The 117569-nt window shown below is 39.3% G+C and overlaps 5 protein-coding genes across 9 annotated transcripts; 3 read left to right on the top strand and 2 right to left on the bottom strand.

Annotated features, from left to right (window-relative positions):
• Positions 1 to 4035: 4035 nt before the first annotated feature.
• Positions 4036 to 19142, bottom strand: LOC137290358 (2-iminobutanoate/2-iminopropanoate deaminase-like). Its single transcript, XM_067821231.1, has 6 exons — positions 18957 to 19142; positions 11357 to 11462; positions 10150 to 10204; positions 8780 to 8848; positions 6913 to 6968; positions 4036 to 5652 (listed from the first exon to the last, which is right to left on the bottom strand). Exons 1-6 carry the CDS (start codon positions 19097 to 19099, stop codon positions 5593 to 5595), a joined length of 489 nt encoding a protein of 162 aa, XP_067677332.1. The 5' UTR covers positions 19100 to 19142; the 3' UTR covers positions 4036 to 5592.
• Positions 19131 to 30040, top strand: LOC137290356 (ribonucleases P/MRP protein subunit POP1-like). Of its 2 annotated transcripts, none has more exons than XM_067821229.1 (8): positions 19131 to 19409; positions 20010 to 20181; positions 22317 to 22501; positions 23406 to 23639; positions 25594 to 25681; positions 26787 to 27455; positions 28058 to 28201; positions 28458 to 30040. In XM_067821229.1, exons 2-8 carry the CDS (start codon positions 20049 to 20051, stop codon positions 29618 to 29620), a joined length of 2616 nt encoding a protein of 871 aa, XP_067677330.1. In that variant the 5' UTR covers positions 19131 to 19409; positions 20010 to 20048; the 3' UTR covers positions 29621 to 30040. The 2 variants fall into 2 exon arrangements, with proteins under 2 accessions (XP_067677330.1, XP_067677331.1); XM_067821230.1 differs by having other exon boundaries at positions 19218 to 19433.
• A 12558-nt stretch (positions 30041 to 42598) lies between these two features.
• LOC137291732 (AP-3 complex subunit delta-1-like) lies at positions 42599 to 78146 on the top strand. 4 transcript variants are annotated; one of them, XM_067823228.1, is made up of 34 exons: positions 42599 to 42892; positions 46902 to 46997; positions 47644 to 47724; positions 47929 to 48009; positions 48459 to 48566; positions 48974 to 49103; positions 49774 to 49913; positions 50175 to 50248; positions 50711 to 50760; positions 55170 to 55198; positions 56366 to 56414; positions 56850 to 56995; positions 57394 to 57542; positions 58314 to 58440; positions 59274 to 59377; positions 59580 to 59811; positions 59942 to 60087; positions 60443 to 60538; positions 60648 to 60711; positions 65229 to 65297; positions 65903 to 65981; positions 66542 to 66669; positions 66806 to 66885; positions 67318 to 67465; positions 68134 to 68310; positions 68807 to 68977; positions 69683 to 69862; positions 70047 to 70094; positions 70445 to 70582; positions 71073 to 71213; positions 71565 to 71650; positions 73431 to 73555; positions 73773 to 73852; positions 74436 to 78146. In XM_067823228.1, the coding sequence occupies exons 1-34, from the start codon at positions 42797 to 42799 to the stop codon at positions 74532 to 74534; spliced, it is 3747 nt and encodes a 1248-aa protein (XP_067679329.1). In that variant the 5' UTR covers positions 42599 to 42796; the 3' UTR covers positions 74535 to 78146. The 4 variants fall into 4 exon arrangements, with proteins under 4 accessions (XP_067679329.1, XP_067679328.1, XP_067679327.1 ...); XM_067823227.1 differs by having other exon boundaries at positions 42625 to 42892; positions 55149 to 55198; XM_067823226.1 differs by having other exon boundaries at positions 42648 to 42892; positions 66497 to 66669.
• A 641-nt stretch (positions 78147 to 78787) lies between these two features.
• Positions 78788 to 85880, bottom strand: LOC137290813 (telomerase RNA component interacting RNase-like). The gene is made up of 3 exons (XM_067821949.1): positions 85626 to 85880; positions 81800 to 81874; positions 78788 to 81481 (listed from the first exon to the last, which is right to left on the bottom strand). Exons 1-3 carry the CDS (start codon positions 85878 to 85880, stop codon positions 81371 to 81373), a joined length of 441 nt encoding a protein of 146 aa, XP_067678050.1. The 3' UTR covers positions 78788 to 81370.
• A 63-nt stretch (positions 85881 to 85943) lies between these two features.
• On the top strand, positions 85944 to 95513 carry LOC137290812 (NADH dehydrogenase [ubiquinone] 1 alpha subcomplex assembly factor 2-like). Its single transcript, XM_067821948.1, has 6 exons — positions 85944 to 86134; positions 91302 to 91391; positions 93364 to 93404; positions 94291 to 94359; positions 94585 to 94666; positions 95297 to 95513. The coding sequence occupies exons 1-6, from the start codon at positions 86005 to 86007 to the stop codon at positions 95365 to 95367; spliced, it is 483 nt and encodes a 160-aa protein (XP_067678049.1). The 5' UTR covers positions 85944 to 86004; the 3' UTR covers positions 95368 to 95513.
• The last annotated feature ends 22056 nt before the right edge of the window (positions 95514 to 117569 follow it).

Here is a 117569-nt window from a genome sequence, read left to right as displayed (position 1 = left end):
GCAGCTGGGATACAATGACCAAGTCAGCAAAGCGTGACTACCCGATCACGTTAGTGGCCTCTCACGAGAACAATTCTACCCCGGTGGGTGGGGATAGGGGTAGGGATTAGTCGATGTTTGAGTGCGCAGCGCTTGAGTTTTACGTCGGTTACGTCACATGGCGACGGCGTATTTTGGTCAGATATGCAGATCAATATGACTTTATGAAAACCACGACAAAGGGCATACTGTTGCAAACTCAAGGATAGGGTAAACCTAGAATGCGAACTCATGGTTAGGATTCGGGCTTAAATTCGGGATGCAGCCCTACTCGACTAATTCTTGAAACACAAAACGTGCATTTGATGTCAGAGACACACCATTACAGCGACCAGACTAGTATACTGAGATGGGTGTGTGTATTGTGTCTGGAACTTCAAATGTAATCTGACTTCTAGTATTATCAGTGTCTACAACAATAGATAACATCACCAGGCAGAAGACTCCACGCGATCTTCCTCCAAAAAACAGTGTCCAACTTCCGCCACCTGTCATGAATATAGTGTGTTAGTGTGTGTGTGTTTGTGTGTTTATCTGTGTGTGTGTGTGCGTGCGAGGGAGAGAGAGAGAGAGAGAGAGAGAGAGAGAGAGAGAGAGAGAGAGAGAGAGAGAGAGAGAGAGAAGAGAGAGGGAAGATTCTTTCTTTCACCGCACTTAGCAATATTTCAGTTATGTGGTGGGGGTCTGTAAATAATCAAGTCTGGACCAGAAAATCCAGTGACCAACATCATGAACATCGGTCTGCGCTATTGGGAACCGATGACATGTGTCAACCTAGTCAGCGAGCCTGATCACCCGATCCCTTTAGTCGCCTCTTACGACAAGTACAGTCGCCTTTTATGGCAATCGTGGGTTGCTGAAGAACTATTTTACACCGGATCCGTTTCTTCAGTAATAATAGTGTGTGTCTCTCGGGATATTGAGGTTCACGCTCAAGAACCTTTAAAGTACAATCATAAAATGTATTGTTATTACAAAAGAACCTCTGCCCATTTCTTTGGAAAGTATATTTTCTTTCAAACAATAACACCATCAATTCGTTCAAAAATTGTACATTTTGATAATTATACATTTTGGTTCAATCACGACCCAATATTTCCACGCTTGTTCTGACACTGAGTTTCCATTACACACTAAACAAAACTAAATCTCGTAACAGCAGTCCTTCCGAGGCGGGCAGAAGAATGTCGTTACATTCCATTCCTGCTGGTTTGTCTGGTGACAGGACCAAACCATGACGTGTTCCAGGTCCACACTACTCACTGACGAAAGGATGTATGTGAGTTAGAGAATTTTGCTTTAAACAAAAAAAAAAAAAAAATAATAATAATAAATCAAATACAGTGAAATTACGAACCCTCGTGATTTTACCTTATCAACTGAACATTAAAGTCTCAGAATTGTATTCAACGTAGCATGAAAAAGTGTTTAACAAACGGTCATAGATTCAAATCGCTCTTTGGTTTGTACTACAAGCGTGTATTCGCAGCAGTTGTAACAGTGAAACAAAGGGACGTGCGGTACGTGATGAGCGTTAACTTAGACCAAGCCTACTTGTTCTTGGCGTTTCATTTAATGTCCATACCCCCTTGTAATAAAACCCAATAAAAGGGATTAGAAACTATGATCATTTGAAAACATTTTTTATCCTAAGTTGAACAAAATGTTAATATTTAAATGTTCAGTTGGAAAGGTAAAATTATGAGGATTCGCAATCATTTCACGTTAATCGATGTACGTTTTACTTTTGTACGGATTACTTTTAGGTCTACGTAGCGGGTTCAGTTTCTTATTGCAGTTGCACAAATGTAGGATATATTCCGGCCGCTTCATTCAGTTCGAACACGAAGTATTCAGCCGCTCGTTATCTTCTAAAAATCAATAATAGTAGGAGGTATTTTTTGACGATAAGGTGCATGGTGAGGAAACGAATTTTCACTTCTCCAGACAGCAATCTAGTCAAGGAGCGGAGGGTCGCATAACCTTAACCAGGGAGACTATATACAGATTAGATGGTAGATTATCCTTGCCTATACTCATAATCAAGTTTCTCAACCAAGCATATCAATCGGGTTGGAATTGGTGGTAATAGGCGACTAACGGGACCAGGTGGTCAGGCACGCGGACTTTGGTGACACGTCATCGTATCCCATTTACGTAGATCGACGTTCATTCTGTTATCACTGGATTGTCTGACTCGATCATTTGCAGACAGCCGCAATTTTGCTAGAATATTGTCGAGAAAGTATTTCAGTAACATACCAACGGACCATACGTATGCCCTGACGACAGATCATTACTGGATATCTTACTCTAATCAACACGTATATGTAAGTTTGCACAAAATTGTTGCTTCTCGAGCTATATTTCATTGTTAAAATTCAGGTACTGGTCTCTTACCCTTAATTGGTAATTTGCATTCATTCAGCTTATAACGTTTCAAAACAGGCACGACTGTACCATGTGAATACAAGTTCAAACATCAAGGTGTTAAACGCTCAAACTGAAATAATGTACCAATATCTAGCTGTCCAACCACGCCACCAAAATGTACCAATAAAGGTAGAAGTTTTGATACCGTACTTCATCAAGGTAAGTCAGTACCACACTGCTGTACTATGGCATCAAGCTAAGTCAGTACCACACTGCTGTACTTCAGCATCAAGGTAAGTCAGTACAACACTGCTGTACTTCAGCATTAAGGTAAGTCAGTACCACACTGCTGTACTTCAGCATCAAGGTAAGTCAGTACCACACTGCTGTACTTCAGCATCAAGGTAAGTCAGTGCCACACAGCTGTCCTTTAGCATCAAGGTAAGTCAGTACAACACTGCTGTACTTCAGCATCAAGGTAAGTCAGTGCCACACTGCTGTACTTCAGCATCAAGGTAAGTCAGTGCCACACAGCTGTCCTTTAGCATCAAGGTAAGTCAGTACAACACTGCTGTACTTCAGCATCAAGGTAAGTCAGTGCCACACTGCTGTACTTCAGCATCAAGGTAAGTCAGTACAACATTGCTGTACTTCAGCATCAAGGTAAGTCAGTGCCACACAGCTTTACTTCAGCATCAAGGTAAATCAGTACCACACTGCTGTACTTCAGCATCAATGTAAGTCAGTGCCACACTGCTGTACTTCAGCATCAAGATAAGTCAGTACAACACTGCTGTACTTCAGCATCAAGGTAAGTCAGTACCACACTGCTGTACTTCAGCATCAAGGTAAGTCAGTACAACACTGCTGTACTTCAGCATCAAGGTAAGTCAGTGCCACACAGCTTTACTTCAGCATCAAGGTAAATCAGTACCACACTGCTGTACTTCAGCATCAATGTAAGTCAGTGCCACACTGCTGTACTTCAGCATCAAGATAAGTCAGTACAACACTGCTGTACTTCAGCATCAAGGTAAGTCAGTACCACACTGCTGTACTTCAGCATCAAGGTAAGTCAGTACAACACTGCTGTACTTCAGCATCAAGGTAAGTCAGTACAACACTGCTGTACTTCAGCATCAAGGTAAGTCAGTACAACACTGCTGTACTTCAGCATCAAGGTAAGTCAGTGCCACACAGCTGTCCTTTAGCATCAAGGTAAGTCAGTACAACACTGCTGTACTTCAGCATCAAGGTAAGTCAGTACAACACTGCTGTACTTCAGCATCAAGGTAAGTCAGTACAACACTGCTGTACTTCAGCATCAAGGTAAGTCAGTACAACACTGCTGTACTTCAGCATCAAGAGAAGTCAGTACCACACTGCTGTACTTCAACATCAAGGTAAGTCAGTACAACACTGCTGTACTTCAGCATCAAGGTAAGTCAGTACAACACTGCTGTACTGCGACATCATGATGAGTATCACACTACTGTACCTTAGTATCAAGCTAAGTCAGTACCACAGTGCTGGACTTCAGCATCAAGGTAAGTCAGTATCCCTTCTAAATGTCAAATGTGAACATATACAGCTTATCCCTACACCATGTACAACAAACACTGCTTTTTGTATAGTTCTTTATTGTTCACCCACCACCGGGTAAACACAAGCTGCTAACAGTGAGTACTGAGATAAACTCTCCAACATAACATCATTAAAAACTGCTTCCAATCTTGCACCGAATACTGATTCCATCTGATAATTCCATTATCACAACAAACCACAACAAAAAATCATACTGATAGTGCTTCCTCTAAAACAACACAAATAGGCTAACAAGTGTTATGTGTCTTATTTGTGTTTGAAAGATTCCTCTGTGGTATTCAACCATGCATGTTGAGATATATTTCTGCTTATTCCATTGTTCAACAGACTGCCATAATATACTTGCATTTAGGAAATTTGTCCTTCAGACAGAGAAACAAACTTTCCTTCCACAAATAGTATTTTCGATGAGATGAAGAGTGATGGAGACGTGCTTTTTTGGAAGACTATTGTGTATATGACACATAACACACTTGCCACACTTACAGAAAACATGCTAATACAAGCTAAATAATAAACATACACCTTGGCATACACTTTGAATAAAGCCTTGGATATAGAAATAAAACATTGGCAGAGTGAAACTGATTTGTCATTACTTTCTGTTCCAGAATAAACAATCATTTCAGTACCATTAGATGACAAATATACTGGAGTATTTGACAAAGTGTTTTTTGACATTGTGTTATGTTTAACCATGTTTTGTACTATACTTTTGCTGTGTCACAGAGAAGTTGGATAAAAGTTATCAGAACCACCAAGGTGGCACAGATCAGAATCACTTCTGGACACTCATAAGCACTGGAAGGATACTCACAATAATTTGCTCATTGTTTCCCTAAAGCTCAAACATGCAAAGCAAATCTCTTCAGGATTATCACACATTGGCTGGGTAACATACTGTATCTATTCATACATTACTTTGTGTTGTGAATTTTGTTATAATCAAGTAATCAAACAGCTGCCTTTAAATATTCCAGTGGGTATCATATATAATACCCAACAAATGTTTAGACTTACATCAACTAATGTATTGTAAAACAAATTTGAAACATTGAAAAGATTATTGTCACGGGTTCAGTTACGAATAGATTATGAAAGTCAGTGAATTCTTAACGAAACATTACACCAAAAAACAGTTGTTCACATGCAACATATTTGCACATGGAATTCATCAATTTGATATAGGATCCTCGTGCAATTCATCTGCATAATTTGGTTTGACCATGTGAGTGGAGAAATTCATCTTCGACATAACCATTTATATCCACATAACATGTAGTGAGTGCTTTAAGTGAGTCTAAACTATTGATGAACATGATAAATGTACATGATAACAAATCTTCTCCAGGATTCTCAGGTATTTATGAGTTACATTTTCATTCAAGATCATGAAAAAATTACTTGGACTAACAAATGCAGGATCCTAAAGCTACATCATAATGCTATCATACAAAAATTCATATTCATTGCTTCACTCTTGTGCAAGCAGATGGAAGGTGACCCGTCGTGTGTCTAGACTAGTGGAAGAGAGGTAGATCTTCATGGCACTCATAGTCTGGCACTGGCATCTAGTCACTGGGAATCCACGACGCTGCCCACAACGGCGATGGCCTCGATCTCAACCAACGCTCCCTACAACAATAGACAGAATATGAGACATTACAATACAATGTCGGTAAAAGATTTCCTACTGCTCACTTTTCATAGAGGATATGAACCTGAACAGCTAAACATTTGGATCAGTTTTCTGAAATAATGCTGATTGGCAAAATGAGTTCCATGCATTCCTATCAATACAAGAAATGAACCCTAGTCTCTGTACACCACACCAACTTTTATGTGTTAACCTACTTGTCTACCAGCTCCTACACCATGTACAAATATTCTGACAAATGTCAGATTTATCTCTGACATGCAAGCAGATGTTCCAATCAAACTTTGTAACAGATCTTGTGTAAAAACAAAAAATCCATATATTTTCCCAACCCTTAAAATGAAAGGAATATGTTTAAATCTACAAGCATCTTAACTCTTTTTTGCTAGTTACTAATATTTATCAGAAACCTACAAAGACCAGTTTAATCTGTAAGACATGGGTTATGATTTTTTGGTTGTTCTATAAGTCAAGCTTCAGTACCACTGCCTGCAAAACATTTAACACACATTCTGAAGAAAGTGACAGCCTATGGAAACGTTTTGGGGTATAATGACTCACTATCATACAGGCTGTACTCTGTGATCACCCCATGCTCAACTCTCTGTACACTTGATAAAATGACCTAGATATGTCATACATGTGGCTAATTATAAAAATATCAATTCATCCTGTTTAAGTGTCTGCATCTGGTCTGTTTGTGTATCGTACAGGACAGACTATCCACATTTGTAGGCAACTGCAATATGCCAAGAGGCTTGGGACCTTGTCCCAATATTTATGAAATGTCATTCTTTTGCAAACTCTATTTTTAAACAATGTAGCACATGGTATATAGTACTCTGTCTCAAAGTCCCTGAACCACATTATTTTCCCTCCACATTGGTATATTGTGTAAAGCCCATTCCTGGTGTCCTCTGCCATGATGCTGGAATACGGGCTTAAGTAGTGTAGAATGTAACTCACTTATTATTTTCCCTTTTGCCTAGCCCTTCCTGCAAAGCTAAAACTTTAAATGAAACAAGTCTAGATTTCCTCAGGATCTGAACCTGTGGTCTCTTGGGTGCTCCTTTTCGTCTTAAAAAGGGTTGTTTGTTACTTTCAAAATTATGTGTATTCAAAGTGCTAGTCTAGGAATATAGATTTGATATCGTTTGGAAAGCCATACGTTATCTATGTGAGAAAAAGCCCTCACAGATGAGAAGGAAAGACAAGTAAGAAGAAAGTGTAGAATGTACCCGAGGCAAAGCGGCTACTTGGAAGGCAGCTCTTGCTGGCTTGTTGTTGGAAAAGTCTGCAAAATAAATAATATATCTGAATTACACAAAACCAAAACAAATTGCTAAATAGAAATAAAATATTAATCTTTATTAAATAAAATCTGAAAAGAGCTAAGTAGGGATTTTACATTTATGTTTTGTTTGTTTGTCATTTGAGGTCACACTCAACAATACTCCAGGCAGTCACTACAGGTTATAAAATATACTGATTCATACAGGATGGATCTGCATTTTGCAGTTACATGTGGTGGGCAAGCTGTCTAAGGTGCAAGGCTAGTCGTCCAGTGAGGTTGAGGTGCCAGGATCAAGCCCACCTGTGACCAGGTGTAAGAACCATACAGTAAGTTTGTGTGCAGATGTTGTCAATGTTGTGACAACCCAGTACACTAAACAACCAACAAATAGTGGTCACATGAATATGTGCAAACATGTGTACCTAGTTGTGGGTACAGCAACGTGCAATAAACTTGTACAAAGTACTGTGGCTATCTGTACCAGTCCATCCAGCTGTGAATGGGTACCTAATAAGGGTGGGAAAGCCATATTAACATGTGTGTGTGCCTAGTGGCTGCAAGTTTTGTATAATCCCTAGTGAGTTGAGATTGATAACACAATGTGCTGTCATGTTTGTTGCCGCACTCAGCAATATCCCAGGTATGTGGTGAGGGGTTAGTCACCTCTTACAACAAACATGGGTTACTAAACCCGGACCATCACAGGTCCATTATGCAATTAAGGATGAATATGGCAGAGAATAACTTAACCTGAGACTTTTAATGTCTATTGCAATGGTCATCACAGATGTCTGTTTAATGGATTCTGACAATGTATTGTGACTTTAATGCAGATGACACATATTAAATACACAACAAAGATTTTGTGACCTGAGCCTCATACTGTGTTGTGTCCCTGGGCAAGGTGATTTGTCCACATTGCACTCAGTCCATCCAGCTGTTTAGAATGGGTACCTGAGATGTGGTTTATGGACCTATACAGTCATGGTCAGCGCTGAGGAGCAGCTTTGAAAGTACAATTTAATAATGTAAATGCCAGGGAGCAGCATCGCGTTGGATTCTAGGCATAAAAATTAGCTGCATTATTATTGTCAAAACCTTAGAAGCGCATGCACGCACGCACGCATGCACACACACACACAGCGACACGCCCCACATATCTTTCACTTATTTTCATAATTGTCACAAAACATCAAGAATGGGAACTGTCATTCTCTTCCACAGAGGTTACTCAAGTCACATCTTCCCTAGTAACGTCTATTCTAATACTGTCTTACTTCCTTGTTCTCTTAAACTTCCCTAGCAGCAATTAATCAAAACATGATTTATCTCCCTTCTTTCTGTCCAATCAGAACACATCACATAGACTTAGGTCCAATATGGCGGTCACCATTGAGTTGGTTGACTTATAGAAGCTTATGTGAGGTCACAAATATCCCTAATCTGTCATGGGCCTGTGTTAATGTGACACTCAAGAGCTAGCTGGTCTGTTGTCAACAAGGGCAATGGAGATGCCATTGATCCACCATGACATGACTGAGTTCTGTTTAGCAGAAACGTTTGAGCATCGCTCAGGTGAAGAGATTGTAGTTTTGCCAGAGCATATGGAAATTACTGATGCTTTGTAAATGTTCACTTTTGAAACAACATCACTGACTGTGCAACGAAATCTGATGGCAACCAAGCACAAATCCTGGACACTTGCACCATGAAAGGGCCATATTAGAACAGAGGTTACGTGGGAAGATATGACTTGAGTAACCTCGGTGGGATAAGAATGGGGAATCGATGAAATGTTTCATTTGACTCACATTTAGCATAGACTTCATTGACAGCAGCATAGTCGTTGATATCTTTCAGGAGCACTGTTGTCTTCACCACTGTAATAGTAACAATCTGATTTAATCCTTCCTTCCTTGTTGCAGCAAGTCTCATTTATCCCTTCTGTCTCGGTATCAGTCTGAATTAACCCTCCAGTCTTAGCATCAATATTAATTAATCTTTCTGTCTCAGCATCAATATAAATTTACCCTCTTGTCTCAGCATCAATATATACTAACCCTTCTGTCTCAGCATCAATATGAATTTTAACCCTTCTGTCTCAGCATCAATATATACTCACCCTTCTGTCTTAGCATCAATATAACTTAACCCTTCTGCCTCAGCATGAATATATATGAAGCCTTCTGTCTCTGCTTTAATAGGAATTAACCGTCCAGTCTCAGCATCGGTATAAATTAACCCTTCTGTACCAACATCAATATGAATTAACTTTATGGTAACAGTAGCAATCGAAAAAAAACATCTCACTTACAACCTCAGTAAACTTGTCAGTTGACTTTGACAATTATTAATGTCCTAAAAACACAAATCTGACTTTGTATGACATATTGCATCACATTCATGCACTAACATGTCAATTCATGTTTCTGCTGTCAATATCAGCTAACGATTGATGTATATATATATCCTACCATTGGGATGACTTAGATTCATTACATAACACTGCCAGTCAAATCTTTCTCACTTGAAACTCAGTCCAAACTAACCTATTCACACACACAAAATATGATTTGGATTAAAATAATGAAGCTATGTGGACATAACTGAGGACTAGACATAAATGTCATTGGAACATGAGTACATTGGCAGACATATTGAATATCAGATTTGAGTGAGTGAGTGAGTGCCGCTTTTAGCAATATTCCATCAATCTTACAGCCGGGGACACAAGAAAAGGTACCCATGGTACCCATGTGGGGAATCAAATTCGGGTCTTCCACATGACGAGCATATGCTTTAACCACTGGGCCACCCCCACCACCCCCATATATCATATTTGAACCACAAGAGCAATTTCAAGTGGCATCATTGTTGGGAACAGGAATGCAAGGCTAAGGCTTTCTTGTTTGGTGGTTTTGACAATGACCATGGCATTAAGTTTTCCAACATTCGGTGAGCTAAATACATTTAGTGTTCTGTGTGTCCACAGGGCCCAACTCTGCACTGTGAATTCTGGCACAAAGGATTTAAGCAACAGTCAAATCTCATGAAAAGATAATTGTAAGCTGCAAGAACTAAAAAAGGGAGGAATGGATTGAGAAAGACTATAAATTTAATATACGATCCAGGTTCTTTAAGAAATTAACCTATACAGAAACAATAAAATAGTTGGACTCACCATTATTGTAGCTTGCACCACCTTCCTCTAATATGGCACCCATGTTCTTAAGGGCCTTCATAACAAATTGAAAAAGTACACTTATTATTGTCATTTACCTGTTTCACATACAATCCTGAGGATAACTTTCTTTTGACTTCACTGGTTCACATCACTTGAGAAAACAATGAATTTTAACGATGACTTAACATTAGAAAACTGACCTGAAAAGGTCTGGTCAGATCACATGACCAACACTGACATCAAATATTCACTCGTCATATCATCTCTGTTGGTGTGACGTAGTCTGATACAAAACAACATAGAACCTACAACTGTGGTCTGTTAAACTGACTTGAGAAGAATTCACTCAAACACTGGTTAAGAGGGACAATATAGTGAAATAAATAATCTATATTTCAGGGCAAGAAAATATTTGTTTACTTTTATGCAAAAACAAGAAATACTCAACCAAACCCTTGAGTGATATTACTGAACATTAGACTGCAGACCGCATTATATAACAGATACATACAGCTCTCATAATATCAAAGATTAATGTTTCTCATCAGTGATTAAGTAGGGGGAATCGGGTGAAATTAACAGTTGCAGTCAAATACCATCAGTGCTATATCAAGCATGCTACTGGAGTCATGGCTAGTACATGCTTCTGAAGTCATGTAAATTATCTAGTGTATATTACACTGGCTAGTATACAGGATACTGACATCACATAAATCATCCAGAGTATACTACACTAGCTAGTAGAGGCTAATGAAGTCATATAAATTATCTAGCGTACACTACACCAGCTACTACACAGGCTACTGAAGTCAAATATATTGTCTAGTGTATACTACACTGGCTAGTATACTGGCTACTGAAGTCATGTAAAATATCTAGCGTATACTACACTAGCTACTACACAGGCTACTGAAGTCAAATATATTGTCTAGTGTATACTACACTGGCTAGTATACTGGTTACTGAAGTCATGTAAAATATCTAGCGTATACTACCCTAGCTACTACACAGGCTACTGAAGTCAAATATATTGTCTAGTGTATACTACACTGGCTAGTATACTGGCTACTGAAGTCATGTAAATTATCTAGTGCATGGTACACTGGCTGGTATACAGGCATATATATGTGTACTGGCTATAACATCCAACTAGTGTCCAGCAACACCAACTGGTGCAGGTAACAAGAGGCAGGTGCCAACTAACCTGGTCAGTCTCTGCTGCTACCCCACCAGTCACTATCTCCATCGTTGATGGCACAAACCCAATTTGACCAGAGATGTACATGGTTTTGTCTGCTATCACAGCTTGACTGGAATCATTTTTCAAAAATAAATATACATAGAAGGCAAAACATTCATCTGTGATTGTGTCAAATGTCTCCATGCAACCCAAGAATTTCAACTTTCATATCCAGGTTGAAACTTTGCATTTGTTTAATACACAACGTTATAATACACAATGCAAATACACTAATCTAATTTGTTAGCCTATTGTAACTAAGTTTGCAGAGAAGCAATAACTTTGAAATATAATTACTGATACACAGAGATTGTGAGAAAGTTCACATAGAAATATTACAACCCATATGACATATGCATACACATGAAAATGTATGTATGTGTTTTGTTTTTTTCATTTTTTGTGTGTGTGTGTGCATACATGTGTGCGTGCATAGTGTTACAGATATCTACACATATCAAAACATGTATAACACTTTATCTTAATTCCAACTCTGATCAGGCAGGGATGTCAAGTTGAATTGTAAACATACCTGTAGTCTTGCTATTACAACTGATGGACATGATCGTCCTACCATTGACTGACTGTTGAACCGTCATGAATGACCCACTAGTAATGTAATATTGTTGAAATGCATATTTCTATGTCTCATTACTTCTTTGTGACATAATGGATCCAAAACACTTTGTTACGTGCTTAGTGTTAGTTTCAGTTGATGGTTTCCCCGAACCTTTAAAGCTGAAAATGTCTGCAAAATAATACATAGACATAGACATAGACATAGACATATTTTATTCTGTATAAAGGCCACAGGCCCAAAATACAAACATAATTCAATTACAGTCGCTGAGCATGTTTTAAATGGATCCTCTTTTCAGCATGAAAGAGGAAATGTCCAACATTATGGAGAGTATTTGTGTTGGGATCTTTAAAAATGTTAACAACAGACATGAGGTTGTGTGGTTTCTTTAGCGTATTACTAAGGTATTTCGTTCTAATATCTGCATATAGTGGGCATTCCAATAAAATATGGAATTCATCCTCAATGACATTTACATTATTATTTTTGCAGTGGCTACACAGTCTTAGATGTCTATCAGTATTAGTGTATCTTCCAGTTTCTATGGCAATTTTGAAGTTTGAACATCTAAATCTAGAAATAGCAGTTCTTACATAAAGAGGTAAATCACATCGTAGGTACTTTTCAACATCCAACAAAGATTTGAACGATTTGTAGAGGTAACATTTGGGTGAAGACTCTAGAGAGGAGTACCATGTCTGCTGTAAATTATCACATAACCGCTGTTTGAACATAGATATGAAAACCTTTGAATCTCCAACATTGTGACTTAACCAGGCATAACCAAAACCAAACTGGAATAGTAAATGTTTAACCTTACTAGCCCATGTAATTCTCCCACACTCATCAAGTGCCTTAAGCATCATGTAGGACTGGTATGGTAATCTATCTTTGGGTAGCTGCAATAAGTGACACCAATACTTAATAACCTTTGTTGTGTACACACGCTGTAGTGGATACCTACCACATTCTCCTAAAACCATATTTGATGAAGTGGATTTGTTGACTTTAAGAAAATATTTGCAGAAAGCAAGATGAACAAATTCGACAGTTTTACAATAAGATAATCCCCAGACTTCTGAACCATAACATAAAATAGGGGTAATCATTGAATCGAATATCTTAAAGAGGTCTGGACAGGAAATATTACCAACTTTCCTCTGGAAACCATTAATTGCTAATATTGCCTTGTTTGCCTGGGATGCTAGTATTGTTTGCGCCTTACTCCATACAAGTTTCGGAGTAAATGTTAAACCTAAGTAACGGTAGGATGAAACTACTTCAATAGGATCTCCCTTGTAGTACCATTTCTCATAAGACCTAAGTGGACCCCCCTGTCTAAACACAACTACCTTAGTTTTCTTCAAATTTACACACATACCTGTATTATTACAAAATAGTTCTAGTGCATTTATCTTTAACAGCAACTGGTTACAACTATCTGCCAGAGCAGAAACATCATCTGCAAAGATTAGGGCATACAAGTCATCTACATTGTGTGAAATAAACACCCCTCTGCCACCTACATCCTCCAATAATGTATACAAATGGTTAATGAATATGATAAATATCTGAGGACTTAAGATACAACCCTGTCGAGTACCGATATTACATGCAAATGATTGAGACAAACCAGTGCTTGTTCTCACACAGGCAGACAGACTGTTGTACATGGATGATACAATGTTGAAAAATTTGCCTGACACACCAACATCTTTCAATGCATTTAAGAGAATATTGTGGTTTAAAGTGTCAAATGCTTTACTAAAGTCAATATACAAACAGTAAAATCTTCCATTTCTTTTGCATGAATATTTTGTTGCAATAGCATTAAGGGTAAATATATGGTCTACTGTAGAATAGCCAGGTCTAAAACCTGCTTGAAAGTCACCTAACACATTATTTTCATCACACCATGTCTGCAGCCTACTGTTCAGTAATGAAGTAAATACTTTACACAGTGAGTCAATGAGGGAAATGCCCCTGTAGTTGTTGGTATCTGATTTGTTACCTGACTTAAATAATGGACATATGATGCTGTGTCCCCATGCACTTGGAAAGTGACCGGTATTGAGTATGCGATTATATAATCTTGTAAGAATAGGTGTAATATAGTCTTTAGAGACTTTAAGAAATTCATTTCCAATACCGTCTGGTCCGGGTGTCTATGTCTCATTACTTCTTTGTGACATAATGGATCCAAAACACTTTGTTACGTGCTTAGTGTTAGTTTCAGTTGATGGTTTCCCCGAACCTTTAAAGCTGAAAATGTCTGCAAAATAATACATGCTTAATTAACAAGAAATATACCATTAATCACTGTTAAACATAATATATGTTGTTGAAGTTTTCATTATTCACATATATCTATTAGTATATACGTCATGTTGCCATAAAATTGTATTTAATGTACTATTTATGGAAAATGTTTTCCCGACATCACTCTAAGTTGTAATGATATAATTGCATCTTTGTGGAACACATGACTTTGTTTTCATAGCTCTTTTTAATATGTGTAAAGTAACCCAACAAGGGCATGTCTACCTACAATATTATTACTTTCACTGTGAGAGCACATACACTCGTGCCATATTAAAGTTCACAAAATGGCTGCCATGTAATTTTAACCTTCTGTGATAGGATGTAGAGTTTGATTTCAAAATAATGCCTGAAGTCACTTACCTGATATTTTCAGTGTTTAGTAAGACAGCCATTTACTGCAAGTACAGCCTTTATTCCTTTAGGTAGAGTAGTGATTTCATGCACTCTGGAGTAAGTGATGTCCAGATGCTTAGAATGTGATCTGTCAGATCCTGCTTGGTTCTTATTTCATGTAACTGTCTTTGTAGCGTGATTTTCAAAAGTTCTCCATACATTTTCAATGATATTACACTCTGGGGACTGAGGAGGCCAATTCATTATCTGAATGTCATTCTCATGTTTCCACTGAATTGTCTGTCTAGAAACATGGACAGGACAGTTGTCCTCTTGCAATATATAGCCCTGACATGGTGGAACTTTTGGCTATCAAGGGTGCTGTCCTGTATATCTATACACTTTGTTGAGCTGATGTGACCATCTACGATGACATGGGTTCCAACACCTTCAAAACAAATACACCCCCAAGGCATCACACTGAGATTGTGGAGCACTGTTATCCCTATGCACACCAAGGCACCCGGGTTTCAACATTTCATCATTGGTGTTCCAAACATACATTTTCTGATCTTTTCCTACAACTTGAGTCTCATCTGAAACTATTACCCTGAACCAATCTCTATTTACACGCCATTTCAAATGTGTTCTGGCAAAGGCTCTTCTCTTGAACCTGGTTTGAGAGTATATGGTGGTTTTCTTCTTCATAACTCTTCCATGAAAAACATTTTCAAGAAGACGCCTTTGTATCATCCTCTTGGATTGTCTTCCTTCAGGTATCTGGTTCCAAAGTGAAGATGCATCCTGAAGAGACCTGCTTCTGTTACATCTAACAATGTTCAATAAAGCCCTTGTATCAATCTCTCTTAATTTTCTCCTTCTGCCACTTCTCTGATGATTTTTTGCATTGCCTCCTTGAGAATACCTCTTCAGGAATTTAGAGGAAGCAAACCTATTGATTCCTGTTATTTTACCTATTTCACTTCCACTCTTGCCTTCTGAATTCAAACTTAAAATAACCTTTTCTGATCCCTCTAGGTGCTATGACACTTTGAGCAGACGTCACACTAAGTACTTGAGAGTTATTCCCCTTATGTTTACAAAACGTAACAGGTGTTAAGTTAAATTTGTACCCCTAAAACTTGATACCCTATAACTACTGCTAAGATGAAATAACTTCATTTAAAAGAACCAAGACTCACAGCAGCTATTTTACGAACTTAAATAGTTACAACACTTTAATTGGCTCTATGTGTTGGCAAGAATTCCTTCCATTTGCCCTATTTTCTTTGTAAGTTTACCATTTTGGGGACCTATATATTTTAATTTGCAGCCCTTAAGTAATGTTTTGTCAGTTCTCTAGTAATTGTTGTGTAGGTTTTGCTAATAATTTTAATATATGTTACTTTATACAGGGAGACAATATAGAGTGGGAGAGGAAACTCCTCGAAAAGCCCCTAAACATATGCCATGGCTTGTTACATAACCAGTGCAGTCAATATGGTGGCAGCTTAGTATTTAAGACTGAGCCCCGTTCATTTTCAACAGATGATTAAATTCACAGAGTGTTGTGACAACTGAAATCCTACATGTAGCAGATAAGTTAACTATTCTGTCACTTCACTTTAAGTCAAATAATTGGTATTATTATTAGTGTCAGTATTAGGAGAGTAGATTTGTAGTAATACTTCAAGTCGGTATATTATAGGTCACTGACTTCCATTCTAGATTCACCACGAAGATAGACTAAACTGTGCTGATAAAAACTTCTTTCAAACATTGGCTTAATTTTTAGAAGTGAAACATGCCTTCAGTTGAAAGGTATTTGCAAGTGATAGTGATAGTTTCATGACTTTAAAAAATTGTTAGGATGTATTTGAGGTGTGTGAAAAATATGATATATCGCCGCTCTGTTCTGGTTCGCTATTTAAATGATACATGGTGTTGTTTGAGTGTTTCTAGTTATTACTTCAAATGCATGTTTCACATACACCTTTAATTCTTATGAGGGGAATACACTATCAGGTGAAATGTGTTTGCAAGTAATAGTGATAGTTTCATAATCTAAAAAAGAATGTTAGGGTGTATTTGAGGTGTGTGAAAAATGTTGTGACATATCGCCAATCTGATCTGATCTGCCATTGAAATACAACACGCCGTTGTTTGAGTGTTTCTAGTTATTAATTCAAAAACATCTTTCACATACACTTTTAATTCTTATGAGGGGAATACACTATCAGGTGAAATGTGTTTGCAAGTAACAGTGATAGTTTCATAATCTAAAACAAAATGTTAGGGTGTATGTGATGTGTGTGAAAAATATGACATATCACCAATCTGACCTGATCTGCCATTGATGCTGTGATGCTTGAGGGCTATAGTTCCATAATTTCTTTCTTTCTTGTTGATCTTAATATTTTTTGTTGATCTTATTATTTGACAAAACTAGATAGGTGTTAACAATGCTTCGCAACAGTTTTACACTTTTTGTTTTTGAGGGGTGTGTGACAGTGTTGGTTAACATTTTGTTAATGTCCATTCCATTCCCCACAAGCAATAAGATATCTGAATTAATTATTAATGTAAACAAAAATGTCTCAAGAGTAGATTTTTTTAAAAAGGACAGCTGATGTTAACACATGTGTTTCATTGCGTTCTTTAACATGTTTTGGGAGGGAAGGCCGCAGTGTATCATTTCTTTCATTCATTCACAGATGTACTCCTTTCTTTTATTCATTTTCTTCATTCCTTACATTCATTCACATATAATTCTTGTTCTTAATTCTTACAATAATCCATTCATTCATTGTAAAATTCCGACTGACGCAAGAAACTGGCTGAAGTTCTCTTAAACACAGCTGAAGTTACGCTGGGAAAGAGATGAGGCACACGTTAATTTGTACAAATGGTAAAGAAAGCAAGCGAGTGACCTATCCCTGTTGTAGATTATCCCCGCTTTGGTGTCGGCTCACGAAGTCGACCTTTGGATTATTTATTAGGCTCAGGATGTTGACCTGTGGTCCGCTTTGAAGTTTGGGTGTTATTTTAGCACATGACTAATTTCCTGTTATGTGTTTTTACAAGGCTGGTGGTTGATGGAAGTGAACATATAGCACATGGAAGCCGACCGTGTCTAAACATGATCAAAACAATCAAAATGATGAAAACACTTAATGACATGGGAATATATAACAAGAAGAAACATGATAGTGAACATTCGATTTCTAAATGGCTAATGCTCAGCTTGAACACATCTCGTGGTGACCGTTATTTAGGTGTCACTGGATTCAAATATAGAATCAACAGAAGGTAACGAGACTGGATTTCCTGGAAATGCACAGAGAGGGAAGAAGATCAACGCTGCCAAGACTACATCACCAACTTCAGTGGAACCACCGTGAAAATCGGGGTCCACGAACAAATAACCTTGAAGGCTGGCATTCTAGCCTTAACTGCACCATCGGCAAGGCTCACCAAAACGTATTTGAAATCATCACGTTCCTCTAAAGGGAGCAAGCCAACACGGGACACAAGTTAACACAATATGCCGGACAGCAAAGGCAACACGGAACACAAGTTAACACAATATGCCGGAGAGCAAAGGCAGTACGGAACTCAAGTTAACACAATATGCCAGAGAGCAAAGGCAACCAATGAAAGAGAAGAAATACAGACTGGAAGAACGTCGACTTCAATATCATCAAAATCGACATTGAGTGTTAGGCAATTTGCTGATTCAGCGTACATCTTTCATAAACATTAATAATATGTATTTTGTATTTTGCAAATGCATTTTGTACAGATATGTATTTTATGTTATGTTTTATATGTTAATATACATATATATTCTGTGAAATGAGATTGAAATACAACACAGTCTTTCATACATAATTTTGGCTTGTTTTCTAATTAGGTACGCTCTCATTTGCATAATCCGGATTATACTCTTCGAACAACACGTAGACCTGTCATCGTCTCTACAATCCTGTGTTAATTGCTAGAATGTCGAAACGCCCAGGACGTAGACCTTTTCTCTTCACTCACCCATGATGATTTGGGTAAAGGTCGACGTCCTGAGCCCTAACCCCCTGCTTTATACATATTACTTGTCATGGTGGAAAGTATAACATACTTTGTGATTCAGACACAGTGTGTTATTTTATTTATGTAAGGTAAAATGTGTGTTGTAAACGTAGCCACTTCTGGTGTCCCAGATATCCCAATGTGTATGCATTAGAGTTACTGGCCCTTGCAAGAGATTTTGCAAAAATATCTGAAATATTTCGCTTATAGTATGTTGACATTACATATAATTGCGTCATGATTTACCTGTAAGGTCCAATTGCTTTAGGTGCAGCTGTCGCCTGGACCAGTTTCCTCACAATTCCTGCCATTTTAAAAAAAATATTGGTACGCAAGGTGCTCGTCCCTTCCTGGCCCTGTAGATGGCAGTGAAAATAAACGTACTCCATACAACGACGCTGTGAAACTAGTTTCACGATCAATCTGCGCAACGCCAACACACTATGTTTAGAGATAGAACCCGTTCAATGGGCGTCGCGTAGATGCCACGTGCTGCACTGGAGCTGAAGTAAAGCCATGCTTTTGGGGAAGAGGGATATTCTATGATTCAGTCAACATGCGACAAAGTTATGAGATGCAGTCGTCAACCAAGCGCAGTTTACAACACTATGCTGCTGTGATAAACTCATAAGACTCATGTTTTGAGTCGACGACTACACACGAAGTGCTTGAGATGAAAGTATTTTGACTTGAAAACGCGTACGCATCTTCAGTTATCTGAGAGTTAGTTGAGAATGTCTCATCTTGAAGTTAGACGTCACATTCTTGAAATACACAAGTACTTTTTAGGTCTGAATTGGTACACTTATTTGTCATTCGTTGAAGTCGATACTACATATACTGCTTTAAGCGGCTGTAAAATATCTTTTTAAAAAAACAAACAAAAACATGCGTGTATCAGTACTGTTGATACATTGAATCGATATTCGTGTGGTTCATTGGATGGTAATGTTGCGTGTGTTTATATGTTTTGCTCAGTATATTCTGTTAAGAGATAGCTACGTTTCAAGTAATCAGATTGTGTACATATTAATAGAATGTGTAATCCATGTTTTAATATCAGGCCAGAAGGTAAGTAGATGTAATAATCAGGCAAAGACAGTAACAGAAATTGGACCACAGTCAGGTTCAGTTATGTTTGTGGTTTCACTTTCAGGATTGTCTATGTTAAACTACTGACATCAGGGAATCCGATTATATGTGTGACCAATTGAATACGTTAAGTTTGGCAAACTGTACATCTATGTTTCCATGAATTGGTTATAATTTATTCCTTGCTTTCATTGAAAAACATTTCAGTTTGCTCATCTAGCTGGAATTAGACTTGTATCAACCAACATGTCTCAGACTGAAATGACTACCAGTGGGGCTCGCAAGAGGAAACGTACAGGCTCAATTGATCTGAATGGAAGAGTGAAAAAAGAATGTGGAGATAAGAGCAGTGACGACGTTCTTTGTCATGCTCCTGAGAGTAAGTTTGGTTCGTAGGACTGGTCAACATGTATAAACAGAATTGTAGCAGTGGGTACTTATTTTGATGGACCTGTAAACATCAGGGCTAGAACTGGTCTTCAGCAGCCTATGCTTGTCATAAGAGGCAAGTAACGTGATCATGTGGTGAAGCTTGCTGACATTAAGCGATGAGACTGGCACATGCTATCATATCCCAGTTGCACAGATCAATGCTCATGCTGATGATCACTGGATTGTCTGGACTTATTTACAGTCTGCCATCATATTGCTTGGATGTTGCTGAGTACATTTTTCAGCATTGAGCAAAGGATTTAGTTCACCATGACAAAGAATGATGATGATTGCTTCATAGAATGTGTTAGTACTTGACTTATCATGTCATTTTGAGAAGCAATGTAAACTCCCATGTTTTAAGATGGCAAGAAATGGTAAATTATATTAAGACCACATGTAACAAAGTGTTTCTTAGATCGTGCCCTCTTGTATAGTTTAGTCCAAATATCTAAATGAACTGTGGTAGTATAACAAACTACAGTTAGTTCCTTTCTTCCGTTGAAGCTGTTGTTAGTGACATATACTGAACGCCAAAGGAAACATTGGACATAGTGCATGGAAACTGATTTATGTACAGATAGCTGTGGTATGTATTTAAGAGTGTCAATCATGGAACAGTTTTCTATGATGATAAAGAGTCATTCCAAGGCCAAGTTGGGTTAGTAATGGGCTTCATTTTATGATGGCATGTCCTTGATCTAGAGAGTGGAACTCTGTACCTGATCATGCTGATATGACCTCCATTTGCTTTAATAACTGACATGCGTCTCCTGCACATGGAATGCACCAAACGGTTGATGAATGCTATGGGGTTGTCATTCCACACTGTGAAAATTTGCTTCGAGTTGTGTAGCAATTGTCAGCCTTGGTCGAATGTCATTAGGCCTTCTCTGGATTTCGTCCCACAAGTGCTCTATAGGGTTTAAGTCTAGACTGAGGACTGACCTTGGCAGTGCACAGGAGTTGTGCTGTTGAAGAAAGTTTGCTGTTAATCTGGCAGTGTGAGCACGGGCGTTGTCTTGGAATGTGATTGGAACATGTTGTTTTCCCACATGTGATTCTGGGGACGGGCAAATGTGGCACTATGTGGGGTCTCAACACTTGGTCAATGTATCGAGCAGCGTTTTTCCATGGCCTCCGCCTGGGCCAATGTTCTGAAAGACATGGGGTCCCTGTTTCCAGTTGAGTGCATTACCACCTCATACCATGATGCTTTGCCCTCCCCATGTGTGTACCATCAGTTCCACCAGTGTAGCATTCACCCCTCTTTCTCCAGACTCTAGCTTCCATCCGAAAAGACTATAGTCCTACACTGCTGCTGACGCCAGTTTTGACATTATTGAGCGCACTGGAGACGTTGACGTCAATGTCGCGAGCTGTTCGAATGGGGCCTGTAGCTGGACATCGGCAAGACAAATTGAAACTTCTCAGACGGCGGTGAACAGACACTGCACAGATGGGTCTGTAGTTAGTGCCAGTGGTCTGCCAAGCTGATTTGATTGCCCTGCGGAACCGGTCCTGCAAGTGCTGTTGGTGGAGGTTGCAATCTTGACGTGCTGTTCTTAACTCTCGTTCTGCTGCTCAGTGGACGCTCGTTGGTGCTGTTTGTGACATTGTATCGCTCCCTTAACTGTTCATTGGTGTAAGTGCTGCAGTTCAGGTCCTTGGGCGTTGACCAGCATGGAGATGTTCTCTGAATTTGTGTCAGCCATGGCATACTCGCTGCGTTCAGGAAACGAATGACAGGCTGGTAAATCTGGATGCATTTTATACCCTGTGAATCAGCGTTTAGCATGGCATCATGATTTTCATAACAGTTTGAGGGCATGACCATCGTTCAAGGATAGTGAGAACGTTTGAACCCTTTAAAGAATCCTTGTGTGATCAAATTTTTGGGTTTATGTCATCTTCCTAGTGCCACATTATCATGTCACCAGTAGAAATCCACATAATTTTAATGTCGTGTGTGAAATGTACAGTATTTTCATGAGCGATGTTTCATTTGTGGTTCAGTATATATGATTTGTTTCACAGAAGCTCTGATTTACTAACTTCTTTCTTTTCATGTTGTGTTGATAGGTGTGAAGATAGTAGACCTGGTAGAAAATAGAGCAACAGAAATCATTGCATTGACAAATCATGTTGAAAAGATTGGAGGGACCAAGCTTGTGTCACAGCGTCTCCCTCGTCACATGCGACGACGTGCCCTCAGTCACAATATACAGAGGCTACCCAGAAGACTGCGGGAGGTGGCCGCTAAAGAGGTCTTTACTTAATTTACTCCCTTTGGTGCACTAGTGTAGTTACAGTATAGCACAATAAATTCTCCTTATGAAGATAAGAAGAATTTGAGTACTTTTCCATCCAAAATCATTTTGTTTTTGGACCGCAACTAAAAAACTATTCAATACTGTTGCTTTACAGCAGGATTTTTCTTGCTTTTAATGGAATTAAGAAATTTGTTTAATATCAGTACCAACAGTACACGTCAAATGCATGGAAGAGACACTGAAGTGTTGTCTTTCTTATTTGCATTTTGTTTTTTGTGTTTCCATGGAAGCATGACTTTGGCTTTGGCTATGACAAATGATGAGGAGGATGTCATCTTGTCCAGAGCAGATCATCCACACTCTACATGCCAGCTTCATCACAATTTGTACACACACCCTTCATGATCCTTAAATATGCTGTTTACCCGTAAAGGTCCCAGGGTAGAATTGGCCTTCAGCAACCCATGCTTGCCATAAAAGGCGACTATGCTTGTCGTAGGAGGTGACTAACTGGATCGGGTGGTCAGACTCATTGACTTGGTTGGCGTATGTCATCGGTTCCCAGTTGCGCAGATTGATGCTCATGTTGTTGATCAATGGATTGTCAGGCATGCATGCTTGTGTCGATCAAGTCAGCAAGCCTTAACTCTTTGAGTGGGTGTGTGTGTGAGCAAGTGATTTCTGCAGGTGTACAAACAATAGATATGTAAAATATGAGTCAAGATATTTTATTGTGTGCTCATGCTGTTGATCACTGGGTTGCCTGGTCCAGACTCACTTAATTACAGACTGCTGTCATGTAGCTGGAATACTGCTGAGTGTGTCTTTAAACAACAATCAGTCAGTCTTTCTAAATCCAGGACGAAAGTTAATACTGTCTTTCTAATTCAACTGTCAGATTGAGCGTACTAGTTCCACAAAGAGACCGAGCAGGAAGCACAGACGACGACCCAAGAACTTGATGTCTGATTACCAGCGTCGTCAGCGGAGGGTTTCTTGGCTGGAGACTCACATTTGGCATGCCAAGAGGTTTCACATGGTAGAGAAATGGGGCTATCGGCTCCCCAGTCATCCTACTGACAAGAGTATGAGAGCCTGTCACAGGGCAGCAGATAAATACTGCATGCTGCAGGTGTGTGGCAGCAATGTAGCAGTGTAACAGTTACTTTATGGTCAGTCCTTAATTGCACAAAATATGAATGGGAATGTAGAAACAGTTTGTCCTTTCTGTCCATTTACTTCTCAATGGGGACTATTTCTGTCAAATCTTTTGCAAATAGTTAATGGTCGCAAACTCAGATTTTGACTTGATTTTGAAAATTCTCCCTTGATTTCATGTTTACAGAGTTATTGCCCTTGTCCTGCAAATTTAAACTGGAGGTGCATACTTTGTGGAGTGGGAACATTATTTTTCTTCGGTGTAAGGCTGTAGCTGTGGTTGTCCTTGTGTTGTAGGATGGCTGTAGCGCCAGGCTGTAGCTGTGGTTGTCCATGTGTTGTAGGATGGCTGTAGCGCCAGGCTGTAGCTGTGGTTGTCCTTGTGTTGTAGGATGGCTGTAGCGCCAGGCTGTAGCTGTGGTTGTCCATGTGTTGTAGGATGGCTGTAGCGCCAGGCTGTAGCTGTGGTTGTCCATGTGTTGTAGGATGTCTCTAGCACCAGGCTGTAGCTGTGGTTGTCCTTGTGTTGTAGGATGGCTGTAGCGCCAGGCTGTAGCTATGGTTGTCCTTGTGTTGTAGGATGTCTCTAGCACCAGGCTGTAGCTGTCTGCCTTGTGTTGTAGGATGTCTCTAGCACCAGACTGTAGCTGTTGTTGTCCTTGTGTTGTAGGATGTCTCCAGCACCAGCTGTGGCTGTAGGCCTTGTGTTGTAGGATGTCTCCAGCACCAGGCTGCAGCTGTGGTTGTCCTTGTTTTGCAGGATGTCTCCAGCACCAGGCTGTAGTTGTGGTTGTCCTTGTTTTGTAGGATGTCTCCAGCACTGATGTAGCTGTTGTTGTAGTTGTTTTGTAGGATGTCTCCAGCACTGATGTAGCTGTTGTTGTAGTTGTTTTGTAGGATGTCTCCAGCACTGATGTAGCTGTTGTTGTAGTTGTTTTGTAGGATGTCTCCAGCACTGATGTAGCTGTTGTTGTAGTTGTTTTGTAGGATGTCTCCAGCACTGATGTAGCTGTTGTTGTAGTTGTTTTGTAGGATGTCTCCAGCACAGGCTGTAGCTGTCTGCCTTGTGTTGTAGGATGTCTCCAGCACAGGCTGTAGCTGTTGGCCTTGTGTTGTAGAATGTCTCCAGCACAGGCTGTAGCTGTTGTTGTAGTTGTTTTGTAGGATGTCTTCAGCACCAGGCTGTAGCTGTCTGCCTTGTGTTGTAGGATGTCTCTAGCACCAGACTGTAGCTGTTGTAGGCCTTGTGTTGTAGGATGTCTCCAGCACCAGGCTGCAGCTGTGGTTGTCCTTGTTTTGCAGGATGTCTCCAGCACCAGGCTGTAGTTGTGGTTGTCCTTGTTTTGTAGGATGTCTCCAGCACTGATGTAGCTGTTGTTGTAGTTGTTTTGTAGGATGTCTCCAGCACTGATGTAGCTGTTGTTGTAGTTGTTTTGTAGGATGTCTCCAGCACTGATGTAGCTGTTGTTGTAGTTGTTTTGTAGGATGTCTCCAGCACAGGCTGTAGCTGTCTGCCTTGTGTTGTAGGATGTCTCCAGCACAGGCTGTAGCTGTTGGCCTTGTGTTGTAGAATGTCTCCAGCACAGGCTGTAGCTGTTGTTGTAGTTGTTTTGTAGGATGTCTTCAGCACCAGGCTGTAGCTGTCTGCCTTGTGTTGTAGGATGTCACCAGCACCAGGCTGTAGCTGTCTGCCTTGTGTTGTAGGATGTCTCCAGCACCAGGCTGTAGGTGTTGTCCTTGTTTTGTAGAATGTCTCCAGCACCGACTGTAGCTGTTGGGCTTGCGTTGTAGGATGTCTCTGGTGTTAGGCTGTAGCTGGGATTGTCTTTTTGTTGTAGCATGTCTCCAGCACCAGACTGTAGCTGACAGCCTTGTGTTGAAGGATGTTGGTAGTGTATGATGAAAGCTGTGATGTCCTTGTGTTGTAGGATGTCTCATATGAAGGCTGTATAGAGGTAACAGGCCAGGAAGACAAGATCAGACTCTGTCTGTCACACATGGTGTCTGACCAAACAGGTAAGAAAGTCAGAAGCATTTATTAATGAAAGACGCAACATTGACATGTAATGTCTAGTGTCCATCCCAAATTTAGTCATAAACTATTACCTCTATTATCAAAATGTCTGCCATGTAAAAATTACTTGACTTTTCAGTATACTGTAAAATCATTTATTTTCGCATGGCTTAATTTTCGTGGAAACAGAAAAATTTACTAATTCGCGCGGTTTAATTTTAGCGCATCATCAAAGTACAGAAATCACGAGAGTATAACACAGGAAACTGTAAACTGTAAAGAAAACACTGACCCTGGCTGTCATCCTGTCACCTGCCTAATTAGTTGGGGAAACATGGGCCCTCCGTTACATTGAGACACGCAATGGAGCACTGAAGAATCCATGTTGACATTTGGGACAATCATTGACCCATATGTGACCTCGACCCGTGACACGCTCGGCCAATCAGCTACTCAGAAAGCTCTGTGCATGTGTACCAATTATCATAATTATTCGCGGAGTTTATATTTTCGCGGATAATTTTTTTGCGCGAAAAGCACGAAAATTAAACCCCCACAAATAATAATGATTTTACAGTATGCAGGAAAATTTAACTTAACCTTCACTGCTTATTAAACCTGCAAGGTGTAAACATGTGAATGAAACAATATTCAGTCAGTTCTACTTTATAGTTAGGTAGTGTGCTGCTTATGCAGGATTCCCAGCTCCCATTCTGATAATGAACAGAAGAAGGGCTGTTCAAAAGTGAAAAGGTTATTCCAGTGGCTATACAAATTCAAGTGTTATACTCTGTCAACCTCAGTGGCCTAGTTGGTTGTGTGTATGTGCAGGTCTGGTTCCACTCCCAACTGTGTCATACCATGAGATGACACTTATTGTTACCCTGCCTGCTACAGACGAGATAAGGACTTTTCGGATTATGTCAGAAGGAGTTATGTATATGTGTAACTGTGCCATGTGACAAGTACTTTGTGGACAAGCACCATAAACTGACATGCGTCACAACTACTACAAGCAAAAATGTCCATGAATGCTGTCAGCCCCATTTTACATGTCTGTTCTTATATTGTCACCTTCCCTGACATTTTTTAGGATGATTGTTTCAGGACCAACACTTCTCGGCAAGCAGTATGTAAAGGGAAGCAAGTGGGGTGAGACTGTTATGTTTAGTCGTGACCAGTATCCACACCAGGCAATTGGCCATGTGTCCTTCTTGTGGAAACCTGCACAGTCAGCAGACAGCACAGCCAGACAGCTCTGGCTGTGGAGTCATCCAGCCAGTTTTGAAAGCATTTGGCAGGAACTAGTTCAGTGTGTGGCTCTGGAATTTGATGTAAGTTTGAAACATGAAAACACATCCTTGCAGAAAGACAAAGAGGAAACAGATGGAAAAAATGAAAATACTGCCCTGAGTTGTGAAAAACCTGACTGGAGGGATCTTCATTTTGAAGCAGGTGGTATCAGACTCAAGTCTTTGAAAGATGGCTTGTGTAAGTTCCGTCTTACTGGTCAGACATCACATGCGATAGTAACTGAAGTGTTGCAGGCCAGTGATGTCAGTGTAACACATGGCACAAGCTCCCTCTGGTGGCAGAAGTTTTATACAGGGGAAGACAACCAAAAGAACTGTGCAGAACAGAAGCAGGTTTCTGACAGGTTGAAGAGATATCAGTCAGCAACAGAAGTGCCTCCTTCACAGGTGGTTGCACTGACAGTCCGGGATCCCAGACTGTTGCTGCCACCTAAGAAGATTAAAGTAATGCCCACAATGGAAGGTAACTGTTCAGGTGTATTGGTCTAACAGTATACTGTATGTGCAGGTTACTGCAGGGCTGGAGGTGTTTGCTATTTTCCACTTATTGTTATAATTATGTATGACTGATCCTTGTATAAATGGTTAGTGAGAGCTAACATGGCAGGAAAGCTACCCTTCATAATACATGTTTTATTAGTGTGAAGGTTTTTGCTAACCTTTGATTGTTTTTACTTTTCATGCGTCTTATGAAGTGTGTGAAATTGAGCATAATGTTGTCCATCCATTGCCCTGATATTCATGTTGGAAACCTGCATTAATTTCCGACTTATGGCTGTGATTGTCATGTTCTTGATAACATATTGATGTTGAATTTACATTGAGTGTGAAATGTGAAGGCTGCCTGTATTGTGATGTCTTTCAGTGTCAGTTCAGATGTTGTGTATTACAAAACGTCAGCATTTCACAGGACCAGGTAGCTCAGAGGTAGAGCGCTAACTTATTGTTGGAGGTCGTGGGTTCAAGTCCTGCCCTGGTCTGGTCTGAGATTCACAACATTTTCTTGTTAACATCATTTGACAATAGTTCATAGTTTAGAGAAGTGATTGTCCAGTTCTGTTCAAGATGGACAGGCACAGTCCACCCTTACTGATGCTGGCCTGGTCTGGACCTCTCCTCTGTGGGATGAAGCTGTACGACTGGAAGTGAAGTCATCCAAGATGGCCAACCATGAGCTGAACAAAAGACGTGGTGAAAATCTTGTGCCAGGTGAAAGTGTGAAGCTATCATGGCAACAGCCCCATTGAAGCCCTTAAGATGCCAAGACATTATAGCTATTGCTATCAGGCATTGATATTTTGGTGTTTTCTGTGGACAGGAATTTATGTGATAATAATAATAATCTGACTTGGAATTCATTCCATTTTCTTTTGTCATATAAAGGAACGATAAAACTCACCACCAATTAAAGATAACTGTTTACTATTTTTAAAGTGATTCTGTAATATTGGTTTATATGCTTCAGGAATGCCTGTTGATCTGGGATTAGATGAGTCCCGAATACCAGTTCTGTTGCTTCAAAGGCCTGGCTACAGGGCTTCCATCACAGCTAGCAGACAGCAGCAGCCCAAGTCAGTCCATCAGGGATTTGGGTGTGGCTGGGATGTGATTGTTCCACAAGGATGGGGCACAGCCTTCCATATTGCTTTTGTATTCCGCGGAGCCAGAGTTGGAGGACTGAGAGAAGCCACAGCTGTGTCTCGGGAAGCAGGAACTCTGCAATTCCCGGACGACTTTCCGGACACTCAGGCTGGAAGAGTGTATGCAGCTGAGCAGCAGGACCAGCTGAAGAAGAAATATGACCGCAACCCTCCAGCCAAGCGACCCAACTTTGTGAAGATGGGTGTCCAAAATCCATTCCAATGTCGCTGGTTTCAGTTGGTGAATGAGTGGCAGTCTGCAGATGCTTCACAGTCTCCATCTGGTCAGGTCTTTGTGTTGAGGAATTTAAGAATGTTGAAGATGTTGAATGAAGTCATGAGGATGCAACAAAAGGATGATGGGTCAAACTTGAGCAAATTTGATACCTTTTCCAAAAAGACTGAACTTGAGCAGTTAGTACTTTCTAATTCTCAATGTCTAATTCCCCTCCGGATTACAATGCATGGGAAAGGTGTCCCACTGAAGTTTGCTCACATTTGTATCCCCAAGGTGGAAGATTTTGAGTATCTGAAGAAGGACTCTGATTGTGGAGGTCCCTGTGAACCAAAGCATCCTGACCCTGAAGGGTTAAGAAGAAGAAAGGCGAGAAAGCAAAGAAAAAAGTCCATGAAAACAACAGCAATTGATCTAAAGTTGGCCCTGGCAAAACCATCTAACCCCATGGAGGCAGCTTTAGCTGAGGTGCTTGCAAATGGGGATGTTTCAAAGTCAAACAAGGGAAATAAGGAAAACAAGGATTCATCAGGTGAGAAAATGATCAATTTTACAAAACGTCAGATAATTGGCTTTGTGAATGATGGTGACTTTTCTCTGGGACAAGGTCAAGGTCATGGGAAGGCTTTCTGCTCCCTACTTGGTCTTGTGAAGCTGCTATCTGATATACCAGCCAGTGCCCCATGTCTTGCATTAGTGAGGAACACTACATCTCTGCAGTACCGCTTTGTCTGGCTGTCAGTCATCATGTGATCAGTGCCGATGTTATCTGAGATCCAGGTCTCCTCTTGGCACTGGTCTGAAGGTTTACAAGTCTACGTGCCATTTCTGTGCCCAAAAGTTTCTTTTTCCAAAAGTTCCAGTATGTACTAGTGTCATGCTCAGGTAAGGAAGCTCAACAAATTGAGACAGTTGTTGCTATTGCATATTGTATGTGCCACATGTAAGAGCCAGCCCTGCCCTTAGAAACAAAACAAAACTGGAAGAATCAACAAACACATGTCTAAATATTTTACAGAATTATAGTTGCGTTCTTGTTAAGGATATCTCTATATGTTATGTCATTGTTAGGAGTTGTTATTTTATTTTTCTCCTGTTATAACACTTATTCAAACAACTTAATGCTTTCATAAGCCAAATGACAATTAAAAAGAATAAATTCGTCTGTGACTACATGGTGTGCATTCTTTATCAGTTCAATTTCACATCTGTTGTTTGTCAATCTCTCACTGCAGGTGTACAGTTGCCTCTGAACTCTAGTCCTGAAAGTAATACATGTATGTGTAATGATAACATGTTTCCGCAAGCGTCCCAGGCATCAGCACCATTGTCTGAAAGTTTAACTTTACTAATGCTCCAGTTGTATTTTAGTTGATAACCACTTGTGTTTCACATGATATTTTTAGATTGGGAGTGTAGGAAGCTATCAAAAAGGCTTTGCTCCTGTGGGTCTTGCCTTAGCAAATAATTTATTATCTGTCATGACAGTACACATGCATTCAACTGGTACGACCGTCACAGTCTATGTGTGATTGAAAAAAACTTCTAGAAATCCTGATGAAGAGTGATATCTCACTATCGCACATGGCACTTGTATATATCATTCTGTCGGGACCAAGACGCTGTGTAAGACATGTGTAAGACATTTGAAGTGTTTTACATCTACTACTAACTAAACCAGAAATAACTTAAGATTTAACCAACTTCAGAGTGAGTGGGTGAGTTTAGTTTTATGCAGCACTCAGCAATATTCCATCTATATGGCAGCAGTCACTAACGTCAGAGAAGACTTAAGGGCATGGATGTCCCATGATGTAAGGTGTGTTTATTCAAAAGTGATGATTGTCAGTGTAACCATCGCTGATGTGTTGACAGTCTCAAACTATAGCTGTGAAAATTCACTGTTAAACCAAACTAACTGCAAGATGTGTGACTGTATTATTAGCCAGTGAACAAACATATATACACCTGGAAATTAATCAAGCAACACCCCAATTTTTTCTATTGGAGCAACTTTGAAGTGTTCTGACAATCAAAATATGCCGGGTTGATATAGTTTGACACTTTTTTATTCAACAGACGATCTCTGACAAACAACTTAAAGGGAAAAAGTATCAAGACTTTGCTTTATTGCAACGAAATCCAAATTCTTAAAACTGTCTTAAATTCATGAAAAAATGGACACAATTTACTATTCATCCACAGACGTTGTTGTCAGGTGTATTAACACAAATGTCACATGGAAAGAAAGAACAGTCATCTGAGAGTCTGCACACCGACTTTCATCAATATCTAGTGTGTCCTCCCTGCGCACGCACCACCGATTCCAGACGCCTCCTCATTCCTTGGATGAGTCTCCGGATCTGATTCTGGGGGATCCTGTTCCACTCCTCATGCAGGGCAGCCGTCAATTCGTTGAGATTATGGACTGGTGGGTCTCTCTGCCTCACACGACGGCCAATAAAGTCCCACAAATGTTCAATGGGGTTGAGGTCAGGGCTCATGGCAGGCCATGGAATTCTGTCAATTGCATTTTGCCGCAAAAAATCATTTACAGCATGCGCCCTGTGAGGTCTAGCATTGTCGTCCATAAATATGGGTCTCGTTGCCAGAGGATGGTTCTCAAAATGAGGTACCACAGCCCTGTCAAGAACCTCCTGTTGGTAACGAACACCGTTAAGGTTGCCACGGATGGTAATGATATCCAACTTGCAGTTCGTGGAAATGCACCCCCATACCATAACGGAACCTCCCCCAAAGGCCACAGTCTCCTGGATGTTCCGTGGAGCCATTGCTGTGTTCCTCTGCCTCCAGACCCGACTACGACCGTCCACCATGTGCAGCAAGAACCGGCTCTCATCTGAGAAATGGACCTTCCTCCAAGAGGCAATGTTCCAGTGCAAACGGTCATTACACCAGGCCAGTCGGGCTGCCTTATGGGCTGGAGACAGTCTGGGTCGCTTGATTGGCCTCCTTGCCCGGTATCCTGCAGCTTTCAGACGATTCCGAACAGTCCTGTTCGAGATGGGTCTCCCTGGAAGCCACTCCTGTCTCAACCGAGAGCTCGAGTCGAAGGACCTGCGCCGTACAAGTCTCAGTAAAGCTCTGTCCTCCCGGACTGTGGTCTTCCTGGGTCTTCCTGGTCTAGGCAGGTCTTTAACTTCATTAGTGGCCCGGTATTTTTTCAAAAGTTTTGAAATTATGGAATGATGTCGTCCGATTTGAGTCCCGATTTGTCTTAGAGACATACCAGCATTCCTCATGCCGATTATTTGCCAACGAGTGGCCTCTGATAATTTCCTACGTGCCATGACATTGAAATGAATGAAAAACCGAATGCAATCGACAACCTGCGCTTGTAAACACCCCAGGGAAAAAGTGCATTTTTCGAAAGTTGAGGTTAAAGCAATGCACGTGCGCTGTGCAAGCTTCACGCGCGTCATATCAACCCATGAAAAGCTCATGCTGTATGTCAATACATCAAAATTGAATAATCAATCATCAAAATTACTTCGTTAAACTTTGTTAAGTTTTTATGTGTCTTTGAATTTGGTGTTGCTTAATTAATTTCCATATGTATATTTTTGTCTGGTTTCAAATTGACTGTTAAACACAGGCACATCAGATTACAGGGAGGGGCCAGTTTCTGTTTAATCACTTAGTGTGATACATGACCCAAACATAATCCTGTCCTGATCAATAAGGTCACTTCCATGAACATGTGCTTTGAGGAAGTATCAGGTCTGCTTACAGGTGATAAGAGCTAGTCCACATGGGAGTCGTACTTCATATTCAGTAGGATCATTTCACAGATACCTGACTCCAACTTTTGTGACACCAGACGACTTTAGTCTGTTTCTTTTACATGGCACTCACCAATATTCCAGCTCTATGGCGGTGATCTGCAAATATTGTCTTGAACAGATGATTCAGTGATCAACAGCATGAGCATAGGCAATAAGGGTTCAAGATACTTTTTTCATGATATAATTATGAAAGAATAAGTGAACATGGTACATGTATTTGAAATTTAATAGCTACATTTTGAGCAGATACGAAATGAAGTCCAAGTTTCTTTGGATACTATCTAGTAGCTCACGGATAGGTAAGATCTTATTATTTGACTACCGTAACTGACTGGTCCAGGGCGTCGGGCGATGGAAACCCTGCTCAAATGGCATACATTAATTATATTAATCCATGCGTGTTTGTTTACATGTCTCTTGAATTTCGCTCAACATTACGGTTAACAACAACCCTGTTTATTGATGTCAAGTGTAGAAACGCCCAAGAGCCTCTGATGGAAAGAGACTATACTCTGTTTTAACCGAGGATGATCGATGATTTTGTGGCGCCAACGCTTCCACGTGAAACATACACCGTAGATTAAGGTTGTTTCCAGATAGCATCCCACACAGTTTCACGGTACCTTATAGTGAGAGAGAAGTAAGGTCGGTCTACAGCAAACCAAATTTGTCGATTGAGGCGACTATCGAGATCCGAGTGTACATGCTCCCTAGACTGGTCAAGCATCCATGTTGTGCAGACCGACGTCATGAAGCTGGGATATGAGTGCAGCGTTACAAGACAATTATAACGTCATTGTGCTTGGGGGCCAATCCACAAGACGTTCGTAACGTTTACGACAAGTAACTATTGTATATATCATAGACTTGCGAATGTCGTAGCGCTACGAACATGGGGGTCTGGTCCCAGCGTGATAAACTTTGCGCAAGGCAAACCATCACAGCCCCGTTCATCTGGACCCAGAGTGAAAACACAGGTACAAGGCAACTCACTGAATCGGGTGATGGGCATCGGTGACATTGTTCAGCGATTGGTGGTCATCATGCCCATCGTAATCCAGATGCATTGTTAGTAACTTATGCCATGAAGTTCACCAGGTTCCTTGGCTGGTCGTTGAGTGCTATGTTAGACAACAACCAGGTCATAAGGCAGCCACCACCTCTGGGCCACACGTAACGTTAATAGTTAACTGAAGAAATGCCAAATTATTGGAACAGTGATCTCTCCATAAACAAAAGACCTCTACATTGACGGTGAAATGTGTGACGTGGAAAGTTGAGGGTGACTGTTTCACAGGTCTTCCGAAGTTAGATTGTTGCGGAAGACAAAGCCACGAAACTTCACAGCAAATCTAAAGCCTCAAGAACAATTCAAACGATGTATTCTCGAAAGCCTGCCATTACAATTTGACGTTTTGTTTTTCGAATATGTTGTTCGTCAGAATTGAGACGAGTCGGATCAAAGACGGGCGTTATTTAAATATTCACACCTTTTTGTTTCCTTTAGGGGTAAAACTAATCTTCACCTGCGTCAGTTTCATGACGGCGTGTCAGCTGTGTTAGAAGAAAGACCAACTTAACGGGGTCTGGGAATATATTTTAGTTTTAGTCATTGCTGCAGACATGATCTTAGACACACACTGAGCTACCTCCAACATACTTGACGCTCTCGGATTTGTTATTGGCCACAGGTGGTTATGATTTGAGTATACCTTTGGCTGTATGTTGTTTACGCCGGTATTGATTTACCTAAAATCCATCATAAAACATCCTGAAATGGGTTAATAAGGTTCAGGTTAACCTCCCATATTTTGTCAAAAGAGGTACCACGCTAGTGACAACACTCAGGCTCCTAACCTGAGATCTTGTTTCGTCATCTCTGTGTTCCACAAATGAACACTGTCAGACATAGCCAAGTTGCTGAAAGTGTTCGTCCGTCACGCCGAGGATCAGAGTGCATGTGTGCAATGTGTGAACCCATTTCTGGTGTCCTTCGACGTGATGTTGCGGGAATCCTGCTAAAAGCGGCGTAAAACTAAACTCACACATTGCTCTTTAGCTTCTGCATCAGTACTTAAGCGGTTCTGTTCCCTGACATTATGTATCATCAAGAACGTCTATATTATCTATGCCTGTGACCTCCCTCGCTGAACTGATAGTACGAGTATGCATTGTGCATGGAGATTTGTTCTGCAGAAATGTGTTGTGATTGTGACTTCATACTAATAACCATTTATGCATTTGAAAATGTATATTATGACGATTAGTGTTGGGAAAGATATAACGCCAATGCAGTTAAATACATGTACATATCTACAAAACAAATACCACAAATTCCATGTTTCGGGTATTACATAAGGGGGTAATTGGGCGTTAACACTACGGCGTTCAACGCTCCGGGCATTAAGGAAAACAAATTACGTTACGGAGTACATTCTTATTGTGCACGCGTTGTATTGTGGACACATCACAGTCATAGCCATACCAAGTGAGAAAGGTAGCCAGTCTGATCAGCATAGTTCATGATTTTTTTAATCTCTCGTCTATGAAGCTGGTTCTTGAGACGCTGCAGCCCTGTGTCTAGATCGCAGTAGCAGCGCTTCCTTGCTGATGCACGTCTGTGACCATACACTGGAGCAAGACTGGCCTCCACAAAGGACTGCTCTGTCTTCAACTCACAAACATGCTCATAAATGTCGGGATGACATTTCCCTCTTCCCACCCTCGTTTCTGTGATGTAGTCCATGCATCTGGTGATAGCAGCACCCTGAAACAGACGGGACAGAGCAGAGAGTTCCACCAGCATTGATAACATCTGAGTCAAGATTGGTAGCAGTGGCGAAGACAAGGATGCGAAGACATCAGCGATGAGGAACTCATCTCCGACATCAGTCGTCCTCAAGTTGGACGGTGACTATTCTTGGGTACCTTGGGGATGGTCTTGTGCCCCTCTCGTTACATGGATGTTCTAACACTGTCAAACATAGGAATGTGATGGATCATTTGGCAGGGACTCTGCATTTCTTCGGATGTTGATCAGTTCTTCATCGAACATCGCGTTGATGGTTGTTTCTGTTTTGGACCAATGACTGAGCGTGGACTTGAAGTGGTAGAGGAAGCGGGAAGACGTGTGAGGCATGGTTGTGAAGATGGTTTCCGAAACTGGGTATGACGTCAGCTCTAGTCTGAAGGGTAGCCTTCCACGTTTTCTCCACACAGTGTCAGTATGTGACGCCATTCTTTTCTTTGTTCCTCTTGTTCTTGTAACCCCCAAGATGTAAATATCTGCGACCGTAGATGTTCTCTGTGAAGGCAACACGAACCAGCGCATTTGCCACATTGATATCGTTTGTTGCTTACCTAGCTTATATAGTTACATACGTATCCATGAATAGGGAATGTGACAATTCTGATACAAATCTGTTTAACTTTCTCATTTCAACGGTACGGTGGGGTAGCCTAATGGTTAAAGCGTTCGCTCGTCACGTCGAAGACCCGGGTTCGATTCCCTACATGGGTACAATGTGTGAAGCCCATTTCCTGGTGTCCCCTGCAGTTGCTGGAATATTGCTAAAAGGCGGCGTAAAACTAAACTCACTCATTTCAACAACAGTTGTGTACTTCCGTCTGTATCGGTATCATTGAGAAGGAAATGTAACAAATCTAGTTAACTTACAATCAAACTCTTTTCACCAACAATAGTACTCATGTCTTCTCACTTGTTGATTAGAGTAGATTAGAGCAGTGTTGAGCATTGCAACCCTCCACTGCTTTTCGACAGTCCGGTTGTCGAATAGGTTAATGAAGGTTTTTAATATAACTGCATGTGTCCAGGACGGCTGCTTTGCTGCAATTAAAACGTCGATATGGCGAGATAAACCAGGCTGGGCGTGACATCCAATCAATGACTTACTGGTATAAAGTGTATTGGAAAACTTGGTAGTGAAACGTTGTTGCCAATAATCATGTGCAGGATGCCTTAAAGAAAATCTGTATTGTCGTAAAGCAAGTTATGTTCAGACTAGTGTAGAGATGTGTATACATAAATGGAATGGTGTTTTACAACAGGGCAGATGAGCCTGGGGGTATACGCTGCTGAAGTTCAGTGATAAACGACGAATGAAGTCAGTACTGCCAACACCATTAAGCACAGAAGGATAATATCTGACTTGAGTCATCATGAAGATGGTGAGCTAACGGGAAGCCTTGGACACGGTTGATGGACTTTTTCTTTCAGTGGGTGGCTTTTTTGAGTTTTCTGATTTTGAAATACTTGTTGTTAGTGAGGGTATTGATTTGGTTCCACTGAACAATAAAGACGTGGTTCATCCATACATCATATCCCAGGGATTGTGATAGAGAACTTTGACAATTTTCCATTTTAAGGATTATTAGCCATGGTCTGTATTTAAAATGGGCCAATGTCTTTGTGTCAATAGTAAACTTCCAAATTTTAATGGGCCATTTTTATTGTGATGTGCAAAGTGACCCATGACCACTGTCTTTTCCAATCTTTGCTGTCTTTACTTTGTAAATACCACTACAACAGGTTATGTGATTTGAGTTGACTTCATACAGGTTGAACATCTTACCTGTCGCAACAGTTTAGCGATTGCCACTGAAGTCAATATGACTGGGCAGTCAGTATCTTGAACAAGAACCCTAATTTGCAGCTGGGATCTGTCATGTTTGAACATTGCTTTGCAGCTGGGATCTGTCATGATTGAAGACTTACATTGCTTAGCAGCTGCAATATTTCATATTTTAGCAGGTACGTTGCTTTACAGCGACGATACGCCATGTTTGAACACGCTGAACAGATTTATGATTATGTACTTCAATCACGGGTGATAAAGTGCAGAAGCACTAATGGAGCAAGCAGAGGGCTCACGTAACGAGCCCCAGAAAACCATTCATGCCATAACGTCAGCGCTATCGATCTCTGCACGGGGGTTCTATCATGGTTACATTGTCTGGTCCAAGCCACTCTACACGTTAGCCAGACACGACCCGCCCGTGACGCACAGTGCGGTTTTCCTCCACTTTCACTGTTGCTGGAGCAGACAATGCCTGACTGAGGTGAACTAGGACAGTGCAGTGTTGGAAGGCGTCTGTGGTTCCTATAGATCCTTGATGACAATGGTTCTGGAATCTCCCCAGGGCGGTCTGTTAGCGAGATGGAAATAAATGCCAGTTTCATCTGGTTAAGTGCCGTCAATAAATTCGACTATCTCTCCTGTATTCATGTCACATTTCGTGTCAATTAAATTTCCATTTCCACTGTCTGTGATCACTAAGTCTGGAATAAGCTTAGAGAACATGCTGTTGTTGATATTTAGAGCAGCTATCTGGTTTTCCGATTCACTGGTTGCGTCATACCAAAATACGCTACAGGTACGCCGTCTGGGATCCAAAAATGACTGTTCAAATATCTCGTTGGATTTGCACGGTCTCGTTGGATTTACACCTTTGAACATCTTGCCTGTCCATTGAAGCGAACCCAACCGCCCCGACAATATGATGTAGCAATATGACGGTCACACACACACACACACACACACACGCGCGCGCGCGCAAAAAAAAAAAAACAAACAAAAACAAAACAAAACAAACAAACAAAACAAAACAAAACCATGTATCAATATGAAACTGCTACACAAAGAATCTCCCGCATTTAACAATATGACGCTGTCACACAGAGAATCCTCTGCATGTAGCGATGTGACGCTGCCACACAAGGAATCCTCTGCATACATCAATATGACGCTGTCACACAGAGAATCCTCTGCATGTAGCGATGTGACGCTGCCACACATGGAATCCTCTGCATACAGCAATATGACGCTGCCACACAGAGAATCCCCTGCATGTAGCAATATATGACACTGCCGCACAAAGAATCCCCTGCATGTAACAAAATATGGCGCTGCCACATAAAGAATCCCTGCACGTAGCAAGATATGACGTTGTCGCACAAAGAATCCTCTACATGTAGCAATGTGACGCTGTCAAAGAAAGAATCCCCTGCATGTAGCAAAATATGACACTGCCGCGCAAAGAATCCCCTGCATGTAGCAAAATATGACACTGCCGCGCAAAGAATCCGCTGCCTGTAGCACTGTGACGCTGACAAAGAATCATGAAGCAATATTTCATTGGGATAAACAAACGACCCAACTCCCGCGAATACAACACTCGACACACTATAAATATGGGCTTGGGGTATTTCCCCCGGGGAGAGGCGCCATCCTGGTTTCAAGGGTCCGACCCTGCTGACATATCGAGAATGCCACTTTCGATGCTGCCGATATTGATGCATTACTTCTACTTTATAACGGCTGGGCCCAGGCCCACTTACTCAGTGGAATGCAGCGAGAGTAACCTACCATTTATGGTCAACAGAACACGTGACCAATTTATACGAAATCTCCTATTTGGGCCAACACTGGAATAATGGGCAATGTGCCCAATATGAATGAGAAAATACGTATGGCAGTGCTGAAAATAACTTATCACCATTTCCAATAGGAAATATTACTTTATTCATTTAAATCAGTAGATACAAATACACAAAATGCATAATGCAACAGTATAAGTACACGAAGCATTTTATGTCGTGCGTCCAGATGTCGCCATTTTAACATACAGCAATGCGTGAACAGTTTTCTGAAAATGGGAGAGGTCGCTTCACGACAAATACATCACCTACCTCTGATACAGAGATGCTGGATGGTTATGAATATGTTAATTGCTGACGTTCGTTGGCGGCATCTGGCCATGTTCACCCAGTAGAACCGTCATCTTCATGTGTCGGATTCTGCTGTGCGGTTTAAACGTCATTAAAACGATTCTTCAAAACTGCATGGGCAGAGGTATTTTCTCATTTTGCAAATATATTTCTGTTTGGACGTAGGGTGAGTGCCAGAAATCTGATTTTATAATCTATCAATGCTGTTCTTGCTTTGCGACCGTCGGATCAATGCTAGTAATGGCTGTGTAAGATGTCGACTAGCATCGGTATTCGTGACAAGGGTTTCCCACGTAGAATGACAGGCTATTTATCCAAATTTACTTCCACCCCTACCCCCGCCCCCTCCGTCTCACAATTATTATGAACTTACCACTACACAGCAGTGTGTATTCTGATGCATCCACAAATAGTCATGACAATGTCAAATTCGTAAAATAATAATGACAGAACAACCGCAGTATTGCTTTTTCGACATCCCTAAAAAAGAATTAATTAATGTGAAAAGGTTTGTATGTGTGACAGATGTGCCAAGTTCGATTGGTGCTTGCATATGCACATTTAATTACTCACTCATTGCAACACCGAGGAAGAAACTGTGTGAGTGAGTGATTGAGTGTCATGGTAGACTGTAAAGAATCGAACCGATCCTCAGGTTCCCCGCTACATATGTAAATGCTCAGGGCTCAGCCCATTAACAAAATATAAACGCACACATTATTCATGACCCATGAAGATCCAGGTTAGAATAGGTCTTCCTCAACCCATGATGGTCGTACGAGATCTGCCGGCCGGGTTTGCTTATATCTTTGACACTTCTCTTCGTATCGTAACTGCCATTGCGTATGGCCATGCTCTTGATCAGTGGATTGTCTGACCTATACACGATTACTTAGAGACTGTCGTTATATAGAATACTAGCATTGCTAGGCAACAAACTCATCAGACACTGGAACGCAGTGAATCTCGTTCCTTGCTGCCTGCTACGGACTTCCATTTGATTCATTCACGCAGCTCGAGTTTCAAATGTCCAAACGCTAGAAAGCATCGATGTAATTGTTTCACATGCTGGTTTGGGTAATACCTGGTAAGATAAACAAACCCGGTGTTAACCGAAAGTTATTAATTAAACTCATCTTCTCCGTCAGCACGATCAAGAATACAACTAAGATCTATATCCGTACTTAAAGGTCACATGCAACGTAAAACACGACTTTGCAGATTCTGATGTCTTTCGGTGTGCACTTACCGAAACAAATCATCAGAAATGCCAATTCAACCTATAAAGTTGAAAAAACGCGATGCTCAATGTCTGGTTTATTAACACCTATGTGTCTGTCTGCCTGTCTGCTAAAGACAATATGCAATACATAGCTTTAATCATTGATAAGTGCAATTTGCACCTAACACCTATCAGGTTATATGCCATAAACAAAATAAAATGATTTATGACTAGTGCACCCGAGTCCTGTCTGTGACACATTATGTAATAAGGCAAACATACATACACATGTACACATGACACGTTTTATGTCTGTGGGTTGCACACAAACTACATCCAATTTTCTCGGATGACTGGATCTGACGGAAACTGGTGCAAACTCAAGTCCTGCTTTGTACTTGGACGAGTGACAGTTTCCAGCCACGCAGTAGTTCACCATCTCTACCGAGATGATTTTTATTTGATCGAATGCAAATTCAGAGAACATGTATTTACAAAACACAAGATCTCTATATACATTCTTTATGGATAACAACTTCTTCTATTGTATATGATTTTGCTTGACGGCGATATCTGAATCCATACTGAAACGACGCATTAAGTACAATAAATGAAGTTGTTATCCATAAAGAATCTTTCTTTCTTGTGAATCGCCATACTCCTAAAATGCCCATCAAACATATCTTTCTGTACACACAATGAGCCCTCAACGTAACAGCAAATGAACCAGCCAGTCGGAAGCCGTCGTTACACTTGAGTGCACCCCTACCCGCTATGACTGGGTTCGGTCTCCCGACCGCTTCGTTTCGAGGGAAGTAACTCCAAGTATAAAATACTAGTATTGAACTTTTGAATCGCGATAGTACGCTTATTATTTATTTGGGTTTTTTTACAATCGGCAATGTATATTATATGTCATGAACAAGTGATAATTGTGTTTTAATTATGTTTGATTTTTTGGTTGCATGTGACCTTCAAAATCAAATTCGTAACATTAGCAGCTATATCAGGGCTACAGTCTTATTAACGGCATTGTGGTTGTATAGAGGGGAAGTGAATTTACAACTGATCATCAACGTGGACTTAACTGCGTGGTCTACACCCTTTCGTGAAAACTCCCAGTTGTTAGACTCCCATTTGTGAGACAGCAGAGAAGGTAATTAGCAAAGAAAACACACCTTACTGCCTTGTCTGATGGAATGGATTAATCGTAGCAAATTAGGATTTAGCCATGTAACAAATCCTTGTATACAACAGACATTTTGTTTAAACAAATCAAACACAGTGTCTCAGAGAATTAACATACAACATATTGATACATATTAAAGCACTGAACAAGGTCCAGTTCTTATATATTTTGCAACTTTAAAGTTATATAATATGTTGTGTAGTTCATCGCACACAGATGATGTCTATCTGTTACATGTTTCAATTCCGTAACAAGGTCCCGTTTCCATAGGAAATCTGCGTTTTGAAGTTCTAAAATTTATTGAACCAGTCTATGGTAATAAGGTAATTGTAACATTTAATATTCTAAATGAGCGAATTATTATGTTATAGAGTAATAACCTTTAATTGCTTTAACTGATCAGTGAGATAGAATTGTACATTATGTTTAAGATAACATTGATAGGTACAGATTGGGTGATCGAAATGAAATGCAGTGCAGCATCCTGTAGAATACGATGCGCTTGACACTTGATAACAATAGGAAACTATCATCAACATTTGAAGAATACAAATTGTACATTATATAAAATGGTATTTAATTTTATTTTAACATATAACTCTTCAGCAACAGGGCTGTTCCCACTTTCTTTGTTGGAATGTGGAAGCACCGTATATGTAAACTGAACCGTTAATCAATGTGTCTCACAACTGGGAGTTCTCACAAATGGGAGGGCACTACTTACGTCATTGGTCCAGTTTCAGAATTGCTGGTTCTCTTGGAGTTGTCCTCCCTGTAATCACCGTAGATGGCACTATCTACTTTGTGTACGCGTCACGGGGTCATGTGATCTGTGAAAGCGGAAGCCATGTTGGATGAGACTGTCGACTTTATCGCCGATGCATCCTAATCAGGGATGGATACTTTTAAATCAGTGACATTCTTGAGCAAAATGAGGATTTGGTCACATCGAATCTAATTTAAGATGGCGCTCAAAAAAGTAAAAGGGACCCTAGAACGGGTCCTGGACAAGAATTTGCAAGATCTTGTACGAGGCATAAGAAATCACAAGGAAAATGAGGTGGGCAGGTTTCGCTTGCCACAATATGTCATGTCACCTGATGTGTCCTGTGTCATTGCTACTTATTGCCTATTACATCTAAATCAGGATAGATGTATCGATAATTTTTGTTAGTTATCTGAGTGGCATTGGTTCTGTCTTCCCTTGATCTGCGCAAAAGCCGGTAGCCGGTAAACTGCCGATGTGGAACCCTTCATAATCAGTGTAATTTAGATAAGTGGGAGGGACAAACGATACACCGTGTACCAAAAACACTGTAACTGTGTATTTTCAGATCTCAAGGTTTATTTGATTTGGAAACTTATTGTATTATGGTTATCATAAATTATTTGTTGCATGATGTCATATATGAATTATACATCAATTTTGAAATTATCATCCTAGTAAACAGGTACTAAGGTAGAGAGGGCTATCACATGAAGGGTGTTGCAATAACATGGTTGATCACATGCCTTTCCACAGCGATTGTAGTATTTCTGCGTTTACATTTATGTTTGCAGGACAGGTCATATAATTCCCCATGTCACATAACAATATAATAACTTGAATGAAATAATAGTTTGGATGCAAGATATTTACATTTGTCGTGAAGTGTTATCTTGAGTGTCAGATAAAGAGTCGAAGGGTCTCTTTGACTTAGTCTGATTAAGTATTATCTCCTTGATAATTGTTTCCTTCAGTTGTATTTGTTTACAATAAAGCAGGATCATATTGTTTGGTTGGAAATAAATCTTAATATTTTTTACATCATCTTCGGAATGATAATTTGTTTTACAAATGCCACATTAGTCTCATGTCTTCATGTTGTCATGTGTCTATTGGCACGTGCTGCTTATGGCTTAGGTGCATGTTATTATGAAAAATTATAAGTATGGCCTCTATGAAGTACTATTGTCTAAACAAAAATATAGGTCAACATTGATAGCATCAAAAATGAAATAATACCACATGAATGAAATAATACCACAAAAGAGACACATGAGAGAAAATGTGTGCAGATAAAATGCACATCTTCAGATACAGCATCAGAGGAAAAGACTTAATTTTAATTGGATTGCATAATTCACCCATTCTATAATTTATGATCATCAAAAGTATCATAAGCCTTTGAAAAACATTTGTTTCTTTCATCTTTTAGTATGTGCCCTGTCAGTAGTCAGTGATATGTTTTATTGACAACATGTCATTATTAAGACCACTGTTACCTTTTCATCTTGTACAAGTTATCCCTTGTGTTCATTCTTGCGTTACACTATACCTAGGCTTGTCTTAACAGGCGACAATTGTGGACATTTGTCAGGCTTGCTGATCTGGTAGAGTTTTGTTGTTATCCCATCTTTGTGTATCAATGATCAATGTATAAATCTCTGGATCACTGTGCATAGACAAATGACATACAGCAGGATTATTTAATGTCAGTGTGCATAACAAACCTCCAGCTATCCTGGTTGTTACTGGGGTCCAAGTCAAAATGGCCACAAAAAGGTCAAAATGGCCATATGTTATTATTATTATGTTTAAAAACTTATAACATTTTCTCGTGTTGTATTACGTGATATCAAGGTGTAAAAGTGACTAAAGACAAAACGTGATGTTAAATACACATCAACAAATCCTATTTTCAACAAATAGCAAGACATATCTTCACCTAAAATACAGTGAAAACCAGAGTATTCTGTGACCCTTAAATCTAACTTTGAGCTAATGGAACACTGAAATCCGATTTTCTTGTCACCCACAACCTTGTTTGTCAACTTTTGAGCAGTAGAGTGGACAGACCCCAGTAGATTTGCCATGGCTGTTTCCTTCACCTGAAAAGTATAAGAACAATTACAATAAACACAGAAATTAACAAGTAATTGATCAATTACAGCTCAGTTAACAAGGCACTTCTGTATTCACATCTTATGTAAGGTTACATGATGTATGTAATCACATGTTGATTAGTTATTGATGAGCCAATTAAAGGATAAGTGGTAATTTTGTAAAATACCTATGGATCTTACCTTCATCTTCAGTTGTTCCCCCTGAAGTATGGTTAAGAGCCTTTGGTATTAAAGGTGTCCTGGGTTACAGTTCTATGAAAATATCATATATATACTTGGTGTAGATTGCTTTGTCCACTTGTAGGCAAACGATGATGATATTATTAATACCTTTCTACTTGGTGGTTTTCCAGAATGTACTGCTGACATTGATTTTGATATCTGGTGCAAAATAATGTTCCAGGCTGCTCAGTCTATTTATAAATGCAAACATCTGATTGTATTGATCAAGGAAACATCTCAAGAGAAATTGAACTGCTCAAAGTATTATATAAGAAAACATTTCAATGTACAGGATTTTAAAACAAAAACAAAAAACCATGGCAAAATATTATATTAGTAACAACCTCAAAGTATCAGTGGAGAAAGCATTGCAAGAACTATGCCCATTAAGGTGAAAAGAATAATGCATGGCCATTTTGACTATTTTTTATGGCCATTTTGACTTGGGGTTGTGGCCATTTTGACTTTTATTTGTGTGACCATTTTGCCTAGACTCAGTATGGCCATTTAGACCTGTTCGCTATTATTGGTAGCTATACCCTCTAACATTTAGATTGATGTTACGTAAAGCAACTTTTGTAAGAATTTTGTGATCATACGCATGCTACACTTAAGATTAGAATGTACCCATACAATCAAGCATAGGTTCTATGCTGAAAGTTTCTATCAGATAGGATATGTAGAAAAAAAACCTTCCTCAAGAGAGTCAGATATTGGTTTGAGATTTTTTTGATACCACTTCAGCAAGGTCAAGATGACCTGAAATCTATTCATGATGCATGTAATAATGTAGATGCTATGTTGATTTTATGATGAGAGTAAAATGTGTGTAGGTGTGTTTGTGCATGTTTTTCCATGCTGCATAACACATCATGAATGTTAATGACTGTGTGTTTAAAGTATTGATGGAATGACATGACTTATGTAGTTTTGTTGTAGTAGTCATTTCAGTTTGTATGGTCACCCCAGCATCATAGAGTTATAATAGAGATAGGGACCATTGGGAGCAATTTTAATTTGTTTGATGACCAGAGAATGAAGCAGTCTGACATGTAATAACATGATGAATGAAACTGCCTTTTGATAAATTGTGTAGACATATGTCTAGGTGACATACATTCTGATTTGTGCCTGAGTCTGCTGATCATGGTATCAGAATTGCTTTATTGTGATATTAGCATGGGGGTGGTAAACCATGTCCCTGACACCATGGTGAAGTTAGTAAATAGTAACTGGCTTTGACAAGAAGGAAATCCATGCTGTCTTTCATGTTGTCAGTGCCTTTTCTTTGTGAAGAATTCGTTGCAGTCAGTGGCTTTGTGAGTCAGTTTAATTTTTGTTATCAACTGAAAGTGCAGTCAATTTTCAGAATGCTTATGTCACTTCGTCAGATTCTTTTGACTGGTTGACAGATTCTTCTGCCAAGTACTTCATCACAAACTTTCTCTGATGTCATTAGTTCATTTTACCAAAATATGATCCAAAGTATAATCAAGTAAAAAAATTTAACCAGAGTAATAACCCCTAGTCTGCTTAGGAAATCAATGAAATTCTCAAAGCGTATTGTGACAGTTTGAAGCTTCAGTGAATGTATAATCATATCTGATATGAAATTTGATACTGACAAACATATTCAGGTGATGACAGTATAAAACCATGCAGTAGGGAATGTGTTATTATATCCAATAAATTTTCTCCTTTTATAAGCATTTTAAACTGATATTGTACAGTTTTGAATGGTTTCAAATTGTCACTGATATCAGAAACCTCAGCATGGCCTAAAAACAAATGTTTGAATGTTTTGTTAACTGCAGCTACAGTGATCAATTGCGTATGATAACATCTGAGTGCTTCATAAAACTATGAATTCATGTTTGATTACATTTTTTAGAATTATTATCAGTTAATCATGAATGACTTTATCTACTGATGACATATTTGATTTTTCTTTTATGCTGCAGGCCAAGTACATAGCAGAATGCATCGACGAGATCAAACAGGAATTAAAGCAGGAAAATCTGGCCATCAAGTCCAATGCTGTCAACAAACTCACCTATGTAAGTCATCAGCTATCATTACTATCACCAGATGTGTCTCCCTCTTAGCAAACCCCAGCTGTAGTAGAAAGTAAGAGTAGCATATGTCCATGATGTAACAATACTAACATGGTTGATGGCCAGTGTTTGTCTGTTGGTTATATATGTGACTATTGTTCACAAATATTCTTGACATGGTATAGGTTAGGTATTTTATACACATGATTAAAGTGACCAAACTTTTCAACAAAATTATTTTGGACTGTGTGAACTAAGCAGGCATTTGGCTCTAAGATGTTTTCACGGAAATGGGTTTTGTCTTGTTAATCTGACTTATTTACTTTCATATATTAAATAAACTTCTTTGTTTCATACTTTCTAGTGATGTTGCTAGACTGTTTCCCTCCATTGCTATTAGGAGGTTGAAGTATGTTTCATCATGTTGTTTATAGATAGTTCTATCGATAGAGGTAAGAAGTCCCACTCTTCTTATTGTATCAATTATTATTGTATGGAACAGTTATTACACAATGGCACAGTTGCCGCTTTCAACATCGTTGTTTTGCTGATGAACATGCTTAGATGAATTTGGCACATGTAGTACCATTTGGATTTAGTGTCTGTTATTGACGATATAATCTGGTAATGTGTTGCAATATTTTTTCAGCTCCAGATGTTGGGCTACGACATCAGTTGGGCTGCTTTCAACATCATCGAGGTCATGAGCTCAACCAAGTTCACTATAAAAGTCAGTGTGACTTGCTTCTATGGTCAAGACAATGCTAACATTGTTACCTGAGATGTCGTACTCTTTACAATTATCTTTTCTAAGTTTGAGAGTGAAACTGACAGGATCTTGTCAAACCTAATAAATGACATATTTTTGTGGACTTTCAATCTGTTGATTTCGTATGTTGAATTTGAATTTAACATGTTTGTCTTCTTTTATCAGCGGATTGGATATTTGTCGGCTTCACAGTGTTTTCATGACGAGACAGATGTCCTCATGTTGACAACGAACATGATCAGAAAGGTAAGTTTAATTTCTATACAGCTAAATGCTCATGGTATTTATTATTCCTTTATCTGTTTGGTCCTATTTCATTTTCTTTGGCTTTTCATCATTATGTCACCCGTGAAGGTCCCGGGATAGAATAGGCCTTCAGCAACTCATGCTTCCCATAAAAGGTGACTATGCTTGTCGTTAGAGGGGACTAACGGGATCGGGTGGTCAGGCTCGCTGACTTGGTTGATACATGTCATCGATTCACAATTGCGCAGACCGATGCTGATGTTGTTGATCACTGGATTGTCTGGTCCAGACTAGATTATTTACAGACATCGCTGGAATATTGCGAAGTGTGGTGTAAAACTAAACTCACTCACTCACTTCATCAGTATGTATTTGAAAAGTATATACTCCATGTTCCTTTTTATCATCCCAAATTGATGCTGACATGCAGTGTTGACTTGTTTATACAGGATCTCAGCAGTCAGAACATTTACGATGCTGGTGTGGCTCTTAGCGGGCTGTCATGCTTCATCACGGCAGATTTGGCCAGGGATCTTGCTAATGACATCATGACACTGGTGGGTTATTGTTGTTGCCACTGTGGTCTTGTGTCCTATCAGATAGTTCATAGTTAATCTGTATATGTGTTAGCAGTGGCAAGGGTTGAGTCACGGGACTGGTTCACTTTTAATTCAATTTACCGTAGTGACATGAATCATTTTTTGACATGGAACCAATGATTTGTCTGACTGGGTTTTACAGGTTACCATAGTATAGGGGGATTATTTCTGAGAGCAGTTGAAGACAGCAGTCAATCACTCAATCCAGCTGTTACGTTTCTGTAACAATGTAGTGTGCTCTGAGTTGATGTTTTTAATTACTTGCATGTGTGGTGCTAATTGTGTACATTTTAGCTCACTTTTCGTACAATAAGGAAATAAACATACAAGTTCAGCCCATGTTAACAAACACATTTCGTATGCAGATGACATCATCTCGGCCGTATCTGCGAAAGAAGGCAGTACTCATCATGTACAAAGTATTCCTCCAGTTCCCCGAGGCACTCCGACCGGCGTTCCCAAGACTGAAGGAGAAACTAGAAGACTCAGACCCTGGTTGGTGGTGTTCACTGTAACATTGATTGTTATATTGTATCAAAGACTTGTTGCTTATGTCTGTATTATTAATGACCTGTAACCCATGCTCGTTGCAAGAGGCAACTAACGGGATCGGGTGGTCAGGTTCGCTGACTTGGTTGACACATGTTATCGGTTCCCAGTTGCACAGATCGATGCTCATGTTGTTGATTACTGCATCGTCTGGTCAAGGCTTGATTATTTACAGTCCACTGCCATGTAGCTGGAATTTTGCTGAGTGTGGCGTAAAACTAATACTCACTCACTTTATTCTTCTCCGCATGTGGACGTCCCCCTTATCCTGACCAATGGATACCTTGAAATGCTAAAATCATTTGAAAACTGATAGTAGACTTTATGTGGAAGGACAAACTATTATAATGGTAAATATTTGACAAAGAACTTGATGAAGAAAAATAGGTTTGTGACAAAATGACTGCTACATTTGATCGTCCCATGCCTAGATGGCACAGAACAAATTCATTGAATATTTGTGGCTTTTTTTGTAAGATGTTTAAAATAATCACGCATGCATTTTTAGAGTGTTAGGATATGTATTTCCATGGCCAAGAAGAGCAACCAGTAAAGTTTCACTGGGGTGTTGTATACATGTAACTCAGTATCAGCTGTTGACCACTTCGTTCTACAGGTGTCCAGTCTGCAGCAGTCAATGTCATCTGTGAGCTGGCCAGGAAGAACCCCAAGAACTATCTGTCTCTGGCTCCTCTCTTCTTTAAACTAATGACCAGCTCCACCAACAACTGGGTCCTCATCAAGATTATCAAACTGGTACGTTGTACCCTGCTCCTTTACATCAGCTAACGTCAACACACAACATTGTCTAGCAAACTGTATTCCTTCCTCAGCTGACCATTTGGAATATCTTATCCTTCTATTCACAATTACCCATTGTTGAAGGAATGTTACTCTTCACCAGAAGTAATCTGTTGCACACAGTTATCACATAAAGTCACAACTTTGGTATGGGCATTACAGGCGTCAGATTAGGGATGGTTTAATATACATTGTTTTGTTTGTTTTCTATTTCAGTTCAGTGCGTTAACACCTCTTGAACCTCGACTTGGGAAGAAACTGATCGAACCCTTGACCAACTTGATTCATAGGTATTTTGTTGTCACTTGGAACTCAACTACTACCAGTCAAATCCAACAGACAGTTCATATGCACAGTGTGTTTGAACACCAGTCACTCTATATGTCTCAGAATACCTTCATGTTTTTTTTTTGTTTTTTCAAAAAAGAACTTTTGTGAAAGTTATTTCCCTCTAATTATCTTAATTAATCAACTATTTAATGTGTGTGCATATTTTGTTTGTGTTTTTATCCCAAGATTATCATTGGTAGGTACATTTAATAGACAGGCAACAAGTCTTTGAGCATATAGTTTCTAATTAGTCGATGAGGTAGATTTTCTGTAAATTCAATCCTTATTTTGCTGAGTGTATTAAATTGGAGATGTGCAGTTTCTCACTGTTATACCTTCCTTTCTCACTGCTATATCTGCATGGAAAGTCCGAGATGTTTTTACCAAGTGTTCATATGTGATGGTATTCATGTTCCTTTCAGCACGTCGGCCATGTCGCTGTTGTATGAATGTATTAACACCGTGATAGCAGGTGAGTGAGACTAATGTCCTTCACTTGGCACAGAGTGACAGAAGGTCTCACCTTGCCAGTTTGCAGTGCCATTCTCAGTGTTTTCAGAAGTTCCTGTCCTTGGTTTCAGACCATTTCAGTTTATCAAAACTTGATAAATTCATGAAAATGTTGAAGTCCCTTCAGATCTGAAGAACATAGACAAATTGTACTAACAGTTTTCACAAGTGTGAATTAATCACTGCTTAACTGCAATAAATACACTCTATTGTTTGTCATATGGGAGCACCGTTACCTACATGATTGTGATATGAAAGTGTCAGCCGCCCTGGCCTTTGTGGAAACTCATCACTTAGGTGAACACACTCGAATCACTGAGACTGAGGTAGGAGAAACTGGTGAGATGGCTTCTATCATTCTACTGACATTTTACCTCAAATCTAATGTTTGTAGACATGAAACTCTTATAGTGTCAACCATCACGTAAGGTGAATGTCATGTGTTTGTTTACTTGTTAAATCATTTAGAAAAGAATAATCTGTGATTGCTGATTTTCAGTGAAAGAGTTAAAACAAATTCTTAGTAAACTTTTTGTGTGACTAGGACCATATAGACTGTAAGGCCATTTCTATGCAGTCTGTTTACTGACAGTACAGTAGATGATTAATGACAAGGTGACACTTTTATGACAACTGAGTAAAGTAATTATCCTAAGTCTGTCTCTAGTGAACTTAAGTTCATCCTGGTATCCTGACGTTTTCAACCTGGATGTACTTGACAAATTCCTTGGATGCATGGTTATCAGTACGTTATTATTAGATTGGTGTAGATGATGTTTTTCATTCTGGGTATTTTAAATATTTTGAAAATGCAAATACATTATATGACATGGTCCTTATCTGTTCAAACATCTTCTCTAAACCATCAGATGAGAGTTAATATGAATGTGTCTTGCCAGTCACATATACTGAAATACAAACTGGCATTAATGACATTCTATCATTCTCTCACTTGTTTATATCATATGTTTGTTTTGTTTTTTGTTTATTGTGATAAGTTGTTATTTCAGTTAACTGTTTGTTCTTTTTAGTTTCAGTTTAATATGTTTAAGTGATTTGTTAAAAAAACATTGACAATTATAAAGATTTGAAAATATATTACTTGTGTGCATTTGTGGATTTGCCTTATGATAATTAATGGCTCATTTCTTCTCGTACCATCCTGCTCATCTGCAGGATGAACTTGACTCCTGGTGCTGACTATAGTGTTGATGTGTTCATACTTAAGGGCAGTGGGTATTCTGAAACACTTTGCTTGGGTTAGAAAAAAAGTCCAGCAAGTGCTTCATTCATGTTATGTCTTCTAGTTCTGAATGATTCTTGCAGATGACCTGTGTGAAACATTGAAAGGAATTGTTTTGTCTTTTCGTTGTTGATATTCTTGACGGATAGAACCTGGAAATAATCTTGACATGGAATATTAGGAATAACATAATTGTTGCTATTCATGTAAGAGGCTAACCCTGAAGGAGCAGGAAGAGGGCCCCTATCCTTGAAACATTCATAGGTCTAAGAACTCCATTCTTAGTGCTTACAAATTTCAACTATCCTATTCCCAAACTTCTTAAATGTAGGGAAAAAAAATTCAGACAGCTAGTGGGCAGTTGTAACTTGAGATTCTTGTAATTTGTGACACAGCCTGTTGATGATTTAATGAATGATGTAGATCAAAAGGTGAACAAGATTGGAGTTTATAGAAACCAGACAAGACATTTGGATTTGTTGATTATCATAAGATCGTTGCGAGATAGAAAAGTGTCCAAACAAGACACTGTAATTTGCACTTCTTTGATTAGTATGTCTACTTCTGTGGTGGACCAGTTCGAGGTGCATTGGTTCCTAAGACCACTGGGAATACAAGGCTAAGATACTGAACAAACAGCTGCTGACCCCATTATCATTTCCTTTGTTTGTAAACATGAAATCCCTTTGAACCTGTAACGTCACAAAACTCCCCTACTAAATCTCCCTTTGAGACAAAAGAGTTCCTTTTGTAGCTTACGAAAAGTTACTTGTGGTTGTGAACTTGATAAGAACGTTTTGAGGATAGGTCATAAACATTTTCTTAAGAATTCTTATCTTTTGATGTAAGCAATTAAGAATTTGTAGCTCTGCAAATGTTTTAAAAATAGGGGCCAGATTATCAAATGTTTGCTTGTGTCTTAAATAAGAAAAATGTTTTCCAAAATATTCCTTGTCATTACTGTACGCTGATATTTTGATGTCACCTGAATATTTATTGTTGGATGATTTGAATTATTGACTGATATTTGTTTTGCACAAGGAAAAACACCCATTGAATATTCAGTGTCTTGTTTTTCATTATGTTTTGTGTCTGCAGTGACGATTTGTGTATGATATTCCAGAGTCTATAAATTATTATTTCAAAATATTTAATCCTCCAATAATTTCTTGCTTTTATCTTGCAAGTCTTTACAAGATTCATTAGCACTGACATGCTTTAATTTTGAAAAAAATGGAAAATGTTTCCTATAGACACTGGTACTGTAGTCTAGTATTTAACAACTTCATGTCTTTGATGCACTGACATTTTGGTTTGCCATATCACGTGTCTCTATGAGTACTGCTTCATTCCTTTTCCTTCCTGTCGTTCAGTTCCCACTTTTTTTTCATTTACATTTTACTTCTTGCATTACATGACCTTCAATACGGATGTAATTATATAATTACATACTCCATGGAGATTCTCATTACCTCTGCTTCGGGATCACACCCACATGTTCTCTGTGAATATCACCAGGACACTCATACTCAGTTGTGACATGTTACAGTGACTTGATATGAACAACAAGTTTGTACTGGATGCTTATCTAGCACAATGTCATTATTTGACGGCTTGTTTATATGTTGGGATCTGAGACACAGTAACTATGAAAGAATAAGCTTCCAGAGGCCTAGGTTATTTTCGTCTGTGGGTAAAGTGAGCAAAGAAACTTTCCAAATACAAATTGAAAATTTATTGTCGCGCACCATTTACGCTTGCAAAATGTTAGAAATGATGGAAGGTTAAACCATATGCATATGGGATATATTTATAAAAATTGCTTGCGTAATCATAATGAAAAAGACATTGATTGCTTTCAAGTTGTACTGTTAGTATGGGAATAGTGAAAAAGGTACACACGAGCTAATCTTATCTGGAGCCATAAACAACTTTGAAAAAACGATATTTTCCGTCCAATTTTTACACTATCATTTGGAACATTACTTTTATATACTTATGTATGAACCTGTTTCCTCTTGTCGTTACTGTCATTGACTGTCCCGTTCTGAGTATATTGTGTTCTGTCATAGAACATTAGAATTTTGTCCATTTCTTTACCAAGGAATATTCTTTTAGATTAGCAGTAATGGAAACAATCATTAAAGCGTTTGCATGCATCCTGTATATATTGTATGTCCATATCTAATGTGTTTGAGGTTGAAAGTAAAGGGGCCTCTATGTTCTGATCCTTGTGTCAGGAATTAGGTGTTTTGAACATGCAGCAGGAAATCTCCAAGATCTCTCTTTATTTCCTGACACTATGTATCCGAGCACCTGTGCATGCAAGCTAGATGTTGTCTGTCTGTTTCTGTCTCTATGACAACAATAAATCATCATGTCAGTGTTGGTATCACTGTATTTGATTGTCATTCACTTCCTGCCATGGAGATATTAAGCACATATATTGAGTTATGTGTGATGTATACTTACAAAGTCCTGGAAGTGATTTCTATATACAGTATATGCAGAACTAACAGAAAAATTAAAGCTCCCAATTAGCATATATATTGTCACTGGCTATCCATACTTTCTTATCAAACTGTATTGGACAAAGTAGGTTAAAGTTTTTTTTATGACTGAAATCTTATCAGCATGTCAATTAATGAATACATCATTATTCATAATTTCAAAATTTGCAAATATCCCTATTTTTGTTTAGTATAGTTTAAAGTTTTGAATAAATTTTAACTGGCCCTCAATCATGTCAAAAGGAAGAAAGCACCTTCCCTTTTCAAGCCTCACAAAAATGAGATGAAGACAGAATTATAAACCATTTTAAAAATGCCATTGTGAAGCTTGAAAAGGTTAATGGCCCCTCACAAATACTCTAGAATGTCGATCGGAGTTATCACAAAAAAGGCTAAGGCTCAGTATATGTTTTGAGAATCTCCATGGAAGTGAAACTATCTGTGTAGTGATAGATGTCGTAAGTTTGACTGAGGGGTCAACTCTATGTCGTGCTGGAAGCACAAGTAACCTTGGTAACTGACTGATCCACCAGACTGTAGCCTGGGCTGTAGGTTCACTGCGGACACATACTGACGATGTTCTCTCTCCTCTTACAGTCCTCCTTTCTATATCTTCAGGCATCCCCAACCACACCGCCTCAATTCAGGTACTTTTACATCATGTCCTTCCTACTGCCCCTCCGTCCATCTACCTGCCGACTGACCACCTTGTGCACCACCAGATAGATCTCACCTAGTGACAATCATGATCTACATTGAGTTACATTTCCTTTCTTGAAATTCAGAGACAAGTAATGTTTCTGTGAATTTCAAGTAATTTGTAATTGTTGTTTAGAAATAATATTATGAACTATATCTCAACATATATGAACAAAATCACAATGAAATGAGTATAAACATCTGCATAGACTAACATAAGCACACTGGAGCAGGGCGTATAGTTTCTGTAAAGGTGATCAATCTGGTGTCTGAAACAAGCCATTCTTGCTGAGCAGGGTTGTCTCCCTTTGGCTACAGCTGCATGGGTAGTTGATCAGGTTCATAATAATTTCCTAGTTGCATATTTATCTTGTAGATATTTGAAAGTGGAATTATCATAAGTCAATGTCTATAGATTAACATGACCAGGTCTGTTGAGAAAAATGTAATTTATGCATGTCGGTTGTGGCTTTTTGGATGGATTCTTTACAATTACAGCTGAAATAGCTTCAGTCACTTCACTAATTTAATTAATGACCTGCACTTCAGTCAACAATTTCTGAGGTTAGTTTGGCAGCCGGGATGTCAACACTGTTTATACACTGAAGTGCTTTGCAGGAATGGCTTGAGGTGTTCACCAGTGACTGGTTGTCATGGTAACCTGATGGCCTCATGGTGTGTTGGTAGTTTTAGTTGGTGGGAGTGTGGTATGTTTATTTTGTTCTCTGTATCAAGTGACATGTGTATATTTGCTTTAAATGGTGTTGTTGATTTGAGTCTGTAAGAACCTGTAAATGAAACACCACCAGAAAACTAACTGTCATGTATTTTAACTTTGTTCAGAAATTTGAAACTAACATTTTTAAATACCTTTATGAAACATTACGTCTTAATTATCACTAGTATATTTGCAGTTTTAAGTAAATGTGTGTCTTGAATTTCACTGACTATGTACCAAATGATTTCTAGATTATGTTTAGGTGACTGTGTAGTTTGGTATTGCACAAGTGCTTGCTATATTGCTGTCATATGAATGATCCTTATTGTTTTCACCCATGTGGCCAGACTGTTGCTGGGGTAACTTAGCCTAAATGGTTTGTTTCTTTCACCCTCAGCTTTGTGTTCAGAAACTTCGCATCCTAATTGAGGATTCTGATCAAAATTGTAAGTATACTATGTGTTAAATGTATTTGATGGGAAACTATGTTGTTATGAACCGAATATTGAAGTGTGGAAGTAGCATGTCAATTTTTGAAATATTTTTAGTTAGAACATAGTAGTAAAATATGGAGAAAATAATTTAACCAATGATTTATCTTTAATTGGTAATTCCAGTGTTCATGATTTTTGAGATATGGCATAAAGGAGTACAATAAAGATAACGTTAAAAAATGTGTTAGTCCTTGACTCATTTACATAATTACATCTGAAAATTCGAGCTACAATATTCCCAATTGATTTTAAATAAAATTAACAAGTGTTACGTTTTGTAGGGTTGTATTTGAGTGACCAGGTTGAGCAATGTAATATTTCCCCCTGTAAATTATGGAAGTGTGAAATGTGGCAGACACTGTGTGTAACATGGGTTTTGTGTGACAGTGAAGTACCTGGGCCTACTTGCAATGTCACGTATCTTGACCACACACCCCAAGAGTGTTCAGATGCACAAGGACCTCATCCTGCAATGCCTGGATGACAAGGATGAGTCAATACGACTAAGGGCATTAGACCTCCTCTATGGAATGGTGAGACACTGAGAATATTTAACACAATTATATCTATACAGGAAGTCTACCGAAACTTCCCGTACAGAAACCAAGAGGATTGCGTTGTGAGACTTTCTGACTTGCTTGGCGTTTGCTATCATATACTGATTGTGTAGATAGATACTCATGATTTGACTCGCAAGCTTATCTGCTCCAGACTTGATTTCTACAAAGACTATCGTTTGCTAGAATATTGTAGTGTTCAATGTTAAGCAAAAATGAAGACATAATATTTGATAATATTGAGACCTGAATATGATCAAATATAGAAACTGTTTAGAAGGTGTCATAAGTACATGCATTCAGATAACATTAGTTTTAATTGCTCCATTATGTATTGCTTAATTAAGTCACTCACAATTTTTTGACGTATTCAGGTATCAAAGAAGAACTTAATGGAGATTGTGAAGAAACTGATGATACACATGGACAAAGCAGAAGGGTCGCACTATCGGGATGAACTGCTATCTAAGATCATCCTCATCAGCAGCCAATCTAACTACCAGTTTGTGACCAACTTTGAGTGGTAAATGAAATTTCCTCATTGCTGTTTTTGTTGAAACCAGATTGTGCATGTTATAATTCAGTTATAATGATAAGTTTGTCCTTGTGGCTACTGTTTTCAAATAATTGAAATTTAACATATGTTATATTTAACCACTTTCTGAATGGCATTTTGTAATCATAGCTTTCAGCTGTTGGAACAGTGCTAAATAACACTTGTCTGAGGGGTACACAAAGTTCGCAGTCTAGACTACCAGTTGTCGGACTGATTTTTGTCTCGATGGCTGAGTTGGTTAGGCAGCTGACGGAGGTTGTAGAATTTGTACTTTATGAAGAAAATGTAATCCCAAATGCAACCTATGTCACATTTGAACAGATTCTAAATGGCATTGTGCAATCATATTTTAAATTTGTCACTAATGTAAGCTGTTTTTAACCTAAGATATCAAACATTGCTTTGTCGATACTGGTTATGATCCATTGTTTGTGTTCTTGACATGTTCACTCTGATGATGACACTTGTTCAAATATTGAGATGAATGTAATACAATGTTCATTCTAATTCTGACGTTTGATTGTGTTCTTGACATGTTCACTCAGATGATGGCACTTGTTCAAATATTGAGATGAATGTAATACAATGTTCATTCTAATTCTGACGTTTGATTGATATCTAACCATATTTCTATTACTCATTGAGGCTGCACGACTGCTGATGAGGCTTTAAGCATGTTACACAAGAACTACTATAACTTACTGTTAGAAGTTTTATCTGTGTGATAATATCTTGCAGGTATGTGAGTATCTTGGTGGAGCTGACTCGGATGGAAGGTACCCGACATGGAAAGATGATTGCTAGTCAGATGCTGGATGTGGCCATCAGAGTGCAGGCCATCAGGCAGTTTGCTGTGGATCAGATGGTGAGATAACTAGATAGCAGTGTTTTGTAAACAGTGTTTTGTTTGTTTCCATCTCTTCCAAAATGTTGAACTTCAGACCTGTATAGGTCTTTGCAGGGTTCATATATCTCCTATCAATGGTGTCTCATTTGTTATCTCCTCGGTGTTTAATGAGGTGGATATAATCAATACCTCATCCATTTGTCTGTAATCATTTCCTTTCCAGAGCATAACTAGAAACCATTCAATATTTTTTTAACCAAAATTGGTACATGTGTCAAACAGATCAGATCAAGCAGTGGTGCCTTTTACTATTTACTGTGTTTGGGTGGGGGTTGACATTTTTATTATTACAGATTTCCATGGTAACAATTTGGTCTCACAAAGAGGTTGGTTCAGTTACCACAACATAGCTTAAAATTGCTCAGTATCTATTACTGAAAAATGGCAGTTATGTGAGACTGATCCCCTAGTCATGCCTTATGGTGTTGGCAGATTTTCTCTGTTTCTATGGAAACAATTTTGATTTAGTCTCTAAAGGGAGGAGTGGGCTTCTTTTCTGGAGCACAACTCGAAAACTGTTCAAAATCTTTCTACAAGACTTAGTAGATATATCAAACAAATCTTGAAGTGGTGGCTTTGCTATTTCAAGATTTGTGGAATTTGTTTTTCGTGATTTCCACTGAAACGACTTAGACTTAGTTAACAAAAACTGTCAGTTGATTTGTTCTTTCAAAATTGGATTGAGAGGGAGATTTGTCATTTTCTGATGAGTCTTGTTGAACATGACAAGGTGTTCTTGAAGATTGTGTGTGTTTTATTCTGCAAGTTGTAACAAATGTGTTTGTCTCAAGGCAATCTTGTTGGAGAATTCCCATGTATTGGCCAACAACTCCCAGCGTAATGGCATCTGTGAAGTCCTGTATGCTGCAGCTTGGATATGTGGAGAATTTTCAGAGTAAGTATGATTAATTTCTGAAATCTTGTTTGTAATAATATGGGTAGATAGGTATTCAGATACTAAATCCAAATAGTGATAATGGTGATTAAGAATCGAAACTATGTGGTCAGAATCTATTTTCCATGAATTAAATTGTACAGCCATACCTATTCTCCATACCTAATACCAATGTCATAATGTATTCTTTATTCTTATTAAGATGCCTGAAAGACCCCAAGTCCACACTGGAGGCCATGCTTCGTCCCAAGATCACCATCCTGCCAGGCCACATACAGAGTGTATATGTACAGAACATCTTAAAGCTGTATGGGAAGGTAGTGCGGCAGGCTGAGGAGGAGGGGAATGAAGACCTGCTCCGGGAGGTCAACCAGCTTATGTCTGAAAAGCTGCCCATCTTCGTCTCCAGTGCTGACCTGGAGGTGCAGGAGAGAGTGAGTATTGACTGTGAAGTAGAACAAAATTCTGTTCACAGTAAGTTGAAGTTTTGCTTTTGTTTTCAATATTTCACCCTACAAGTACTTTAGCTTTGCTGGTAACAGTTGAGTGTTTGTGTTTCTGCAGGCTTGCTGTATCTTACAACTGGTGAAGTATGTCAGCAAACTCTTAGACAAAGGTGCTAAAATCGGAGATGACATTGAGCTGTTATATGCAGGAGAGCTCAACCCAGTCGCTCCTAAAGCTCAGAGAAAAGTGCCAGTACCAGAGGGGTAAGTCTGAGATGGATACAAACTGACATTATCCTAGTTCTAAAACTTAGGGTAGTCCAGCTTTTTGAAGGGATTAAGTGCTTGTCACTGTGCCATGATGGTGTGGATTTTTTACTTCCTTCAATAGCTTGTCTGTTTTTGAATTACTTATATGTATACCAGCCCTTCATAGTAACTGGAATGTATTATTTGATTGTCAATTTAGAAGTTTCTCAAGAATAGATCAGCATACAGATAGTTGTCATGTATACAAATATGTTTGAATGTGACTTTGTGGTAGAAAGGGTCATTGACCTTTTTGTTCACATAAATGCCTTGACTGCTTGACAGTTATGGATACATTGTTTCTTTCTAGGCTGGATCTAGATAAGTGGATAAATCAGCCACCTCCTGAGAGTTCAGATGAGGAAATTGGGGGCCCTGCCTTCTTCACCTCAGGATCAGAACATAGGTGAGTGTTGAATATGTCAAAAATAGAACCTACATCAATCAAGTTGATTGTGAAATTCAGGGTGATATTGATTAATATTTATTCAGTTTTCATTGTGCTTTTCTTTCAGAGATACCTACCAGTATGAAAGTGAAAGGAAATCCTATGAACCTACTGCAGAAGAGTTAGAGAAGGTAAGGTGTAACTAAAGTGTTGTAAACAATGCTACAGTTGCTCAGTGTTCTTTGAACTTAGGAAAAATAGAAAAGCGGTTGTTTTTCCGACTTTCCCCTCTGTAAATGATGGTACTGGATCGGTGATTTCATCAAAGCTGGAAATCTCAACTACGTCGTTGTTACCTTAGTTTATATTTTATATCAGCATTTTGATGACAATTGAGATGAGAAAATACAAGGAGATAATCATTTTTGTAGCATTGTTTACAGTACTTTAGTCTTTTAGAAACTTATGATCTGTAAAGGACATGGTTAAAATTAGCCTTCAGCAACCAATACTTGTAATAAGAGTTACCTACTTGTGGTCAGGTTTATGTGTGTCATTGTTTCTTAGACAATTCTCAGCATGATCGCATTTTATGGTGAAGACTTATTTCTATATACCCATATATGTTTCTATATACCATATAGCTGGAATATTGCTGAGAGGGTTGTTGATCAAAGAACAACTGACTGTATGTGTAACTATCAATCCAGTTGGATAGCATAGTTGCCATCTAGTTGGATAGCATAGAACAGGTTATACATAAAGATTATGAAATACACACGTTAAGGTCCGCCATTTAGAATACTGTAGCTCACTGTCACTACTGTACTGTTTATTCTTTTTCACAGAGATCCTCCTTGGAGTACTTATAAGCATTAAAATGTTCTTTTAATTCTTGCAACAGTACAAAACAAAAAAACATTTTTGTCTTGTGAGACCACCCCCACCGGGTCCGCTGGACCCGTGACAGCCAAGAGCAGGTAACTCCAAATATATAGGTGTGCGGCCCAGCAGCTGAGAGTTGCGGTCCATTTGGCTTACCTGTCAGCCTTGCAGGGACAGCTGATGGACCAAGGGAGCGCTGTTGACGACTCTCTGTCGACAGTGTTAGGGAAGCAGCTTATGGAAGTGCATTCTCTTCTGGTGCGGGACAGCATTAGGTGCTGTGCTGTCGTGGGTTTGCGTCGGTTATTGCTTTCCGTAGCTAGGTACTCTCCCGCTACACAGCAGGCACTTCTTACATTGCCCTAAACCTTGGGGTCCTCCCTGTTCCCTGGGGCTTTGCAGGTTGTGTGGGAGGCTGTAGAGGCTGTCAGCACTTTCAAGGACTCTAAGCCCTTGTAAAAAGCAGAGGTCCTCCATGCCGAGATCCAGTCTTTACTGGACAAGGCAGCCATCGAGGTGGTTCTGGAAGGTCAACAAGAAGACGGGTTTTATTCCACGTACTTCCTTGTGACCAAGAAGGACAGAGGGTTCAGACCCATTCTGAATCTCAGAGGGCTGAACAAGCTCATGCTTCCGTCCTTCAGGATGACGACACTGCACTCAGTGATCTCCTCCGTAGAGACAGGGCATTGGCTCACGTCAATCGATCTCGAGGACGCTTACCTCCATGTTCCAATGTACCCTGAGGTCAAGAAATACCTTCGGTTTTCTTTCGACGGAAGGTGTTATCAGTTTCAGGTTCTTCCCTTCTGCATCTCTACAGCACCGAGGGTGTTCACCAAACTTACGTTGATACCAGCTCAGGTAGCCAGGTCACAGCGCAAATGTTGTCATCTGTACCTGGTCGATTGGCTCTTGAGGGCCCTAGGGCACCTCTTATCACACCAGTCCACATAGCAAGTGATGGACATGCTGTTGAAGCTCGGCTGGATCATCAATCTCAAGAAATCATACCTAACCCCTGCTCAGGATCTGGTGTTCTTGGGAGTACGGTTCAATATGGCACAGGGGATTGTTTCCCTAGCCCCAGACCGCATTGTCAAACCCGGGGTTGACTGTGTTCCATAAAGAGAGTGAGCATCAGATTGCCAGATACTTACTGTCCTAAGAGAGATAGCACCTTTCATGTAATGGCGCCTATTGAGCTCCCTGCTGTCACGCAGCCTTCACCGCCCGGTACCTCTCTTTGACATGCTCACGTCTTAGATGTCTGTAAGACCCTTAAGGCTTATATCAAACGAAGAAAGGACATTCAAAAGAATGATCGGTTGTTCTGCTGCTATGGTGGTGGTAAGGCTGGCCTTCCGGCGAACAAGCAGACCATCTCTAGGTGGCTTGTCTCGGCCATTTTTATGGGATACACCTCGAAAGGTTGTTCATCCCTGAAGGTTTGAAGGCTCATTCTGTTAGAGCAGTGGCGACGTCTAAGTCATATGCGGCAGCCCTGCCCATTGAGGAGATCTGCTCTGCGGCTATATGGAGCCGGCTGAGCACGTTCATCTGTCATTACCAGTTGGACAGACTATCCAGCAAGCGTGCTCGGTTTGGCCAGTCAGTTCTCACCAGAGGGCGGGGTTCAAACTCCCTAGCCGATTGAGCCTTACGTGGCAATTGATAAGAGATCGTTGATGATGTAGCTGAAGCAATCAGACTGGTGGTTGTTTTTAACATATACGAGGGGATGTCAATAAGTTTTGAACCTTGCATAGAAAAACACAAAGTATTGGTATGAACCGCATTTATTTTTCAACATAGTCCCTTTGTGAGTCAAGACACTTGTTCCATCTTTTCTGCCAGTCGCTGATGCCATCTCTGTAGAACTAAGCCTCAGTAGCAGCAATAAGCTCATTATCATCCCGAAATCTACGACCACGCAAGTGTTTCTTGACATTAGGGAACAGATGGTAATCACTTGGTGCCAGGTCTGGAGAGTAGGGGGAATGCAGCAAGATTTCGTACCTGCATTCCTTGACAGCAGCGTCTGCAACGTGAGAGGTGTGTACTGGAGCATTGTCTTGATGTAGAAGCATACCACGTCTGATCTTGCCCCACTGCTTCTCCTTGATTGACTGTCGCACTTGCCTCAACAAGTTAGCGTAATATTCCCCATTCGTTGCTCTTCCTTTTGGTAAGTAATCTATGTGGATGACGCCTTTGCTATCCCAGAAGACTGTCGCCATTACCTTCTGCACTGATCTGGAGGCTTTGAACTTTTTGGTCCTGGGAGAAGTGACATGTTTCCTTTCCATGGATCCTTGTTTGCTCTCAGGATCATAGTGGTGGATCCAGATTTCATCACAGGTTACTAGCTTAAAGTGAAAATCTTCTGGATTCTTGTTGTATCTGGTTAGCATTGAGTTGCTTATGGTGAGCCTTGTTTGCTTCATTCCATCTGTAAGCATTCTTGGCACCCACCTTGCGCATTCCTTAGACTTGATGAGATGTTCATGAAGAATTGTCTTGACGGATCCATGTGAAGTGCCTGTGGTCTCCTCTAACTCGTATAGTGTGATTCGACAATTTTCCACCACAAATCTATGCACTCTGTCAATGTTTTCCTGACTAGTTTTTGTTGTTGGGCGACCTGGACGGGGGTCATCTTCAAGACTCTCTCTACCATGCTTAAGTTCATTGACCCATCGTTTGATGGTAGCAGATGAAGGGGAAGACTTCCCATAAACTGCTGAAAGCCTTTCTTCAATGTTCTTCCCCGAGTTTCCTTCAAGAACTAAAAACTTAATTGCTGCTCTATACTCAATTTTATTCATTTTCACTGCTGCGAGGGGGGTCTCTTTCTGTCAAAGTGAGCTGTTCAATAACTTCTGAGAGTAGGATACCAAAACTTATATATCACATCAGCTACACCCCAAGGTTCAGTGTCGTACCATAGGCTGGGACACCTGGGTATGAAAAACGCTCAAGGCTCAAAACTTATTGACATCCCCTCGTACTTTCCATCTTTTATCCTGGTGGTGGGCTCTATTATGGTGGCGATATTTTTGGTCTAGACTGTTTCGAGACTTCCCTAGCACCCTGGCTGGTGCCAGAGAGAGTGTTCTATGAATTTTATCAGTTGCCTGTCCTGGCTCCTTTTGATGCAAGAAAAAGGTGGGGGACGGGGAACAAATTGGCACCCGGTGTCAATATCTCGAGATATTATCGGGTTATTTAAACCATCTTATGTCCTGGCCCTGGTCTGCATCCCACCCCAAGGCGAATATGGTCACGTGACCAGGTAAGTATGATTCCATGTTGCTTACTCTCTGTAGTAAAGGGTATCATCTTGTGTCAGGTTTATAGGCAGACAGAATGCCTCTCCCTAAGATCAGCCTTTAGAAGTCTGTCTTATGCCTATAAGTACCCCAAGGAGGATCTCTATGAAAAAGAATCGAACAAACCTGTAGAGGTTGCAGATTCTTTGAATAGAGTTCTCCTTGGGGTACGCCCAACCGCCTCCCCACATTCTGTCTGTATTGTTTACAGAACGGAAGTGTTTGGTTTGAGGCTATTGCTTTGGAGTCACCTGCTCTTGGCTGTCACGGGGCGCTGGTGCCCAGTGGTGAGCGGTCTCACAAGACAAAACGTTTTTTGTTTTGTACATATGTTTTCTTCAAAGTATGGTTACAACTGTCACAAGAATTAAAAGAACATTTTAATGCTTATAAGTACCCCAAGGAGGACTCTATTCAAAGAATCTGCAACCTCTACAGGTTTGTTGGAATAGTGTTGTGATTGAGCATTGTGATGAATGTTTGTGTTGCAGAGGCGGGAAGCCAGGAAGGTTGAGATGGAACACAATCCCCACTACCTTAAGGGAGATATCAAAAAGAAGGTTGGTAGTAAAACATGTTGATGGACATAAGTGATGATTCAGGCTGAAGTGACTAATTGAAGGTAGACAAATGGTTCACTTAAGTGGGACAGAGTTGTGTTTCACCCAAACACTAAATAAAGCATTAGTGGTAACTTCATTTAAAATTCTGTCTGTTTTCATCTCGATTGGTCAAATTTCAGAAGACCAGTGGCTTGGAAGATATTTTTACACCTAACAGTAAATATTTCATAATATCAGACATGTTCTCCTGTCATTTAGAGGTGTTAAAACTATTATAAAACTCACGTTTAACTACTTAGGATTGGACTGTTCATGTTCCGATAATCAATCACAACACATTTTCTTTCAGTTTACATAAGCTCTGTGCAATCCCTGTTAGTGTTATGTAGTAAAGTATAGAGAAATTATTATTTTTTTACCTTACCAGTCCGACAGTCTGGTTTTTGAATTTTTTTAACACTGACAATACACAAGCATTTGCAAGTTTCTTAGGCCATTTTTATTCTATAATCAAAATGGAAAGCCTATCTGCTTCCTTCATCCATCATTCTTCTCAAATATAGATCCAGAGGAAACAATATTTGTGTTTTATTCTCCACCAGAGCAAGAAGTATGATACCAGCCACATCGACGACATCCCAGTGGCTACATTAGACTTATCTGTGCCACTCCACGTGCCAGGTATGTACTTTTTCACTCTGCATGCCCTCACTTGATATATATGTATGGCTCTCTGGTGATTTGGTTTCTTTGTTAACTACTAACAATGCATGATTGTAAATACAGAGAGAATTTGCCTACAGATGGTGTAAAGTTGCCACATAAGATATGAGACATATTATAGAGACACTTTTGATGTTCTAAATACATCAATGACATACAGTACCTTTAATGATTTTGGGGCTGGTATTTAACAGATGTAGACTATAAAACCTCGCTAACCTGAATAAAGTCCAGCTCACCTGAACAAGGCCTGATTGAATCAAGATGGAGACTGGCACAAAGTCTTGAAAAACCATCTCTTCCCGAATTGATGATATTAACTTGATTAGAAAATAAATGTTTAAATTGGACAGCTGGACAGTACTCTAAATTCCACGGTAATAGAAGCTTCAGCGTGCCAAGTCCTCTGTGCATGATATGTCTTACTGGGATAGCGGCAACTGCTATATCTCTCGGCTTTTTTCTCTCTGCAGGTCTGTCTGCCTCAGATAAATATTTAAATATGTATTCAAATGTAGACACGCGTGACAAGTCCAAAAAAGGAAAGAAAGGCAAGAAAAAGAAGAGGAGGAAAGGAAAGGAATCAGACTCAGAAGAGGACCTCCCTGCAATGCACGCTGTCAGCACTGTAGAGGAAATGCCTGAGGTATTCATTCTTTCATTTGTTGAGAGATTTAAATGCTTGAAATAGTAGCAATTAAACACAAAGCTATTGATTCCCACTTCATTTTGTGTTATATGTGTAGGCTGTTAATTCTATATGGTGCATTTGTCATTTTCAGGGTGCTCACCTCTCAGACAATGAAAATGCTGATGAATATTCATCGGATCCCTTCAAGAAATTAGATGTCAACCTAGATGAGTGAGTATTTTTATGACATTATGAAAGGTATGGTGGTAAATAAATATGCTGGAAGCACCAACTTCGACAGATTCTGTTTTTTAACTATGTGCATGTACCAGTTTAGGTCTCTACTTTCAAGGGGCAGTGGGTTAGCCTACTGAATAAAATATTCGCTTGTCACCTAAGTTCTGGGTTCTATTCCCGAGAGTGTGCAACCCATTTCTGGTGTCCCCTGCCAAGATGGTGCTGGAATATTGTGAAAGGCGGCAAAAATAACCCTATGCTTGCACGTTCACTCATGTGACAATTATTTTGTGATGCTGTAATGGAGACTAAGCAAAGCTGGGACATGAGAATATGGAATATATTTTATAAGCCATTCAATTAATCCCCATTTGGGTTATAGATAGTTGTGTGACCACAGACTTTATGTTTGTATATGTGCTTTAGACCACTGCGAGATGATGAGAAACTGCCAGTGAGGCAACACAGACTGGTGCTGGAGTCATCGCCAGACAAGGAGCTAGACGGAGACACAGAGAAGACCAAGAAGAAACATAGGAAAGAGAAGGAAAAGAAGAAAGACAAAAAGGAAAAGGTAAGATTGCATACTGACCGTCCAAACTTGTCTTGATCTCTTTTAGAACCACATTTCACTTGGTTTTAAGTGGCTTGTAGGTCTGTGTTACTGTAAACTAGGCAGTGGTATGTGATAATCAGCATAAAGATATAGCTTAAAAGGCATCGTAAAAAGATTTATCTTGACTTGCATAGCAATGTTGGCTACCCATTGGTCAAAACTGGTTACGTGCTGTAGGTATGTATTTTCCTTATCCTGACTCCTTATCCTTATTGTGCTTATCTCCTATGCTAATGATAGTGGCACACGTGAATCCTTTGTAGTTCCCTTGAAAAGGATGTGAAAGTTCGCTTTTTGCCTACGAGCTGCGTCCCTTGAACCCTAGAGTAGACACAATCTTTTTGATGACAGCCTCTGTATAGCAAACTTGCTTTACTATCTTGACAGCAGTATAAAATTATGCTAAACATCGCTGTCACGGTAAAGTACAGTTAATGTCCAGAGAACACATTGGCTTTGTTATTTCAACTGTGATATAATGAATTTTAATTGTCACTCTAATACAGGGATTTTCATAATGTATCCTCTTAGCAAAAGTGACAATATGATGAACTATTTTATGTGGATAAATTATGTGTGAAGATACTTATAGATGAAAATAGCAAACAAGGGTTTGTTTGTTGCAGAAGGAGAAGAAGGAGAAGCGAGACAAGAAGAAATCGAAGTCTGAGAATAAGGAAAAGGATGGCCCAACACTGCTTCTGACAGCAGCAGAGGAGGAGACAGCATCTGAGGCTAACATCGTCAACAATGTTGAAAATACACCCAACAGCACGAGCCCTCCAGAAGAACAATCAGATAAGGTCAGAGAATTATCTTACATTGACTCAGTTGTATGCTATTCTTGGCCTACCACTTAGAATGCCTTTGCTCTTGGTCAGTAGAATCTATCATTTTCAGGGACATACATTAGCACTCAACCTCTGACTTGTTGTCAGTCACTAAGAGGAATCGAAAAGGTAGCAGAATATGAAAAATTTATGGGTATTGCTTATATATATAGACGTATATAACAGATGTACTTCAGTAATTTAAATCCCTGTTACTTGGTTTTGTGATGATTTGACAAAAGAACACAGGAAAAGTCTGAATCAAGTTGCAATATTTTCATGCTGAATAAATTAAGTGAACTATTTCTCATCATTAGTTTATGCCTGGTTTTTATTGAGATTTGCTGTTGTTATAGACATTTTGTCATAAAGATTGTGAAAAAAAGTGTTTTTTATTGTTAAATTGGATTTAATTTTTATATTTTGGTTAATGAGTGACTGTTAAGAAAAGTAACTTTGTTCGTGACAGACGAACGACATAGAGTTCTGGCTGTCAGGAAGTGATGCCGCCACAACCCCTTCTCCTGTGAAAGACTCAAGGCCAGTGGTGAACAATGTAGATCGAACCAAGTCACCCAAACTCACAGTCAATGATGTTCTGTCATCAGAAGAAGAAGATAGTGCTAAGGTTAACGAGGAGGTTTGTAGTCTAATCCACTTTGGAAGACAATATTTTCTGTGTGGATGGTTATGTCTTTAATGTTTGAAGCAGCACAATAATGATACATATTAAATGTGTACACAGCAGATCTCACAGGGACATAGATAGCCGACTTATCTTGGTGCAATGCTCAGGTATGCAGAATTGATCTGAAGATTCTCCCTGAGTATAATTCTTGATTATCAACTCCATACCAGTGCTTTTGGTTTCACCCAACTGGTAAAAGACCATGTATCACCTTTCTACAACATTCCACTTACCTTTTGGGAAATAGCTTAAATACTGTTAAAAGCATCATAAAACACATACTTAAAACATAATTCTTCAGATATTATCTTGTCCTCTGTGTGGAGGAGGTAATAAGGTGTGTCTGGATGCCTTAATTGTGATCCATGGCCTTGACTAATAGGAATCTGAGCAGGATTCATGATGATTAAGATGAGCATTGTTTTCCCACATTCAGGGCAAACTGTGCTCATGTAGACTATAGCAACCTCATAAGCCAATACCAATGATACAAACTTTTTGCGACAACTGCAAGTAACACTATCTGCCTCAAAATTACAGCAGTTGTTGTGATCTGTCCAAAGCAAATTTTCTGAACTAATCTCAATTGATTGTCATTGCATTGAATAATGTGGTTCATGGCACAACATGTTATAAGATCTGTTGAATCCTTTACAGAAGCCTAAGAAGAAGAAGGAGAAACGTGGGAGTAAGAAAGAGAAGAAGGAGAAAAAAGACAAGAAGAAGAAGGACAAGCTGCGGCGGCATGAGTATGAAGAAGCAGAGGGTATCACCACCCCATCAAAGGAGAACATCTCCATGTCCCAGCAGGGCACACCCATGGAGATACAGCTTCCGGTATGTGTTGGCAGTACTTAGTCACTCAACATCGATTTATCATGGTTTTTTTTTCAGAGTTTTCATAAGCGGATGATGTGTAAGACGAATGAGTCAATTGTTTTCCTTCTATTGGAGTAAATAATGACTGTACAGGTGATACTCTTTTTCCCGTACTAATAGTAATATTTTTCTCTTTTTGTAGCCTATGTCCAGTTACAAGCTCCTTGCTGAAAATGCAACGCTGAGGATGGTAAGTAAAATTAATGTAATACTGTTCAGGTTTTAGACAAGATACCTTGAAGCAATGTCTGTTATTTATTATAGAACACCAGATGTTATTGTGGTCAATGGTTCTTCAGTAGTTACAGGCACTGTAATTTGCCAAGCAAAGTTACATCCCTTGGACTGGACAAAAATGTTTGATTGTGGATTCAGATCCTGGTATACCCCTAGTATGCTAGTATGTTTGTCAGCATGGTGCACGTGATGATGTGTTTCAAAAGTCTAGAGCACATCATACTTTCCTTCATTATCAAGCTAACGCAAGGCTGTCTTAAATGATGTTTAGCCAAACTAACTGATGCAATTACCTTTTCACAGACGTATGAGACACGAGTGTCCCCACAGCGTAGTGACCAGATCATCATCTCAGTAGTCTTCAATAATCTGACCAAGAACCATTTAAAGGACTTAGAGTTTAATGTCCTGGACACTCTCAACACCAAGCTAATCAGAGGGGTAAGGACTTAGTATCAGGAGTTTAAGCCATCTTTTCCATGGCTACTCCAGAGTGAATAGTTAACCACATCCAAACTTCAGATGCAAGATGATGGACCTACAAGAAGAGCATTGGATCTCTGCCCAGTTTAGTTAAATGGAGGCATGCCATGACTATATCCACTGGTTGCCTATTTCAAACGTGATTACTTTTAGCTGTGATGATGTAACAGGAATGTAACAGACTGTTGTATATCTGTTGCAAGCTCAGGTATGGTTAATGTTCAGACTGTCCCAGTGAAAGAGTTGCAGTGTACATAAATCTGCACCTCTCAGTATTTAGTCACTCATTCTGATCCTAGGACTTTGTCCGAATGGGTGTCCATAAAGCTGATCATGTACACAATTCATTAGTGTAAGCGATAGTCTGTCCTCAGACTATGTTTGTGCTGCTATGTTTGTGAGCAGATTGTGGTTGCAAAGTGTATTCCTAACTTTTCTTTGTTTCCAGCTGGGCAACTCCCATCATGATGCTGTAAGGGTACCCTTCATCCTGTTGCCCGAGTCTCAGAACGAGGGACAATTTGCTTTCAGTGTTGAAAGTATTTCTATGTCGCAGAAGATGAGGGGGACACTTACGTACATCATCAAGGTATTATGATAATCAGTGTGAATCTAATAAAACAATCTTCAACAGCTTCTTAGGTATTTGCTTTCTCAGTTTAGAAAAGAGTTGTATATGTGCTAATGGTGTGATGCTCGTATATGTTTGAAGATGACTGAAGTATTTTCACTGGAGATGAAGACTTTGCACAAGTTTAGCCTTGATCTTTGTTTGATTGTTCAAACGATGCTAGCCAATATACTGATTGTTATCACTTAAGTAATATGTGGGCTAATGATTAACCATGGTTAAACATTGATATATAAATGTGCATGTAACTGATGCTTGTCATTCCACCTTGAGGTGTATTCCTCAACAAAGTACCTGTGTTTCTTTCAGTCTAGCGATGGCTCAACTCATGAAAAACTTGACTTTAAGCTTCACCTTCCCTGTAGCTCCTACCTTGTCACAACACCATGCAAGAGGTAAGTTCACATATGCTACATTTAGATATAGCATGAAGATCTAGGGTAGAATAAGTCTTCAGCAACCCATGCTTGCCACAAGAGGCTTGCCATAAGAGGCGACCAATGTGACACATGTCACTGGTTCTCAAATGCTCAGATCGATGCTCATGCTGTTGATTACTCAATTGTCTGGTCTAGACTTGATTATTTAAAAACCGCTGCCATATAGAAGGACTATTGGTGAAAACCTAAACTCACTCATGCACTCTCAAACATTCTCACCATTCCTGCAGGCCGTTTTGATCAGAGGTGGTGCAAGAAACCAGTGCTGGTTGTATGAGGCAACTGGATTTGATGGTCAGACTAGTAGCTTGCAATATCACTCACTGGGTTGCCTGGTCCAGACTCAGATATTTACAGTGCAGCATCAAGCAACAAATACTGAACATGAACATTTGTAGAGATAAGATAAAAGGATTAAATACAGATAACAGGGATAAAATGCTGACAATTCTTTAGTCATTGTTATAACATCAGTCTAATTTGATTGCCCAGTGATTAAGAAACAGATCTTCACTCACACATAAGTCAACAGAAAACTCTGTGGATTCAGTCAAAACTATTAGCTGTGGAGGATAGCATGCTTTTGCTACAATCATCTGGGCAGGTGCTCTAGTCACAATTTGTCCTAGTTGAGACCCATTGTTTGACACTCTGCCTGTTTGACATTGTCACAATATGTCCTAGTTGGAACTCATTGTTTGACACACTGTTTATGTTTGATATTGTTACAGTTTGCTCTGGTTGGGACCCATTGTTGGTCACTGTCCCTCTGTCATGTTTGACACTGTCACAAACTGGCCTAGTGGGGACCCATTGTTTGACACTCTGCTCGTTTCATGTTTGAAATTGACAGCTCTTATTTGAACCCATTATTTGACACTGCCTGTTTCATGTGAGACCTTGTCACAAACTGCCCTTGTTACGGACCCATTGTTTGACACTGTCTATTTCATGTTTTGTCACAAATTGCCCTCTTTGGGACCCATCGTTGGACTCAACTGCCTGTTTCATGTTAGATGTTGTCACAAACCTTCCTTGTTGGGACCCCTTGTTGAACACTGTCCCTGTTTCATGTTTGACATGGTCAGAAAGTGTCCTAGTTGGGATTCATTGTTGTACACTCTCCCTCTTTCATGTTTAAAATTGTCACAAACTGCCCTTGTTTGAACCCATTGTTTCACACTGATTGTGTTTCATGTTTGACATTATCAAAATCTGCCCATTCTTTGACACTGCCTGTTTCATGTTTGACATTGTCACAAATTGCCTTTGTTGGGACCCATTGTTGGACACTGTCCCTGTTTCGTGTTTGACATTGTCACAAATTGCCCCTGTTTTGCACCATTTGTTGGACAATATCCTTCTTATATGTTTTGCATTGTCACAAATTGCCCTAGTTGGGATCCAGTGTTTGACACTCTGTCTGTTTAATGTTTGTGACTGGTTAGCATTTGTCTCTTAATAACATTCTTGCTACATGAAGGCAATCTGTAAGTATTCAAGTCTAAACCATGCAGCCAAGTGACAGACACTATGAGAATTGACTTAAGCAATGTCATGTCTCAACCACATTAGCAATTTTGACCATCTTATTTCTTTCTATCTAATTATAACCGGGATCTTCTTAAGAGGGTTAAAGTCTTATCCATCACCACTTGAAGCTTATTCTTGAAGATAACATGTATATTACTCAAAGTGATGTCAAACCAACCCACTGACTGTTCCTTTGTTTCAGTGATGAATTTGCTGAGTTACTAGCCAGTGGAGACTTGCCAGAGAAGGGCTCCTGTAAGCTGACGCCAGTAGACTCAGAGTTTCCACATGTCCTCGCCAAAATGTGCTTTCACCTGCATTTCAGATGTAAGTTTGTTTGAAGTTAAAAAACAGTACCTGGACAAAAAGCCTTGTTGTTCCTAAGCATTTGTTTTTGACAGAATGATACATTCGGAAAGACCTATTTATATACTTTATTGTTATGCTTTGTCAGTAGCTCCATCTGCTAGACAGTATCTGTAAAGACTAAATTGCATGAACAGTTTTATCAGAAGACTAAGTTGTCTTTGATATTCAATTTCAGTAATAGAACAAGTTGATAAAAGTGCTTCATTATTTAGCAAGTCCATTCAAGGTCACCCTGTCTGCTTACTGGTCAAAATGGTGAGTATTTCTTCAGAGCTGTGGAACATTTCAAAAATTAATGTCTTTGTAAGTGGGGCGGTTTGGTAGCCTAGTGGTTAAAGCATTCACTTGTCACATGAAGGCCCAGTTTCGATTCCTCACATAGGTACAATGTATGAAGCCGATTGCTGGTGTCTCCAGCTGTGATATTGCTGCAATATTGCTGAAAGCGGCATAACACTTCATTCACTGTCACTCGCTCTATGTAAGTCAGCTGATTCTTTGGTCGGGTAGGTAGTGTCTACCAAGGAGAGGAGGGTTGGTGGTTTGATTGATCATGTCTCAGTGTCAAACTTGGTACTCAACCTTACCTTTAGGTAATAGAACAAACACTGTTGACCCCGAGTACGAATGTTTTGCCTGACTGGGGTATCTCCACTGGCTATGTGCATGATTGTTGCTGTATGTGAAGTATTACTGAACATGAGGTAAAACCCATTTTATTGTACCTACCTCTGTGCTATAGAGACATCCTGGTTTTAGGACATGCAGATTAATTTGAATCATTTTTGTCTGCTGATATGTCATGTTTGTGCTGAAGACATATTTTTTCTTGTTGCAGGTAAATGGTACTCTGAATGTTGATGGGAAGAGTTCAGAGAGCAAGTTGTTGTCAGGATTGTTAGACGATATAAAATCTTTGTTGACAGAGGAGTCTTAACACTGAATCGGCACGTAATTTATTGTGATTCCAGACATTGTGATGAATACTACAAATACATATTTCATTCTACTGTCTACTTCTCTGCTTTTTATGGACCACAACATGTGATGCATCACCACCAAGGCAGGGGTATCCTCACCTCGGGCATGACTGTGACAAAGATGGATGATTTCGCATGTACAGGATGCACCTAATTTCACTGTGATTACACGGATACAGGCATTGTTTGGAAACTATGAGAGCTTTTCATTTGTACATTTGGTTTGAGCTCAAGTTTTAGGAGGCATCATGATGGAAATATGAAGATTTTGAAGTTAAACATTTCCTCAGAGTGCTGTCCTGTTAGATGCTGTCAAGTTTGATGGTTAACACAAAACCAGGATCATGACTTGACCAGTGATAAACACTGATAAAATTGTTTGATAGAAAAGGTTCTTGGTGCATGCCATATTTATCAGTTACAGGAAAGTGAATGATCAGTTTTCTTTGAAATATAATCAGATATTGTGAAATAATATTAAGGAATCAAGTGCATGGACAGATTATTTTAATGGGTATTATTTAATTTTTCAGACAATTTGACTGCCTTTTTTTTATTAAATTCTTATGTTTATTCTCCTGTTTCGACATATTATTGTGCAACATATATGTGAGCAATGCTGTACATCTGCCTATCATTTAAAGTAGTACGTATTGCAAACACTTTGGAGACTGCAATTCTTTACATCATGCAATTTGGTCCATCAAATATTTTGTCCAAGTGGTTTGCAAGTTCTACTTGGACTGTCGTTAACTGTATTCATTATCTTTGGTTGGGAACTGCCATGTCTCCCTTTGTACTTCCTGTCTTCATTATCAGTCAGGACTCTGAACATCCTGCAATGAAAAGTTTCCACTTCAGTGCACACTGGTTCAAATGTGAAGTTTTCAAAATGTAGTCTTGTGACTACATGAAAGAGGGACAGTTTTCAACTGCATTACAGTGTCATACCACGTTGGTTAGACATTGCTTCCACAACATATTCTATTCCCAACTAATGTTTTGACACTGCTTACCCCATGTTATAAATCAGTATGTCAAATAATCAAATGTGTATTTCAATATGGTAGTCAGAACAGTTAATATGGAATTGTAGAGCAGGTATTTGGTGACCAGCCTTTAGATGAAAAAGTTGTCTGTAATGTAATGCACTGGGCAAAGCTACTATGTTGTAGAACCAGACAACTGTTAAACTGCCGATGGTAGAGAGTAGACTGCTTACAGTTTCAATATGATTTTGAGTTCAAAAGCCATTTCCTTTTCATGTCTTCAAAATGCAACCACAGTCTTGTCCTGCTATTATATCTCATCATTGAGAATCATTGTGAACGTACCACAAGAGGAATAATCAAGGTGATCAGTGGGGATTTGTGTTTAGGGCTTTCTTTAGAAAATATCTCTGTACAGATGGCTTACTGATGAATGTTTCCTGTACAGATAGCTTCCTCCTGAATGTTCTCTGTACAGAGGGCTTTCTGATGAATGTCATCTGTACTGAAGGCTTCCTGCTGAACGTCCTCAATATCGAGGACCTTCTTTTTCCTGAATGTGCTCTTATATGGCTGTCTTTTTTCTTTCTCTTTGTAGAGGGTAATGATGACGTTTAGATGCGCCATTTTGTCCAAATGCTCAGATCAGTTTGTTGGTTACGACTACAATGAATGTACTCTGTAGGTTAATTATGAAATTGCTGTATGTATTCATGGACGCATATGGTTGTTGATGTGGGCAGAGTATATCCTTGTAATTTGCAGCATTTTTTTGTGGTAAATGGATTCACTATGTGGAACTGTCTCGCACTGTCTCCTGTCTGTTTCTGTTGTTTTGGTGACATTCAGTACATACCATAAGAACCACATAAGTTGTGTTGGGAACGAAACAGTCGGATGCTTATATCCCAGTTCATAAAATATTTGTTCTGTTACTTATTTTGTTGAATCTTTGGCTATGCATTCAAATGTCGTGCACTCTTGAAACCTATCATTCCAGAAAGTTCATTTTTTTTAAACTGAGACATGCAAAGACCAGTGGGTCCATGAGTATGACGCGAAGAGCTGATGTTTGTGGTCATGGTGTGTTACGCCTTGACAATATTTATTTGTAGAGGTGATGTGTGAAGTATAGAAACTATTAAGCAATTTCTATCTGTGTTATGCCAAAGTTGAATCTTGTTTTGTCTTGTTTATGTTGTTCTGTTACACATCTGTGAGAATGTTTTGACTTAGTCCTGCTATCAGTTCTGTGAAGGCACTGGAGCAACACTCACTGTACGTAGTGGCTGGAGATAGGCATAGTCTGTACATACATTATATATTTGTCTGTATGTATATAACAATGGGAAACTCGGGAGAGGGGGAATGTTCAGGTAGTATGTACAGCAGCACTGGGTCTTGGATGGATGGTTGCACAGACAGGTGCCCGGTGACAAAGGGAAGTTAACTGTTGCAGCCAACTACACACAGCCTGAGGACACCAACACGCCAGGATACTAATGTGGCATGAGGCCACTATGTATATATTCTGGTCATTCCTTTAGCCGTTCTGATTTACTTTTCTGCATGGAAGTTGGCATCACATTCAGCTAACATGTGACTTATCTTGCTGAAACTTTGCAGTTGAAATACAACAGGCCTCATTATGAAAAAGATCAAGGTACCAATAGGTGCAGTGTGAATGTTTTTTGAAAAATTTTATTGATAGGACTTTGTTTGATGTGTTCAAGTTTGACTGTACCCCCAGTCCTTCCCCAGGCAATGTCTCTGCGACATCTATGCACCTTAGTTAGAAAGGGTGAAATCTAATAAGTTATTTATAATCTAGTCGAATTTGACATCATTGTAGTGCTGTCAGTTTGTTTACCTGCTCTCAGTACATAATCTTAAATGGTGCGTTTGGTTGGAGCTCAGTGGCTGCATATAGTACAAGTGCTGCACACGTTTGTACAACCTCAGTGACACATTACATCATCTGAATTGCGACATATTGTGGTTGTACAACCTCAGTGAGAGCATATCAGAATTGCTAGACCCTGATTGTACAACCTCAGTGAGAGCATATTTGAATTGCTAGACATGTGGTTGTACAACTTAAGGGACACAGCACATCTTTGAGGTTTCAGCTCCGTCGAACAAGTTACATTAATAATCCCTGTAGAAACTGTATATAAGAATTATTGAAATAAGTAGCATGCATTGTGTGGATATTCTTGATTTTAGGAGATTGAAAAAGTAAAATTAATCCATTTTTTTTTCTAAAGCAATTGTTAAATGAAAAGATATATAATAATCAAACATGCTCCTAGATTCTGTGTGAGTATACGTGTACCCTTGCACCTGTGACATGTTTTCTTCTCTGTTCCTATACCCATGTGCTTACAGACATCTTTCACGTTGGAATTGCCAGTACTTGTAAGAAGAATATTTCCCCTATCATTGAGTCTACATTATCAACTCTTCTCAAGTGTATGTGCATACTTGCAGTTATGGAAGAAAATATGTAAGATATTTAATTGTATGGAAATTGATCATGTACAATGAGATGTATTTTAAAAATAAAATCCTCGAAGTAAATGGATTCATGTTATTTTGAAACACGAGAAAATCTGAAGATGGATTGCAAATCTGTTGACAACTTAAAGTTGATTATTCCATGGCAAAGGATACTAGAATTGGAAAGGGAGTATGAATGCCAGAAGGTTATTTCTCCAACTCCCAACACATTTTGCTCTAGGCCAGCAAACAATAATAGCAGATAACATCAGAACTATGAGGAAGGTGTTCACTCCTTAAATTAACAATTGCCACAGAAGTGTTTGAGTAAATTGTCATGAAGTCTGCACTGTAATTGTCAAACCTGCAGCAGTTACAATGTAGAGAAGGGAAACCTCAATCACATCTGCACCACGCCAAACTCTTGAATGTCACTGAAGATACCCACTCTGGGTATGATTCTGTCAATGAAGTCTGACCACTGGATCTCAAACAAAACCCCTTCAGGTCTGGGCAAGACATACCAGGGCTTCATATTGTGTGATAATAACCAGGTCAATGGAGTTGAGACATATGTCATAAACATGACAAGCATAGGCTGTGGATTGTATTACCGATTCTAACCTGGAACCCCTACAGGAATGAAACGCTGCTGGTACCCGTGGTCAGATGACATCAACCGCTTCACGAGACGCTGCATACAGAATCAACAGAAAACCATGTACAATATCCATCATATTTTATTTCCAACATTTCTGTATTATGAATGATCCATTGCAGTGCCAGAAACAGTGCCACCATCTCAGTCTGAGAATGAAAACTCTTGTAAATTGAGTGACAAATTTCCTTAAACTAAACTGCCAAGTGAATTTCAGAATGTCATGGAAAAAAAAAAAAACTCTGGCTTTATGCCGAGCAAGGTTGTTAACTCTGGTACATGTAAAGCACTTCCAGTCTGTACTGAGGTAACCTGTTTACACCTGAATGGTGTTCACTTGTAGCACTGGCAAAAGTACAACTGTACGTAAAGTTTTAGCTCAGGTAAGGCATCTTTCACACACAGAAACATTCACACACCTTTTGGCAGTACTCCTAGAGCCCCACAAAACAAGTGTCCACAACATGATCTGACAACACTTACAGCACCAGCATGGACTATATCCAGTGTATAATATCCATTATCAACTGCATACTAGCATGCAGATCCAGACTTATTATGATTTTGAAATGATGGCTTCCTCTTCACTCAGCACACACTTTTTCTCACTTTTAACCTTGAAACCAGCAACAGTCAATTTAAAACCATACGTTCAGCAAAATCCAACTTTAAAACCATACGTTCAGCAAAATCCAACATTTAGAATAAGTCTCTGTAAGAGGAAGCCACATTCAAGTGAAGGTGTTCAGCCACAGGACTGTTTCGGTCAGATAATACAGTTTTAGTTTTGTATCATTTGAAGCAGGCTCAAAATAAACCTCAAGTTCAGGGTGGAAATACCTTAATGAGATCTACTAATCGAAGTTAGTCTAAGAACACCTGCTTTTTTCCCCACACAACTCTAGGGAACCTGTCTGGGTGGTTGCCATTAGCATTACAGTTGTGGGTATTATATAACGACTTCACACTAACATAATATACACTGGATTATCATGAGTGCTCAGCTGACAAGAACATTAACTTCAGTAGCAGTTATCGTCAATGGGCATAGTTATTTGTAATTAGAGTAAATAGACCTTGCAATGACATTTTATAGGAAGGTCCATGTAAGACCATAAACAATACATATCTGTGTCCTGTGTATTGAGTGAGTGTTTCAGATGACAACAATCAACACATACAGAGGGATACAGCTAATGTTCATCCAAGCTGGAAATGTACAGGTATATCCACGAACAATAAAATAAACACAAACTTATTGCTTCAATCATAGCAACTTCAAAAGTAATTCTCACACTGCTTCAAAACGGACAATTTTCACAATTGATGATACATTTTAATATCATTTGAAGGTAACTTTAAGAACCATCCCTGAAACTGAGTTTTAAGTACAGCACCGAGCTGAGGAATAGGAGAAGTGGTATTTGAAGGAATGCCCAGCGGACAAGCGACGTTGCCACAATGAGGTAGGTAGTGCAGCTGTCCAGGTACATGTCAATTTAACCTTTAGCTGAAGGACGAATATTTCATTATCGAAAATAGTATGACTACATTTCAGCATCTGGAGAGAAAATAAATTCAGCTACTGCACAAGTAGAATTCTAGCATACATAACTCAGCAACACAGATTCATCAGCAGGATCAGAAATCTATTGTTTAAAATACCATACATCAACACAAATTACAATTACATCTCCACATATACATTTGCTAAACCATTCATATATGTATATATATAAATTAAACCTACTTCAACTTGGCCTGCATCAAATCAACAATTTGATATCTGAGCAACAAAATACAACAATACCTTCAGCGTCTTTCTGAACATCTTACCAGCACATAACAAATGCTTTCCACATGATATATTTGGTCCACATGGTTTACTACACGATGGCAAAAGAAGTCTTTTATGTTCATCAGCTCAATACTATATTCAGGCACCATTTTCAGCAGAGCATGGTGGTAACGCATGGACTTTTAATACACTAATTCATTACAAACTCAAAGACAGTGCTAACTTTAGCCCTTATACGCATTTCAAGTGACATGTCAGCATATGGCCATGACCCAAAAATATCAGTATTTTATCTGTATTTTCATTATAAGTGTGTTCGTTGTATACACAGATTAGTGTAGATAAAGGTACCACAATGGACTGTTTGGGGAGGTCCTTCAGAAATCATAACTGATTAGGTTCATGGACATTTGAATCAGTTTCAGGACTGATCCAAATCAGCATAGTGAGAACCCTGATTAAGAACTAATGCACCGACTTGCTATACAAAGTCATGGCTCAACCTTCAGAGGTTACTTCAGTTACATTCGCAATCTCTACTTGTGGTCTACCTATTCATACCCATTGCCCTGTACTGAATCGGTTTCAGAATATTCTGATGAAACATCTACCCTCTATCCTTAGGAATGTGCTTAAGCAGGTGCTATTGTAAATAACATCATATACGAATGTTATGTTCGCCCAAGTGAGTTGTTGGTGATACCAAAATATAACTAGTGAGGAAAAATGAAAGATCCCTTACTGAAAAGAAAGTGATTTCTAAAAGAGGAAAATATAGAATGTGCCATTATCCACTGCTACATGAAGGTTAGGCAAAACTGTTAGCATGACAATGGTATGCAAACATTATCATTTGACTAGTGGTCTTGTTTTATCCTCATCTGTGCACATCTGAGATTTGTATTTATTGACTTCAGCTAGATACTTGGACCATCCATCTTTAGGCTCGGCACTGCTCTCCTGAAAATAAGTTTAAAATGAAAATATTACATTAGGATAATCCACATGGCATTAAGAATGCATACCTGCATGGCTTAGCTTTATGAACAACAGATTAAGGTAATTCTCTCATCCCTACAGTGCCATGATTACTGATAACTTGTAAAAAATAACAAAGACAAAAGCTCATAGTTGTAATTATGCCAAAACATGTTGGTTATGTTGCAGTACATAAATGATAGCAGAAATACCCAACATGAAAAAGCATTAATTGAAAGGTTGTTCAAAGTAGAACTTGTAGCATAAGGCAGTTACAGTTTTCTGGACACAAATACATACATCCTCTTCCTGTTTTGGCTTCTTTACCATACCCGTCTTGAGGACCTTGGCGCTGCCACCGCGCCGTTTCCCGACCTGGGGACACAGAACCACTAACAACATGAGACAGTGGCTTTACAGCTGACACGATGATGGAGACCATGGTATTCCAGTTCCCAGGTACAATAATCTGTACAATACCTTTCATATACCTTTATCCAAGACATAGTAATGCCAACAATTAGTATATAACATTTAATATGTTTCCATATAATCACTTCCCCAAGTTGTATGTTCATGCAAACAGATTTAATGCATTCATGTCATATTTGTACTGTGTCAAGTTATCTTCAGGTGAAAAGCTATCAGCACGGTCACTTGGTATTCATAAAACTACAGTCCTTATCATGTCAAACACATAAATAAGGAACACAGCTTAAAATAATTAACTCTTTCCTGTCTTAGCTGGTAATGGTAATAATCACTTGTTAAGTTTCACTTACAGTTACTTCTCTCTCATATTACCTTGCCATATATTTTCAACTAGGTCACAAATATAAAGATGGCTGGCACTGTGTTTATCACAATGCAGCTCAGTATTCAAGACTGATACTGATAGCGAATATTTTCCTATACCAAATATACCAGCAAGGAAATATTTTTAACATTGTTGTAACAACATGGGTTCACAACGATGACACCTTTCCCATTGTGTCCTAGTTGAAAATAAAATTTCAGACATTTACAAATATATCCATGATGAAAAAAAAACCCCAATGCTGAACAGATGTTGTTAAAACAGGATTGCAAAGAAAGGATTATTTGGATACAAGGATGACAATCTCCAAGATGCATGTTTATTTGTTCACTCAGTCAGATTGTTTGGAGTGAAATTATTATAATTATTAGAGTGACTGATGCACTTTCAGCAATATTTCATTTACATCAAGGCATGTCAGCTTAGTGGATAGGGGCACCTACAGAATACAGCACCACAACTTCTCGTTAGCATATTCTCTGCCACAGGTCATGTGTCATTCAGACAAGCAACCAGTTTGTGAGAATCTGTTGGACACGAACATGCAACAATTTGCAAGAGTGAGCTATTCTTTAAATCAGCACTGAAGAAATGTAGCATGTGAAAGTGGCTTGAGTGCAAGTTCCAGGATGATTTCCATTAGCCCAAAATGTCTACATTGAAACATTTCCTTGTCTACCTTCAACATTTTTGGTCTCATGTTTTTGTGTAAAAGAACAGGACATCTGCCCTCTACGGTGGATTAGGTCCCTTACCCTACTCCTACACCTAACCCCATGAAATAATTCTAATAGATAGAACACACTGAAAGAACAAGCACAAAAATAGCTGACATGTCCAGTGAAATGCATTTTTACCCCTTCAGAAAATAAACACTAATAAACTCCACTGCAGTGTAATGACGCAAATTACTGAAAAAAAAGCTATTTATGTACATTAGTTCATAGTTATAATTCATTTAGTCCTAATACTTATGTTGAAACTGAAATAAAAAATACATATGTAAATAATGAAATTGTCCAAAACTGCGAATAATTGAGTATGGCCGAATTTGACCAGTGTAACGCTTTCTTACTAACTTAAACTTAAACTTATACCTACGCACCCCTTCATACAAATACATATGAGCATGTAAGTGAAAAAAGAAAAGTGAAGATGTCTGTTGATTCTGAAGACATGGCCATGTTAGTCCTGTTAGACCTATCAGCTGTGTTCAACACCATTGATCAAGCAATGTTGCAGAGTCGTTTTCAACATAACTATGGCTTGAATGGCACTGTCCTGGAGTGGTGTTCATCATACCTTACACATAGGAAACAGTTTGTCCAAATTAATAAAGCTATGTCCTATAGTGAGGTTCTGGCATGTGGTGTCCCTCAAGGGTCCATGCTAGGTCTGATCTTTTTCACCATGTACACAAGACCATGGGACACTTGATATCAGAGCAGCATGTGACTCATCATTTCTATGCTTATGTTTCAAAGCGGGCAGACAGTTTCAGACCTACTTCAGCAAACCAGATGGAATCTTTGGATAGCATGGAGAGTTGTCTTCACAAGGTCAAATCCTGGATGTCCACGAACATGCTTAAAATAAACGATGAAAAGACAGAGGCCATCATCATCGCATCACCTTCTAGACAGCAAAATCCCCACTAACCCACCTGCAAATTGGACAGTCTCTCATGCCTTTCTCGCCTCATGTAAAAAATCTTGGGTGTTTTTATTGACTCTTCTCTTACTATGGATAAGAAAGTGGACCATCTCTGCAAAGTATGTCATTTTCATTTGAGAAACACAGGATCAATCCGTCATCTACTGCCATGCTGGCTAGATCGGTGATCCTTTCTCATCTGGATTACTGTAATAGCTTACACATGGGAATATCAGAAGATCAGCTTAACAGACTGCAGAGGATACAGAACAGGGCTGCCCATATCATAACTAGGACTAAGCTCCATTCTCACATCTCCCCAGCTGTAAAGTCACTGCACTGGCTCAGGATCCATGAAAGGATTGACTTTAAGATCCTTTCTTTAATTTTCAAGTCTTTTCAAAACATTGCCCCTGTCTATCTTCAGGAGATGTTTGTCCACTACAAGCCCTCTAGAGATCTCTGATCAGCTGACCAACTGCTTTTGACTCTAGAAAAACATAAACTGAAATCTTTTGGGCTCGATCCTTCTCACATGCAGCTGCCTCATTATGGAACTCTCTCCCATTTAACCTCCAGTGTGCACCTATGCTATCTGTGTTGAAATCTGGACTAAAAATGTATCTCTTCCAATGCTACCAGTAACTGTACCTACTGTTGTCTGTCCCGTGCACATGCATATATGTAACATGTGCTTTAAGCATGTCCCTCAGTGATGTGGAACTAGCGCTCTATAAATACCTGTATTATCATTATTATTATTTAAATGTTTTAAACTGGTGCTTGCAGAAAATCCCCCAGTAACAACTATTGGAAACTCTCAACATCGTTGAACTTGTGCAATGACACAGCTGGTACAGTGAAACATCAGTGAGCAGAGCTTATACACACTTGCTGAGCTGGACAACCATGTTGCTATGCCAGCGTCATAGGGCATTGTGCCCTTTGGAACAAAATCACATTCAATTACATAAACAGGGATTAGGAAAGGCAGGGGACATGGGCCATTTTGCACATTAGAATAAAAAATTGTCCAGTAATATTTTGAAATTTTCTATGAACACAAGGGCAGTGGCCCATTCTGAAGTCAGAAAATGACTAATACTCCTGAAAATGGCCCACTGTCAAAGTTCTCTTTCCCAGTCCCTGCATAAAAAGCTATAATGACATATTTATAAAGTTCGTGGTGCTGTATTCTAAAGGTGGTTCTGTGGATACGTATTATCTGCTTAGTGGATAAGTACAATATAAACTGAGGCCGATTATAGCCCTATCCACTTTGATGAAACACTGAACTTGTTAAGATACGAAGCTGTCAAATCAAGGTTCCCTAGGTAATCTGGGATTTGAACACAATATCAATACAACACAACTACGTGATGGTACTATTTTTGAATGATGGAATGCTGGAAACCAGTCAGCATTCTGGTTCTACTTTACTGGGAAATTTACCCTTTGGGTTCCATTTAAAATAAGCGATCTTAGAGCAAGTTCTATGCTGCACCTTAATCAGACTACAATACTCTCAGTTCTAACATATCTTTGAAATCACAATATGAGATGTAGAATTAATCAAATAACATACATTTAATGGAATATCAATCTCCTTAACAGTATTTCAGGTTATGCACAACGCACAAATTTCTGAAATCTTACAATAGACATAATGTTCGTTTTGCTGCTTTTTCCACTGTCTATTTCGGCAGAGGATGCTTGCGCCGAAGAATCCTCTTTATCGGAACCAGTCACTGGCTTGTCACTAAGAGCTTTACTTTGTTCTTCCATTTTCTTCTTAAACATTTCCAAGAAACTGCCATCATTTGCAAATTTATTCACTGTTTCCTTTTTCTTCGCATCGGAACATGCATGTTTGTCACTATCGTCCGCCATCTTGGCCAAATGTGCCAGCATCGGTAACAGGATATTTGATTGGTTCATTTATTCCTGACTTAGCCAACCAATAGATGTGTTACTCCACCTTCGGATTGTGCATGAAGACCCGGATTTTACAGGAGGCACGTTTCTACCAAAACAAATGTCACGCCGGGGAGGAATTATAGCCAACATCATACAAAATTTTAGAAATTCTCTCAGCGCACCAAAACTTACAGCTAAATTGGTAGGAACAGATCACACTGGGAATAGGTATTTTGAGAAGAAAGACGGTAAGATCACAGTAGAACTTTTCAGTATCGCACGTTACTCAATGTAGACCGCAGTTCCCGATTGGGGAACTGGTGTAGCTATTTTTAGAAAATGACCAGAACTTGGTTCACCGATCGCTGTCGCGTTTAAGGCTTAATTACACCTACTTCCGTGGCGAGTTTCGCGCGATTCATTTTAAATATGACAAGGACAAACCTTCGAATGGGCGTATTACTTCATTACGAATGTATTATGAAAACAAATGAAACACTTTGAAGGTTAATCATCTGCCAGTAGTAGAAATGGTAAAAAACTATTAGGAAGGAAAAATACCGAAGCCAATGTACGTCTCTATATTTTGTCTCATAACCCTAATGAGTTTATTGTCATATTTGTATGATTTTGAACATTAATAAAAGAACACACGGTCTGCTTATACTCATTGTAAATTTCTAACATAACAGCAACATTTATACATTGTATAGACTGCCAATGTGGATCCTATTTCACACACATACGTGATCTAGTGTGTGTTTTCTGTCATATCGATTCTGCTGAATGCTACAACAAATAAATTAAAACAAAATGCAAATAATGAATGTAAAACAGACTAATGTTATAGCAACAAGGCTACTACCTTGTTCAGGAATGTATCCATCAATATCCACATAAAAGAAATCGTATTTCATTCATCCGCAGCTGGTAAATAATCCTGCTTTGTGTCGTGTGTCTTACAACTGTCTAATTTGCGAAAAAGTAACACATCGTTTCACGTCTTTCGTTGGTGAAAACCTGATAAACCTCTCACTGGTCACCCAAGATAGCACACCTGGCAACTAATTGTATGATATCCGCTATTCTCAGTAATTTAGTTAACCAATAATGAGCAATCAATCAATCAACTCAAGGGTGGTTAATTCTTTGAAGGGAGGATGTTGTTTTTACAATCGCACTTTACGACAGGGTGTAGTCATCTACACACACTGCCTTTTGACAAAAGTAATTAATCAATCAGTGTGTTATCGGTTAATCCTTTGATCGATGTTTGTTTTTGTAACTCAGCTGATAAACCCTCTTGCATCACTTACATGCACATATTACATAACATGCAATACATTTGCCGCTACAGACCTTAATTTATAATGTTGAGTATTTACTCCAGACAGGAGAAATGCCAAATGGGAACCTTTGTTGAGTAACGGAAGTGGTGTTACTACTGATTATAAGTTGCAATACATTTACATTATACCTGTTAAAAATTCATGAATTGACCATCCAGAGAATGATGACAAATAACACGTGTAGGTTTACACCATCAAAGGCGAGTTACAGCAAGGAAGATGTAATCTCTGTGTCTCATGCAGCCTGAAAACACTTATGGGCCGAAACTGTTTTGAGGATACCAACGGAATTTCGATACATAAAGAATACATACAGGCATACATTTTGCTATGTACTTGGGTAAATAGGTGAAAGAAGGGGGGGGGGGGGTAAAGTTGACTAACTATACCATCCAAGCATCATATTTCATGTAACATTAAATATCGAGGTTAAAAACACAGAAATAGTATCAAATTGAGTAACTATACCATCCAAGCATCCGAAAAAAACTACACTGCTGGGATATTTTGTTACGGTCAGACAAGGAATACCATGGATATTTTTAAATAATGGCATATGGTGGGCATCTGGCTTCCTGACTCTTATGGGTGAAGAAACTCTGCTAATCTGTACAGGAGCCCAGTTCCTTTGTCCGTCACGGTTGAAGGAGCGGGCGCTGACCAATTTGCAGTTTGGTTCCGTAATTAGACCGTTGGCGAGAAACATTATTCGCTCCGCATCAGTGCCCCTTTAAGCCCATTCTTAACACATTGGCTACAATCAAAGTTAAGAATTCTTAGGGCTACGAGAATCGAGAATACAGGCCCTGAACACAAGTCGTTACATTCTGAAGACTCAGGCACCTTGACTAGCATGTGCAGCCCAGAGCTAACTCCACATGGCAAACTCTATTTCCAGATGTGGATGACAGCCCATTCCCCTATAAATTTGATGTAATTTCATGCAGTCACTGATGCAGTTTAGAAGGTGATCACAGTTGAAAAATAGTTTCGATGGGCACAGATTTTCTTCTTAGTGCACGTTAGTTTTGTAGTTGTCATAATAATAATAACAATAATAATAATATGTGATGCATGTCAAGACTCATGATGAAGGCAAAGAATTCCACAGCTATTTTAAGCGTGCCAAGGTTGTTGGACACAATCTGAAATTTGAAGTTGATTTTGTTGATGGCGATGTACTGCTGGACGGTACAGTGATGGGAGTAAACCAGGTGAAGTCTTTCACCAAGTCTGCCTAGAGTCTGTCCTTTGTGGAGAAGCTGTCTGAGAAGCCACTGCATCGTGTGTATGTGCAGTGTGTGGAACAGAACAGCAATCCAACCGACTCCTTTGCCTGGATGAAGTCGACTGGTTTCAAATGTGAAACTGAGGGCTTCTTTTTTGCTGCTCAGGACAAGTCACTTCCCACTCGCAATCGCCAGAATGTTATTCTTAAAGAAAATATCAATATGAAATGTCGTCTTTGCAGTGAATTTACAGAGACTGTCCGACACCTTGTCAGTGGATGCCCTTCCTTGGCACAAACAGCATATCTTAAAAGACATGATGGCATGGCTTGCTGCTTTTACTATCGTCTTTGACCCCGAGGTCCATCCATGGTACGACCCTGAACATGTCCACAGCGTCCTGGAAAATAATGCTTTTAAACTTCTCTGGAATAGGCCAATATACAGCCTGAGACGAATTCCAGCCAACAAACCTGATCTTGTCCTTTTTGATAAAACCAATGAAATTATTTAATAATTTTATATCATTGAATTTTCTGTCCCTTTTGACAGCAATGTGATTGGCAAGATTCAGGAAAAGCATGATAAATATGCGGACCTCGCTTTTGAAATGTCTCGCTTGCATCCCATGTACACTGTCGTCAGGCTCCCTCTTCTCGGTGCCCTTGGGTTGGTACCTCCTGATCTCTTGGCACAGATGAGGAGAGTGCCCGGGTTCTCCACCGGGAGCACAGCCCTTCTGACAATCTGGGTAATGCAGAAGGCTGCAGTGTTTGGGAGCCTTCATATTCTCCGAAAAGCTCTTAGTTGGTTCGACTAGGCAGTGTTTCCTGGGAGAAGTCCCATTCGCTGTCTGGGCTGCGTGTAGAGGGGGCGAGGGCCCTGAGCTGATGATGAGCTTGACCAGCCTGACTGTGCCAGGATCACCCAAACCCTCTCTGCTGCATTTCATTTCTAATCTGTAAAACATAATAGGCTATTTATATAGCGCCTTTCCACTTCACAAGGATATGCTCAAAGTGCTTCCTGAGCTCCAGCTGAAATATGTACAGCTGGCAGGTACAAATGGTGATAAGTCACTTGTAACAGAGAAATAAATGAGTCTTGAGTGATGATTTGAATGTACTTAGAGAAGGAGATGATCTTAACTCAACTGGAAGAGAGTTCCTCAGAGACGCTGCTGCATATGAAAAAGTTTTTGAGCCAAATGATTTTAGATTATAGCTTGGGACAGCAAGTAACAGTTGTTGTGATGAGTGCAGAGTTCTTTCTGGAGAGTAATGTGTCAGGAGATCCTGAAGGTAGGAAGGTCCTGAGTTATAGAAAGACTGATAGGTGAGGCAGAGAATCTTGAAATCAATCCTTTCTCGTCATGAAACATGACGCATCATTTTGTCAAGTTAGAGTGCCAAACAACAGTTGCCTCCCTTGGCCCAGATATGTAATGCTCTGATACATCTGTACCAGTGCTGATGTATGCTGAGGGCTCATTTTGTGTACAGAAAGATTATCTGTTTGATGGACATTTTAGAAGTATGGCGAGTCACTAAGATTCCTTATGGATAACAACTTCTATTACTGTACTTTATGCGTCGTTTCAATATGGATTCATATACCATTGTCAAACAAAATCATATACACTAGAACAAGTTGTTATCCATGAAGAATGTATGTAGTGATGTTGGGTTTTGTAAATACATGTTCTCTGAATTTGCTTTCAATCCAATCAAAATCATCTCAGTACACAGTGAACTACTGTGTGGCTGGAAACTGTCATTCGTCCAAGTACAAAGCAGGATTTGAAACTGACAAGAGTTTGCACCAGTCTCCGTCAGATCCAGCCATCCAAGAAAAATGGATGTAGTTTATTTGCAACCCACAGACATAAAAACGTGTCATGTGTACAAGTATCACACCTGCCTAATAACAATGTGGCAGAGACAGGACTCGGGTGCAGGGGTCATAAATCAATTTATTTTGTTTATGGCGTATAGCCTGATAGGTGTTAAGTTCAAATTGCAAGTGGTCAATGATTGAAGCTGTGTATTGCATATTGTCTTTAGCAGACAGGCAGGCAGACATATAGGTGTCAATAAACAGACTTTCTCTGTGACTCTGTGACAGAGGCTGCTTACAACAATCAACAAGTTTTTTTTTTATGTGACAAGTAGATTATTTACTTGTTTGTGCACACAGCCAAGATTGGACAACTGTCCACGTCCTCATTCTCAGAGCATGCATACAATTTCAAGCTTCATGAACCTATTCACTGCGCATGCGTCATGGGCGCAGCGCAGCACAGCTGTTGAAACCACTTTTCCCCCCAGCGCTGGGGGAAATTTAGTGAATTGTTTGAACTGCGATTTTATGGGCTTTGTTTTTATCACGTTTCTTATCAACTTCTTAGGTTGAATTGGCATATTTGATGATTTGTTTCGGTAAGTGCATACCGAAAGGTATCAGAATCTTCAAAGTTGTGTTTTATGTTGCATGTTACCTTTAATAGTGTTCTTTCAAAATCTTTGCTTATAATTCTTTTGAAAGAAACTTTGGCCCTGAAAATACTGGTATTATGTTGCAAAACTGTTACAGTATGAAACGCTGAAATATTTCAACCAGCCACAGGTCTGTTTACATGTAAAACTTTTCAGCCCAGAGCAAAACGTATCTGCTCACAAAATATGTTGATATAAATGTCTACATTTTAACCCAACTGTGGGCAGGTGAATTTGAGAATCTGGTAATCTGTGTTGAAAATAATCCATCCCATACTGTTGGGCAGGTAAGTATTTAAAATGCTGATAACACATCAAGATTCTGTTTGAATTGAATTTTAGATAAATCCCACAACTTGCGTGGAAGTCGTTGGGTGGAACCAGCTGATGGTGACCAGTGGACAGTTCCAGATGTGCCCACTGAATGGAATGGTAGTATGGTTAATAGACGTACTGTAACATGTGCAGTGTCAGGGAATACAGTTAAAGTGCTTTTGAACATTGACTCAAATAATGATATCAATACATATCAAAACTCTTCTGAAATAGAATAAAAATTGTACAGAAAAAATTCCCAAAGACAACTAACATTTATGAAGAGACAGATTATTTGAGTCTATTCTGTGTCAAATCTTTACAGTAATGGCTGATATGGCAACCTTGTGTGAATGGGTTTTAGAACCCTGATTTGGAGTCTGAGTTTGGATTTTTTGGATGACAGTTTACACAGTCCAGCCCAAATATGCAAATTGTCAAGCTATAGATCGCAAAATATGTGCCATTAACTGAAGACCTCCAGTTTGGTACTCTTCTACAGACATTTTATCCTTATGAACAAAAGATCTTCTGTGCCAGCATTCAAAGTAAACTTAGTCTCAGTATTTTTAGTTATACTAAATTACTGAGTCTAACAAAGCCCAGTAGCGTCAGGCTGAATGGATTTAGTCAATCAGACAAAAGCCACTGTTTAAGGTTTGGCGGGACTTAAAAAATTCACTAGTCACTGGCAGTGATCCTTCACTAAATGAAAATCAGCATAAAAGACAGGTATTTGACCTGCAGTATATATGCTTAGGGCTTTCTGGTGACATCGTTACCATTAGCTAATGTTAAAATAAATTGACGTCCTTGAATATTGACAAAGTGCTGTTTTCAGGAACTGTTTACTTACTGTTGACAGAATAGTAGCGTGCTTTATGTGCAGTAGCGATCATATGGAAAATAGCATTCAGAATCATTCGGGTTTAAACCTTTCTGAGGTAAAAGTTCAGAAGGTATGTCTCCACTTTTGCTATTTATTAAGCTGTGTTCTGATTGGCCAGTCTCGAAGATTACCTCATGTGACCCCTACTAGGTTCTGTTAGACTGAGAAGTGGAGTGTAACAAAAATTAGTGAGACTAAGTTTACTAAGACTGTCTGTGCCAGACAAATATCATTGTTGATGAATTTCTTGTCCAATGTAAATAACTACTTGATATGTACAGAGTGAGTGAGTGTGGTTGGATGCTCCTTACAACAATGGCTCACACTGTATTATGTCCCCCTCTACATGCCTGTATTGTTTAGCAAAGTGTGCGGTGTAGTTTACTACACAAGAAAATGTGGGTGCATGTGTATGGTCATGTGACATATTCTGCGACGAAAGCAGTTTTCAGTTTTATGTAAGTTATGAACCTGACCTGTGTGTACTGACTGTCTCAGGCTCATTTCTGTCATTTCATGCAGCAAACACAGTGTTAACGAATGGTGTTTCATAGTAACAGGACATTGGGTCCTGTAAGCTTCAGGTGTCTGTCTGACCCACTGAAAATTCACAGGACCCACAGAATAAAATTAAACACACATTTTCAGATTTAACATTTCTCATTATTGACATTGAAATTATTAACATTATATAATGACAAACATTATAAACATAAATTTATAAACAGTGAACAAGTGTGGCATGCCACATATAACAACTTCAGACACAGTTATTGTGATGTATTCAGTCAGACACTGGGGACAGCAGGTTGGGAACTTCTGTCTGACCGTTGGCAAATCTGCCGGATTTGTCAGAGGGTCAGACACTATTCATGAACACTGCAAACATCAGGTGTTCAGCAATGTGACAGCAGTCTTCAGTATCAAATCCAGATATCATGAGCAGTGACTTACATAAAAGTGACAAGATGACATGCATGAACCAAGTCACTGGTCATCCAAATTGCTGACTCTGTTTCAACAAACTTGGGTTGCGGACGACACATTCAAGCTGGATGTTTCCAATGAGTTGTTGCATGACCTCCTGATGATACCATTGTGTGATACCATTGTGCGATACCATTGTCTGATACCCTTGTGGGATACCATTGTGGGATACCATTCTGAGTTATATCATGTGTAAAACTGTCTGTGTTGCAGCCTGGTTGAGAGGGAGGAGGAAAGAGCCACCAACACAGGAGGTACAGTACATCAAAAGTACTACTAATAATAGTAATAGTTCGCTTAAGTCCTATCCAGGTACACAGCCTGCTCACAGCACTATGTATATTACTGTCACCCGTCACAGGACATTATGATATCTTCCGATACTACCTGGGAATCATAAAGCCATGCTACCTTCTAACTGCCGTAAACTAAACACTCTCATCATCATCATATTCTCATGGGTGTCCATTTTACAGCTGGGTGAATTGAGACAATACGGATCTACATATCTTGTCCAAGGATACTACACAAATGTGCCCAGCTTGGAACCTGAACCTAGGTGCCTTCACCGGGGATCGAACCCATGCCTTACCAATGCACTATTGTACAATAACAGAACATCCTAGACAGGATTAGCCCTGGATCATACAATCATACAACTCCATACATACAAAGTCTGCAAAATTCATTATTGTAATATTTGTATGTTGAACAAGGAGGAATTTTTTTTTTTGATTACATGATGCCATTTAGAAAGTGGTCAAATGCAACATGTCATATTGGGATTTCACTTTCTTAGTAAAGTAAACATAGCCCGCTCAGCCACCACAACTTCTACCTGGTGAAAGTCATATCCATATCTGGTGGAAGTCGCTGTGGCTGAACGGGCTAGGCGGCTGACTGTGTGCTGGTGATTAGGTACCTGACTGAGGGTACAGGTTCGAATCCCGTATGGGACTCAACCAAAAAGTACTAGAATTTGTACTTTACTAAGAAAGCAAAATCCCAAATATGACATGTTGCATTATTTATTTTTTTTTGTAATTAGAATAAAATAATTACTTATGGTGAGAAATTCATGAGTGATACATACTGTTGCAACTATGTGTTGGTGTTATGTGGATGATGTGTATGTTGCAGGAAATAGATCGTAACTATGCGCTGATGATGAGAACGATACACCGAGCCAAGGAACTGGAGGAGCAGGAGGTGTTTGCTGCTTGTTCCATTGTGATGGACATCCAAGAATGAAGTGAAAAACAGAGCACCTTTCAGCATTTGACCTTTGTATCGCCTCCATACAAGTATCAGAATAATGATAATAAGAGCGGTTTCTCCTTGTCGAGTCCTTTTTTAATGATATTGGCATGATATTTGGACTTGACAGATGTATGTAAAGTACTTTTTAAAATCCCTATTTCTGTTTTTTATAAGGAGGGTAGCTCTTCGTCCAAGAGAGTGGAGGCTGGGGCCTCGTACACATCTGATGTTGACCCTGATGAAGGCAGCAGCAAGAGTAAGTGTTATATGTGGCATGAAGTCTTAGAGCAACAAACTTGGAGATTGTTGGTAGTCTAGTGCAGTATGCCAGCCATATGGCAGCAGTCTGTAAATATTTTGGATAAGACAGTCCAGTGATTGACATCAAAAGCATGCACCAAACAAGACAATTAATCTTGACCACCTTCATAGTTTGGTTTGGTTTCAACAAGTTAGTTATGTTGTTTAAAGGATACACAACATCACACAAGAGAAAATGATTTTGTATTAGAAATTTTGTGAGCATCTGTAAGCAAGAGCTAATTAGCCCCTATTTTTATGGAACGATATTACTTTCATTATTATAATTTTTATTGAAACCTGTGAAAAAAAATATATTCAACCACTTAAAACAACACATTAAATATGTTGTTTCTCTGGGGAAAGTACAAGTTGTCTGAAAAATGTAAAAATTTCAAGTCAAAAGGTTAATTGCTTTCCCCCCATTGTCCTGATTATCATGGCTGGAAAATATAAAAAGATTGTAAACATTTTAAACATTTATTCTCTGTTTGTCAAACTTGTGGATGCATGTAAGCATAGCAATGACAAAAGCCTTTTTTCAATGTGCTGTAGTTGTTTAAAATGAACTGGCTTCTGTTTTCAGAGAAGTTTCCAACATACCCTGAATATGAAATTACTCCTGGTGACCTGGACAGAAGAAGAGAAGAAAAGTGACACTTTGTGTTACGGTACACCAACACCTTGTGTCTTAACCCACAGAACACCTGGTGTTATTACCCACTGACCCTGTGTGAGGAGCATGTACATATTGTGTGACTGAAGAGTGTGGAATGGTAAAATAAAGAAAATGTTAGAACACATTTTGACCTTTTTTCTTCATAATCTACACAAATCAAAAGATGTAGGGGATATTCAATTTTTCACAACCATTTCAATGGAGGATACAGCTTTTTGAGGGAGAGGGCTACACACTTCATTTTCTCTCATTTTTATGAGAGTTGCATATAAACATTTGCATACCGCCCATATCCAGTACGACTGCTCAAGGGCGCTTTGTTTTCTCGTGATCATTGGATGTCCATGACAATTGTACATCATATTTTTTCAATCTCGACTCCCTGGGGATCATACAACTCTTGCCATACACCAGGTGCACCGAGTTAATGTTGCTTTCCCATCCTTACAAGGGACCCATTCAGAGCTGGATGTAGTGTGACATACATTCACAGTACTTTGTCCATGTTTACTGCGCGTTGCAATATCTACAACTTGGTATTTGCACGCATTCATGTGGCCACCATCTGGTCATCTACCAACAGATTTGTGGGTTCTTTTTAAGAGCACAGGGTTGTGTGCTGCACACAAAGCTGACTCCAGGGTTTCACACCTAGGTGGGCTCATCCTGGATCCTCAAAGAGTGCTGAATGAAAAGAAAAGCCTGGCGCCTTAGACAGCTCGCGCACCCCTAACCCAGTTTCAATGGTCATTTGATAAACCTGGGACAAAAGGGAGTACGCACACCCAATCTTGATCCGCATGTGTTGATAATATTTTATTTGTTTATAAAGGTAAATAGGTTAAGGGTGTAACATGGGCATCTGACTGGGATTTGCATTGGTCGTTGCAAGTCAGATGACAATAGATTTTTGAAGTGACGAGGGCGATAAGTCCTTTTTATAATTTATAAGAAAAAAAAGTGACGAGGGACGAACACATTTTTATTTTTTCTCACAGAAGTACAGTTTGGGATGTTTTACCAAACTGTGAGGAGCAGGAGAATTGCCACCTATATCCTGAAGCTAAACATCGCTGAAGACTCATAAGAAAAAGAAAAAATATCCTCCAAAGTCCGAGATTGAAGAGCTCCAGTATCCCACAAGATAATAACGGACTTGGGGTAGAATTAGCTCCCATTAGCGACACAGAAACAAACGGAAAAAAACTCCTTCTGAGGATTTACTCTTACACATGAAGCTGTTCTCAGAACCGCTTGGAAAGAAGGGCTTAGGTGTGATGGACACAAACGCATTTGGGGAACCTGTAGCCTGATTTCTAAACTGGAGTTTGTAACATGCAGAAATCAAATGACCTGGCTTCTTACAATATGCAGAAACAGGAACAGGACCACTGATAGTCTTAGGCTCAGACAGAAAAGTATGTGACTGCTTGCCACAAGAAGTGGAACGTGTTTTAACACCACTGTAACTTGCATGTCTTGAAGTCTTACCCGAGGAAAAGCCCCTTAGGCCAGAAAGTTTTACATTAGCCGGAGACATAAAAGAACTCTTGTGAGCCAAACAATAATCATCTGCCAACATTGCTGCCTTATGTAAGTCATCAACCTTTTGTTCATCCAAATAATTCTTAAGGTAAGAATGAACACTCTGCTTGAAATCTTCCATCAACACTGCCTCAAACCATCAAAATCTGTGACCTCCTTAGACCCACACCACCTATCAAACAATGTTTCCTTTTCTCTCGCAAACTCTACAAAAGTCTCGTCCCTTTTGTGAGCAAAAGAAATGTGCCATTATCTGAGAATATATAAAGGATCAATACCATGAAGTGGTGTTCCCTTATTTGTTTCCCTCTATATATATTGGTGTTTCCAACCACTGACATTGTGGGATAGTTGACTCAGAGTATCCACTTCCTATGAAATGTGATGGAACTGATTGTCAGAAATGGCGACTTGGTTGATGTGTGTCATGTCTGGGATTTGGGTCACATTTATCCATCTGCAGAAAGTTGCAGACAACGGGTTATCAGCATTCCCCCACATACAGCTAAGAGCTGTTCGTCAAACAGAACTTCGGGTTTTCATCCCACTTAAGGCTAATACTTAAGGCTAGGTGGTATGGTGGTTAACATACTGGTATACTTATAAGTGACGTTAAACCGAACTTACTCACTCACTCACTCACTCTGGCGTAACATACCTATCAATACCTTAGGCTAAATAAAAAGTGAAATGTTTCTCGATTATTGGCGCGTCTCTTTTGTTTGTGCGCAAATTTTTTATTGCCATTTAAAAAAATAGTTTTGACTTGGCCGCGTCCCAGTCATTAATTTGTCCTCTATAAGAATGAGCGTCTGTAAGAACTAGTGTGACTGAGTCTACAACTCAGCAACACGTGCTAAACGTCCCAAGCTGCTAAGAGAGAGAGAAAAAAATGTGTTCCTCTCGCGTCATTTTTTCATAGGAAATTTTTTTTAAAAGGTCCTACGCCCTTGTCACTTTTGAAGAAAATGTGCCCGAGAAACATTTTATCTTTTTATGCTGACATATCCTCATGTTGTTGCACTGTTGTCAATTTCGGACGGGATAATTTTCATATTAAGGAGACTTTGTGTCCGTTTAAGTCGAAGATACTCGTTCCTTTATTTACAGCTTCAATTTGAAACTATGCAGTGCTGCATAGTCTTTTTGTCCGAGTGCCGTTATACACGCTTTGTGGTAATTGAGCACACTAGAACCAATCAATTTCACAGCCGACCTTAACTGTGGATGCACTTTCAGGATAATATCTTCTGTCGAGTTCAGCGTATTTAGGTACGTCTACACGGTGTTAACGGCCGACTTCCACAAACCGAGCTCAGACGATTTTGGAGTAATCGTTAAAATTGTAAGCATTTGAGGTCGCAACTGTCTGGAAATTCAAATTGATGCAGTGGTCCTCTCATAAGATGGTGCATTAATTTAACAAGTAATTAATCACCTGTCGGTCTATTAATTTAACACTTAATTAACAGACAAGAACAATTCAAAGTGTGAATAGTTTGTAATTGCTGGCCACTGGTACATTGTGCCGGTTTTTACAGTATCTCAACGTATCGCAGACTGAGAAATATTCTTATCTTGACATGCCATGAAATATTTGATGCCCACACCGTTATTGGTCGAGATCTAAGCAAGCTTTGTGATACCAAGGATGACTGAATGTAATAGAGTAAGGCCCGTGTATTGCTCAAAATAAAATAAAAAACGCCTCAGTGCGCTGTCGTAGGTTGCATCAATGTTTGTCCATGGTAGGTAATGTGTTGCTACACGTTTCCGCATGTGTTTCGTGATTTGACCATGTACGATATCATTCGACCTTTTTTATACGGATACCCAGATGTTAGCACAATTTACATACATAGATGTTAGCAATTAGTTTGTTGCATCACGGATTTGTTGCACGGTTTCTAGGACTTCAGTCCTGTCCCACATAGAAACACATATAATACTCGTGGTCTCGCCTTGAGCAAGTGACTTGCACTTGTCTGAATGGGTACTTGTTGAGGTGAGATGTTATGTGACTGTTAACGTAGTACCGACTCCCAGGCATCCTGGGTTGTAGTGGACTGTTGGCAGGAGTAATAGTGCAGGGGATTTGAGCATAATCTCTGTTTGTGGAAATAAGAGAACTATAAGTACGACCATTATTATTTATTATCTAACATTCCCATCACAACAGTGTTTTGTAGACAAATCGATGCGGAATTCCATGACTCATGCATTCTTTGACATATACTCAAATTCCTTTAAACATGTTAGTTATTCAAGCGTCACCTAAACTGAAACAAATGTCGAACCTGTCAATTAATATAAAGGCTTCATCTGTGTCCAATTTCTCTCAAGTACCAAGTTGGCACTAACGATTATGTTTGAGCAGCGACAAGTGCTTGCATGTCCGCCCCAGGAGCTTGTCGATTTCCCATCAGACTTCAACATGAAGTGATAGCGCTCTCCATCACAGCACAGTCTCAGTCAATCTGAGGGCTGAGCTATTTTGCTCATGTACTACCAGGATCACTGGGGGCCACCAGTCTGACATGGGGACAACCACCGCTGCAGATACCACATGTTTACAACATTTTAACAAAAGCTATAAACGTATATGTCATTAGGATTCGCTTTCAGCTTCTTGTACTGAAACCTTAGGCGTTGATTCAATATGGCAGAAATGACCCCCCTTCTTGACGTGGAACGCGCTTTTACCATTGATCACAACTGATGTTGTAAACAAAGATTATACCTATGCTTCCCATTAGTATTGTGGGAGACGATTATACCAATGTTTCCATTAGTGTTGTGACAGACGATTATACCTATGCTTTCCATTAGTGTTGTGGCAGATGATTATACCAATGCTTTCCATTAGTGTTGTGGCAGATGATTATACCAATGCTTTCCGTTAGTGTTTTGGGAGACGATTATATCAATGCTTTCCATTAGTGTTGTGGCAGACGATTATACCTATGCTTTCCGTTAGTGTTGTGACAGAAGATTATACCAATTCTTTCCATGAGTGTTTTGGGAGACGATTATACCAATGCTTCCATTAGTGTTGTGGCAGACGATTATACCAATGCTTCCATTAGTGTTGTGGCAGACGACTATACCAATGCTTCCATTAGTGTTTTGGGAGACGATTATACCAATGCTTTCCATTAGTGTTTTGGGAGACGATTATACCAATGCTTTCCATTAGTGTTGTGGCAGACGATTATACCAATGCTTCCATTAGTGTTTTGGGAGACGATTATACCAATGCTTTCCGTTAGTGTTTTGGGAGACGATTATACCAATGCTTCCATTAGTGTTGTGGCAGACGACTATACCAATGCTTCCATTAGTGTTTTGGGAGACGATTATACCAGTGCTTTCCGTTAGTGTTTTGGGAGACGATTATACCAATGCTTTCCATTAGTGTTGTGGCAGACGACTATACCAATGCTTCCATTAGTGTTGTGGCAGACGAATATACCAATGCTTCCATTAGTGTTTTGGGAGACGATTATACCAATGCTTCCATTAGTGTTTTGGGAGACGATTATACCAATGCTTTCCATTAGTGTTTTGGCAGACGACTATACCAATGCTTTCCATTAGTGTTGTGGCAGACGATTATACCAATGCTTTCCATTAGTGTTTTGGGACACGATCATACCAATGCTTCCCACTTTACTGTTGTCCGCTTACACTCCTGCGAATTCACACTCGAATCAGCTAAATCCTTTTTGGTAATAAAAGAAACCAAATTTATAATTTGAGTTTTCTGTTACATACATTAGTACATATGTACTCTAAATAGGCTCAGGTTCCCTCAAAGTTAAATGTATTTACAGTGATTATACTGAAATTGCCTGCTTCGCCGCGTTGAAGATACGAGTCCATAATTCTTACTATTGACATCTTGATGACAGCTTTAAGTGCTGTCACCTAATGCTGCAATGCTGTTAACAAAGTAAGCTTCGGACATTTTTATCTTTGAGAAAAATAAATGACATAATTAAATTCACGAAAATAGAATCTTCTCTTTCTAACTGAAGGGTTGATGCTAACTTTGATGGCAATTCGAGTGCAGTTCTATCACGAAATGTCCACCAACTACAGTCGTAAAAGTTGAAACTCTGTCGTGTTTCCACAATGTACTCAGCTCTCTCAAACACTGCTCTATTTCACTCACTCGACGACATGTCTCTTGCCCAACGTTTTTAGTTTTTTTTTCTTTTTATTTCAAATTCGTCAATGTGAAACGTGTCAGAGGAAACAACTGATATTGCAGTCGACGAGTTGCTCAAAACTCTTTGTTCGTTTTGCTTGAACAGCAGCGCATTCCATTTTGTACATTGAGGAATGTTGTGAAGGTTTTTCGTCTAAGAGAAATAACGTTTTCAAAGGCGATATCATATCTTCAATTAAACACCAGACTCGCACGTTGAGAAAATGATTAAAGCGTAACAGTAGAGTGTCGCTTCGTATATTCCCAGTCGTCATTGGTGATGAATCTCCAGCAGACATGACCAGCACAAAGATTTGCTTTCAAAAGAATTCTGAACCAATCTGGGGAATACCAGATTCAATTCCTCGCCCTTTTAAATACTTACCAATACCCAAGTGCCTCCCTGCAGTCTTCTTATACTTTGTTCCTAAAGCTCATTGATACGAATGTTTGTTTTCGAAGACCCGACTTCAGAATTCCTCATGTCTTGCCGACGGAAATTCCATTCATGATATGATTAGGAAAATAATATTGAAATTGGAACATATAAGACTGTCGCCTGTGATGTTTGTGTAGCAGACCTTTACTACAACTCAAGCATCCATGTCGTATATGAACCCGTGTAAGATGTGTCAGATGCCCCGTCATCACGCAGTACACACCACAGCAAAGGCACGCAGTGTTGAAAATGCATCTTGACAAATACGTCTTGACACATAACTGGCGAAAATACAGCCAATGATGCATGCGTTGGAAAGAAACTCTCAAAATGATTTTCACGAGAAGAACATTCACCCTCGTGAGGAAATATCACACCAAAGGAATACATCATGGGAAACTGTTGAAAACTAGATCACAGAATTCCCGTTGGTTGAAGTATGTCATCCTCCTTATTATGTCTGAATTTGTTTGCAAAATACATCCAGACATTTACCCGCTAAATTACAGGCAAAGATGCATGCTTTGGAAAGAAAACGAAAATGCTATTCGGAAGAGGACCCTCCACCTGTGTGTGGAAACGTCACTGCTGTCCACCATGCATCACGTGAAACACCCTTTTTGAAAATCGATTACATGCTACAGGTGTGTTAATCACGTGTCCTCCAGGAATTACATTTGACTGAATTTGGACCTGTGTGCACAAATTCATGTGTAGCAATTGGTCATTTGTACCGATTCCCTACACCGTGTTATTATGAGGATGTGTTTTGTTAATAATGCCACATTAGGTGATGTTTAGTTGCCATTGGTCAAAAACGTTTAAAACGCTGAGTGTGGATTTGAGTTCACATCTTGAGCTGTTAAGAGTATAAGTTGAGGGGTTAGAGTTACCTCCTCTTTGTTGTTGTTGATCCACGCTGTATACTGTGGGATTTATTTCATTAATTTCTACATGGTAGTGTGATCTAAATGGTCGTAATGAGGTGCATTCTCTTCCCACAGAGGTAACCCCAGTGATGTCTTCCTACCTACGAAGATATGACGGGGGTAACTTCTGTAAGAACGGAATGAATGAGACGTAGCGTCTGGAGGATTTCACTGGAACTGTATAATAGACATAAATTGATTGGTTGTTTAGATGTTCGTCACGACTTTGGGGACCACTACTGTTTTGGATTTACACTAATCTCTCTGCTAGCATTGACCTGCACCTCGTCTATATTGAACTTTCAAGTGCTGTCATCTTCAGTGACTTCATCGACAAGAAACAAGATTGTGTTAACTATAGACATTTAGTTTATATGTTAAAATTGTGACTCCATATTTTAGATTTTAGATACTCAGTTGTGTTGTATTGGAAATCTGTATTCTCATAATTATAACCTTATTTATTCAGTGATTATAGAATATCATAGACTTGCCTGTGTTCTATTTTCCTGGACAAACGGGGACGCACAAGGCACTTTGTCACTGAATTCTAAATCGTTACACTGTGTGAAGTACCTCCTCCTTGAGGGTTCAAGTATGATATGAAGAATAACCATACTTCTGCACAGATTCTATGATTGGCAAAATCTATCTCAATTGCAATAAGTAGCGTTGTGTATTGTTTTATGCGTGACAAGCATTTGCCCGTAGCATGTACTGTCTGGAGATCTTTTTGTATAACTACATTACGACTCTAAATGCGCCCATGTCGAATGTGAAGTTTCATGACATCCACCAGTGACATCCACCATATGGCATCTTCACAAATACGATGCCCGTCGAAAATTGAAGCAGTGATACATGCGATAGGAAGGAACGTGCTGTAATCTTCCTGAGCGGAAGATGAACATAAAAATTCACGTGTATGAGGAAAATAGATCAGTTGTAGTACATCACGTGAAATAGATCACATAATACCCATGTGTTGACATACTTCTTCCGTCACAACAGTCTGCGCATTTGACTGAAATCTGAACCCTCTTGCACAAAACTATGCAGACTGGTACACTGTTTTACGTACTGAGTACCCGAAAGCTATATTTTGTGCCCTTTCGAAGTATGACGAGAAATATGACGAGGAGATTCAAGATTGATCTCTTTGTTGATGTATGACGGCTATGCTGGTTTGCACGACCTTATGTCAGCTAAGCAATATTGCCAGGCCAGTGGATAACATGCAGAGAGTTAAGAGCTTCAAGGTTCATTCAACAGGACTACACCTTTTCTTGGTGATTTGCTTTTAAACTGAAATGGGCGTTGATGATGTCAGATAAGGAGTCAGTATGGCAGAAGAACATGATTAACCAGAGCGACTGAAGACATACCAGATGCCTTTTGAGAGTCGCATGTTCGTCATCTGTCATGGAGGGTGCGAAGGTTACACAATAAATACCAGAAAGATGTAGAGCGGGACACCCACACGGTGTGCGATTCCCGCTATGGACACCATTCCTTGGTTGACAGTATTGGGCATAATGCGCGTCAATACTAAACTCGTATGTTATATAATACCAAAACCATCATGTTAGAAATCATGTTTATGTAAGGTACATGCACGTAAGTCATTTAAACAATATGATAGATGAAGTATCCTAAGAACACAGAAGTTCGGTAAGATCCAATTTGTTGACGTGACCTGTTCAATAATACAGTTGTAATGGCTGGGGAATATGCACACATTTGTGTAACATGTCTCTTTCTGGCCGGAGTATGAGTTGCTCTCTTATTGAAAGTATTTTTTACGAGGCTGTGAAGTGCACTTTGTGAATGTGGGCAATCATGTGATTAGAGCGTGTGATCAAGTATCTGGATGCCAGCTTACACTTAACGCAGCAATCAAAATCTACTCTGTTAGTCTAACCAAAATAGGAATCTAAATTGTCTGGAGTGGCCCCGTTGACCATAGGAGCATGTACATCTGCACAAACAAGCCGAGCATGCTGATGCGTCAGTTTATCTACAAGGCCTGTACTCATATTATGAAATGTTATGATCACAGAATTGTTATATAAGGCTGTAAGTGTATACGTGTTCAGCGCGTTCATTTACAAAGTAAACATACAATTTGCCATGTAAACAGAAATGTCGAACAAATGCAACACAATATGATGAAGAGAAACAAATCGTTTGGGTATTACAATGCAAAGGATCTTTTATTTCAAACATTTAAGAGAACACTTCCTGGAACAAGTATGCCCCCAAAGACACTCAAAATCAGGAAGTACAATAGCGCCTTATTCACGTGTAAATAAACTGACGTGTTTTACGTGTTATTTCAGTTGCTATATGATGATGACTGAATGAAATACCTCTTGCTATGGTATATAAAGTCAAGAGCATGGTCAAGAGCTGACTACCTTCATAAAAGCAACAACGTAATTTCTACAGCCACAAAATGTGTATCCTATAAGTAAAGATTGTTTGATTCCTACTTACAGGAGTATGTACATATATGTATGAAGCCCATTAATTAAAGATAATACGCGAAAAGGAGAACGTGACCTTCCAGTTTAGTGTTCCTGGTCACTATACACATGCAGAGGAAAGTCAATTGTTAGCCTAAAAGAACGAGAGCATTTAGTCACAATATGACTCCGTAAGGAATAATCCACCAATGACAATATGTTATCGTAATAATCATGATCCACTTGGTTGTTATCCAATGGATCTGTCGTGATCAGTCTACTCTTGACATATACTTCATTTAATTCCATGAAGACTGAACGGTAACTTATTCAGATCTTCACTGAAACAAATGTCGACCTTTTCAATCAAAGTAAATGCATTAGGCATATATTCCTCAAGAGACATCCTGGCACTAATGCTCATGCTTGAAAAGGTGATTTTTACTCGTCACTATCCCATGAGATTCCCCTTCAAGTTTCAGCATAAAGTGATAACACTCCAATACGATCCTCTTAATCTGAGGGATGAGATATATTGGACATGTTGTGGTATGCTGCTCCGTGTTCCTGGATGACATAGGAAGATATCTGGACTAACATTGATGGATTTGACACAATTTATACTTAACAGAATCAATTTATACTTGACTATTATACTATTTCATCTATTGTTATGAATGACAATCGTGAGTAAAACAGTTGCTATACTCAGATTCATGGTCATAAAGATCTGATCTCTGTTAATTGGGAAGCGACGTATGGATCATATTTCCATTGTCAAAGTCAAACTACCGAAGTCCATATCTATAATACCTTGCATGTCCACTTTACACTTAGGAATTCTTCAACATGTTGAACGTTTCATAGATGTTTATATCTTTCACCACGATGACAACAGATAGCTGATCGGGAACGTACGGTGGAACAGGTGTTGAGGTTCTGTTTCTGTTCTAAATATACTCTGTTCCGGTTTTCCTGTCGACTCTGCTTTATACTTGTAGTAAGTCATTAAATTAAGTAATGTGCGTTATCTGTTTCGTACATTACAAGAAAACAGTCATGAAATAGTATGTTCTGAAAGACTGATGGCAAAATGGGTGCATTTCTGTTACAAAATAGCAATCGGAAAGGCAGACACCTGCCATGTTTCCATGACATCCACGGTGTTCTCCGCACCCTCAAACATGTTGTTATTTGACCACATGTCTCTTGCCCAACATGTTTAGTGTGTTTTTCTTTTTCATTTCAGGTGTGAAACGTGTAAGAAGAAACACCCATATGACAGTCGACGAATGATGTAAAACTATTTATATAAATTGTTTGTTTGAACAACAAAGCTTCCCATTTTGAATATTGAGCAATGTTGTGGAGGTTTTTCATCAAGTCATGGTCTCTCTTTGATGAAAAACATTGCTCAATATTCAAAATGGGAAGCGTTGTTGTTCAGTAAGTGTTGCTTCATATTTTCCCACACGTCGTCGTTAATGAATTTCCAGCAGGCATAACCAGCTCAAAGGTCATATTAAAACAAATTCTAAACCAATCTTGGGAATACCAGACCCATTTCCTCGTCTTCTCAATACACATTAATAATCAAGTGCCTTCCTGCAATCTTCTTATAGTTTCTTCCAGGAACTCACTTATAAGGATGTCTATTTGTACACAAAATGACTTCAGAATTCTCATATCTTGTTGATGGAAAATTCCATTCAAATATGATTTGGAAAATATATTTAAATTCCAGTCGATTTCCTTTGATGTGTGTTTAGCAACACTTCGAAATAACTCGTACAACACCCATGTCGTGTGATAAACTTTTATATTATTTATTAGTGACCCCGTCAACACACAGAACACATCACAGTAATGATACGCGATGGTGAAAATGCATCTGGACAAAATTCGTCTTCACAAATGCCAGGTGAAAATACTGCCAGTGATGCATGCGGTGGGAAGAAACCATTCAATGATCTTCGTGAGACGAGACTGAGACTGAGACTGGGGAAAATACATCAGAAATATTACTTTTGTTGTATATACTTTCCTCGCTTGGAAAATCACATAATTCGCGTGTGTTAAAATTCCTTTATTTTATTTGACTGATTTTTGGACCTATATCCACAAAATATATACCGACTGGTCATACGTACCGTCTCCCTTCAATCTGCATATAGTGTGAACAAACCAGAGAAATATAACCATATGTTACAGGGACGTTCCCCATCACACTGTGAGCCGAGGAGATTCAAACCTGATCTCTTTCTTGATCTATGCCGCTTACACCGGTTTGTAGGATCTTGCATCACTTCAGCAGCATTGAGGAGTCAATTGATCTCAAGTAAGTGGACTGTACCTGTCTTTGGTGATTTGGTTTTAAACTGAAATGGGCGTTGATGGTGCCAGAGAAGGAGTCAGTATGGCAGGAGAACATGATTAACCAGAGCGACTGAAGACATACCAGATGCCTTTTGAGTGTTGCATGTTCGTCATCTGTCATGGAGGGTGCGAAGGTTACACAATAAATGCCAGGAAGATGTAGAGCGGGACACCCACATGGTATGTGATTCCCGCTATTGACACAGCAGCCTCAAGAGATGAGAAACAGAACTTAAATATACATTCCATTATTTACAGAATCTGACGGGGGCATAATGGGTATCTATATTTAACTTGTACATAATAAAATAACTGGAAAGAGTATGTTGTAAATACGTACGTGTTTAAGAAAATACGATGTTAGAAAACGGTATCATTCACATTCCTCCCTCTAGCGACAAATACAACTTACATCGTTATTTAATTCCTTTAAGAAGATGGATTTACAAATCATGGGCATATGGTGATGTCATTCAGTGTATGAAGATCCTATCTTCAGCTGCTCATTGATCTGCAATACCTGCATCAGATCAGATATAGTATTAATACCTGCACAGGAGCTGCTTCATCAAATGGTTCAACACAAACATCATCATTTATTGAGGGGATATGTGTAGAGAATCCACACCCCCATACATCGGCTGTACCAACAAACCAAATAGTTGAGGACATAGGTAACGAGTGAAGGCTTGATGTGTGTGATTGGGGATGACCTTCCCCATGCTAAGATGATATCTGTCTCTTGGATCCTTGCCTGGACATCATTACCCGTTATTAGAACCAGTCTATTACCAGGAAGTCACACTGTGAAACATCTCCACTGAACTTCATGCACCGAGTTTATACTGATAGAAATCTTTCCAGAAAATATACCTCACAGTAGAAAACTTTGAACTCTTATTTTACGAGTACAATAAGATGACATTTTCCGTTGAACCTCCAAAATCAGGTGTAATGTTAAAAAAACCTGAAGTTTATTATCTATTTGTAATTTGTTCGATAAATCCTAAAATGGGCACACTTACTCTTTTCCCTGAAGTATATCTCAGTGTTATGTTAAGATTGCCTGCTTCACCGCCTGAAATATATCACTGTCAATAAACGTCATGGCATTCGACATCTTCATGACAGTTTTAACTGTTGCAATATAAGCCACGAATCTGTAATTTTCTTTCCAAAATGACATGTCCAAGTTTTTATGTTTGTGAAAAGTAAAGAGACATAATTAAATTCACGAAAATAGAACATTCCATCGCTTCCTTGAGGGCCTTAGTGGTTCTCTTGGTAACGCAAACTGCCCGACAACTGAAGTCGTGAAAGCAGAAAACGATTACACAATCGTGTTTCAATACAATCAGATTGCTTCATACACTGCACCAACTGGAGGATGTATTTAGCTCTCTCCCACTTGGCGTTATTCTTCTCCCCTGAACATGTCTCCTTGACTTTTCCAACGTCTTTCAAGTATCTATTTTAGATTCAGCCACGTGACGCTTATGCCTCAGTGAACACACTATTAACAAGGAGAGTTCTATGGATATAGAACTTGCTTGATAACGATGTTAGAAGATACACCGAAACGTCGCCGATATTATAATGAAGAAGTTGTATATCTATAGGACTCTCCTTGTTGTTCATCATCACTTCTAAATGACGTTCAAATACGTCAAACAAAATATCACACTTTACCGTCGACCAAAGGTCAAACATTTTTTGAAGAAGTTGGATTGTATTAATATCAAAGCTTTTCGTTTAAACTATTTCAGTGTATTAACGCTTTGATGACCCTTCTTCTAAGTATTCAAGATCATAGGGAAATTTTGTGTTCAAGATCCTAGGGAAATCATATATTCAAGATACTTATCAGTCTATCTCCAGAGCAGCACGTCAAGAAAATGATTAAAAACGTAACGTAACGTTTTGTGGAGCTTCAAAAACTGGCTAGTCATCTTTGGATAAGGCTATCTATTTGCATTACCAACACAAAGATAAGTTTTCAAAAGAACCCTGAACCATTCCGGGCAATCCCAGACATATTTCTTCGTTCTTAATGCTATACATCAATACCAAACTGCCTCTGTGCTCTCCCTGTCATCCCCTTTTATGCTTACCTTCAATGCACTTTGATAAGGATGTTTGTTGTCGAATAATCGACACAACAGTGTGCCTGTTGATTTTTACCAGTATGTATACCGCGAATGTAAATTGTTAATAACCACTGGAGGTTTGAAGAAAGTTTGAAGAACCTTGAAGTGTCACGTGTAATATCCATGAGTCACAGAAACTCAGTGAGATCCAATTGGAAATCCTTGTGAAGCCGTCACCTTACGTGAATGTTCCTGTGGTATTGCACATGATGCTTTACTGAGAGTATTCCTCGCGATGCAGTGACAGTGCAAATTGTAGGTGCAGGCAATCAGGTATTGATGCTGTGTAATCAGCGTTCAGGATGCACATAACATGTAGTGGCTTGTGATACCTGTCACCGCACATGCAGTTCAAATGGACTGGGGATTATAGTTTTTGTCATAATATTTTCAAAACATGGTAGTCGGGCTGTATGTTTTTGAAGAGTAACTGTTATGTGCAACCCAGCTACGGGTATGCAAGACAAATTTCAGGGATAACAACTTCTTGATTTATTTTCCACAACGTTTCTGGGCTAGTTCTTGCCCCTTCGTTAAGTGGTTATTGCTAACGTTGTGAACATAATATATTCATTACTGAGCGACGTAACCATTTGGTCTTCTGTTTGTTTGTATGTTTGATGCGCTCTGAAATACATGTACATAACTCTTAATTATAATATAATTCCTTATATGGCGTGGTATAACAAATGTAACAACAAAACATATATATTTACTTATTTCCTTTGCATTCATTCCTTACACCACGGAAGGAATTATAGAAACATTTTTTGCTGTCATGGGAATATTAGTCTTCGTTGATCATATGCATACATATTCTGAATTTTGCCGTGTACAAAAATTAAAATGTCTTCACACCCAGCGTCTGCACATAATGTAATGCTCGTAGTATTATCCTTATGTATCTGTAGCATATAAACTGTCTAGTATGGTTTATCTTTCATAATGTAACAAAATGAATTTCAGTTAGTGGCATGTACACGTGATGCATGTGCTCTCTGTATCCAACTCACGTCTAACACGTTCATTTGTTCAGCGCACATGTAACAAAGAACACAGGGAATATGCTATGCTATTATATGATGATATAGGATATTTATATATCCACACAATAGTGCACGCTCAAGGCGCTAGTATTTTCCCCTCGATCCCTTGATGTCAATCTCAACAGCACATCGCATCTCAATCTCAACTCCCTGGGGAGGATACAACTCTTGCTGCCACTTGGCGCTCCGAGTTTATTGAGGCTCTCTCATCCTAACGATGTACCCATTCACAGCTGGGTGGATCGAGACACATAGTCACAGTACTTGTCCAAGTTCACTGCACGTTGCTGTACCCGCAATTGTAGGTGTTTGCACGTATGCATGTGGCCACCATCTGGTCATATACCAACAGATTCGTGGTTTCGTTTAAGTACACAGAGTTGTGTACTGTACACTAAAGGTTGTGACAACACTGAAAGAGTCTGCACACAAAGTTGACTCCAAGGTTTTTACACCCAGTCACAGGTGGGCTTGATCTCGACACCTCAACCTCTCTGGATCACTAGCCTGTCGCCTTAGCCAGTTCCCATCTAACAGACATCCTACGCCTACCAAACACAGTATTGCATTTCACGATGAACACGAACGTTTCTGTAGGCATACAACGTGACCTGTAAGCGACATGTCAGAGAGCAAACAGGCTGCATCTGCCCAGGCGTTACTGCTTCTCAGATTAACGGGATATAAGTTTGTTCGTTATCTGTGCTGGTGGAACAATGAACGAGACATTACTGTTTCAGGCAACATTAAATTCCTTTGTGCTTTCGTCGACAGTCGGCACTGAAACTACTAGTTGTCTTGGGTAGTTCCGCACAAAATTTAGCCTGATGGTTATTGTACTCGCTTTAGTATCATATCGTGAAGTTTATATTAAACCGAAATATGAAATATTTTATATGGCTAGTATGCATCAAGCACATTTGGACGTACGCATCTGTGAAGCTTTCCTGACTATTGGTAAAATATCAGAATATTAACACTTTCCAGAATTTCAAATCTAACAATATCAACAGAACACTTCTCCCTAACTCGAACTGAAACTGATTTATCTTCAATTCCCGTTTTAATGTTACGTTTTCGAAAGACTGATATTGTTTAGAGGAGTATGTACCCACACCACACTCGTTGAACAAAATTGCAAAAAGTGTTTTAGAAAGGAGCTCTATAAGAACAATCAATAACGTTTACGCATTTCCGAAGATAAAAACCGATAATAGTAGCAATGCCCGTGTACAATCGCATTGAAAACGTTGAAAATACGCTGGAAATATTAACTTAATTTGGCAAAAGCTTCACAAACACACAATAATGGTATATTTATGCTGTTGTATCAGTGTTGTATCTCTTTTGCGTGTAAAAGTGTAGCCTTAAGTTTCAAAGCATCTGGCTGGTTCCTCAATTGGAAGTTTCAGGAAAACCGGCATGATCTATTACTTTGCAACTATTTCAGAAGAAAAACAGCTTTCTATACTGCTGTTGTGTTCTGCTGAAATGATTAATGATCCTCAGCTGAAACAGATGCAAACCTGTGGCGCCATATTCTTTCAAACTCCAATATTCATTACTCGCGTTCACGCTCAACAGTTTGTTGTGTACGTCCATTTCTCTTGTGTGTCATACGTTTGTTTTCACTGGTACATCAGGTTCATGTGTAGCATGCTGTTAACGGGCACCTGACTTAAGCTCAGTCAAATGTATTTATTGTCATAGAAATGAGTGAGAGAGAGGTTTTAAGCCGCTCTCAGCAGTATTCTAGTTATATGGCAACGGTCTGTGAGTAATCGAGTCTGTACCAGACAATCCAGTGGTCAACAGCATGAGCATCGATCCTTGCAATTGTGAACCGATGACATGTGTCAACCAAGTCAGCGAGCATGACCGCCCGATTTACGCTAAACATGGGTTACTGAAGCCAATATTCCAACCCCGACCTTCGTGGGTCTGTTGTCATAGGACATACCACAAAACAGTGTATGTTGTGTATAGAAATATGGATACTGTGTATACCCACGTATTTGCAGTGTATATGCACCTGTTTCTGTGTATACCCACGTAGTTGTAGTGTATATACACCTGTTTCGGTGTAGAGCCACGTGTGTGCTGTGTACGACCACGTGTCTGCTGCATATAACATTTCTTGCCCATCTATCCGCAGTGTGTGGTCAGGTATCCTCCTTGAATAACTATGTGTGAGAACGTGTCTGATGTGCATGGCGTGTCCGCTGTGCATGACAACGTGTCTGGCACGTATCTGCTGTGCATGACAACGTGTCTGGTGTGTATGTTATATTTCTATTCTTACTCTCTCTATATCTGTTGTGCACTGTCAAATATCTGTTGAGGATTGGTCAGACATTCCGAGTGCATTTCTGATTACACATCCGATTCAACAGAGCCATGATATATGCTTCTTAATGTTACATATAATTCACTTCGCTTTATCACCGACGACAAAAACACCCTTGTCAATCTGATTTATTGCTCATGTGCAGGATGGGGATTCGGAATCTCGCGAGGCCGTCCTTTCATCAAGTTAGCATATGTTGCTCAGTGTTCATGCATAGCAGTTAATCAATAATATTATACAGGGGTCATTACCCAGCTACCATATCACTTTAAGTGTCAACCTACTGCATCAAAGTGTATCAGGCAGGAACTCGAGAACTAACAACAAAAAGGCAGTAAAATGTTTCTGTTACGAAGGAAAGATTGTACAGACAATACTCGAAATGTGGAATGTCCCTCCGTGAAGAACCAACATAATGTCACACACAGAAGCAATATGATACACCCTTTAATACGTTAAATGTAGGTACGATTTATCTATTGCACTGTTGCTTCTATGGCGGAACATCTGTGATGCTATTTGAAGCACTTGCAGAGGAATTCTTTGATAGTGTGATGTCACTGATCAACTGAGTGGACATATGTATTGAGCTGAAGGTTGAACTTTTATCGGTCAGTGTTAATATCTTCAGTCGTGACAGTGGATTAGTATGTTAGCAGCAATGCGAAGTGAACTTTCAGTCATGAATATCAGTGTTTCAGGAATGACGTATTGCATTTTTTGTACAGGTCCATTACCAAACATCCTGATGTACCGTTCAGGTGCTCAATCACAGTCTCAGGGAATTAGATGTAGGCATGCTCACCAGAGTTCACGATAACTATCTGAGTGATGTAAAACAGTGCACACGTTTTTATACACATTTAACAGCTTACGTTTTAGGTTTTGTGGTCCTAATGGCCCGGTGCATAGAACGTCTGCCGGTGCGATGTCGTGTTAACACATTTGTTAAAAAAGATGTTGCTCTCGGCATTGAATGGATGAAGCGGTGACTGGTCAACACGGTTCCACTCTACTGTGTTTAAATGTGTTCCCATAATGTAACGTGGTATCTGAGTGGGATGTTAGCATCTACACACCAATGCATGTGCTATCTATGTGCAATAGTGTTACGCGTCTTTAAAATTCATTTGTTTTTAAGTAACGCACTATGTAGTTGCTTGATTGGCATTTAGAAGCTGGTGGGTGACATGAAGGTGCAAGAAGTATCCCAAAAATGCCGTGTTGTAAACATTAAAGAAGTTGTAAATCCATACCATTTGTTGTTATGTAACGCACTATGTAATAAGCAGTCAGAAACATGTTGGTACTTGGTATGTTTCTACCTCGGGGCATCTCGCCCGTGTAAAGATGATCTGCCAACATTGGTCCTCTGGCAACATGTTTTGTCATCATCATTAACATTTACCAACTAATATGCAATGAAAGACCAGATTTTTTCAGACACGAGACACAGAATGCAGATAGATCAAATCAACCCCAAACCCTAACAAGTTTTGTGTAACGGGAAATCCGAAACATTTCACATTATCGAAAGCGGTTCAGTATGTTATTTGACCATCTCCATCAATGTTTCAACATTTAAACGTATGTTTATCATGTAGAACTTCTTAATAAACGATCATGGCATGTTAATGCCATTGAGCATACCTTATTCAAGACTAAAAATTGCAAAAGGCATCTCGCTTGTCATACTGAAAGTGTGACTGTCAGTGTGACGAAATCCGAATGGTTTATATGCTCACTGTCATGGAAGTAGAAGACAGAAATATGTTACCTCGTCTTGTTTCAGCTAATGAACGCTGTGCTTGTGATTTTCCATCGTATCACCCAGCCGAAAAATGGAGTATGTTTCCAAACAGCACGTATTTACATACTTTTAATCATTGTTCATGTTTGTAATTCAGTTTCACTGAAAGAGAAAAATGTTGCCTTGTTAGCGAAAGTTTTAAATGCTTCAGACACAATGATCAAACATTCTCTTGTACAAATTGGTTTGTTTGAACAACAAAGCAATCTTTTAGCCTATTGTATGTTATCAATACATTGATGTTTCCACGTCTGAGAGAGATCCTGTTTTCAAGGAGATATATTGATCAAGACTTGTATGTTAGACATTAGGAAGCACGTTCAGATTAGGGCATTGTATATTAGTATTTTACCAACCGATGATGCATCAGCATCGGGCACGTCTTGTTTGACCTGACTGCATCTCTCATACACACCAAACCAATTTATTAAGTCGACGTTACAGTACTAATTATGTCTGTTAGTAATGGTACTTTCGGGCCCATTTATTAAGTGGACGATACGGTACTAGTTGTGTCTGTTAATAGTGTTACTTTCGGATCCATTTTTAAGTGGACTATACGGTACTAATGATGTCTGTTACTAATGGTACTCTCGGAACCATTTAGCTCTGAAGACGTACGTGCCTACCAATAGCATGGTATCAGATCTTCGTCTGGTTATCGGTTTATGTATCCTCAGTGACAGAAGTGCCTTTCTGCATTGCCACTGCCACACCTTTCAGCGTCCGACTGTGAAACGTCATAAAGGAGACATTTCTGAAAGTATACATGTAGATGAAATTCAAGCACGTTTCCAATATTACACCTGTGGACACTTATAATGATCGTCTCATTTCAGCGTATAAAGTTTCATATTATTGAGTTTTACTGAAACTGACAAAAATAATGTTGCCATCTTCGCGGAAGGTCAAAATGTTACAGACATACAATGATCAATCATTTTCTTGTCCAAATTGGTTTGTTTAGCTCATTGTATGTCATTAACTTTCTCTGAGAGAGATCATGTTTTTGCTACGGCGCACTGATCAATTAGTCTCCTCCAGACTTTAGATTGGAAATTTTGTTACATGACTAGTCTTGGGGAAGCGTGTTATGTTTTCCAGGTCACGATGTGTGTGTATCAGACATGACATCTGTAACATTCATATAAATATGACAACTTCCTGCTGCACTCCAGACCCATATATCGCCCCAATTATCTCTGGGCTAGTAACTTGCTGCCGGTACAATTTACAGAGTGATTCGCACCAGCACCACCGTTTCTGAAACTTCGCCTATTTGTCACTTTCTTGTGTTGTCTTTGCAGCTTGGGTATCGTGAACAGCCCAATGTTTCATGAACAGCCTCGAACAGTTCCTAAAATTTATGTCTGAAAACTTGAATTATCACTAGTATTAAACCTCGAAAATCATAAACAATATGTCAAGTGAGTAGAAACTGGAAACACCAGTGAAAGACCCAACCCTTATCCTGTGAATCATTTTGGCGTTTACGTGAGACACAACCTTTGAAAGAAATGAGTGACTCTTCAAGAGCTACAGTGTTGATGGTGCTTAGTCTCGCTGAGATGTTTGAAATTGAAATGAATGAGTCACTGACAATCACTGACAACCCTATGGTGCAATATATGAAATACATGTATAGTTAGACATAAAAAAACATACATGGAATAAATCCTCTGTTTGCGTTATTTGATTAACTCTTACAAAAAGTAAACTATATCATACACATGAAACCGAAACTTAGGACTTCTTACACGTGCCTACACTAGTGAACGTTTACATGGTGACAGACATTAGGATATATTTGGCTCGGATGAGGACAAGAGATACAAAGGGAAAACCCAGAACCATGGGGTAACGGCATCCCCAAGAGATATGAAATTGAAACGCTTTATAACTTGGTCCGCATTAAATGATTTTTTCTTAGTGTTGTCAACCTCGGATTTCTATTAACATTATCATATACTTTATATACTAGACATTTGTATAGCGCCGATATCCATTTCGCCAGTTCACCTGCTCAAGGGCGCTTTGTTTTTGCCCCGAACATGGATTTCCATCAGAACGGCACATCGTATTTTCAGTCTCAACCCCCTGGGGATCTAGCCTACTAGGCGCACAGAGTTAATGTGACACATAGTCACAGTACTTTGTCCATGTGTACTGAACGTTGCTGAACCCGCAACTGGTTGTTTCTTGATGTTGGAAACAGTGATGTTGGCTGTTGGATGGTTAAACAGGCTCTAGCGTCTCTTGATTTGTTGTTATATCCAAATAGCATTACTATACAGTATAATGTTTGTTTTCGCGACGTATCATATGGTAGACAGTGTTTAAAGCTATTTTACATAATCTTCAAAATATTCTAACAAAGGATATGGTCTTTTTCAACACTGTAACATTGGTAGACGCAACTGGAAATATATTGGTTGTCCATATGATTTGTCTGTTCAACACATTTGTCTGTTCAACACATTTGTCTGTTCATGCCACAGATTTGGCGTGAAAATCTGAAGAGAGGTTCTCGAAGTGTACTGAACACTTTTGTTGATGTTTGCTGATGATAATTGTTTTGTTTGAAACATAAACTGTACATAGCAACAGTCCCATTTGTAGAAAACTGGAATCAGTCCAACCAATATCACTTTTGTGTGTTCAATATTTTCTGTCAAATGCTTTGAAGCTATTGTCTCATGTCAAAATGACCATCTTGGTGTTAATATATTTTAAGAAAGCCACTCTTTAAAAAACAACTCTTAAGCAGATTGAATTAAAGTAATTCTGCAATGTGATCAGTAATACTATATATTTATTAATAAACAGGTATGAATATGAAATAGTGACGACACTAGGTGTTCGCTTG

The sequence above is a fragment of the Haliotis asinina genome, chromosome 7 (genome assembly GCF_037392515.1).
Source record: "Haliotis asinina isolate JCU_RB_2024 chromosome 7, JCU_Hal_asi_v2, whole genome shotgun sequence".
Taxonomy (NCBI): Eukaryota; Metazoa; Mollusca; class Gastropoda; order Lepetellida; family Haliotidae; genus Haliotis; species Haliotis asinina.
Note: the sequence above shows the minus strand (reverse complement) of the source record. Positions and strands in the feature narration are given on the sequence as shown.

Excerpts from the sequence above, each read along its gene's own strand:
- LOC137290358 (XM_067821231.1), bottom strand. The coding sequence starts at position 19,099 with ATGGAGTACGTTTATTTTCACTGCCATCTACAGGGCCAGGAAGGGACG. Across the intron at positions 10,205-11,356 it reads TAGCAGCAGAGACTGACCAG|GCCCTTAAGAACATGGGTGC; the intron begins GTTAGTTGGCAC and ends TTTGTTATGAAG. Across the intron at positions 5,653-6,912 it reads AAGTAGCCGCTTTGCCTCGG|GGAGCGTTGGTTGAGATCGA; the intron begins GTACATTCTACA and ends CTATTGTTGTAG.
- LOC137290356 (XM_067821229.1), top strand. The coding sequence starts at position 20,049 with ATGTCTCAGACTGAAATGACTACCAGTGGGGCTCGCAAGAGGAAACGT. Across the intron at positions 22,502-23,405 it reads GGGAGGTGGCCGCTAAAGAG|ATTGAGCGTACTAGTTCCAC; the intron begins GTCTTTACTTAA and ends TTCAACTGTCAG. Across the intron at positions 25,682-26,786 it reads CATGGTGTCTGACCAAACAG|GACCAACACTTCTCGGCAAG; the intron begins GTAAGAAAGTCA and ends TGATTGTTTCAG.
- LOC137291732 (XM_067823225.1), top strand. The coding sequence starts at position 42,797 with ATGGCGCTCAAAAAAGTAAAAGGGACCCTAGAACGGGTCCTGGACAAG. Across the intron at positions 48,567-48,973 it reads CTAATGACATCATGACACTG|ATGACATCATCTCGGCCGTA; the intron begins GTGGGTTATTGT and ends TTTCGTATGCAG. Across the intron at positions 67,466-68,133 it reads AGAAAGACAAAAAGGAAAAG|AAGGAGAAGAAGGAGAAGCG; the intron begins GTAAGATTGCAT and ends TGTTTGTTGCAG.
- LOC137290813 (XM_067821949.1), bottom strand. The coding sequence starts at position 85,880 with ATGCTGGCACATTTGGCCAAGATGGCGGACGATAGTGACAAACATGCA. Across the intron at positions 81,875-85,625 it reads AAACGAACATTATGTCTATT|GTCGGGAAACGGCGCGGTGG; the intron begins GTAAGATTTCAG and ends CTGTGTCCCCAG. Across the intron at positions 81,482-81,799 it reads AGCCAAAACAGGAAGAGGAT|GAGAGCAGTGCCGAGCCTAA; the intron begins GTATGTATTTGT and ends ACTTATTTTCAG.
- LOC137290812 (XM_067821948.1), top strand. The coding sequence starts at position 86,005 with ATGTCACGCCGGGGAGGAATTATAGCCAACATCATACAAAATTTTAGA. Across the intron at positions 93,405-94,290 it reads AAGAGCCACCAACACAGGAG|GAAATAGATCGTAACTATGC; the intron begins GTACAGTACATC and ends TGTATGTTGCAG. Across the intron at positions 94,667-95,296 it reads TGATGAAGGCAGCAGCAAGA|AGAAGTTTCCAACATACCCT; the intron begins GTAAGTGTTATA and ends TTCTGTTTTCAG.